Genomic DNA, 111,514 nt, shown 5'->3' with positions numbered 1-111,514 from the left:
GCCGCTCACCTCACCTCCTTATCAAAACCCATTGGAGAAGAAGGTCAGAGGGGCGGGACCTCTGGCTTTTTCCTCCAATGTGTTTTGAGAAGGAGGCGAGGAGAGAGGACACGAGGTCAACCAATTGAGATGTACCCATAGTCTCACCATCGGGCTGAGGAAGAGGGGGAGCAATGATGTACAGTATACTGACACTAGATTGCTGATGTTACGTGTTGGCCACTGAGACGCTCTGATGCCACCATCTACCATATTGGTACTGCTGAGAAGGAGCATTCCTGCATCAGAATAAATTAAATTCAACAGTACTTCAGTTTAATGTTTCATGAATAAAGTGATGGAACTACCATGAGCCTGTGTTGTTACTGTGTCAGACTGGGTAACACCTCATTAGAAACATCACATTGACATTTAACCCGTTGGCCATTTTTGATTAAATAAAATATGGATATACCCAACCAGAAGTATCTATAACATTATCGACTGATACTTTCTATGACATCACTGACACACAGCCCACAGAAGTCGCACCAACATAATTTTATTAGTGACTCAATGTATGAATATGGGAGCAAGTAGACCAACTGTAAAATACAGGAGAGCTGTTTCAAAGTGTAAACACTTAATCAAAATGCATTCTGCTTCATTGTGACAATAATGCTTGTACGAACTCAAACCCATGCGCAGAGGTAGGGGTAAATCCAGAACTTCTACTTAGACTCTAAAATGAAACAAGGCAACAGCACAAGAGCACACTAACAAAACATGAGACCATAGCAATGATACAGGCCAACTGAGGAACCTAAATAACCAGGCAACCATGTGAACAGAGAACATAATTAAACACAGGTGAAACCAATAAGAAATAATCAGGGTAACCTGGAAAACAAGGTAAGGGAGCCCTCCAGGGATAACCGAAGGAAACAACACTCAAATTAAACAGAATCTGTGACACTTCATAATATTACTGAACCTCTCAATTATTTTGTGATGCCTATTACTATTACTGCGGGATGATGCATGTATAATGACACATGAAAGGAAATAAAATTAATGTATACACTCCTTGTATTGACAAAATAATTTCTCAACATTTATGAACAAGAGCAAGTGACTTAACACTGAGACCCAACATTGCAAAAATACATTTCCTAAATTGTACCCCGTACAGGTCCGAAAAATAAATAAAAAACACTGTATTATGCATCTCCTTAGACCCACATGCATCTCTTAGAAGTATTTGTTGTGTGTCAGTATGATTATTGTGGCTTCAGTAGCCTCAAACATTGGAAATCTGTCCACTCTGTCAAGGCTCAGGCGAAGACCTAGAATCATACAGTTTCTAAGTAAAAAAAGTAAATTACAAAAACAGGGGGGCAGTCAAACGACAGGTCAAGGGCATGCAGAGGTCAGTAATCCAGAGCAGAGTGCGAAAGGTACAGAACAGCAGACAGGCTCAGGGCAGGCAGAATGGTCAAAACCAGGAACTAGAGAATGACAGGAAAACCACTGGTAGGCTTGACGAGACAAAAACTGGCAACAGACAAACAGAGAACTCGGGTATAAATACACTGGGGATAATGGGGAACATGGGCGACACCTGGAGGGGGGTGTAGACAATTACAAAGACAGGGGAAAGACATACTAACATTTGCAGTGGTCAAATGTTTTTGATCCATTTTGATGTGATTTTAATATAATTTCTCAGTTTTCTTACCACACATTTTTTTCTACTATTGAAGCCCAATGTTGCATTTTGCAACGTTTCCAGAATATTGTTCTACAAATGATAATCAGAGGCCTATTGCACGTATTTCTGAAGGGTAATAACATGTTTTCATCTCACAGGGTTAAGCTTTTGTTTTACAGCAACAAATAATCTTCAAAGTATGTGAAAGAAAGTGAATAATTATGATTTTCTCGAAAAAAAACATAACAAAAAAATGGTCCCGCTTTAAATGACATGCAGCTTATAAAGGCTTCATAAACACTACACAACTATGTCACAAATCATCTATAACCATATATCATGCTTTATATAGGGTTCATTAATGTGACATAACTGTGTGACATAACTACCCATGTCAAATTTGACATAACCCACTATGTCAAATATTACATAAACCTGCACTTAATAAGTGATGACATAAGCGCCACTTAATAAAGGCCTTATATATCATATTAAATTGAGGCTTCACAAAGCATTCATAACCTTGCCATAGATCTTGGTAGAGCATTGCAACGCCAGGATAGTGGGTTTGATTCCCGGGACCAGCCATACATAAAAATGTATTCACGCATGACTGTAAGTCGTTAAAAAGCGTTTGCTAAATTGTATATAATATATTGCTCTAAAACATTTCTAGGATGGACCAACTTCTTTCCCTCTCAAGTGCATAGTCATTGGACCTGAGCCAAACTGGTATGGGCAATCTGTTGAAATCACACTGGATGTATTAGACTTTAGAATTGCATTAGGGGACAATTACCTTTGGATTGTGGATTAATGACATGGGGTATCAGTCTACTCAGTGACACCCAGAGAACATTAGCGTTGTAGCTCTTATTGCGGGACTCTGAAACAACTGTGAATGGAGCCACATTTATTGTCAACCTACTATGTGTATTGAACCCTATGAATTTAAACATTCCTTGTTTCCACTTGTATAGGGTGAGTCCGAATCCAACCTCGAGGGACCTGCTCCTCGGAGGGTCTGTCGTAGAGTCTGTAGCAGAGGATGCTACCGTAGGGTCTGCTGGACAAGATGCCAGACGGTTTACAGACCCAGAACCGCTCAAAATGCTTAGGTTTACACTCCTAAATTGTGGTTTGATCCACATCTCGTTTTGCTATATACTAAGGCAAACAACGCTGCTCATTTGCATTTCACATGGGGTTTCTTTTGATTATGGTGCTGATAAGGATCATTATGGGTGTGTTAGGGTTGCGTCAATTCGAATCTGGTATCAGGATAAGAATGACACTGAGTCACCGATTGTATGCTCTGTATTTTTTATTAGCTAAGCAATAAGTGGTAAATGCAATTTTCGTATATACTGGCTCTCTGTCCCACCTCACAGGGCAAACAGAGAACTGACAGGATGTACGTAAACAGTTCTTCTTATACTGTGATAGACATAGTTCCAACCCGTCTGTTGGCCTATCACAGCAGAGGCTGAGCGTAGTTTAGACTTTGCTCAGCCTATCGCAGGCACTCAGACTAGTCCTAATCTCTTGGCGCTTCTTGGAGTCCACCCTCTGTCGATGTATAGATTCTCACTGTTCTGGTGCCATTCCCTAGTTACTGCAACTACTCAGTTCCCGTTATCTGTTATTGTGTTATTCAGTATTTTCTAATTCAATCAAACCTTGTGATGAGCCTCCCCTCCCTGTACCTGATTAATCACAACTTTTTAAGAAACAGCAAGTCACAGCATGTGCTCAATATTGTCACATACAAACACAAGGACAAAGCATCTGCTGGGCTGTTATCTACAGTTTTGCAACATGCAGCAGTCTCAGCATGTTGCTCAGTCCTTCACACACACACACACACACACACACACACACACACACACACACACACACACACACACACACACACACACACACACACACTGCTGTTCAATCAATTCAATCTTACGTGGTATAGTAGTGGGTTATAGAGCATAGACATAAATCCTCACAGTTCACACATTGGAGTTGCTGGCCATACTCTTGGCTGCAGAGTGGTTGGAGGTGAGGCCTCACAGGGTAGTCTGACTCCTGTGCAGCACTGATGAGCTTAAATTAATTTGTGTCTCGGAGCAGACAATATATATAAGAACAGTGTTTAAAAACAAATGGCAAGTTTTGTGGGAAAAGGTGGAGGCAAGGAGGTTCTCAGGTAGGAAAGTGTCATTAAGCTGAGACTGGGACACACAAAGCTCAACAGCAAATTGAAATTGGAAGGAAAACATCCAACTGGGAGGTGTGATCAATGTGGAGACAGTGGAACATATTTCAGAGGCAGCAATATGGGAGGGAAAGGCAGAGTCTGTTATTAGAATTAAGTAATGGTGTTGAAGAGCCAAGCTTAAGTGAACTGCTGAGAAAATCTTCAGGGGATGTAGTTTTTAATTATGTATTTCGTTTCCTTAGGGAGATGAGAATAATGGGTATGATTTAAAAAAAAAAAAAAACCTTCCTCGTCTTTGGTCCACACTCCAGTCCAGTTGTTGATGGTAAATGCACCTTAAAGTTAGTTACCAACCGCCATATAAAATCCATAGAAGAACCCACGCTATCACGCTGTTGTGGTAAGATGGACAATGGCGTTTGAAGCAGGGTGCTGTCCTTTAAAACAAGGAATGAATAGTTTTGGTGCTGGGTTGGATGAGAGGCATGAATACAAAACATTATTTAGGGCATCGGGAGGTTTTCCTTTAACTGTGAACAAAAACAGGAGGTTTTATGTTATTTTGTTCACACTTGGCATTATATTCTCCCGCCAAACTGAACAACAGGACAGGAACACTGGATGCACAACATCACGCTCTGGCAGGACATGGCTGTAACCATCAAGTTTGCTATGAGAAAGTCGTTTTTTCAGTTTGAAGAAATCACATAGATACATTTGACAAACGTTTGCTGTCGATCTGTCATGTCGCAGGCATAAGGTTGTGTTAAAAGTTTGTAGATCACAGATCTGTTTCTGTGGTTGAGTAATAAAACAATTGACCGTACAATCAATCTCGCGCCAAAATCCTCGGAAGAGGGAAGGCCAGCGAGACCCTAGTTTCGCGGGCTGAGGCTAAGCTCCGCTCACAGTTTTGATTGACAGGAATTACAGCCCACCAGAGAGAAATTCAAAATGGTAATAGCCAATAGCGGAAAGAAGGCGGCGACATTCACTGGTTGAAGGAGTCGTATTGATTGAGTCCTCTAAAAACAGTCTACAGAAGAGTTGTGCGTTTGATCTAGAAGTATAGGATTACGTTTTTCACAGTTTAATAAACGTCATATAATTATTTGCATTTGTAAGAAAAGAAAAGAAGAAAAACAGGTAACGTAATGTTTCTTCTTTGGTCAAGTTTACATTTTTTTTTTTGGAAAGTTGCCTAGCTAACTTGGTACAGTGATTGCCTCATTCCAACCAGTTAACTTTTGATAGTGAATTATTAATATTATAATTTCACTCGACAGTTTGCATGGTAACTCACAAGCTAGGTGTACGTGTCCGTGTGTTTTCAATGTAAAGATAATATTTCCTTTGGTTAGCTAAATTGTAGCAACTACAACGTATTAGTTGATGTTGTAGCTAACGTTAACTAGCTAGCTAGGCTAATGTAACGTGGTGTGTTGTCACTGTCGATTAACGTTACTATCAGTATCTGTTACTATGGTGGCTGATAACGTTGTCTATAGTTAGTTACAACATTTCAATGGCTAATCCCATTTACATTCGCTGTTAACCAACGTTAGTATGACTTCTTAGCTAGTTAGTTCTAATTTACTAAGATGCTTGCTTAACGTTAGCTATTGCAAAAAAAAATGTTTGTTTACGACGGCTGAATATGACCGAACTTGTTTATTTAATGTTAGTTAACGTTACTTGTCCACCAGCCGAGAACGAAACTGCGCGTTTTTTTTAATCATAGCTCGCTAATTATTACATTAAATTACCTGATTTAAAATGTTTTTTTTTTAGTTGGTCAATTAAAATAGCTAGGTGCTTGTCAATTGTTTCCCAATATTGTTTGATTCGTTTGTGTAGCAAGCTAACAAGCCAACAATAGTAAGTCTATGTAACTGGTCAAGTATAGTAATAGTAGTCGTTACTGCCACAACAATGTGTAACTCATCCCAGCTGACCCGATAGAACCAGCCTCCTCTCAGCTGAACACAAAGCTTCGCTAGCTAATGTAAAATAAAACGAATTATATATATTTATTTCATACTGTCTACCATAGCAATTCTATTCAAGTTTTGAGCCGGTCAAATATGTGCGCTTGGAACATTGTCAGGAAGCGAAGCCACGTTGTTTGATACAAGCGCTGCCTTCGCGCCAGGATGAGGTCGCAATAGCTGCATTTAAAAGGGTAGGAGTGGCTTACTCACCCAGTTTCCCGCACTGTTAAAATCAGCATGGCATGTTGGTTGAATAATCCCCCAGTCATTGAATGGGATTTGGGGAAGTATTTATTCAAATAAATAATGAATGATTGATCCACTTGATCAATAGTTGGCACAGTAATACTCAAAGGAAAGTTGGAGAAAAACATTGAATAGTGCTGCTTTTGAAGCTCAGATGATGCAATGCTGCCATTAACTCCCAGTTTGGCTCCCCTTTGCACAGGGCAGCTGCAATGTGGATTCAAGTGCGCACCATGGATGGCAAGGAGACCCATCGGATCGACTCCCTGTCCAAACTTACCAAGGTGGACGAGCTGCGCCTCAAGATCTTGGAACTCTTTAAGGTTGACCCAGAGAAGCAGAGGCTTTTCTACCGGGGAAAGCAGGTGGGGCAGATGGATACTTTCCTATTTAATTCCGTTACAACCGTGTTGCTGGGGTCCTTAGTAATCATGTCTGAATGAATATGTTCTGTTTCTGGTCCCAGATGGAGGACGGCCACACAATCTTTGATTACAACGTGGGTTTGAACGACATAGTGCAGCTGCTTGTTAGACAAGCCGCGCCCCCTGCTGCTGTCCTCAAAAGCAAGGACAAAGAGGCCGAGCTGTCCGACTCTGACTCTGGCTGTAGCTCTGCGCAGAGTGAGTCAGACAAGAGCTCCACCCACGGGGAGGCTGAGGTGCAGGCAGCTGGCACCTCCACCCAAACCGACTTGCCAGACCTGGTCGACCCCGGCTTTGGCTGTTACAAGGTAAACACAGGGCGGATCTCTAAAAGCCCTAGTATTTTCTGTACTGGTATCACTTGATGGGGTGAAATTATGCTTTTAACTTAAAATCAAAAATGGCATTTGCGTTAATATTTTGGAGTTATTGAATTGGGGTGGAATATAATAGCTAGTCTTAATTTGAAGTTTGCAAAACATAAGTTTAAAAAATAGTTAATTCAGCAGTGTCTATCAACTTTGTAATTTCCCCCACAGATTAACGAATTTGTTGATGCCAGAGACTTGAACATGGGTGCCTGGTTTGAGGCCCAAATTGTGAACGTTACAAAGACATCTGGAGAGGAGGGCTCTGACACGAAACCCAGCGAAGAGGAAGTTATTCACTACCATGTCAAATATGAAGAGTGAGCATTTTATCGAGTATTTTATATTTAAAGATCGGATGGATAGGTCATGCCTCACTGTTGAATGTTAACCTCTACAAACATGTATAGAAAACATGTGTTCATGTGGAACTTATTGCCGTTTAGTAAAGAGGTGGACCAATGGGGAAATTGATTGGCCATGTCCCAATTATCTCTCCTTCCTCCCAAAAGGTGCACTTGTTCGCTTCCCTTTACTGATTTTTAAAGGAAATGACTGGTATAAGACATTTTGTGTTACTCTCACTAGCCCAGGTCTCCACCCATGTAATGCTTTTAGATTTTGTGTGAAGTAGTGAACGAGTGCACACTTCACAGGGCTCGACATTAACTCTTGTCTGGGACATTTAAAAAAAATATATATTTGTTGGATGACAATATAGATTTAAGTAGTACAAATGGACAAGTAAATTAAAAAAACAAGTTAATCATTGCACAATATCAAACAATTACTTATCAGAATTGGATCAGAGAGCCAACATTGGAATAATATTCAAATCTGTTTTTCATGTAGGCCTACATGTAAAATAAAAAAAACAGTATAAAAAAAAGCCCACAGGACAAATTGTAGGTGATATGCATATTGTCAAAACAATGCAGACATGAGGGAGGCAATTCCATAACACGACAATTGGCAAACGAATTACAAATATCTGTGCTTGATAATTTGTACACTACCATGCCACATTGTTTTGCCTGCCAGTGTGTAAAAACCAGAGGAACATTTGAAATTAACGATTTGTATTACTCCAATGTGCCCCCAGCAATCAAGTCCCTCAGAATTCAAACACTACTTTGGGCTGCTTCTGTTCTATCAGATATGTCAATCAGCTTACAAAAGCCCCATTATGTAGGAAGCACCTGCCGTGTGCATCTGAGCTGAATACTGACACCGCCTCTGTGTGGTCTCTCTAGCTACCCAGAGAATGGTGTGGTGCTGCTGCATTCCAAGGATGTGCGCCCGCGTGCTCGCACTGTCTACCAGTGGCACCAGCTAGAGGTGGGCATGGTGGTCATGGTCAACTTCAACCCCGACGAACCCAAGGAGCGTGGCTACTGGTACGATGCCCAGATCCAGAGGAAGCGGGAGACACGCACCCTGCACGAGATCTACACCAAAATACTGCTCGGGTAATAATTGGTCCTGTTCGTCTCTGCTTTAATAAACAAAAGGAGAGTACATTGTCTCTCATAGCATAATTGATTACTTGTTTTATATTATCTACACGGTATAGATTGCACTTTTGTATTATGTTGATGTCATAGTTTTCCATTGGCCATGTATAGCATTTTGTTTGCACAGTAGTACCATGACGGGTATCCGAAGAGCTTGTGTTTTATTTCAGGGATGCTGGTGACTCTCTCAATGACTGTAGGATCATGTTCTTGACTGAAATTTACAAAATCGAGGAGCCTGGAGCATTGGATGAATCTGGAGTTGGATCTGACAGTCCATTGAAAAGTAAGTTGGAGCTGTTTAGCTGGATTTCATCGGCTGTATTCACTACAGAGCAAACGGAACAAAACTATATATTTTTTTATTTAACTAGGCAAATAAATATTTGCAGTGACGGCCTAGGAACAGTGGGTTAATTGCCTTGTTCAGGGGCAGAAGGACAGATTTTTATCTTGTCAGCTCGGGGATTCGATCTAGCAACCTTTTGGTTACTGGCCCAACGCACTAGGCTTCCTTCCGCACCCTTAAGGGACCTACCTGGATTTGTCCAATAACTTGTTTGTTTTGCTACTGTGCCAAATGTTTTGCACCAGAATCTGACTAATGTATACACCCCTGATGAGCTTTTGAGGCGACTGAAACCACATACACAGTAGGATAGTTATTATTTGTCACATGTGCCGAATACAACCAGTGTAGACATTACTGTGAAATGCTTAGTCTCAATTGTCCTGAACGGTGCAGGGGTCTAAGGCACTGCATCTCACTGCTGGAGGCATCACTACAGACCGTGGTTCAATTCCAGGCTGTATCACAACAGTCTGTGATTGGGAGTCCCATAGGGCGGTGCACAATTGGTTCAGCGTTGTCTTTGTCAATAAGAATTTGTTCTTAACTGACTTGCCTAGTTAAATTAAATAAATAAATAAAATAATTCAGTTTAAGAGTTATATTTATAAAATAAAAGTGACACAATAACGAGGCTATATACAGGGGGTACTGATACCGAGTCAATGTGTGGTGGTATAGGTTAGTTGAGGTAATTTTGTACATGTAGGTATGGGTAATAACCTTGAGTAGTAGCAGTGTACAAAATCAAAGGGGGAGTGTCAATGTAAATAGTCCGGGTGGCCATTTGATTAAATATTCAGCAGTCTTGTGGCTTGGGGGTAGAAGCTGTTAAGGAGCCTTTTGGTCCTAGACTTGGCGTTCCGGTACCGCTTGCTGTGTGGTAGCAGAGAAAACATTCTGACTTGGGTGACTGGAGTCTTTGACAAGTTTTTGGGCCTTCCTCTGACACCCCCTAGTATATAGGTCCAGGGATGAACTGGGCTGTACGCACTACCCCCTGTAGTGCCTTACAACATGGCCAAACCGGAGGTGTTAAGAACATTGAAAACGTGTGTAAATTTATTTTGCAATCATTGCACCCACACTGCTCGCGCACTCCAGAGGAGAACCACGGTCTGACTACAAACTATTCGGTTGACCGTTTTTGGGGCGGCAGTGTAGCCTAGTGGTTAGAGCATTGGACTAGTAACCGGAAGGTTGCAAGTTCAAATCCCCGAGCTGACAAGGTACAAATCTGTTGTTCTGCCCCTGAACAGGCAGTTAACCCACTGTTCCTAGGCCGTCATTGAAAATAAGAATTTGTTCTTAACTGACTTGCCTAGTAAAATAAAGGTTAATAAAAAAAAAGTGTCGATTTAAGTATCGGAGTAGAGGACCTCGGTTGGATGCCGAGCAGTTGCCATACCAGGTGGTGATGCAACTGGTCAGGATGCTCTCAATGGTGCAGCTGTAGATCTTTTTGAGAATCTGGGGACCCATGCCAAATCTTTTCAGTCTCCTGGGGGGGAAAAGGTGATGTCGGCTCTCCCTTTTCCTGTTGTCCACGATCTTCTACTTTGTCTTGCTCACATTGAGGGTGAGGTTGTTGTCCTGGCACCACACGGCCAGGTCTCTGACGTCCTCCCTGTAGGCTGTCTCGTTGTCGGTGATCAGGCTTACTGTTGTCGTCAGCAAACTTAATGATGGTGTTGGAATTGTTTGGCAACGCAGTCGTGGGTGAACAGGGAGTACAGGAGGGGATTAAATACACGCCCCTGTGTTGAGGATCAGCGTGGCGAATGTGTTGCTGCGTACCCTTACCACCTGGGGGAGGCCTGTCAGGAAGTCCAGGATCCAGTTGCAGAGGGAGGTGTTTAGTCCCAGGGTCCTTAGCTTAGTCATGAGCTTTGTGGGCACTGTGGTGTTGAATGCTGAACTGTAGTCAATGAACAGCATTCTCACATAGGTATTCCATTTGTCCAGGTGGGAAAGGAAGATTGTGTCATCTGTTGGGGTGGTATGTGGATCTCGGGTTTCTGTAATGATGGTGTTGTGAGCCATGACCAGCCTTTCAAAGCACTTCATGGCTACTGACGTGAGTGCTACGGGGCGCTTGAAACATGTTGGTATTAGACTCGGACAGGGAGAGGTTGAAAATGTCAGCGAAGATGCTTGCCAGTTAGTCCACGCATGCTTTGAGAACATGTCCTGGTAATGCATCTGGCCCTGTGGCTTTGAATGTTGACCCGTTTTAAAAGTCTTACTCACATCGGCTACCGAGAGCGTTATCACACAGTCGTCCGGAACAGCTGGTGCTCATGTATGCTTCAGTGTTGCTTGCCTCAAACAAGCATAAAAGGCATTTAGCTCGTCTGGTAGGCTCGTGTCAATGGGCAGCTCGTGGCTGGGTTTCTCTTTGTAATCTATAATAGTTTGCAAGCCTTGCCACATCCAACAAGCGTCAGAGCCAGTGTAAGGGGAATTCAATCTTAGTCCTGTATTGACACTTTGCCTGTTTGATGGTTCATCTAGTTCCGGATTAGTGTCCCGCTCCTTGAAAGCGGCGGCTCTAACCTTTTAGCTCGGTGCGGATGTTCCCTGTAATCCATGGCTTCTGGTTGGAATATGTACGTACGGTCACTGGGGACGACGTCGTCGACGTACTCATTGATGAAGCCGGTGACTGAGGGGGCATCCAAAGCCATTGGATGAATCTCGTAACATATTCCAGTATGTGCTAGCAAAACGTTCCTAAAGTGTAGCATCCGCATCAGCTGACTGTTTCCGTATTGAGCGAGTCACTGGTACTTCCTGCTTTAATTATTGCTTTTAAGCACAAATCGGGAGGATAGAATTATGGTCAGATTTGCGTGATGGAGAGCTTTGTATGCGTCTGTGTTTGGAGTAAAGGTGGTCTAGGATTTTCTTTTCCCTGGTTGCACATGTGACATGCGGGTAGCAATGGGGTAAAAAGGGTTGAAGTTTGCCTGCATTAAAGTCCCCGGCCACTAGGAGCACCGCGTCTGGGCGGTAATTTATTTTTGTTTGCTTATGGCCTTATACAGCTTGTTGAGTGCAGTCTTAGTGCCAGCATCCGTTTGTAAATTGAAGTATCAACACATTTTATACACTGGTGTAAATAATTGACCTGCACTCAATACACAGATGCAGTGATAGCGCAGTATTCTATTTTGTCACAAATGGCCTACGTGTTTAGTCTGTTCTCGTGTAGGGTCCGTGCATTTATCAGCCTGATTTTCATGAAGGATTAGGATACATGTAAATCACATGCAGAGTTGCAAATGTTCTGCAGGCTGAAATTAGGTTATAGTTCAATGTTGGAGGCAGATGCATACACATACTATTGTTACCATAGAGACTGGGATTAATCTTGACATGCTTCGCTATCCAGCACGAGATTCATTTTTAGTTATGATGGCTGCACAAATCAATATGTTCTTAGTTTTTTTTTTACAAAGTGCTGACTGAGCATATTTAGTTTGCTTGTGCAGATTCATCCAAAACACTGGTTGTAACTGGAATTGCCAGGCAAACGAAAAAGGAGAGCATTTGATAATTTCAATCAAAGATGAACCCAGTTTAATACTAGAATTTAGGGAAATTCCTTCAATAGCATAGAAAATATCTCACTGGCCTCTTAGAGACAGGCCCTTTAGTCTAATACAGGGCTCTCTAACCCTGTTCCTGGAGAGCTACAGTCCTGTAGGTTTTCACTCCAACCATTATCAAGCCTACCTGATTTCTAATAATTACCTGGTTTATAAGCTGAATCATGTTAGTTACAACCTACAGGAGGGTAACTCCAGGAACAGGGTTGGTGAGCCCTGGTCTAATCAGACGGTATCAAATGTTCTCTAAACATCAGCCTGAGAGGCTTGTATGAAGTTAAAACAATACTGTGACTTTGTAAGCTGCTACAGAATCACGTTGTTCATAATGTCATCAATACTATAACATTCAGTGTGTCCTTGTGCCTTCAGTAACTGACGTCAATCACTATCAGATGATATGAGAACAACCCATAACATTCAGTATCAAGTCTAGTGACCATCAACCCCAACACACATCACTGTCACAAACAGAACACTGGAAATCTTGTGTGTTGCAGAAAGGGGAAGCGTGTGGATATGCTAAGCATTGTGAATTATTTTTAATTAAATATGAACTTTATTCATCTTAAATATTCCCAGTACACACACACACACACATGCATCTCCTACTGAAGGGTTTACAGTACTCATCTTGACGTTTACAAGTCAACGGGCTGACATTGTCTTCGCTCCTGTTTTTACTCCAGGGTCAAACGGACCCGAGTGCAAACACTGCAAAGATGACCTCAAAAAGAACTGCCGCTGGTGCAACTGCCACGTTTGCGGTGTGAAGCAGGACCCTGACAAGCAGCTGCTGTGTGACGAGTGTGACATGGCCTTCCACATCTACTGCCTTAACCCCCCACTGACCAGCCTCCCCGATGATGATGACTGGTAAGTATACTACAGTACTGATGTCTGTGCTGGCAGTCTGTCTGGCCAGTGCCCCCTTCTAGAGCTGCTTTTGTGACTGTCTTAGTCATGCCATTGATTCAGATGGCACTTGAAGCATGTTTCTAAATGGAGTTTGATGTGATTTCAGGCTGTTTATTTGGCAAATTTGAATTTAGTATTAATCATTAGTTTCTTTCTACTGTGAGCTGTACTGTCCAAATTACTTGGAAGAAAAAAGTCTCTGCACAGAGAACACCCACCGGTGCTGGTGTTGCTCCCCTTGGTCTCCATATCTGTGCTACAGTGAAGTGTGGTCTGTAACCTCTGCATTGGGGGAGTTGTCTTCTCTCCGACATGTATTCAGCAGACCAGAACAACATTCTCCATGCCCATATTAACACTACACGAGCCATGCAGTGGCTTTATACTGCATTTTTGATGTCCTATTCCCTGCTTGCTCTAACCTCTATTTATCTAGGTATTGTCCCGAGTGCCGCAACGATGTCAGTGAAGTGGTCCTAGCAGGAGAGAAACTCAAGGACAGCAAGAAGAAATCCAAGATGGCGTCCGCTAGCTCAACCAGCCAGCGAGACTGGGGAAAGGTAAGCACATTGAGGAATGTTGATGGGTGGATCTACCTCTTAGTGAAATAGCAGAGGTGTAATGATGGGTCCTGAGACATCATACACCCAGTTACCCTTCTGAACTTTTTGTTGTTAGTTTAGTAAACTGTGTATACACAAGTGTTTTTACACGACCTCTTCTCCTATCAGGGCATGGCTTGTGTCGGCCGCAGCAAGCAGTGCACCATCGTGCCCTCAAACCACTACGGCCCAGTCCCTGGCGTCCCCGTTGGAAGTATTTGGAAGTTCAGGGTCCAGGTGAGTCACTTCTGTTTGCAACAGGCTGGAAAGGAAAGTCACAACTGCAGTAACTGTCAAAGGGAGTCATGTGGGTGGTGAATGTGGATTTGATTGAATGAACCCCTTAAGGTTTGTTGCGATGGCTGTCGGTCCTAGTAGGTTGTTCTCTGACATTAAGCACTGTGTACAGGTGAGTGAGTCTGGTTGCCACAGGCCACATGTAGCTGGGATCCATGGGAGGAGCAACGATGGATCTTACTCCCTAGTGCTGGCAGGGGGTTATGAAGACGACCAGGTACATAGGCTCTCTTCCATATTTTTCCTTTACTACATGTGCCCATAATGTACATAGTTAAAAAAGTAAATGGGAGATTAAGTGACTAGATGTAACGGAATGCTGTGAACACCTTAAGCATTAGAAGTCACTGTGCAAATTCTGGTTTTCAATTGGTTCCCAGGATAATGGCAACGAGTTCACCTACACCGGCTCAGGAGGACGAGACCTGTCTGGCAACAAGAGGACAGCCGAACAGTCGTGTGATCAGAAGCTCACCAATATGAACAGGTAAGTCTCTGCACAGAAAACACCCACTGGTGCTGGTCTACCTCCCCTGGTCTCCATATCTGTGCTACAGTGAAGTGTTGTATGTTTCCTCTTCTCCTACATGTATTCATCAGACCAGCACAACTTTCCCCATGCCACTATTAACGCTCTGTGTGATAGTGGTTTGAATGAGGTTGGAATTTAGTGGAAGCCTGGGCTTTGCATGTCTTTGCCTCGAGCTTTAGGTTGACTGTTTTTAACAATCATGACCTGTTCTAACAATTCACCTTTTATTGTATTCAGTATTATTCAAGTAGGACATCTTATTTGCTGTTTAAACTGTCTGTAATGTATTTTGAGTGGATTATTCACTGCCATCCACAATTTGATTATCGTTTGAATGACCCAATCCTCATTTGCTTGTATGACCCAGAGCTCTGGCTCTGAACTGCAACGCGTCGGTGAACGAGAAGGACGGGGCCGAGGCCAAAGACTGGAAGGCAGGCAAGCCGGTCAGGGTGGTGCGCAGCTCCAAGGGCCGCAAGCATAGCAAGTTCAGCCCTGAAGACGGCAACAGATACGACGGCATCTACAAGGTGGGAATGCCCAGGCGTGAAATGAGGATGTTGAATTTCAAAATGAAAATACTGTGTATTGTTACACCCGTAGCAATTCACAAGCCTGCATACTTTGTCTTGTCCTGTGGTTCCATGTTGACTGAACAAATTCACTCATCTCTTCCAGGTGGTGAAATACTGGCCAGAGAAAGGCAAGTCCGGCTTCCTGGTCTGGAGGTACCTGCTCAAACGAAACGACGACGAGCCAGCGCCATGGACCAGGGATGGCAAGGAACGCATCAAGAAACTGGGACTCACAATGCAGGTAGACGCACAGATTATCCTTTTAACTGCAGCTCGGGCCACTATGCCTTTCTATAACTTGTTTTGATGAGTCTACATCCTTTTGATATTTTGTAGTATCCTGAGGGCTATCTGGAGGCCCAGACTGCCAAGGAGAAGGAGAAGGAAAACAAGAAGGAAAATGAGGTGACTGAAACACCCACCAAAGGAAAGCGGAAGAGAAAGTCTCAGTCTAATGGTGGGTACTTTGTCAAAGTAGCTGCAGAATTAGCTATAGCCACACAAAATAAATTGGTAGCATTCAAATTTCCAACAGAATACAGGTGCAAATGGTTAATGAACACTTCTCACTTTTACAATCACGAGTGGTATTGACCCTGGAGTAAGTTCTAAATGGGTGTCCATCTTTTTCTCCCAACCTTCTGTATCCTTATGCTACCTGGCCTAACCTCTTTTGTAGCTGAAGAGAAGTTGTCACCAACCAAGGGAACTCCCAAGAAGATGAAAGTTGAGGCTTATAAACTGACCAAAGAACAGAAGGCTTGGGTCAAGGGTGACGAGTCCAACAGGAAGCTGTGGGGTGAAGCCATGGAGTCTCTGGCCCTTGGCCCGGTACGTCAGATTTCACACCATTGGGATTAATTTATTTACCCTTATCCAGATAAAATGTCATCCTTTCTCAATGAGACTAATGCAAAGCCAATGACTCTTGATATGAACATCTGAAGCTTTAAAACCAGGCAAGCATTGATGTTAATGCTTTATCTTTTGATTGTCATCACTGGTGGTGGACTGAGCATTGTCTTTATGCTATGTCCATTGAAGGGCTGATAGAAAGCATTAGAATGTGTAACATGACTTGGTTTTGCAGCTTCTGCTTTTCCATGTCATTCTCCTCACCATGGGTTTGGATACTAGGTACTTAACAGTTTACTTTTGCTTTCCCAGAAATTCCTGAACAAAGTTGAGGAAGTCTTCTCATGTATATGCTGCCAGGAAGTGGTCTTTCAACCTATCACCACTGAGTGCCAACACAATGTCTGCAGGGTAAGTTTATCTTCTTTGCTAGCTTTGACATTTTGCCTTTGTCCATTTTGAGAGCAAGAAAAGTAGACAAAAGATTGAAAGTTGCACTTTTCCTTTTTATAGGAATGCCTTCAGCGGTCTTTCAAGGCAGAGGTGTACTCATGCCCGGCATGTAGGCACGATCTGGGGAAAAACAACCCAATGACTGTCAACAATCCCCTCCAAGCCATTCTCAACCAGTTCTTCCCAGGATACAGCAGTGGACGGTGATAACTTGTTCCACATGCTTGACGAGCATGGAGACAACATGAACTATGAGGGAAGTTAAGCATTTCAGTAAAGACAAATAATAACTTTTCCTAATATATTTTACAAATGTAACACTGTCTGTTTGGCGAAATGCCACCCCCTCTTCTCTGGTCCTATGTCATTAACTGTAGTTGATGTAATTAAACTGCCTTGATCAAATGTATCTGTAACATTAATGTTCTTCTGTTAACAATGCATTTTAACTTGAACTGCCAAAATTAATACACAAGTCTAATTCCTTCAAGCACATGTCTATCTGCTCTAACAAAAAAAACACATGTTAATCAATTGCATACACTTTTATTTAGGAAACACTCCCTTATTGAATGTATTTTATTCTAAGTTTGATGTCCAATAGAACTGGCCTGAACTCATGTTTTTCTTAAGCGAAGCACAACTGAAATCTGTTAGCGACCCCATTTAAACTATTTTATTTTAAGTGTCGGTATGGATTTGATATTGCAACCCCCCTCGCCCCCAAGTTATTTTTTAAATGTTTATAGAAATTACTTGTCATGGTGGCTGTGAGGGTCATTTCAGTAACAAATGTACTCGTTGTTTTGTGTGTTTATTACTCTTTTTTTACAAAAGTTTTTTTAACATTTATTTTCCCATGTGTAATCTGGAGTTAGTGAACATTTGATTAATTTGAGGGGAATCTATACCTTTCACTAATCTATACAATTATTGACTTTTGTTCCAATTTATTGTCATAATTATCCCTTGTTAATTGTCAAATGTACGTCACCTTAATCCTTTAACTGCTGTCGAAGCACACTGTTTCTGAACAAGCCCAAAGATGTCATGTGTAACCTTTACTGTTGTGCACAATTTCTGTTTAGGTGTCCCACAAAATGCTTTTGATTCAAGGCAGGGCTATAGAACACGTAAAACACCTAGCTCTGTTAAACTTTTCTCTGGTGGTTCAACAGGAAATATAAGACCCAGAATTGAAATTTTGCTCAGTTTTATGTTTCTGCTTGTTCTTTTCCAGTATTGCAAAATGAATGCCAGTGGCTGCAGATGTTAGTAATACCTCAAATTTGCATAAACTGGAAATGTATATTTTCTAAAATTGTATATTTTTAGAATTGTTTTTTGATATGTAGTATTAGAAGTTACTTGCTTGCACATGTTTTTACCAAGTGCAGAATTTTCCAATAAACCTTTTTATAAAATGGAAATTTGAAATGTTACTTTTTCGCTAACAAAGGATGTAATGGTGCCTTTTTGTCCTAGGTGTCAGTTTTATGACCAGTCTTGTAAGAATAAAATGTGCAGATATTTATGTATGTCCATTTTAGAATGTATTTGAAACACTTAAATTGACTCCAGTCACCCTAGCCATAGACTGTTCTCTCTGCTACAGCACTGTAAGCTTCTAAACAGCTTGTACCCCCAAGCCATAAAACTCCTGTCTAATCAAACGGCTACCCAGACTATTTGCACTGCCCCCTCCCCCTCCCGTTTTTACACGGCTGCTACTCTTAGCTATGTACATATTGCCTCAACTAACCGGTACCACCATACATTGGAAATCATATTTAATATACGGCCTCATGTTACATTTTTTTGAGCAAGCATTGCCTGAAATCCATGTTATTGGTTTTGGTTATTAGAACATTTACACGTATTTCTTTGTTGCAAAGTATACTACACTGTTTCTAAGAACATGGCCACATTTGGATCAACAGAACATTCCTTAAAATAAAACAGTTCCGAGGACTTCTGTAGTACAAGTTCCCATTTTGGTTGTTTCCACTAGTTACCACAGACACAAAGTCAGTTTGCTTTCGTAAAAATATGAAAACAATTTGCTTGTTGGTTTTCTATTTTAAGCGTTAGCCATACGGTTAGCATTGTGTTCAAATTTAGGGTTAAGATTAGGTTTGAAATCCGATATTAGGAAAATAGATTGTAGAAAGAGGCGGGGTTTATGACTTTGTGGCTGGGGTAACTAGTGACGACCCCAATCTTGGAACCATTTTCGTTTTGATATCGTAAAATGACGCTTCCTGGAGGTTAACCCTTTTCACAACCGGAAAATGTGCTGCCCAGTTCGTTCTGCCTTATTGGTTCATATAGCAATCTATCAACGAGGTCATCCAAACAAATCCACAGAACGCATCCAGTGAACGCCTACAAACCTAATCTGGCCAATCACTGAGCTGAAACGTCGTGAAGGAGGCGTGAGGCCTAGCTCTCCTGTATGCAACCAGCTAGCTAAAGCTCTAAAAGATAATCGATCGTGTGTGGATTTTATAAAACGTGAAACATCGATTGAGTGAAATAAAGAAAAGGAACATATTTTGCTGCAGGAGGTAATGTTGAATGATTTGCTTTTTTTGGGGGGGCTCAAATGCACCTAGATACGTGTTATTTCCGATGTGATCTAAACAGTTGTAGCTAGCTAGTTAGCCAGCGACGGTGCCTGTTTTGTTGACTTGTATGGATGGAGTGGGGGAAGGCAGCCTGCGAGCGGAGGACTGGCTGTCAAAACTCCCAAAACGGCCATTCTCGACAGTTGAAATTGGTGTTCGCTTACAACTATTATTAACTAGCTACGTTAACTACATAACATTTCGTCACGTTTCTAGGCGCGGGCTAACTTAACTAGTTTTAATTGCATACATCGGACACCCATATAGCTAGCATGCAGTGCTGACATAAGTGACACTAACGTTACACAGTCGTTTTTTGATCGATCCAAAGCATGCACTATTTTCCTAGCTTAGTAGCTACTGTTAATTCTGAATATCGAGTTTGCTTGCTAGCTGCCTGTGTCACGACGGTCAGCATACGCTTGCAGGCGAACAATTAACTTACTGTAACTAGTTTAGCTGCGAAACACTTCGTTACCTAAGTTACTTTTTCGTAACAGGTTTGAAAAAATTACGCAGCAGGTTAGGATACTGAGGTTAAGGTTGGGGAAATGGTTAGCGAAAATGCTGTCCTAACCTGCGCCGAAAATCACTTTGTGCTTGCTAACATTACCTTGAAATACTTGCTAGAAATGCTACAAATACTTTGAGCGTTATTCCTGTGAGTTTACAGTTGAGTAATTTAGCAGACACTCTTATCCAGAGTGATTTACAGTAGTGAGTGCATACATTTTCCTATTTGTTGGTACTGGTCCCCAATGGGAATCGAACCCACACCCCTGGCGTTACAGGTGCCATGCTCTACCAACTGAGCCACACGGTAAAATGCATGGTGAATAGCTAGTGGGATCAATGTACCAGTTTTATCAGTGTACTAATACAATTGCTAGTTTCAGTTTGTGTAGCTAGTCAGATATTGGCTAAGTTCCCCTGTCTTTGTTTTTGACAAAGCCAGCTGTATACTGTCTACGTGCGTCCTGCCATAGTTTTATGTATCACTCAGAAGTGTATAAAAGAGTGAATTTAAGAACACATGTATTACTCAGTTTAAAGACCCTTGGAGAGGTGAAACAATAAGTAAAATAAGGTAAGAATTTAAATGCTAAAATGTAGGCAATAAAATCAGTGCGTGAAGAACTGACAGGATAGACCAGTGTTTTTGATATTGGATTTTAAATGTTTTTCTAATAACATTGGGTATTATATTAGTACCAGTCAAAAGTTTGGACACGTACTCATTCCAGGGTTTTTACTGTTTTTTACATTGTAAAATAATAGTGAAGACATCAAAACTATGAAATAACACATGGAATCAAATTGAAATATATTTTAGATTCTTCAAAGTAGCCACCCTTTGCCAGCTTTGCACACGTTTGGCATTCTCTCAACCAGATCATGAGGTAGTCACTTGGAATGCATTTCAATTAACAGATGTGCCTTGTTAAAAGTACATTTGTGGAATTTCTTTCCTTAATGCATTTGAGCCAATCAGTTGTGTTGTGACAAGGTAGGGGGGTATACAGAAGATAGCCCTATTTGGTAAAAGACCCAAGTCCATTATGGCAAGAACAGCTCAAATAAACAGAGAAAGAACAGTCCATAATTACTTTAAGACACGAAGGTCAGTCAATCTGGAAAATTTTAAGAGCTTTATAAGTTTATAAGAGCTTTAAGTGCAGTCGCAAAAACCATCAAGCACTATGATGAAACTGGCTCTCACGAGGACCACCACAGGAAGTCCCAGAGTTACCTCACCTGCAGAGGATAAGTTCATTAGTTACCAGCTTCAGAAATTGCAGTCCATATAAATTCTTCACATAGTTCAAGTAACAGACACATCTCAACATCAACTGTTCAGAGTAGACTGAGTGAAGCAGGCCTTCATGGTCAAATTGCTGCATAGAAGCCACTACCAAAGGACACCAATAAGGAGGAGAGACTTGCTTGGGCCAAGAAACACAAGCAATGGACATTAGACCCGTGGAAGTCTTATTTTGGTCTGGGGTTTTTGGTTCCAACCGCCGTGTCTTTGAGACGCAGAGTAGGTGAACGGATGATCTCTGCATATCTCTGCATATGTAGTCACCACCGTGAAGCATGGAGGTGGTGTGATGTGGGGGTGCTTTGCTGGTGACATTGTTGCCGACTTATTTAGAATTCAAAGCACAGTTAACCAGCATGAATACCACAGCATTCTGCAGTGATATGCCATCCCATCTGGTTTGTGCTTAGTGGGACCATTTTTTTTCAACGGGACAATAACCCAACACACCTCCAGGCTGTGTAAGGGCTATTTGACCAAGAAGGATAGTGATGGAGTGCTGCATCAGATGACCTGGCCTCCACAATCACCTGACCTCAACCCAATTGAAATGGTTTGGAATGCAGAGTGAAGGAAAAGCAGCCAACAAGTGCTCATTATTTGTGGGAACTCCTTCAAGACAGTTGGAAAAGCTTTCCAGGTGAAGCTGGTTGAGAGCATGCCAAGAGTGTGATAAGCTGTCATCAAGGCAAAGTGTGGCTACTTTGAAGAATCTAAAATCAAAAATATTTTGATTTAACACTTACTACATGATTCCATATGTATTATTTCATAGTTTGTCTTATTCTACAATGTAGAAAAAAAAAGAAAAATAAAGGAAACCCCTTGAATGAGTAGTTGTCCAATATTTTGACTGGTACAGTATATCTACAGTAATAAGACAGATCCTGCTCCTGTTGCCAGTTTGAGTCCTTGTTTAATAACCTGATTAGGGCCCGGCGGGAAACAGAATTTGTCATACGGTCCTTCTCATCTCTGGATTTACGGTATTACAGGTTTATTTACACAAGGGTCGCAAAAACCGCTAACACGTCTATTGGGTGTCTACCAGAATGCTAACAAAATTAGCATACGTAATATCGAATATCCACGGAGGCTGCTATCTAAAAATGCTAATGAGCCTAAACGAGCAAATGTGAACGAGACATTGTGCAAATGAACAAAGTTTTGTCGCATGCTTGTCTGAAGGAAGAACTGTACTGTCTCTGAAGCAGCATGTGTAATCGCGGTGCCTGTGTGGAGTCGCTAGGGCGTCTTGAAGGAGTTCCCACATATAATCAGCACTTGTTGGCTGCTTTTCCTTCACTCTGCTAGAAGAGAGGAAATAAACGCAAGGAAATCAAGCAGTGGCAGATGTACACAACTCATCCAACGGGCATTAATTTCGCAAACACCTCAGAAAGCGAACACTATGATACCCGTCACATTATTTCAGTCAGTTTCTTAGATAACTATCAAGTTAAACTTAAGGGTCGCGTTAATGCAGAAATGTTTTTCACGCAATAAAAATAAAATGCATAATAAATAACTTGCTGCGTTTGGAAGCGCAGCTCTAAGATGCTTCTTGTAATTTCTGCTCGTCATCAGACTAATTTCATGCTTCAGTTGCATTTCTCCACTCAGATGCAAATTCACAAACAGGCATTCTGTCAGCAGACAACGCTCTGACTGAAGGAAGTGGAGCTACTTTTCTCTTGTACTTTTCTTGGTGTAGCCAGCCTACTTTTCTCTGGTAAAATTAGACTACCTTTAAAATTATTATTTTTTAAAACCTTTAGGAAATGTAGCCTGCTACATTATTTCTATGATAAACATGAGCAATATGATGGCCATGCAAAAACATTAAGCTTATTTACTCGTGTGGCTTCCAACCATATAGCGTTGCACTTCTGTTATCTGATGAAAATGAAGCTATTTTCTACTTATTGTTTTGCACTGTTTTATATGAAGGAAAACTATAGTTGCACGTCCCTGAATTATTTTTATTGAAGCAAAAAAACTGTTGACTTTCAATATAAAACGCGACCCAAGTCAATACACAGCTGGACTCTGCTCCCGCGGTGTCCCTTTGTGCTATTTGCAAACAAACACGTGACTGGCTCAACCGTTCTGGAGAACTAAGGTAAGCTTCATAATGTGACAAGTGAAATGAAGAACGCGATCAGTTTTATGTCCTAACGTGTTGCACAAGTTTACTGCATTCATTCTGAACAAAAATATAACCGCAACAATTTCAAAGATTTTACTGACTTAGTACATAAGGAAATCCAGTCATTTGCCCCCAAAAAATCATTAGGCCCTATTCTATGTATTTCACTTGCCTGGGAATACGGATATGCACCTGCTTGTCACAGACAGCTTTTGCCTCATGCAGCGGTACACATCTCATTTGCATTGATCAGTCAGTTGATTGTGGCCTGTGGAATGTTGTCCCACTCCTTCAATGGCTGTGCGAAGTTGCTGGATATTGTCAGGAAGTGGAATATGCTGGCGTACACGTCGATAGAAAAGATCCCGAACATGCTCAATGGGCGACATGTCTGGTGTGTATGCGGGCCATTGAATAACTGGTACATTTTCGTCTTCCAGGAATTGTGTACAGATCCTTGCGACATGTGGCTGTGCATTATCATGCTGAAACATGAGGTGATGTGGGCGGATTAATGGCGCGACAATGGGCCTCAGGAACTCATCACGGTATCTCTGTGCATTTAAATTGCCATAGATAAAATGCAACTGTGTTCATTGCACGTAACTTATGCCGGCGTATACCATAACACCACCGCCAACATAGGGCACTCTGTTCACAACGTTGACATCCGCAAACCGCTTGTCCACACGACTCCATACACGTGGTCTGCGGTTGTGAGGCCGGTTGGATGTACTGCCAAATTCACTAAAACATGGTAAATAAATTAACATTAAATTCTCATTCTCTGGCAACCGCTCTGGTGGATATGCATGCAGTCAGCATGCCAATTGTAAACTCCCTTAACTTGAGATATCTGTGGCATTGTGTTGTAACAAAACTGCTCATTTTAGAGTGGCCTTTTATTGTCCCCAGAACAAGTCACACCTGTGTAATGATCATGCTGTTTAATCAGCATCTTGATATGCCACACCTGTTAGGTTGTTGGCAAATACTCACTAACAGCGATGTGAACACATTTGTGCACAGAATTTGAAATGAATACGCTTTTTGTTTGTATGGAACATTTCTGCCATTTTTTATTTCAGCTCATGTAACATGGGACGAACACTTTACATGTTGCGTTTGATATATTTTCCCAGTATAGTTGATTTTATTTAAATACATAGCGTCTGTCTATATGGTCAAATACACGTTTAAAAATATCGACCTGTTCTTTCGATTGCTCTCGGTCGACCTATAATTTTTGTTGTTGTCTAGGACAGCCCTAGTCATGAGCCCGTTAAACAGCCGCCATTACATTAATAATGCAACATGTTTAGTGACAACCTATAGTAGAGTTGAAAATGCGATGGAAATCTTTTTTTCTTTTTTTGCACCACGTCATCACGCAACTTTTATCAGCAACAAGTCAATTTGGATGGAAAAGCATCTGGTTTAATTTTGTAATTTAAAAAAAAAGTTATTTATGCAGCTTTTAGAATATTCACATGAAAATCTGTCGCCAAGGACACATAGCTACTGATTTATTATTTCCCCACCTAGAAAATCCTACAAAATTATTGCCTGAACGTCTCAATACCTTTTCTGATGCATTTCAAAAACCACACTTCCTTCAGTTTGAAATGCTTTTGAATGTACTGTCAGGCTGATGTGTAATAAACGGAAACATTTGCCGTTTGGCAACCCGTGCCCTAGTCACTGTTACCTAGGGTGGGGTTTTCGAGACTAGATACATATGAACCCAGGTCTGTCAGTGCCTTATTGGGCTCCCGGGGGGCGCAGCAGTCTTAGACACGGCAGTGCTAGAGACGTCACTACAGTCCCTGGTTAGAATCCAGGCTGTATCACATCCGGCCGTGATTGGGAGTCTCATAGGGCGGCGCACAATTGGCCCAGTGTCGTCGGGGTAGGCCGTCATTGTAAATAAAAATGTGTTCTTAACTGACTTGCCTAGTTAAATAAAGGTAAACAATAATGTATTGTTTTTTTATTTGCTGTCATTCCTTTCTATTTCCAGTTCTACCTGCCACCATGTCGCTGGAAGCACCAGACATGGGCCACGATCCTGCACCAGACATGGGCCACGATCCTGCACCAGACATGGGCCACGATCCTGCACCAGACATGTCCCCAGAACTAGCTGCAGATTCCGCTCCAGTCCCAGAATTAGCCCCTGAGCTAACAGCAGATACAGCCCCAGAACTAGCTGCAGATTCAGCTCCGGTCCCAGTAATGAATCCAGGTTGTAAGATCATGACATTCCGGCCCACCATGGAGGAATTCAAGGACTTTGCCAAATACATTGCCTACATGGAGACTCAAGGAGCACACCGCGCAGGCCTGGCGAAGGTACACACACATCAGGACAGTTCAGTTTAAATTGCCAAACACTAATAATTCATCCTTGTATTGTTATTGCCTCTCCATCTCACTTGGTCACGGTTGTCTCTTTTCCCTTTCTTTCACTCTCGCCCCCTCACATCCTCTCTCACTCACCTACTTTCACATTTCCTCCCTCCATCCTGCCCTTCTTCTTGCAGGTGATTCCCCCCAAGGGCTGGAAGCCACGGAAGTCATATGACGTCATTGAGGAGATGACGATCCCTGCTCCCATCATGCAGGTGGTGACGGGCCAGTCAGGCCTCTTTACCCAGTACAACATCCAGAAGAAGTCCATGACTGTGGGGGAGTACCGCCAACTGGCCAACAGCAGAAAGTAGGACCTCACATCACCCAGCTACCAGACATTCTACACCCATCGAGACCCGTTCAGAATAATGAGGAAGATACATTACTGTTATGATCAGAGACAGTTTTTTTTCACAGTGAAAACTAAAGAATAATTTATTCTCCCAGTTAATTTTTTTAACATTTTTTGTAGTTTAAAAAAAAGTTTTATATAAAATGTTTTCTTTCCCAATCACAGCAATTTAGTTTACCACAGTTATGAAGAGTTGACACCATTACAAATGGCACAGTACGATTGTGAACCTTTGATTTATCACTTTTCCATTGATATTATTGTGTTGCCTTTTTCATCGCCTGTTTCACTGCCTTTCCCATTTAATATCTGTCTGGTGAACTATAGACCTCTCTCCCCTCCACTCCCAGGTACTGCACTCCCCGACACAAGGACTTTGACGACCTGGAGAGGAAGTACTGGAAGAACCTCACCTTTGTATCTCCAATCTACGGGGCTGACGTCAGCGGCTCCATCTATGACTCCGTAAGTCAGCCCAGGAACAAGCCTTGCTTATTAGACATGCAGACCTGCGAACATGCATGCATTTTGCGTACCAAATACGCAATTCTCTGGCCATGTACGATCCGAGTTAAAAGTACGCGTAAATGAAATTGGGCTGATACATATATTTTTCATAAAAAATAAATCCACTGAGTAAATCTAATATCCAAATTCTCGAGCTGCAACACACAGACATGTACAGAGTTTTTATCAACGGACATGGAGATGAATATAATTGTTAAACTAGCTACCCCATGTCTGCCCCTCCTGTTGTCATACTGAGTTTGCCCACTGTCAGCTGTACGTGAACACGAACAAATCCCTTTTTGACTCCGTGTGTTGTGGAAAGGTAAACACTAATTGTTTCAAGTTCATGTTAGGGAACATAAGATGAACGCTCAGTGGGCTCTAAAATGGCAGCAGTTCACTCGCATTTGCTAGTGAAAGAAATGAAATGCAAATATGAGAAATAACTGGTCGTGTTTGTGCGAGTGTGATATACATTTAATTTCGCATCCATTAGTTGGATTTTCCACTTAACATTACGAGGATCACGCAACCTGATAGACTGAAACTGTAATTATTATCCACGTCACAAAAAGCATTACAAAAGTATAATCAAAAATAAATATGAACGTCTTGGCGGGGGCGGGGGGGCCCAATTGAGTTCCTGCGTCTGGTACTCTTAAAAAGTTGGACAGGGTTGGCAGGGCTGCACATGGATTGTGCACATTAGTAACGTATTTCTTATAGTGCTTCAAATAGTGCTTACCTCCCTGTTACTGTTTTCTTCTGTTTCACGCCATCTGAACACGACCCTGGCTTCGCTATACAGTGCATTCGGAAAGTATTCAGACTCCTTAACTTTTTCCACGTTTTATTATAAAATGGATTAAATAGTCCCCCCCCCGTCAATCTCAAACAATACCCCATAATTTTTTTTTTGCAAGTATTCAGACCCTTTTTACTCCGTACTTTGTTGAAGCACCTTTTGGCAGCGATTACAGCCTCGGGTCTTCTTGGGTATGACTCTACAAGCTTGGCACACCTATATTTGGGGAGTTTTTCCCCATACTACTCTGCAGATCCTCTGAAGCTCTGTCTGGTTGGCTGGGGAGCGTCGCTGCACAGCTATGTTCAGGTCTCTCCAGAGATGTTCGATCAGGTTCAAGTCCGGGCTCTGGTTGGGCCACTCATGGACATTCATAGACTTGTCCCTAAGCCACTCCTGCGTTGTCTTGGCTGTGTGCTTCGGGTCATTGTGCTGTTGGAAGGTGAACCTTGGCCCCAGTCTGAGGTCCTGAGCACTCTGGAGCAGGTCTTCATCAAGGATTTTTTTTAAATCCTTTTTTATTTAACATTTTATTTAACTCGGCCATTGGTTAAGAACAAATTCTTATTTTCAATGACGTCCTAGGAACAGTGGGTTAACTGCCTTGTTCAGGGGCAGAACAACACATTTGTACCTTGTCAGCTCAGGGATTCGATCTTGCAACCTTTCGGTTACTAGTCCAACACTCTAACCACTAGGCTACCCTGCCGGATCTCTCAGTACTTTGCTCCATTCATCTTTCCCTCAATCCTGACTAATCTCCCCTTCCATGCCACTGAAAAACATCTCCACAACAATCTTGCTTTCATCAGACCAAAGAATCTTGTTTCTCATGGTCAGAGTCCTTTAGGTGCCTTTTGGCAAACTCTAAGCAAGCTGTCATGTGCTTTTTACTGAGGAGTGTCTTCCACTCTACTATAAAGTCTTGCTTGGTGGAATGTTGCAGAGATGGTTGTCTTTCTGGAAGGTTCTCCAATCTCCACAGAGGAGCTCTGAGTGACCATCGGGTGATTGGTCACCTCCCTGACCCAGGCCCATCTCCCCCGATTGCTCAGTTTGTCCTGGTAGCCAGCTCTAGAAAGAGTCTTGCTGGTTTTAAACTTCTTCCATTTAAGAATGATGGATGCCACTGTTCTTGGGGACCTTCAATGCTGCAGAAATGTTTTGGTACCCTTCCCCAGATCTGTAGCTCGACACAATCCTGTCTCGGAGCTCTATGGACAATTCCTTCGACCTCATGGCTTGGTTTTTGCTCTGGCATGCACTGTCAACTGTGGGACCTTATATAGACAGCTGTGTGCCTTTCCAAATAATTTCCAATCAATTGAATTTACCACAGTCGGACTCTAATGAAGTTGTAGAAACATCTCAAGGACGATCAATTATTTTTTACTAAATTAGCAAAAAATGATAACCTGTTATCGCTTCGTCATTATGTGTGTAGATGGAGGACATTTTGTATTTAATCCATTTTAGAATAAGGCTGTAACTTAACCAAATGTGGAAAAGGGGAAGTGGTCTGAATACTTTAAGAATGCACTGTAGTTACAAATGGTGTGGAATTCCTTAGTACCCGACAGTAACACCTGTTGAGAAGTTTTAATTAAAAATAGCTGAAATATCATGTCTTCATGTGATGTGGCCTTGATACCATCTGGTGGTGAACATGTATTACTACATGACCTTGAACATCAATGGCAATCTTAGTCCTCATAGTAGTATAGCTATGTTATTCACTGGTATAAGACTAGCTGAAGTGCAATTGTGACAAACAAACAGTTTAACTCCATGTCTATAGGCATGGCTTTTTTTCAGTCAATTTATTTGGTAAATGTAGCCAATATGCTTTCATTGGGTCACCGTATTCACCCCCCCTCCTCTGTCTGTGTGTTTCCAGGAGATCAGTGAGTGGAACATTGGCCACCTGAACACGCTGCTGGACATGGTGGAGCAGGAGTGTGGCATTGTGATCGAGGGGGTGAACACTCCCTACCTGTACTTTGGCATGTGGAAGACCACCTTCGCCTGGCACACAGAGGACATGGATCTCTACAGTATCAACTACCTCCACTTTGGAGAGCCCAAGTCCTGGTCAGTGGCTAGATTTGTCTTTTTAGTTCTTTGCATCTCTGTCTCTCACTGTCTCACTGTCTCTGCATCTCTGCTCACTTCAAAATATACATACAATTACTTCTGTAGGTCATTTAGCACTTGTTTTGGGGGATTTCAACACATTACTCATGGTTCTCTATTTTATGTGACAGCTTTTTGCTGCAATTGTATCTACATAAAAAATTGCATCTACATGGCAAGCCGAAATCACTCCTTGATTTCAGGATCTGGACAGGCTTTCGGCAGCTGCTTCTCCTAGCATCTATCATCTACATGTATAAAGCTGAAAGTGAGTTAAGGAGACTGTCCATGTACTTCTGTACTTAAACAGGTGGTCACTGGAGGACGGTCTAGACCGATGGTCACCAACCTTTTTTTGAGTCAAGGTCGCTTTCTGAGTCAAAATGCAAACTGAGATCTACCACTACGATTTTATTTTAAAAACATGACTTAAAAACGAAAGTGTGTGTAACTAATCTAATTCACATCCAAATGGCAATATAGATCTGTGCAATATCCATATCTCGAGATCCATATTGTGTGCACTATTTTGAAACGCCACTTGGCCGTGAGTAAAGTCCAGTTTTATAGTGTCCGCTGCTTGTCGTCTCTCTCCCCCTCTCCTCTCGCAGCCCTGCCCCTATGTGTATTTTCTGTGAATATGAGTGTTTCCTACAAGCAACCTTAAATTGTCCAGGGCCAACCATCCCATCACTCGTCGCTAGGTAGCAGTAGTGCTCTTCAAACACCTCTCTCCCCCGTCGTTTTCTTATTCATCTTGTAATACGACCCCCCCCCCCCCCCGTCTTCACTCTGCATCCAATTCTATTTCTTACCGTTTATAGCTCTCCCAACACTGAATCACATAAAGAGCCTCAATTTGTCAACACACCTCCATCAATTTCTTCAACCATTTCACTTGGAAGCGAATAGGAAAAGCAGCACTACTGCATAGGCCCTTTCGGTATCTCACACTCAAGGGGTTCATCCCAGATGGCACCCTATTCCCTATATAGTGCACTACTTTAGACCAGAGCCCTATGCCACCCTATTCCCTATATAGTGCACTACTTTAGACCAGAGCCCTTTGGGCCCTATATAGGGAACGGGGTGCCATTTGGGACGTAGGCTTAAACTAACAGCCACTCCTGGCTAAATGAGTCGCACAGCAGCAAGGTAATGGTGGTAGATAAGGGTATCGACAGAATGCTAATGGAGGGAGACGCTTCGTCAAAGTATCAGTAACGGTGGTGATCTTACCTGGCAACCTTGGTCTCTCTCTCTCTCTCTCTCTCTCTCTCACGCTCTCTCTCTCTCCTTCAATCTCTCCATGGTCTCGCTGGGTGACTAATTACCCACTCCGCCATCAATCAAGGATTGATCTTCTCTTGTTATTTTAACCTGTAGGTTTTCACTCCAACCCTGTTCCTGGAGAGCTACCCTCCTGTAGGTTTTCACTCCAACCCTGTTCCTGAAGAGCTACCCTCCTGTAGGTTTTCACTCCAACCCTGTTCCTGAAGAGCTACCCTCCTGTAGGTTTTCACTCCAACCCTGTTCCTGAAGAGCTACCCTCCTGTAGGTTTTCACTCCAACCCTGTTCCTGAAGAGCTACCCTCCTGTAGGTTTTCACTCCTACCCTGTTCCTGAAGAGCTACCATCCTGTAGGTTTTCACTCCAACCCTGTTCCTGAAGAGCTACCATCCTGTAGGTTTTCACTCCAACCCTGTTCCTGAAGAGCTACCATCCTGTAGGTTTTCACTCCAACCCTGTTCCTGAAGAGCTACCATCCTGTAGGTTTTCACTCCAACCCTGTTCCTGAAGAGCTACCATCCTGTAGGTTTTCACTCCAACCCTGTTCCTGAAGAGCTACCATCCTGTAGGTTTTCACTCCAACCCTGTTCCTGAAGAGCTACCATCCTGTAGGTTCTCTCTCCAACCCTAATCGAGCACACCTTATTCTAATAATTAGCTGGTTGATGAGCTGAACCAGGTTAGTTACAACAGGGGTTGGAGTGAGAACCTACAGCAGGGTAGCTCTCCAGGAACAGGTTTGTAGAGCCTTGGTTTAAGCTATATGTTTTATATGACTGTAGTCATACACACAACACATTTCCCTGGAAAGTTTGTATTTTCCCCCCATCTCCCCTCCATTAGAACTAGAAAAGACTCCAGCCAGAACAGGCTTGATTTTGAAAATACTTGTCTTATGACACAGTAGCCTACTAAAGCAAGAGTTTTCATTTGAAGATATCCTATCCTTATATTGCTGGTGCTGTCATTTGACAAGTAGAAATGGCCATTTATAATGTAGGAATTAGAGGGAGGTTTTCATGATGGAATGAGAACAAGGGGCTCTGAACTGAGCCAGGCCTCACTTGCTGTGCTCATTACTACACAGGCAGGCTTTTCTCTCTCTCTCACTCTCTCTCCTTTCTTGACCTCTTGCTTTCTCTCTGTTTTTGATTCTCTCTGATTTGCTCTGTCCCTTCCTCCTCACTCCCTTGGAGGTCCCCTGCACCTGTTCAGCTCAGAGGGAAGCGTTCTATTTTTCTTTTCTTCCTCGCATTTAGTCTCTCCCCTCCCGTTGCTTTTAAACCTCTCACTCAGTGGGTGGCCTGTAGTACCTGCGCTGACTCTGAGTGTACCAATCAATACCAGCATCAGTGTTTGTGTACCTGAGCCTTCACTTCCACTCTCCCACATTCTCCTCTTTTCCTATTTGTCTGTCTCTTTGGATTTGTGTGTGTTTCGGCGAGTGTGCGCGCGTTGTATTTGTGAGTGTGTTTGTGCGCGGTGTCTGTGCGTGCACGTGGTGCGGGCGTGAGCTGTTGTGTGTAAGCGGTGCGTAAAGTGTGTGTGCGTGAGGTGTGTGAGGGGTGCGGTGTGTGTACGAGCTGTGTGTGTACGAGCTGTGTGTGTACGAGCTGTGTGTGTGCGTGAGCGGTGTGTGTGCGTGAGCTGTGTGTGTGCGTGAGCGGTGCGTATACATGTGTGTGAGCGTTGCGCGGGTGTGTGTGAGCGGCGTGCGCGTGAGAGCGGCGTGCGCGTGAGAGCGGCGTGCGCGTGAGAGCGGCGTGTGTGAGAGCGGCGTGCGTGAGCGGCGCGGCGCGCGCGTGTGAGCGCGCGCGTGTGAGAGCTGTGCGTGTGTGAGAGCTGTGCGTGTGTGAGAGCTGTGCGTGTGTGAGAGCTGTGCGTGTGTGAGAGCTGTGCGTGTGTGAGAGCTGTGCGTGTGTGAGAGCTGTGCGTGTGTGAGAGCTGTGCGCGTGTGAGAGAGCTGTGCGTGTGTGAGAGCTGTGCGTGTGTGAGAGCTGTGCGTGTGTGAGAGCTGTGCGTGTGTGAGAGCTGTGTGTGAGAGCGCTGTGCGTGTGAGCTGTGTGTGAGCGGTGTGCGTGCGGTGTGCGTGTGAGCGCGTGAGAGCGGTGCGTGTGTGAGAGCTGTGTGTGAGCGGTGAGCGCTGTGCGTGTGAGCGCTGTGCGTGAGAGCGGTGCGCGTGTGAGAGCTGTGTGTGAGCGGTGTGCGTGTGTGAGCGGCGCGTGAGAGCGGTGCGCGTGTGAGCGGTGCGTGTGTGAGAGCTGTGTGAGAGCGGTGCGCGTGTGAGCGGTGCGTGTGTGAGAGCTGTGTGTGAGCGGTGTGCGTGTGAGCGGTGCGTGAGTGTGAGAGCTGTGTGTGAGTGGTGTGTGAGAGTGGCTTTCCCTCTTACATATGCCCCTGTGAGGAAAAGTAATCTTCCCTTTTCACTCGTTAAAAGTACATTTACTCACTTGGATGCACCCCACAACTCTGTTTAACCGTGAATGTGTGTGTAGTGGGGAGAACATTCAAACAGTGTACACACACTTCTTCCCCCTCTTTTTTTGGGAAATTGAATCATTTTCACTTTGGGGGTAATTACAGTATGTTAAACTGTGTGCAAGGAGCTGTTACCCCCCCCGTGCAGCCACTGTGAAATTAACTCCATTCCCCTCCAACTCTGCTGCCATCTGTCATTACCCCCCCCGCAAATAATCTGTTGTCAGATGCTGTAAACATTGCCCGGTGGTTTGCAGAGAGTAAGAGAAACTGCTGAAAATGAACATCTTAAAATTGCATTGACTCCATTTATTATGCAGAGTGGGAGTCCTTTATGGGTTCATTGTTCACTTAATTTTATAGATTTATCAGGTGTTAGATGACTCTCGCTGTTTTTGTGTCTCTTCCGGAAGGATGGAGATGTCAGTGCCACAGTATTGTTGCATTGGAAGTGTTTTATGAATGAAGACAACTGGCAATAGTTAAAATTGCCTAATCAATTATATTGATGTCAATGGATGTTTTCCATCCGCTTGCATTGTGAATCTGAAACCTTTTTAGAAGGCCTTGACGGGTACGTTTCCCTAAGACGACTTAAAGATCCTCTTTTAGCACTAAGGTTATCTTGGTAGGCCGTTGACGAACGATTATCTTAAAGTTAAAATGGTTGTTTTTTGGGGGGAAACTCGACCAAGACCAGGAGAGAATGGAGAGATGATATGACCAGTCTTGTCTGTTAAACTACTGTGTGTGTGTGTTATTGAGCTACATCTTGAAGACTGCGTTGACACGCAACACCACAAGCCTATGTGTTGCAAATCAACTGGCTTGGCTGTGTAGCTCAGCAAAACTGAGATGAGTTGAGCAGCCGTGAACAACCGTATTAAAACACTGATATACTGTGATTCATTTTGGAGTTTATTCAACAGGATATTGATTTGGGATATTAAACGTTTTCATGACTTTGGTTCCCTTGGTAACCCTGCTGTGTTGCAGGTTAGTTTTTAGGGTCAAATTCCAAATGTCGCTTACACATTTCTATATGCCCTTTCCCATATTCTCCCTACTCTAACACGGAACCCCAACCGGCTGCGCGCGTGCGCTATCGTGCATAAATACATTCCCCCCCACACCAAACCCGATCACGACATGCAGGTTAAAATATCAAAAACTCTGAACCAATGACATTAATTTGGGGACAGGTCGAAAAGCATTAAACATGTATAGCAAGCTAGCTAGCTTGCACTTGCTAGCTAACGTTAACTTGTCCTATTTCGCTAATGTGCTGTTGCTAGCTAATTTGTCCTGGGATATAAACATTGAGTTGTTATTTTACCTGAAATGCACAAGGTCCTCTACTCCGACAATTAATCCACACATAAAAAGGCCAACCGAATCGTTTCTAGTCATATCTCCTCTTTTCATCGTTTAACTTACATGGTGATCGCATCTAAACTTTCATAGTATTACCACGACTACCGGAAAAACAGTTTGTCTTTCATTCACCCACGTGGGTATAACCAATGAGGAGATGGCATGTGGGTACTTGCTTCTATAAACCAATGAGGAGATGGGAGAGGCAGGACTCTCAGCGCGATCTGCCCTTGGCGTCGCAGACACTCGTTGGCGCGCGCGTGTGACCAGTGTGTGTGCAATAATTGAATAACATTGATTTCTAAATTTATTTTGCGACGCACAGGTAAAATCCTGGGAGATGAATTCACCTTTCAGCAGGATAATAACCTACAACTCAAGGCCACATCTACACTGGAGTTGCTTACCAAGAAGACGGTGAATGTTCCTGAGTGGACGATTTACAGTTTTGACTTAAATCTGCTGGAAAGTCTAGGGCAAGACATGAAAATGGTTGTCTAGCAATGCTCAACAACCAATTTGACAGAGCTTGAAGAATTTTGAAAAGAATGAGTTAATGTTGCACCATTCAGATGTGGAAAGCTCTTAGAGACCCAGAAAGACTCAGCTGTCATCGCTGCCAAAGGTTCTTCTACAAAGTATTGACTCAGGGGTGTGAATAATTATGTAAATTAGATTTCTGTATTTAATTATTAATGCATTTCTAAAAAAACATGTTTTCATTATGTCATTATCATGGGATATTGTGTGTAGATTAAATAATAATTAGAATACATTTTGAATTCAGGAATGAATACTATCTGAAGGCAATGTATGTGTGTGTTGGAGTGTCAATGTAGTAGTGCTGCAGTCCCTACGGTTATAAGCAACACTCACTACAGAGTTCCAAACTGCCTCTGAAAGCAACATCAGCACACAAACTGCTTCACCATCTGGCAGTCTGACAGACGAATCTAGGGTTTGGCAGATGCCAGGAGAATGCTACCTGCCCCAGTGCATAGTGCCAACTGTAAAGTTTGGTGGATGAGGAATAATGGTCTGGGGCTGTTTTTCATGATTTGGACAAAGCCTCTTAGTTCCAGTGAAGGGAAATCTTAATGCTACAGCCTACAATGACATTCTAGATGATTCTATGATTATATGCAACTTTGTGGCAACAGTTTGGGGAAGGCCCTTTCCTGTTTCAGCATGACAATGCTCCCATGCACAAAGCGAGGTCCATACAGAAATGGTTTATCGAGATCAGTGTGGTAGAACTTGACTGGCCTGCACAGAGCCCTGACCTCAACCCCACTGAACACCTTTGGGATGAATTGGAACGCCGACTGCGAGCCAGGCCTACTTGCCCAACGTCCGTGCTCGACCTCACTAATGCTTGTGGCTGAATGGAAGCAAGTGCCCACAGAAATACTCCAACATCAAGTGGAAAGCCTTCCCAGAAGAGTGGAGGCTGTTATAGCAGCAAAGGCAGGACCAAATCTATATTAATGCCCATGATTTTGAAAATGTTTATTTGAAGGGGTCTCCACATACTTTTGTATTTATAGTTTATTTTATTATATTCATTTTTTTAATTTCATCTTTATTTAACCAGGTAGGCTAGTTGAGAACAAGTTCTCATTTACAACTGCGACCTGGCCAAGAATAAAGCAAAGCAGTTCGACACAAACAACAACACAGAGTTACACTTGGAATAAACAAACAACAAACATAATCAATAATACAGTTTAAAAAATCTATATACACTGTGTGCAAATGAGGTAAGATAAGGGAGGTAAGGCAATAAATAGGCCATGTTGGCGAAGTAATTACAATATTAATACCAATTAAACACTGGAGTGATTGAGGTGCAGAAAAATGTGCAAGTAGAGATACTGGGGTGCAAAGGAGCAAGATAAATACAGTATGGAGATGAGGTAGTTGGATGGGTTATATTACAGATGGGCTATGTACAGGTGCAGTGATCTGTGAGCTGCTCTGACAGCTGGTGCTTAAAGCTAGTGAGGGAGCTATGAGTCTCCAGCTTCAGTGATTTTTGCAGTTCGTTCCAGTCATTGGCAGCAGAGAAATGGAAGGAAAGGAGGCCAGAGGAATTGGCTTTGGGGGTGACTAGTGAGATATACCTGCTGGAGCTCGTGCTAAGGGTGGGTGCTGCTATGGTGACCAATGAGCTGAGATAAGGCGGGGCTTTACCTAGCAGAGACTTGTAGATGACCTGGAGCCAGTGGGTTTGGCAACGAATATGAAGCGAGAGCCAGCCAACAAGCGTACAGGTCGCAATGGTGGGTAGTATATGGGGCTTTGGTGACAAAACGGATGGCACTGTGATAGACTGCAGCCAGTAGAGTGTTTGAGGCTATTTTGTAAATTACATAGTCGAGGATCGGTAAGATGGTCAGTTTTACGAGGGTATGTTTGGCAGCATGAGTGAAGGATGCTTTGTTGTGAAATAAGAAGACTAGTTTAGATTTAATTTTGGATTGGAGATGCTTAATGTGAGTCTGGAAGGAGAGTTTACAATCTAACCAGACACCTTGGTATTTGTAGTTGTCCACATATCCCAAGTCAGAACCGTCCAGAGTAGTGATGCTGGACGGGTGGATAGGTGTGGGCAGCGATGGGTTGAAGAGCATGCATTTAGTTTTACTTGCATTTAAGAGCAGTTGGAGGCAACGGAAGGAGAGTTGTATGGCATTGAAGCTTGTCTGGAGGTTAGTTAACAGTGTCCAAGAAGGGCCCGAAGTATACAGAATGGTGTCGTCTGCGTAGAGGTGGATCAGAGAATCACCAGCAGCAAGAGCAACATCATTGATGTATACAGAGAAGAGTAGGCCTGAGAATTGAACCCTGTGGCACCCCCATAGAGACTGCCAGAGGTCCAGACAACAGGCCCTCCGATTTGACACACTGAACTCTATCAGAGAAGTAGTTGGTGAACCAGGCGAGGCAGTCATTTGAGAAACCAAGGCTGTTTATTCTGCCGATTAGAATGTGGTAATTGACAGTCGAAAGCCTTGGCCTGGACGATGAATACAGCTGCACAGTATTGTCTCTTATCGATGGCGGTTATGATATCGTTTAGGACCTTGAGCATGGCTGAAGTGCACACATGACCAACTCTGAAACCAGATTGCATAGCGGAGAAGGTACGGTTGGATTCGAAATGGTTGGTAGTCTGTTAACTTGGCTTTCGAAGACTTTAGAAAGGCAGGGTAGGATAGATAGAGGTCTATAGCAGTTTGGGTCTAGAGTGTCTCCCCCTTTGAAGAGGGTGATGATCGCAGCAGCTTTCCAATCTTTAGGGATCTCTGACGATATGAAAGAGAAAGGTTGAACAGACTAGTAATATGGGTTGCAATAATTGCAGTGGATAATTTTAAGAAAGAGAGGGTCCAGATTGTCTAGCCCGGCTGATTTGAAGGGGTCCAGATTTTGCCGCTCTTTCAGAACATTGCTATTTGGGTGAAAGAGAAATGGGGGAGGCTTGGGCGAGTTGCTGTGGGGGGTGCCGGGCAGTTGACCGGGGTAGGGGTTGCCAGGTGGAAAGCATGGACAGCTGTAGAGAAATGCTTATTGAAATTCTCAATTATAGTTATTATATGATTTATCATTGGTGACAGTGTTTCCTTTCAGTGCAGTGGGCAGCTGGGAGGAGGTGCTCTTATTCTCCATGGACTTTAGTGCCCAGAACTTTTTTGAGTTTGTGCTACAGGATGCAAATTTCAGTTTGAAAAAGATAGCCTTAGCTTTCCTAACTTCCTGTGTATATTGGTTCCTAACTCCCCTGAAAAGTTGCATATCACGGGGGCTATTCGATGCTAATGCAGTACACCACCGGATGTTTTTGTGCTGGTCAAGAGCAGACAGGTCTGTAGTGCACCAAGGCCTATATCTTTTATTTTTATGGAGCATGCTTATTTAAGATGGTGAGGAAGGCACTTTTAAAGAATAACCAGGAATCCTCTACTGATGGGACGACGTCAATATCATTCCAGGATACCCCGGCCAGGTCGATTAGAAAGGCCTGCTCGCTGAAGTGTTTTAGGGAGCATTTGACAGTGATGAGGGGTGGTCGTTTGACCGCAGACCCATTACGGATGCAGGCAATGATGCAGTGATCGCTGCGATCTTGTTTGAAAACAGCAGAGGTTTTATTTGGAGGGCAGGTTGGTTAGGATGATATCTATGAGGGTGCCCGTGTTTACGGATTTGGGGTTGCACCTGGTAGGTTCATTGATCATTTGTGTGAGATTGAGGGCATCAAGCTTAGATTGTAGGATGGCCGGGGTGTTAAGCATGCCCCAGTTTAGGTCACCTAGCAGCACGAGCTCTGAAGATGGATGGGAGGCAATCAATTCACATATGGTGTCCAGGGCACAGCTGGGGGCAGAAGGTGGTCTATAGCAAGTGGCAACGGTGAGAGACTTGTTTCTGGAAAGGTGGATTTTTAAAAGTAGAAGCTCGAATTGTTTGGGTACAGACCTGGATAGTAAAGACAGAACTCTGCAGGCTATCTCTGCAGTAGATTGAAACTCCGCCCCCTTTGGCAGTTCTATCTTGGTGGAAAATGTTATAGTTAGGGATGGAAATTTCAGGGTTTTTGGTGGCCTTCCTAAGCCAGGATTTAGACACAGCTAAGACATCCGGGTTGGCAGAGTGTGCTAAAGCAGTGAATAAAACAATCTTATCTTGCTTATTTATATATTTTTTACAATTTACTCTTAAGCTTTGTTGCACAAAAAAAGGTCTACACACCACATTTCACGAATAATCTAATGAATTCATAAAATTCATACTTGGTGTAAATTTAAGTCTTTCACAACTATAAGACCCACTAATTTAATTATTTTCATCAAAATAGTTGAACCTGGATTTGTTGTTGTTGCAATAATCACTAATCTGGCTTTCAAGTCAGTCTATGAAAATGCCCTTTTTGTTACAAATGTAACCAAAACCATGAACATTAACAGATAATTAGACTATCCCTCTGCATATTTGCATATCAAGCCCTGTCTCAAAATACAACACTTCCCCTTTAAAACATAAGGTTTTTACATGACTGGCTTTTCAAAGACAGCTTGAAATGTAGCCTACACGTTTTGTGCTCTTGTAGGAAGCAGTAACTCCCCATTTGCTGACCTACACTTATCTATAACTGGGCTGCTAACTCGCCAACTAGCAAATAACACGTGCGGCTCTGTCCCCTGATCTGAAAAGCGTATTCACTGGCGGCTGATTGAAAGACTGCTTGTGGGCTACCCCCACCAATAGAATTTTACTGCGTTGCGCTCTGGCTCTGCCTTCATAAAAATCACAGGCTCAATCTGGCAAAGTTAGATTTGTTTTGGTTTGTTGCATTGAGAATGGGCGGATATAATGTTAATTTGATCACAGAAAAAAACATTGATCTACAGTGCATTCGAAAAGTATTCAGACCACTTCTCTTTTTCCACGTTTAGTTACATTACAACCTTATTCTAAAACGTATTAAATAAAAAATACTCATCAATCTACACACAATACCCTATAATGAAAAAGCAAAAAATGTTTTTAGAAAAAAAATTCAAAACAGAAATACCTTTTTTACATACAGTACCAGTCAAACGTTTTAGAACACCTACTCATTCAAGGGTTTTTCTTTATTTTTACTATTTTCTACATTTTAGAATAATTAATGAGGACATCAAAACTATGAAATAACACATGGAATCATGTAGTACTACATGACTCTGTGTTTATCGTTTTGATGCCTTCTATTATTCTACAATGTAGAAAATTGTTACAAAAATAAAGAAAAACCCTGGAATGAGTTGGGTGTTCTAAAACGTTTGACTGGTACTGCAATATAACACACACACACACACACAGACAGATTGTAATATTGAGACAAACCTGCAAGTTGACCTTTACCTACAACTAATGATCATGCACTCCCCTCTCCGCCCACCCGATGGCAGTCTAACACAGCGGCACTCCGTCACCATAGACTCCATAATCTGCCTTTCTATTCTGATCACTTAAACAAGCTTTTGGCCAGAGGGAGGTTGAGGTGCAGATTTTGTACATGGTGTGTTATACAGAGGTCTCTGAGGGGTTAAGCGATCTCTAAACTGTAGTAAATCATTGTTGTAATAACAAATGCAGTAAAAGCTCTGGCTCTCTAATGCGGACAGAGAGGGAGAGATTTACCTCTTCTCTCTTTCCCTTGGTTTCAGATTATTTCATTTGAAATGGGGAAAGAGCACTACAAAGTCCTCGTCATTTGATTTCTCAAAGATGGTCTGATTAATTACCTTTCATGTTTGGGATATTAGCCCAGTTAAGTGTGTGTGTGTAATGAGGACTTTGACCAGAGTACTAAGCATTTAGATCCTTAAACGGTAATTTCTCCTTCTCTCTTCTTTAGTCCCCTTCACCCACTTAATTTTCTCTTTCTCTTTCCCTCCATTCAGGTATGCCATCCCACCTGAGCACGGGAAAAGGCTGGAGAGGCTGGCTCAAGGTAAGACTACTCCAGATCCTCATGCACACTGACCATGTTTTACTATATACATTCACGGAACGGTTTCAGTTTTTACTTTACATTCTAGAATGGTATTTTAGTGTTTGGTTTGCTAAATCTGATACGCGACTCCGCCGTGTGTAGAGTTAGACTAAATAAACTATCTATCTCTATTTCCATGCCGCTTTTCACACAGACCGAGGCCTGCCCCCTGTCACTCAATGAGCACAGTTTTTGTTGCTCGACCATGAGACAACTTGCGTTCAGTCTGCATGGTCAATGCAGCACATGCTAACAATGCTCATTTCCACTTTACTCTTAATATAAATCCACAAGCGTTCTATAATTATGCTATTAGTTTGTATCTTACTGTCTGCAAACAGCTAGTTTGTCTTTTCTAAGCAAGTTGTGGCTAAAATAAATAGTTTTAGCCACTAATTAGCTAATGCTAATAGCTATGAGTCAGCACAAACGTAGCTAGCTAATGAAGCCTGATACCAGTGATGGTGTAGACCTAAATCGACGTGTTTGTGCAACAGTGTCTTCTAAATCAAAGAGAAATTGGTGAAGCATGAATATGTTAGCTGCATGTAATAGCTAAGAGAACATTCAATGTAGCCAAAGGGTATTGGGTCCCCTAGGAAACTCTGACCAACCCTTTGGTTCCTACCCTGTCACAATAACTCCTGCCTGGCTTTTTCTTTCATTGTCATGTCAAACAACACTGTGTTCAAAGTGACCACTATCATATACTAATAATAGTTATTCTACATCCATGATTCCAACAATTCACCCAAGTTTTTATTTAAAAAAAATTTAAATATAAAATTGCAAGTCATGTTGCAGTTATTGTTGAAAATAAATAAAGCTTAGATTTTTTTTGCCATATCGTGCAGCTCTAAGTGGCAGTGTGGAAATGATCTCAAATGAGTGCAGGGAATGCAGAAATTGATTCTTTTTGATTGAGGTTTGATTGAACAGTATAAAACAATCAGAATGGAGAAAGCCCCATTTGAAATCGCTTACAAAATCACTTAGGAGAGAGAACTTCATCTCAAACTCAAAGGACAAAATGAAGCTTAAAGTTAATATTGCCCCGGGGAGAGTTTCACACTGCCAGCTGCATTTTAATGGGGATTAATACACGGGCTCCGCCAGCACATTATTCACCTTTATCAGCTCACGCAGCAGCCGCCAGAGAGAGAGCCTCTGAGACCAACAGGCTCTGAAACAATGCAATGAAAATGAAGTTTGAAATGGGCCTCGATTATACTGTCAGTTACATTAAAGTTTAACTGGGCAAACGATCTCCCATTCTTTGAGGCATGGCACAGACGGCTCGTCAGAGGTGTGAGAGACAGAGAAACAGATCTCTTCTCTTTCCCTCTTTTCTAGTAAGTTGAAGGCCTCAGACACTAATGATTATACGAGAGACGCTGGTTTGTTTTTGAAGAGATGGCTCTGGTCTTTGAGGCTCTGGCCGTGAAATGAATTGTAGTCCTCTGAAGAGGGGCGATGAAGAAAGGGAAGAAAGAGGTGATGGTTTTTACTCATGATTGAGATTTTTTAATTTTTTATTTCACCTTTATTTAACCAGGTAGGCTAGTTGAGAACAAGTTCTCATTTACAACTGCGACCTGGCCAAGATAAAGCATAGCAGTGTGAGCAGACAACACAGAGTTACACATGGAATAAACAAATTAACAAGTCAATAACACAGTAGAAAACAAAGGGGGAGTCTATATACAATGTACAATGTGTGCAAAAGGCATGAGGAGGTAGACGAATAGTTACAATTTTGCAGATTAACACTGGAGTGATATATGATCAGATGGTCATGTACAGGTAGAGATATTGGTGTGCAAAAGAGCAGAAAAGTAAATAAATAAAAACAGTATGGGGATGAGGTAGGTGAAAATGGGTGGGCTATTTACCAATAGACTATGTACAGCTGCAGCGATCGGTTAGCTGCTCAGATAGCTGATGTTTGAAGTTGGTGAGGGAGATAAAAGTCTCCAACTTCAGCGATTTTTGCAATTCGTTCCAGTCACAGGCAGCAGAGTACTGGAACGAAAGGCGGCCAAATGAGGTGTTGGCTTTAGGGATGATCAGTGAGATACACCTGCTGGAGCGCGTGCTACGGATGGGTGTTGCCATCGTGACCAGTGAACTGAGATAAGGCGGAGCTTTACCTAGCATGGACTTGTAGATGACCTGGAGCCAGTGGGTCTGGCGACGAATATGTAGCGAGGGCCAGCCGACTAGAGCATACAAGTCGCAGTGGTGGGTGGTATAAGGTGCTTTAGTGACAAAACGGATGGCACTGTGATATACTGCATCCAGTTTGCTGAGTAGAGTGTTGGAAGCCATTTTGTAGATGACATCGCCGAAGTCGAGGATTGGTAGGATAGTCAGTTTTACTAGGGTAAGCTTGGCGGCGTGAGTGAAGGAGGCTTTGTTGCGGAATAGAAAGCCGACTCTTGATTTGATTTTTGATTGGAGGTGTTTGATATGAGTCTGGAAGGAGAGTTTGCAGTCTAGCCAGACACCTAGGTACTTATAGATGTCCACATATTCAAGGTCGGAACCATCCAGGGTGGTGATGCTAGTCGGGCATGCGGGTGCAGGCAGCGATCGGTTGAAAAGCATGCATTTGGTTTTACTAGCGTTTAAGAGGAGTTGGAGGCCACGGAAGGAGTGTTGTATGGCATTGAAGCTTGTTTGGAGGTTAGATAGCACAGTGTCCAATGACGGGCCGAAAGTATATAGAATGGTGTCGTCTGCGTAGAGGTGGATCAGGGAATCGCCCGCAGCAAGAGCAACATCATTGATATACACAGAGAAAAGAGTCGGCCCGAGAATTGAACCCTGTGGTACCCCCATAGAGACTGCCAGAGGACCGGACAGCATGCCCTCCGATTTGACACACTGAACTCTGTCTGCAAAGTAATTGGTGAACCAGGCAAGGCAGTCATCCGAAAAACCGAGGCTACTGAGTCTGCCGATGAGAATATGGTGATTGACAGAGTCGAAAGCCTTGGCAAGGTCGATGAAGACGGCTGCACAGTACTGTCTTTTATCGATGGCGGTTATGATATCGTTTAGTACCTTGAGTGTGGCTGAGGTGCACCCGTGACCGGCTCGGAAGCCAGATTGCACAGCGGAGAAGGTACGGTGGGATTCGAGATGGTCAGTGACCTGTTTGTTGACTTGGCTTTCGAAGACCTTAGATAGGCAGGGCAGGATGGATATAGGTCTGTAACAGTTTGGGTCCAGGGTGTCTCCCCTTTGAAGAGGGGGATGACTGCGGCAGCTTTCAATCCTTGGGGATCTCAGACGATATGAAAGAGAGGTTGAACAGGCTGGTAATAGGGGTTGCGACAATGGCGGCGGATAGTTTCAGAAATAGGGGGTCCAGATTGTCAAGCCCAGCTGATTTGTACGGGTCCAGGTTTTGCAGCTCTTTCAGAACATCTGCTATCTGGATTTGGGTAAAGGAGAACTTGGAGAGGCTTGGGCGAGGAGCTGCCGGGGGAGGAGCTGTTGGCCGAGGTTGGAGTAGCCAGGCGGAAGGCATGGCCAGCCGTTGAGAAATGCTTATTGAAGTTTTCGATAATCATGGATTTATCGGTGGTGACCGTGTTACCTAGCCTCAGTGCAGTGGGCAGCTGGGAGGAGGTGCTCTTGTTCTCCATGGACTTCACAGTGTCCCAGAACTTTTTGGAGTTGGAGCTACAGGATGCAAACTTCTGCCTGAAGAAGCTGGCCTTAGCTTTCCTGACTGACTGCGTGTATTGGTTCCGGACTTCCCTGAACAGTTGCATATCACGGGGACTATTCGATGCTATTGCAGTCCGCCACAGGATGTTTTTGTGCTGGTCGAGGGCAGTCAGGTCTGGGGTGAACCAAGGACTGTATCTGTTCTTAGTTCTGCATTTTTTGAACGGAGCATGCTTATCTAAAATGGTGAGGAAGTTACTTTTAAAGAATGACCAGGCATCCTCAACTGACGGGATGAGGTCGATGTCCTTCCAGGATACACGGGCCAGGTCGATTAGAAAGGCCTGCTCACAGAAGTGTTTTAGGGAGCGTTTGACCGTGATGAGGGGTGGTCGTTTGACTGCGGCTCCGTAGCGGATACAGGCAATGAGGCAGTGATCGCTGAGATCCTGGTTGAAGACAGCAGAGGTGTATTTGGAGGGCCAGTTGGTCAGGATGACGTCTATGAGGGTGCCCTTGTTTACAGAGTTAGGGTTGTACCTGGTGGCTTCCTTGATGATTTGTGTGAGATTGAGGGCATCTAGCTTAGATTGTAGGACTGGCGGGGTGTTAAAGCATATCCCAGTTTAGGTCACCTAACAGAACAAACTCTGAGGCTAGATGGGGGCGATCAATTCACAAATGGTGTCCAGGGCACAGCTGGGAGCTGAGGGGGTCGGTAGCAGGCGGCAACAGAGAGACTTATTTCTGGAGAGAGTAATTTTCAAAATTAGTAGTTCGAACTGTTTGGGTATGGACCTGGAAAGTATGACATTACTTTGCAGGCTATCTCTGCAGTAGACTGCAACTCCTCCCCTTTGGCAGATCTATCTTGACGGAAGATGTTATAGTTGGGTATGGAAATCTCTGAATTTTTGGTGGCCTTCCTGAGCCAGGATTCAGACACAGCAAGGACATCAGGGTTAGCAGAGTGTGCTAGAGCAGTGAGTAAAACAAACTTAGGGAGGAGGCTTCTGATGTTGACATGCATGAAACCAAGGCTTTTACGATCACAGAAGTCAACAAATGAGGGAGCCTGGGGACATGCAGGGCCTGGGTTTACCTCCACATCACCCGCGGAACAGAGAAGGAGTAGTATGAGGGTGCGGCTAAAGGCTATCAAAACTGGTCGCCTAGAGCGTTGGGGACAGAGAATAAGAGGAGCAGGTTTCTGGGCATGGTAGAATATATTCAGGGCATAATGCGCAGACAGGGGTATGGTGGGGTGCGGGTACAGCGGAGGTAAGCCCAGGCACTGGGTGATGATGAGAGAGGTTGTATCTCTGGACATGCTGGTTGTAATGGGTGAGGTCACCGCATGTGTGGGAGGTGGGACAAAGGAGGTATCAGGGGTATGAAGAGTGGAACTAGGGGCTCCATTGTGAACTAAAACAATGATAACTAACCTGAGCAACAGTATACAAGGCATATTGACATTTGAGAGAGACATACAGCGAGGCATACAGTAATCACAGGTGTTGAATTGGGAAAGCTAGCTAAAACAGTAGGTGAGACAACAGCTAATCAGCTAGCATAACAACAGCAGGTAAAATGGCGTTGACTAGGCAACGGGGGCCGACAGATAAAACATAAACAGGCAGAATGGAGTACCGTGATTAATGGACAGTCCAAAGTGCATCAGCTATGTAGCCAAGAGATCAGTGTCCAGGGGGCAGCGGTGGATGGGGCAGGGAAGCTGGACTGGCGAGTGTTATCCAGGTTGAAAAAAAGTTAACAATGACTAAATAGCTTGTAGCTAGTTAGCTGGTTAGCTTCTGGAGGTTCTTGAGTGTGTTCTAAAAATAAAAAATAATAGCGATTCCGTGTCACATTGGGTGAGGCAGGTTTCCGGAAAGGTATAAACAGATTAAAAATCAAAAAGAGAGAGATTAGTTTTTGTTTAGTGGACAGCCACCTCTCGCCCTGAGAAGTCTGTGTAGAAAAGGCGACATAAATGGGCCGTAGAAGTCTATAAAAAGACAAAAGAAAGATGAAATGGTATGATGCAGAAAATAACCACCACTCGCATGCTTTCACAAGTTTGAAAAAGAAAATGGTGTCATGACACAGATGGCACAAGCTCTCAAATACTTTATATGATATCATCATGGGCCATTTGACGCTGGTCGGCGGAGGTATGTTCCTATGTGTCAACAAAAGTTTCTCACTCTTCCGTTTGGCTTGTTGTACATCCTGGTACGGTGACCCGTTGGCGGTGACCCGGGGTCCGACACGAAGGGAGGGATTTTGGGATCAAGGCAATGATGATAAGTAAAGGCTTTCTGGGCGTGCACTGCATGTTGCTCAGAGCGCTGTGACCCCCCCACGTTTTCCGTCTGACAGAGGAGAGAGCTCTTTCCTGATAACCCCCAACCACCCATATCTCCCATTTGGGTGGAGAGCGTTAGCCTGTCCTGCAATGTCTCTGTCTGTAAGAAGCCAGACCTCCCTCCTGTGGCTTATCCACTCCCCGGAAGTGGGGTTATGTAGTCGACATAAGCAGGAAGCCGATGACAAAATTATTGTGTATTGTTTGAGGTTTTAAATGTCCCTTGGGAAACACGCCATATTTCACATGCAGAACACGTTTCACTGGATGCCACAACAGGTGGATTCAGGAAATGGGAGGCAATTTAGTAATGTGGTGTTTTTGTGTGTTGTTCCCCGACCTGCAGGTTTCTTCCCAGGCAGTTCCCAGGGCTGTGACGCCTTTCTCCGCCACAAGATGACTCTCATCTCCCCGTCCATACTGAAGAAGTACAGCATCCCCTTCGACAGGGTAGGTCGTAGAACGAGCAATGGAAGGAAGACCAGGGTGGTGGCTGAGGTCTGGGGGTGGTGGCTGAGGTCTGGGGGTGGTGGCTAAGGTCTGGGGGGGTGCTGAGGTCTGTGGGGGGGGTGCACGGATCTGACTGTCTGCTTGGTGGCTGACCTGTCTATACTGATAGTTAGACCTAGTGCACGGTTCTGACTGTCTGCCTGGTGGCTGACCTGTCTATACTGATAGATAGACCTAGTGCACGGTTCTGACTGTCTGCCTTGTGGCTGCCCTGTCTATACTGATAGATAGGCCTAGTGCACGGTTCTGACTGTCTGCCTGGTGGCTGCCCTGTCTATACTGATAGATAGACCTAGTGCACGGTTCTGACTGCCTGCCTGGTGGCTGCCCTGTCTATACTGATAGATAGACCTAGTGCACGGTTCTGACTGCCTGCCTGGTGGCTGACCTGTCTATACTGATAGATAGACCTAGTGCACGGTTCTGACTGTCTGCCTGGTGGCTGCCCTGTCTATACTGATAGATAGACCTAGTGCACGGTTCTGACTGTCTGCCTGGTGGCTGACCTGTCTATACTGATAGATAGACCTAGTGCACGGTTCTGACTGCCTGCCTGGTGGCTGCCCTGTCCACGTGCAAGGAGTCGACCAATCAATTATTTAGTAGTCGACTCCACCCACCTTGTCATAATATTTAACAGTTGGAAAGATGTCAGGGAAAGGCAGGCGACAGCAGCGAAGCCCTGCATGGCAATACTTTGAGAAGTTAAATGAGAATGGGAATTAAATGGGAATTCATATGGAATATAATGAATTTGTCTTAGAGTTTTAAAGAAAAAAACAACAAATGGCAGTTTAAACGTTAAGAACAATTGTCAATTTGTCATCCCTACTCAGAATAGAAGTGCTGATCTAGGATCAGGTGGCGATCAACACCCCCAGTGTTCATTTCATCAACAATAACTGACAACAAAATATTAGTCAACAACCCATTTTTCCTGACCCAAATTAATGACAATAACGAGACGAGATGTCCTGAAGAAAGAAAAAAACAATGACTAACAAGTTAGTTTTCATTTTCAACAAATGTGGTGATGAGAATTCCATGTGATATTAATGAACATCAAATTTAACATGAAGCTTTTTCTCAAATGTTTTATCCAATCATAAGCATGCATGCCTTTGCAGAATATTTAATTGGTGGGATTAACGTCTTTCGGGTGTGCTGTCTGATTGTCGCCCATCTTTTCATTTTTGCCATGGAAAAAATGTCACTATTTTATAATATCACAGCCCTATCCTCCATCCTAAGGTTGTGATGGGGAGAAAATCGCTTCATGTCTAAATTGTTTAACATGTAGCCTATATGGTAAATCATGGCTGCCATTGGTTACAATCTGCCACAATGGCAATGTGCCAACTATACTGTATGAGGGCATAGTCTGGTCCAAATAGGTCTATCTTAATGTGCACATGGAAATAAACGGACTAATATTTGACTAAAATGACTGCGACTTAAAAATACACACACATTGTCCCAGGTTTTAGTCGACTGATAATAACTAAAACTAAGGATGAAATGACTAAAATGTGACTTGAGACTAAAAGGTATTTTAGTCATAAATACTCTATTAAATCTAAAATGGATGCCAAAATGAACACTGCAGCACCCTACTCTGAGACGCTTGACACATACAGCCCTACGGCTCTGAAGTTTAATAGCAACACTGTTCCATGAGGGATTATATATATATATATATATATATGTATGTATGGAAATAAAGGAAGTAACAGCATCCATCTAATTGATGTCATACATGCACATTTAACCAATAACAGACCTCTAACACTTCTCATTTTAACATCTATGTTTGACGGATATTTCCGGTAATGCAATTCAACTCATTTGTCATCACATTACCACTTAAGCCTGTTAACAGCTCTCAGAAAGGAGCCACTTCACCACCAACGGCAGTTTTAGTAATAACCCTTCTGAATGGAACCCTTTGCTGAAGCACAATTGAAGTACTTCAACCTGTGAAAGGATTTGGGTGCTTCCTAAATGGAACACTATTCCCTATAAAGTGCACTACTTTTGACCAGGGCTCATAGGGGACACACCCTTGTGACTAGCACCGACCGCTGTTAGAAATGAATGGGGTGAATGAAAGCCTGCCTTCACTGACTGAAGTGGAGGCTAATGGCACTTTTAGATGATGGAGTCTGGGTCAGTAGACATGCTGAAGTTGTTGTGGGTGTGGCTGCTCTCCAACCAACCTCTGGGAGTGATGACAGCATGACGGGGGAGGAGTGAATGGAGGGAAGGATGATGACGTGAACACTCCAAAAGTGTGCATGAACATGCAGGCCTGCACACGGGCAGACGCTCTGCGCACACACGGGCAGACGCTCCGCGCACACACGGGCAGACGCTCCGCGCACACACGGGCAGACACACACGGGCAGACGCTCCGCGCACACACGGGCAGGCAGCGCACACACGGGCAGACGCGCTCCGCGCACACACGGGCAGACGCTCCGCGCACACACGGGCAGACGCTCCGCGCACACACGGGCAGACGCTCCGCGCACACACGGGCAGACGCTCCGCGCACACACGGGCAGACGCTCCGCGCACACACGGGCAGACGCTCCGCGCACACACGGGCAGACGCTCCGCGCACACACGGGCAGACGCTCCGCGCACACACGGGCAGACGCTCCGCGCAGACACGCACACGGACACACAGCACACAGTATTGCAAGGTTGATAATGAGATTAATGGCGTCTTTACTTAAAGATCATAGCTTCACTTCACAGTAAATTATGATTGGGATTGAGTCTTAGTTACATTTCCGTGATAGAAAATTAATCATCATCTACATTTTTTTTCTGTGTGTAATAATTGTAGGAGGTAGAAACTGTCATGGTGCAAAAATAAATTTAAGATTTCAAACAAGAAATAATGTGTAAGTCTCTCTTATACGGGCATACAAAGTTCTCCTCTGTCTGCAGTTGTCGTGTTTCTCTTTTTCCTTTTTGTCATGTTCCTTCGGGGTGTCGTTATCTGATGCACACCGAGAGCTTCTCCCTGGATTTGAGTGTAAAAAATAACACAGGCTTTATTGCAGCTATGAGATCAGCAAAAACAGGCTTTGATATCTACTCTGTCTTACCACCTCACTTCTTCTGTCGTGCTGTCTGCTTGTCTCCCACCGCTCCACTTCCTTTAGTCTCCCGTCGCTCCACTTCCTTTAGTCTCCCGTCGCTCCACTTCCTTTAGTCTCCCGTCGCTCCACTTCCTTTAGTCTCCCGTCGCTCCACTTCCTTTAGTCTCCCGTCGCTCCACTTCCTTTAGTCTCCCGTCGCTCCACTTCCTTTAGTCTCCCGTCGCTCCACTTCCTTTAGTCTCCCGTTAGTCTCCCGTCGCTCCACTTCCTTTAGTCTCCCGTCGCTCCACTTCCTTTAGTCTCCCGTCGCTCCACTTCCTTTAGTCTCTCCACTTCCTTTAGTCTCCCGTCGCTCCACTTCCTTTAGTCTCCCGTCGCTCCACTTCCTTTAGTCTCCCGTCGCTCCACTTCCTTTAGTCTCCCGTCGCTCCACTTCCTTTAGTCTCCCGTCGCTCCACTTCCTTTAGTCTCCCGTCGCTCCACTTCCTTTAGTCTCCCGTCGCTCCACTTCCTTTAGCCTCCCGCCGCTCCACTTCCTTTAGTCTCCCGCCGCTCCACTTCCTTTAGCCTCCCGTCGAACAACTTCCTTTAGCCTCCCGTCTCTCCACTTAATTTAGTCTCCCGTCGCTCCACTTCCTTTAGTCTTGAGTTTATGTGCCTCACTCCTCTCTATCATGAGAAGTACTCCTAACTAGTTTATATTTAAAGCTAAATGAATCTGTTCCTCATTTTATTTTATTATTTTTACTTAACTAGTTAAGAACAAATTCTTATTTTCAATGACAGCCTAGGAACAGTGGGTTACCTGCCTTGTTCAGGGGCAGAAGGACAGATTTTTATCTTGTCAGCTCGGGGATTGGATCTAGCAACCTTTCGGTTACTGGCCCAACGCTCTAACCACTAGGCTACCTGTGACTTGATGAAGAGGGTCTTCAGATCAAGGGCCCAAAACGTACAGCATATTTGAAGTTCAGCTGTAGAAATCTAGTGACTTAATAATTCTGTCAGGGATTGCCAATGAACCTCGCGTAATAGTAGTAGACATTTTAATGTTGGAGCAGCCACAGAAAACTAGGAGTGTCAGAATAAAAACCGCCAAATAATTTGTCAGGCTTCATTTCCAAGAGCTGCAGACAATTCCGGTGAACTGTCTTCACCCTCCCGAGCTCTCAGTAAATGATGGCCCTAGTTCTGCCTTGGAACGAAACGCAATCAAATGAAAATCTTAATTTGCACGGACTGGCTAATTTCTTGTGCCATGCTTGCTGGCTCGTCTAATTACGCATGTATCGCCGGGACTGGTTCTCTAGGAGAAGTAGCCACCAGGCAGCTCAAGTGAGGGAAAGCTGGATGGGAGGAAGGAAGGGTGAGTTTAAAAAAAAAAAAGCAAATCACCCTTCCCATCAGTGCTTAATGATTGTGGATATTAAGAGAAAGCATCTGTTTTTGTTCCCATGGCTGGGTTTCAGGGGTTGCGAAGACCCTGTTTTTGCCAAATCCTTCCATCCGAGGCAGAGTTTCATTGCCTTAAATGTAAATTACTTCATCATTTTGGCATAGTTTTGCTCATCTCTGCCCATCAAAAGCCGGTTTAATAACAAAAATGTTTGCTTATGCAATATAGATACATTTTATGAGGTTTGCATACTGCTTGTACTGCACTGGTTCTGTTGACCATTAATGCTCAGTCAGTTAATGTACATTTTAATGTTGTTTGACTTAACTTTTTATGCAACTGTTTACTGTATTCAGGGTCAGTCATCCAAACCCGAAGCAGAATTTTAAAATATTGATCAGTGTACAAGTAACATGTAGATTATATGACTGCATCCTGTTGATTTGATACTCTGTCACAACATCACAGAGGAGCATTTAACCTTTGAACTCTTGCTATCTCCAGATCACTCAGGAAGAAGGCGAGTTTATGGTCACCTTTCCTTATGGCTATCACGCCGGATTCAACCACGGCTTCAACTGCGCCGAGTCCACCAACTTTGCCACCCTGCGTTGGATTGACTACGGCAAGATGGCAACACAGGTGGGTCAATGCACAATAAACCATATGGAAACCCCAGTGCCTCCTACCAACACACAGCACTATAGCGAAGATTAAACCTACAGGTGTGTGGTCATCTACCACACATGCTACCCATATCCTCTTACACAACCATGCAATTCATTCTTTGAATACCAGTTCCACAGTGTAGTGCTTACACAAACTGTTTTAGGCCTGGAGCAAGAGGTCGTTGGGGTGCAGTGTTTGTGTGTTAACCTGTGTCTTTCTAAGCTGTCTCACATCGCCTGTTTCTCCCTGTGTTCCGCTTCATTTTCCTTTCATGGCTTTATCTCCCGGAGGGCAAACTGATGTGAATAGTTTTTGGACCAGGCCTTTCACCTGTAAGGGGGACACAAAAAAAACACAGACAGACACACACAGACAGACACACACAGACAGACACACACAGACAGACACACACAGACACACACACACACACAGACACACGACACACGCGCGTGCACACAGACACACACACACACACACACACCCTGTCTCTGCTTGGCCTCATGTCAGATTTGAGGTTGTGAGTTCAGCGTGCTGCTCTCAGGGCCACTGGAAGCCCCTCTCTATTTCCCACACAGTCTTTGATGCATGTAAAGGAAATATTTAGTCCATTGTTGACATAACCCCAAAAAATGTTTTTCCTGTTAGCAATCAAGTTTTCAAGATATGGAACTTTCAAAATACAGAAATACTGCTGGTATGATGGTGTTTTTCATTTAACCCGCCCGCTCCCTGCCCCTCTCAGTTCTGAACACAATCCACTGGCCAGGGAGCTCCCCCTCAAGAGTTCTATCTGAATCTCAGAGATTCATTGGTTGGTTTTGCCGCTTGCCCTCCATTTTGTGTCAGCACATTGACAGACGGCTCCTGAAAGTGCCAGAGCAATGGGAAATAAAGAAAGAACAGCTTGGGCACCTCCCTCTTTCTGTCGTTCTCTCTTTCTGCCAAGCCCTATTCACTTCCTCTTGATGCCACAGGGAAAGATGGTCCTTTGAGCTGGAAATGTCACTGGGCTGTGTGGCTTGTTGCTAGTCTCCTGTCTACTAGAGCTCAAGAGGTTCTATTTGCTGACACATCTGTCTGCTGACACCTACTAATTATGGCTGTGGTCTCCCTGTTTTTAGTTGTTTCACACCGCGCCAACGAGAGTCTGCGTTGCCAAGCGCTAAAATAGAAGTCAGTTCTATTTGTGACGCTGAACACAGTGCATGTCCTGCCTCTCCCATCTCCTCATTGGTTTATTGAAGCAGATACCCATGTGCCATCTCCTCATTGGTTATACCCACGTGGGTGATTGAAAGATGAACAGAGGTCGGTCGGTTGTGGTAATACACCTTATTATGAAAGTTAGATGCCAATCAGCATATAAAGCCCAAAGAGGGAAAAAGCCTGGAAGGAGGAGAGATGACTAGAATTGATTCGGTTGACAGTTTTATGTGTGGATTAATTGGTGGAGTAGAGGACCTTGTGCATTTCAGGTAAAATAACAACTCAATAGGACAAACTAGCTAGCAACTGCAAGCTAGCTAGCTAAATTGCCATACATGTTTAATGCTTTTCAACCTGTGAAATACTTTCAAGTATTTTTACTTAAGTTGTTTTTTTGAGTATCTGTACTTTACAATTTATATTTTTGACAGCTTTTACTTCAATACATTCCTAAAGAAAATGGTACTTTTTACTCCATACATTTTACCTGACACCCAAAATACTTACACTTTGAATGCTTAACAGAACAGGAAAATGGTCTAATTCCCACACTTATCAAGAGAACATCCCTGGTCATCGCTACTGCTTCTGATCTGACGGACTCACTAAATACAGTGGCAAGAAAAAGTATGTGAACCCTTTGGAATTACCTGTATTTCTGCATAAATTGGTTATAAAATTTGATCTGATCTTCATCTAAGTCACAACAATAGACAAACACAGTCTGCTTAAACTAATAACACACAAACAATTATACGTTTTCATGTCTTTATTGAACACACCATGTAAACATTCACAGTGCAGGGTGAGAAAAGTATGTGAACCCTTGGATTTAATAACTGGTTGACCCTCCTTTGGCAGCAATAACCTCAACCAAACATTTTCTGTAGTTGAGGATCAGACCTGCAGGAGGAATTTTGGACCATTCCTCTTTACAAAACTGTTTCAGTTCAGCAATATTCTTAGGATGTCTGGTGTGAACCACTCTCCAAGTCATGCCACAGCATTTTAAATCGGGTTGAGGTCAGGACTCTGACTGGGCCACTCCAGAAGGTGTATTTTCTTCTGTTGAAACCATTCTATTGTTGATTTATATCTGTGTTTTGGGTCGTTGTCCTGTTGCATCACCCAACTTCTGTTGAGCTTCAATTGGCGGACAGATAGCCTAACATTCTCCTGAAAAATGTCTTGATAAACTTGGGAATTCATCTTCCCCCGTCGATAATGGCAAGCTGTCCAGGCCCTGAGGCAGCTAAGCCGCTCCAAACCGTGATGCTCCCATCCCCATACTTTACAGTTGGGATGAGGTTTTGATGTTGGTGTGCTGTGCCTTTTTTTCTCCACACACAGTGTTGTGTGTTCATTCCAAACAACTCCACTTTAGTTTCATCTGTCCACATAATATTTTGCCAGTAGCGCTGTGGAACATCCAGATGCTCTTTTGTGAACTTTAGATGTGCAGCAATGTTTTTTTTGGACAGCAGTGGCTTCATCCGTGGTGTCCTCACATGTTGGCATGCTCCAGAGATTTCTGTAATTCTTTAGCTGACACTAGGATTCTTCTTAACCTCATTGAGAATTCTGCTCTGTGCTCTTGCAGTCATCTTTGCAGGATGGCCACTCATAGGTAGAGTAGCAACAGTGCTGAACTTCCTCCATTTAATGTGTCTTACTGTGGACTGATGTACATCAAGGCTTTTACAGATACTTTTGTAACCCTTTCCAGCTTTATGCAAGTCAACGATTCTTAATCGTGTGTCTTCTGAGATCTTTTGTTCGAGGCCTGGTTCACGTCAGGCAATGCTTCTTCTTGTGAATAGCAAACTCATTGTGTGAGTTCTTTTAAAGGGCAGGACAGCTCTAACCAACATCTCCAATCTCGTCTCAATGATTGTACTCCAGGTTAGCTGACTCCTGACTCCAATTAGCTTTTGGAGAAGTCATTAGCCTAGGGGGTTCACATACTTTTTTCCAACCTACACTGAATGTTTAAATGATGTATTCAATATAGACAAGAAAAATACAATAATGTGTGTTATTAGTTTAAGCAGACTGTGTTTGTCTGTTGTGACTTAGATGAAGATCAGATCTAATTTTATGACCACATTTTTTGCAGAAATCCAGATAATTCCAAAGGGTTCATCATTTTTTTGCAGAATTCCAGATAATTCCAAAGGGTTCATCATTTTTTTGCAGAATTCCAGATAATTCCAAAGGGTTCATCATTGTTTTGCAGAATTCCAGATAATTCCAAAGGGTTCATCATTGTTTTGCAGAATTCCAGATAATTCCAAAGGGTTCATCATTGTTTTGCAGAAATCCAGATAATTCCAAAGGGTTCATCATTGTTTTGCAGAAATCCAGATAATTCCAAAGGGTTCATCATTGTTTTGCAGAAATCCAGATAATTCCAAAGGGTTCATCATTGTTTGCAGAAATCCAGATAATTCCAAAGGGTTCATCATTGTTTTGCAGAAATCCAGATAATTCCAAAGGGTTCATCATTGTTTTGCAGAAATCCAGATAATTCCAAAGGGTTCATCATTGTTTTGCAGAAATCCAGATAATTCCAAAGGGTTCATCATTGTTTGCAGAAATCCAGATAATTCCAAAGGGTTCATCATTGTTTGCAGAAATCCAGATAATTCCAAAGGGTTCATCATTGTTTGCAGAAATCCAGATAATTCCAAAGGGTTCATCATTGTTTTCTTGCCACTGTACATGCTGCATTTGTAAAGGATGTCAAAGTGTCAGAGTGCCCCTGGCTATCTGTAAAAAAGACAATTAGGTCTAGTTTGCTTAATATAAGGAATTTGAAATGATTTATACTTGTACTTTTACTTTTGAAACTTAATTATATTTCAAACTAAATACTTTTACTCAAGTAGAATTTTAATAGGTGACTTTCACTTTTACTTGAGTAATTTTCTATTAAGGTATTTTTACTTAAGTATGACAATTGGGTACTTTTTCAACCACTTGTAGTAGTAGTAGTACAATGTAGTAGTAGTAGTACAATGTAGTAGTAGTAGTACAACAATGTAGTAGTAGTACAATGTTGTTGTAGTAGTAGTACAATGTAGTAGTTGTACAACAATGCTCTAGTAGTAGTACAATGTTGTAGTAGTTGTACAATACTGTAATAGTAGCAGTAGTACAATGGTGCAGTAGTACAATGCTGCTGTAGTAGTATCAGCAGTAGTACAATGCTGCTGTAGTAGTATCAGCGGTAGTACAATGCTGCTGTAGTAGTATCAGCGGTAGTACAATGCTGCTGTAGTAGTATCAGCGGTAGTACAATGCTGCTGTAGTAGTATCAGCGGTAGTACAATGCTGCTGTAGTAGTATCAGCGGTAGTACAATGCTGCTGTAGTAGTATCAGCGGTAGTACAATGCTGCTGTAGTAGTATCAGCGGTAGTACAATGCTGCTGTAGTAGTATCAGCGGTAGTACAATGCTGCTGTAGTAGTATCAATGGTAGTACAATGCTGCTCTAGTAGTATCAGTGGTAGTACAATGCTGCTCTAGTAGTATCAGTGGTAGTACAATGCTGCTCTAGTAGTATCAGTGGTAGTACAATGCTGCTCTAGTAGTATCAGTAGCAGTCGTACAATGCTGCTGTAGTACAATGCTGCTGTATTAGTATCAGTAGCAGTAGTACAATGCTGCTGTATTAGTATCAGTAGCAGTAGTACAATGCTGCTCTAGTAGTATCAGTAGCAGTAGTACAATGCTGCTCTAGTAGTATCAGTAGCAGTAGTACAATGCTGCTGTATTAGTATCAGTAGCAGTAGTACAATGCTGCTCTAGTAGTATCAGTAGCAGTAGTACAATGCTGCTCTAGTAGTATCAGTAGCAGTAGTACAATGCTGCTCTAGTAGTATCAGTAGCAGTAGTACAATGCTGCTCTAGTAGTATCAGTAGCAGTAGTACAATGCTGCTCTAGTAGTATCAGTAGCAGTAGTACAATGCTGCTCTAGTAGTATCAGTAGCAGTAGTACAATGCTGCTCTAGTAGTATCAGTAGCAGTAGTACAATGCTGCTCTAGTAGTAGTACAACAATGCTATGAAGTGTAATGTGCCTAACTGCTTTTCATCATATCTGAACATTGTTCCACTCTTACCTCCCTGACTAGCACACAGGGATATGTCATCTAGATAGGTCATTGTTTCTCAACTCCTTGAGTGAACACATTGTTATCGTAGCCTTGGACAAGCACATCTGATTCAACTTGTCAACTTATCATCAAGCCCTTGATGAGTTGAATTGTATATGTTTGTCCGGGGCTACAACAAAAATGTGTGTTATTGGAGATACTCGAAGGCCGGAGTTGAGAAACACTGATCTAGGCTATACTTCAGGTGAGAAAGTACATTACAGTTCACAGTTCAGTATGGGCCAAAACATTGGGTGTTGTGAGAGAATTTTCATCACACTGAATAGAAGATTCCATTCCATCTGGCTGTTGGTGACTCAGAACTGGACACACACACCACACAGCCGCAGACCCAATTCTCTGCCCTTTCATCTATCAAAGTGAATTGCAGATGATTAACTCGCCGAGTAGTGATATTTGTTTGTGTACGCTTGTTTGTTTGGGTTAGAGCTGATGGGCTTTGATGAGGAGTTCTGAAGATGATGAAGGCTACGGTATTATTATTGTGTGTGTGTGTGTGTGCATTCCACGGGTGTGTGGGCGCTACAGGCAATTTTCCCTCATGCACAGCTCCCCCCGGGATTGCCTCGCAGAATAAATATCAGCCCATGCAGAGAAGCACGAGATTGAACGTTCTAGAGATTTCCCCTTTAACACTATCAACGTTTCCCTTTACTGTGGGACTTGTGATCGAATCAACGCAATTAGCCGCTTTCAATGCAACCTACCGAAACCAAATTAACTATGCAAGAGAGTTTGTTGTAGGCAGAACGCATCGGAGTAGGATTCTATTGCGTTGACAGGCACCACTCAGGCCTGTACTCTACACAGACCGGTGCACCTTAACCAATCAGAGCTTCGGTAGGCCAATTAAAACAATAATGCCTGAGGGGGTATGATGTATGGCCAATATGCTAAGGGATGTTTTTACGCAAGGCAGAGTGCCTGGATACAGCCCTTAGCCGTGGTATATTGGCCAGATACCATTGTACTATTGCTATTATAAACAGGTTACCAACGTAATTAGAGCAGTAAAAAATACATGTTTTTTCATACCCGTGGTATACGGTCTGATATACCACGGCTGTCAGCCAATAAGCATTCAGGGCTCAAACCATCCAGTTTATAATCACTAATAAACCATTGCTATATATGGATCTGTGCCATTCACTTTGAACTGGACTGCGTTTACAGCATGAGTGGTCGTGAGTAGATGCGCTTGTTTTTGAGATCAAAGCGAGAGCTGCATGTAGCGACGTGTGTACGTGTGTTCATATCCTTTGATAGTTAGTGAATTATTAGCCCAGTTATAGATCATTAATAGTCAGCAATAGGGGAGTGATTGCTTCCTACAAGAGCACAAAATGTGTGCATTTCTAGACATCTTTTAAAAGCCAGTCAGGTGAAGAGTTTTGTTTTGTCTTAAAGGGGCAGTGTTGTATTTTGAGACCGACTTGAATAAGCTAAATAGCCAATAGGCAGAGGGTAGCATAATTTGTCTGATTCTTTGTAATAATGAGATTAATAATGCATTTTATTTTGGAAAATGGTTTCTTCCATCAAACATGTTCAGTCACCTCCTTGTCTGAAGGACAAGTGGATAAACAGGTTAATGTCAAGTCCTGCATGTTTTTCTCATTGAATGTAGGCCTACATTGAACACCACACATTGGCTGTTACTGTAGGCTGAATGATAGAACAGCTATTTCCATGTTAAAATGTTATGGGATTTTCTCTGTTGTTTTTCATGGTAGGCCTACATTATGATCAAATAGCCACCGTAGGCTAATTGACCACTGTTAGTTTTAACTTAAAGCGGGTACAGCCTCAGTGTTCACAGTAAATGCGCGCCGGAAGTTCCACAGAATTTTCAAAACGTTCAAGTGTGCGCAGTAGACCTGAAATTTTGCTCAGTGATTAAAACATTTTGAGGGAACATTGGCTACAGGCTTAGAGTAGGCTTTAAACAAAGAGTATTGTCAATTCACTTCTCATTGTGCGGTAATACCGACACTGATATGTTAATGTATGGTGGCTGTGGCCCTCACTAGAAATGAGCTTATGATAGCAGGGATAGAAATGACTAGCCAACCACTAAAGCCCCTTATTGCAGATGCCTGTCTTAGCCAACCACTAAAGCCCCTTATTGCAGATGCCTGTCCTAGCCAACCACTAAAGCCCCTTATTGCAGATGCCTGTCCTAGCCAACCACTAAAGCCCCTTATTGCAGATGCCTGTCCTAGCCAACCACTAAAGCCCCTTATTGCAGATGCCTGTCTTAGCCAACCACTAAAGCCCCTTATTGCAGATGCCTGTCCTAGCCAACCACTAAAGCCCCTTATTGCAGATGCCTGCCCTAGCCAACCACTAAAGCCCCTTATTGCAGATGCCTGTCCTAGCCAACCACTAAAGCCCCTTATTGCAGATGCCTGTCTTAGCCAACCACTAAAGCCCCTTATTGCAGATGCCTGTCCTAGCCAACCACTAAAGCCCCTTATTGCAGATGCCTGTCCTAGCCAACCACTATAGCCCCTTATTGCAGATGCCTGTCCTAGCCAACCACTAAAGCCCCTTATTGCAGATGCCTGTCTTAGCCAACCACTAAAGCCCCTTATTGCAGATGCCTGTCCTAGCCAACCACTAAAGCCCCTTATTGCAGATGCCTGTCCTAGCCAACCACTAAAGCCCCTTATTGCAGATGCCTGTCCTAGCCAACCACTAAAGCCCCTTATTGCAGATGCCTGTCTTAGCCAACCACTAAAGCCCCTTATTGCAGATGCCTGTCCTAGCCAACCACTAAAGCCCCTTATTGCAGATGCCTGTCCTAGCCAACCACTAAAGCCCCTTATTGCAGATGCCTGTCTTAGCCAACCACTAAAGCCCCTTATTGCAGATGCCTGTCCTAGCCAACCACTAAAGCCCCTTATTGCAGATGCCTGTCCTAGCCAACCACTAAAGCCCCTTATTGCAGATGCCTGTCTTAGCCAACCACTAAAGCCCCTTATTGCAGATGCTTGACCTAGCCAACCACTAAAGCCCCTTATTGCAGATGCCTGTCCTAGCCAACCACTAAAGCCCCTTATTGCAGATGCCTGTCCTAGCCAACCACTAAAGCCCCTCATTGCAGATGCCTGTCCTAGCCAACCACTAAAGCCCCTCATTGCAGCTGTCTGTCCTCACTGCTTTGAGTGCCTGTGTATCGCCTATGTTAGACATGCTCAGTAAACCTGCATTCTTTTCTTTTGGTGGCAGGTGTGAATGCAGATGACTGTTTCCTTATGCCATATGCATGGACATGTTAGCATTCGTTAAGGAGCTGTCCTCAGTAGTTCCTCTATCCGCTCGGTTTAGCTCAATAACTCAAAATGACGTTTTTCTACACTCTGGGAGTGTCTGTGAGCCACCAAATGGCAGAAACTGTTTCTAGCCTAGCTGTAATTTGGGGTGGCACGTAGCCTAGTGGTTAGAGCGTTGGGCCAGTAACCAAAAGGTTTCCAGATCGAATCCCGAGCTGACAAGGTTCTGCCCCTGTTCCTAGGCCGTCATTGTAAATAAGAATTTGTTCTTAACTGACTTACCTAGTTAAATAAAACATGCAAATATATAAGGATATTGAACTGAATGGACACACTCATTGCTGCAGACAAGGCACTGCAGACAGGCAGTACAGCACACTACAGCAGACCAGGGGACAGGCAGTACAGGCAGTACAGCACACTACAGCAGACCAGGGGACAGGCAGTACAGGCAGTACAGCACACTACAGCAGACCAGAGGACGGGCAGTACAGCACACTACAGCAGACCAGAGGACAGGCAGTACAGCACACTACAGCAGACCAGAGGACAGGCAGTACAGCACACTACAGCAGACCAGAGGACACGCAGTACAGCACACTACAGCAGACCAGAGGACGGGCAGTACAGGACACTACAGCAGACCAGAGGACGGGCAGTACAGCACACTACAGCAGACCAGAGGACAGGCAGTACAGGACACTACAGCAGACCAGAGGACGGGCAGTACAGCACACTACAGCAGACCAGAGGACGGGCAGTACAGCACACTACAGCAGACCAGAGGACGGGCAGTACAGCACACTACAGCAGACCAGAGGACGGGCAGTACAGCACACTACAGCAGACCAGAGGACGGGCAGTACAGCACACTACAGCAGACCAGAGGACGGGCAGTACAGCACACTACAGCAGACCAGAGGACGGGCAGTACAGCACACTACAGCAGACCAGAGGACGGGCAGTACAGCACACTACAGCAGACCAGAGGACACGCAGTACAGCACACTACAGCAGACCAGAGGACGGGCAGTACAGGACACTACAGCAGACCAGAGGACACGCAGTACAGCACACTACAGCAGACCAGAGGACACGCAGTACAGCACACTACAGCAGACCAGAGGACACGCAGTACAGCACACTACAGCAGACCAGAGGACACGCAGTACAGCACACTACAGCAGACCAGAGGACACGCAGTACAGCACACTACAGCAGACCAGAGGACGGGCAGTACAGCACACTACAGCAGACCAGAGGACGGGCAGTACAGCACACTACAGCAGACCAGAGGACGGGCAGTACAGCACACTACAGCAGACCAGAGGACGGGCAGTACAGCACACTACAGCAGACCAGAGGATGGGCAGTACAGCACACTACAGCAGACAGAGGACGGGCAGTACAGCACACTACAGCAGACAGAGGACGGGCAGTACAGCACACTACAGCAGACAAGAGGACGGGCAGTACAGCACACTACAGCAGACCAGAGGACGGGCAGTACAGCACACTACAGCAGACCAGAGGACGGGCAGTACAGCACACTACAGCAGACCAGAGGACGGGCAGTACAGCACACTACAGCAGACCAGAGGACGGGCAGTACAGCACACTACAGCAGACCAGAGGACGGGCAGTACAGCACACTACAGCAGACCAGAGGACGGGCAGTACAGCACACTACAGCAGACCAGAGGACGGGCAGTACAGCACACTACAGCAGACCAGAGGACGGGCAGTACAGCACACTACAGCAGACCAGAGGACGGGCAGTACAGCACACTACAGCAGACCAGAGGACGGGCAGTACAGCACACTACAGCAGACCAGAGGACGGGCAGTACAGCACACTACAGCAGACCAGAGGACACGGGCAGTACAGCACACTACAGCAGACAGAGGACGGGCAGTACAGCACACTACAGCAGACCAGAGGACGGGCAGTACAGCACACTACAGCAGACCAGAGGACGGGCAGTACAGCACACTACAGCAGACCAGAGGATGGGCAGTACAGCACACTACAGCAGACAAGAGGATGGGCAGTACAGCACACTACAGCAGACCAGAGGATGGGCAGTACAGCACACTACTGCAGACTCATTAACGGTTGTAAACTGGATTTTCCCACAGTTTCTCTACTCTCTCACACATCTAGAACATGGATGTGAAACTTACACCTCAGCCTAAAATGTAAAATCAGGAGGAAGTGGTACTCGTCCTTTACATGTGCATGCATACATTTTTCGTATGCTCTGCCAACTGAGCGCCACAGGACTTTCTAGTGATCCTATTTTTCTCACATAGGTTGTACAATCACGTTGTGATGTTTTTAAAAGACGATTGCTTTATCACGCACAGCCATCAATGGGTAACGGAGAGTCTAGACCTATTTAGTGAAGGATGACGGTCGGAGCCTGTGAGGTCGCATGGCGGTATTTTTAGCGCTCCCCTAACGTGGAGTATTTTTCTAACAGGGGGCGACCTCGCCTAAGGTCTTTTTGTTTTCCTACAATCATTTAACTTCATTAGGATATGAAGTGAGTAGGCTATAGGGCTCATTGGTTAGAAGGCCTTGGGGGGGTGTCACGTGTTGGTTTTGGAGGCATTTTTTTAATTAATTTTTTATAAATTTCCATTTGATAATGAAGTCATCTAAGCATAGTACCCCACCTCCCACCCTCTCCCGGGAATGGCAAATAGATCAATTTCCCTTAATAGTTTTATGGGACAGAAATGGGCTTTACTTTCTTTTGGTTCCTACTTCCTCTGGTGCGCTGCTACTACCCCCCCCCCACCCCACCCCCACCCCCACACCCCCTCTTCCCACACGACATTGCAAAGAGACACATTTATCTCCCGGTCGTTTGTGTTTTGCTGTCTCTCACCTCTTCCCTTGTTCCAGTTAATGTTTTTACGTATGTCCCCAATCAGACCCTGGTAGCCAGATGACTCCTTCATCTGCCCGGTTTCTTCCTCACTTAATTCCGTCCCTCAAGTGCTGCCTAGATGAGATGTAGTGTGTGGATATTGGTTTGCGGTGGGAGGGGCTTTCTCTTGTTGTTGATGTTATTACTAAACCCCCCTGTAGTACTTCACCTCTCTGTTTCTCTCTTGCTCTCGATCTGTCTCCTCCACTTGTTCTGCCTGGCTCCGTCTGAGGCGCAGCGTGCCTGAAGAATGTTCCCAGTAATTGAACATAAGGCCTCTCAGCACAGCTCAGGAAATAAGTCAGAAATGTAATACAGAAATGTAATACACACCAACCGGGGCACAGAAAGAAAATTAGTTTTTATTTTCATCTTCTCTTGCTCTCTTTCCATTTCCCCTATTTTCTCTCTCTCTCTCCCCCCACTTTATCCTCTCTCTCCTCTTTCTCCTCTCCCTCCTCAGTGTACGTGTATCTAGTCAAACTGCCCCCACCCCCGTGTACTGTGATATACTCACACGGCTCTCTCCCCTCCTCAGTGTACTGTGATATACTCACACGGCTCTCTCCCCTCCTCAGTGTACTGTGATATACTCACACTGCTCTCTCCCCTCCTCAGTGTACTGTGATATACTCACACTGCTCTCTCTCCCCCCCAGTGTACTGTGATATACTCTCTCCCTCCCCAGTGTACGGTGATATACTCACACTGCTCTCTCCCCCCTCAGTGTACTGTGATATACTCACACGGCTCTCTCCCCCCTCAGTGTACTGTGATATACTCACAGCTCTCTCCCCCCCCAGTCCTCAGTGTACTGTGATATACTCACACTGCTCTCTCCCCTCCCCAGTGTACTGTGATATACTCACACTGCTCTCTCTCCCCCAGTGTACTGTGATATACTCACACGGCTCTCTCCCCCTCCAGTGTACTGTGATATACTCACACGGCTCTCTCCCCTCCTCAGTGTACTGTGATATACTCACACGGCTCTCTCCCCCACCTCAGTGTACTGTGATATACTCACACGGCTCTCTCCCCCCCTCAGTGTACTGTGATATACTCACACTGCTCTCTCTCCCCAGTGTACTCTCTCCACTCCCCCCCTCCTCAGTGTACTATGATATACTCACACTGCTCTCTCCCCTCCTCAGTGTACTGTGATATACTCACACGGCTCTCTCCCCTCCTCAGTGTACTGTGATATACTCACACGGCTCTCTCCCCTCCTCAGTGTACTGTGATATACTCACACTGCTCTCTCCCCTCCTCAGTGTACTGTGATATACTCACACGGCTCTCTCCCCTCCTCAGTGTACTGTGATATACTCACACGGCTCTCTCCCCTCCCCAGTGTACGGTGATATACTCACACTGCTCTCTCCCCTCCTCAGTTTACTATGATATACTCACACTGCTCTCTCCCCTCCCCAGTGTACTGTGATATACTCACACTGCTCTCTCCCTCCCCAGTGTACTGTGATATACTCACACTGCTCTCTCTCCCTCTCTCTCCCTCCCCAGTGTACTGTGATATACTCACACTGCTCTCTCCCCTCCTCAGTGTACTGTGATATACTCACACTGCTCTCTCTCCCTCTCAGTGTACTATGATATACCACACTCCCCAGTGTACTGTGATATACTCACACTGCTCTCTCCCCCCCTCCTCAGTGTACTATGATATACTCACACTGCTCTCTCCCCCTCCTCAGTGTACTGTGATATACTCACACTGCTCTCTCCCCTCCTCAGTGTACTATGATATACTCACACTGCTCTCTCCCCTCCTCAGTGTACTGTGATATACTCACACTGCTCTCTCCCTCCTCAGTGTACTGTGATATACTCACACTGCTCTCTCTCCCCCAGTGTACTGTGATATACTCACACTGCTCTCTCCTCCCTCTCTCTCCTCCCCAGTGTACTGTGATATACTCACACTGCTCTCTCTCCCTCTCTCCCCCCCCAGTGTACTGTGATATACTCACACTGCTCTCTCTCCCCTCAGTGTACTCTCTGCCCTCCCCCCCCTCAGTGTACTATGATATACTCACACTGCTCTCTCCCCTCCTCAGTGTACTATGATATACTCACACTGCTCTCTCCCCTCCTCAGTGTACTATGATATACTCACACTGCTCTCTCCCCCCTCCCCAGTGTACTATGATATACTCACACTGCTCTCTCCCTCCTCAGTGTACTATGATATACTCTGCTCTCTCCCCCCTCAGTGTACTGTGATATACTCACACTGCTCTCTCTCTCTCTCAGTGTACTATGATATACTCACACTGCTCTCTCCTCAGTGTCTCTCTCTCTCTCTCCTCAGTGTACTATGATATACTCACACTGCTCTCTCTCCCCCTCAGTGTACTATGATATACTCACACTGCTCTCTCTCCCCCTCAGTGTACTGTGATATACTCACACTGCTCTCTCTCCCCCTCAGTGTACTATGATATACTCACACTGCTCTCTCCCCTCCTCAGTGTACTATGATATACTCACACTGCTCTCCCCCTCCTCAGTGTACTATGATATACTCACACTGCTCTCCCCCTCCTCAGTGTACTATGATATACTCACACTGCTCTCTCCCCTCCTCAGTGTACTGTGATATACTCACACTGCTCTCTCCCCTCCTCAGTGTACTATGATATACTCACACTGCTCTCTCCCCTCCTCAGTGTACTATGATATACTCACACTGCTCTCTCCCCTCCTCAGTGTACTATGATATACTCACACTGCTCTCTCCCCTCCTCAGTGTACTATGATATACTCACACTGCTCTCTCCCCCCCCAGTGTACTATGATATACTCCCACTGCTCTCTCTCCCCTCCTCAGTGTACTATGATATACTCACACTGCTCTCTCCCCTCCCCAGTGTACTGTGATATACTCCCACTGCTCTCTCTCTCTCCCCCCAGTGTACTATGATATACTCATACTTCTCTCTCTCTCTCTCTCTCCCCCTAGTGCCAATAAATATGGGAGTTTATCAAAATTGTGTTTGTTTTCTAATTCTTTGTGGGTCTGTGTAATCTGAGGGAAATATGTGTCTCTAATATGGTCATACATATGGCAGGAGGTTAGGAAGTGCAGCTCGGTTTCCACCTCATTTTTTGGGCAGTGAGCACATAGCCTGTCTTCTCTTGAGAGCCATGTCTGCCTTCGACAGCCTTTCTCAATAGCAAGGCTATGCTCACTGAGTTTGTACATAGTCAAAAGCTTTCTTTCATTTTGGGTCAGTCACAGTGGTCAGGTATTCTGCCACTGTGTACTCTCTGTTTAGGGCCAAATAGCATTCTAGTTTGCTCAGTTTTTTTGTAAATCCTTTCCAATGTGTCAAGTAATTATCTTTTTGTTTTCTGATGATTTGGTTGGGTCTAATTGTGTTGCTGTGCTGGGGCTCTGTGGGGTCTGTTTGTGTTTGTGAACAGAGCCCCAGGACCTGATATATGTGTGTGTACTCACACTGCCCTCTCTCTCTCCTCTCGGTCAGTGTACATGTCGTAAGGACATGGTGAAGATCTCCATGGACGTGTTTGTCCGCTGCCTGCAGCCGGAGCGCTACGTCCAGTGGAAACAGGGCAAGGACGGCATGGTGCTGGACCACCAGCGACCCACCACCCTGACCAGCCCTGAGCTGGAGCACTGGAGGGCCAACCGGGTCACCTACCGCCAGAAACTGCTTCAGAGGTCAGGGGGAGAAAGGGACATGACAGTACAATTGCTTTACAATTTGAATTTCATCGACCCGTCAAGGTCAAGATGAAAGGCATCATTGTCCAAGAGTATAATTGTATATGTCCTCCCCATACTACCTGATACATGTATACCTACATGCTTACCACATACACTACCAAGATATAAATATACACTGACTGTACAAAACATTAGGAACACCTGCTCTTTCTATGACATAGACTGACCAGGTGAATCCAGGTGAAATCTATGATCCCTTACTGATGTCACTTGTTAAATCCACTGCAATCAGTGTAGATGAAGGGGAGGAGACGGGTTAAAGGATTTTTAAGCCTTGAGACAATTGAGACATGGATTGTGTGTGTGTGTGTATAATGTTATTGTGTAACAGTGTCAGCCATGCTTCTGGTTGTGTTCCAATTGGTGTAGCTAGTCACACTGCCCCCTCTCTCCCCTCTCAATCAATCAATCAATAAAATGTATTTATATAGCCCTTTGTACTTCAGCTGATATCTCAAAGTGCTGTACAGAAACCCAGCCTAAAACCCCAAACAGCAAGCAATGCAGGTGTAGAAGCACGGTGGCTTGGAAAAACTCCCTAGAAAGGCCAAAACCTAGGAAGAAACCTAGAGAGGAACCAGGCTCTGGCTCTCTCCCCTTTCACTCTCCCCAGTGTCTCTCACTTTCAGGTCTCTCACTCTTTGGTCCTACATTTTTATCTATCCCATCTTTTTCTCTTTCTTTGTCTCTTTTAAAAGCATGAATGTTTTACAGGGGAAACTTGAACAGTAATATACAGGTAAAAGAGCGAGGTACTGAGTTAAGTGTTAATACAAGTGAAGTACTGTAAGTGTCATTCCCTCATGTCCCCATTTGCCCCATCCCTCCGTCCCCAGAGCTTTACAGAAGAAGGAGCAGCTGCGGCGGCTGAAACTGGAGGAGGTCAAGGTTCTGGCGGAGGAAGGCATCGAGATGGATGCCGCCGAGTACCAGCGTCAGGTGGAGGAGCGAGAGGCCCAGCGGCGCCAGGAGAGGGAGGAGAGGATGGCCCGGGAGGCGTTTCAGACCCTGGAGGCCATGGAGAGAGAGGACCAGGAGAGGGAAGAACGGGAGAGGCAGGACCGAGAGAGGCAGGAAGCCGTTGCCGCCAAGGCCACAAGAGGTCAGTGTAGGGCTCAGTAGGGATTAGTTTTGCATTGTCCTCGCTACTGTTAGGTTTAGGAATGAGGCAGGAGGAGAGGCCGAGAATGAGAGCGCCAGGAGGAGGTCGTTAGGGTGAAGAGGGGGAGGTCAGACTGAGGGGGGGGGGTTCACAAGGCACCAGTTGGCTGCGGCATTGGATGAAATTCAATTTCAATTTCAGTTAATGAAGGAGTTTTATTGATATCCCAGTTTCAATCTTCCAAAGTGAGTTAGACGTGAGCTACATGATATCGCAAGGTACCAGATCAAATGGGTATCAGAAGAAATGGCTATTAGAACCAACAAGTGGTACAGAGATATTATGACACTTATTATTATTATTTTTGTACCTTTTTGAATTGGGAGGTTCCACATTTCCCTTTTATTTCTCTCACCCAGTACACGACCCCCAGGCAGACCCACAGCACTTGACGGCGAATGGAGAGAAGAAAAAGAAGAAGAAGAAGAAGAAGAAGAAGCAACAACAACCTACCCTGCCGCTGGCCCCTATAAATTCCTTCCAAGCAGCGTTTGAGAAGTTTGCCACATTCAACATGCCCCAGACACCAAAGGAGCCCCAAGGCAGCAATGACACGGAAATACCAGCAGAGGGCAGGCTTGATGTGAAAGGCATGCAGCAGGTGAGCAGTGCTGGAACAAGGTGTAGGATGAAATTGCCTCTAGACCAGGGCTCCCCAACCCTGTTCCTGGAGAGCTACCCTCCTGTAGGTTCTCTCACCAACCCTGTTCCTGGAGAGCTACCCTCCTGTAGGTTCTCTCACCAACCCTGTTCCTGGAGAGCTACCATCCAGTAGGTTCTCTTTCCAACCCTGTTCCTAGAGAGCTACCCTCCTGTAGGTTCTCTCACCAACCCTGTTCCTGGAGAGCTACCATCCAGTAGGTTCTCTCTCAACCCTGTTCCTGGAGAGCTACCCTCCTGTAGGTTCTCTCACCAACCCTGTTCCTGGAGAGCTACCATCCAGTAGGTTCTCTTTCCAACCCTGTTCCTAGAGAGCTACCCTCCTGTAGGTTCTCTCACCAACCCTGTTCCTGGAGAGCTACCATCCAGTAGGTTCTCTCTCAACCCTGTTCCTGGAGAGCTACCCTCCTGTAGGTTCTCTCTCTAACCCTGTTCCTAGAGAGCTACCATCCAGTAGGTTCTCTCTCCAACCCTAATCTAGCACACCTGATTCTAATAATTAGCTGGTTGATGAGCTGAACCTGGTTGATGGAGTGAGAACCTACAGGAGGGTAGCTCTCCAGGAACAGGGTTGGAGTGAGAACCAGGTTTTGTCACAACCCGGCTCGTGGGAAGTGACAAAGAGCTCTTATAGGACCAGGACACAAATAAATATATAATAATAATCAATAATTTTGCTCTTTATTTAACCATTTTACATATAAAACTGTATTTGTTCATCGGAAATTGTGAATAACTCACCTCAGCTTAATGAGAAGGGTGTGCTTGAAAGGATGCACATAACTCTGCAATGTTAGGTTGTATTGGAGAGAGTCTGTCTTAAATCATTTTCCACACAGTCTGTGCCTGTATTTAGTTTATGCTAGTGAGGGCAGAGAATCCACTCTCACATAGGGACGTGGTTTTAAAGGGCATCAGTGTCTTAACAGCGTGATTTACCAAGGCAGGATACTCTGAGAACAGCCCAATCCAGAAATCTGGCAGTGGCTTCTGATTAAATCAGATTTTCACAGAACCGCTTGTTGCCATTTCGATCAGGCTCTCTTGTTCAGATATTGTTAAGTGGACTAGAGGCAGGGCATGAAAGAGATAACGAATCCAGTTGTTTGTGCCATCCGTTTTGGGAAAGTGCCTGTGTAATTGCACACCCAACTCACTCAGGTGCTTCACTATACCATATTTGACATTGTCCGTAAGCTTGAGTTCATTTGCACACAAAAAACATACAATGATGGAAAGCCCTGTGTGTTGTCCCTTGTTAATACAGACAGAGAAGATCTCCAACTTCTTAATCGTAGCCTCAATTTTGTCCCGGACATTGAATATAGATGTGGAGAGTCTCTGTAATCCTAGATTCAGATCATTCAGGTGAGAAAAAACATCACCCAGACAGGACAGTCTTGTGAGAAACTCATCATCATGCAAGTGGTCAGACAAGTGAAAATTATGGTCAGTAAAGAAACCTTTAAGCTCGTCTCTCAATTCAAAAAAACGTTTCAATGCTTGGCCCCTTGATAACCAGCACACTTCTGTATGTTGTAAAAGTGTTACATGGTCACTGCTCATATCATTGCAGAAAATACACAAGTTCAGCTAGAGCCTCTTGGTGGATGCTGCAGAGTACCCAAGTGTCGTCGGGAGCAACTGCTTGCACGCGCGTTACCACTCCACTATGTCTCCCTGTCATGGCTTTTACGCCATCAGTACAGATACCAACATGAGCAGCAGCTACGTTTGGCTACATACGGACCATTAGTGGAATTCATGCGAGAGAGTAACAGTTAATTAATGTGAATTGATGTTAATTATTTGACGAGGCTACCTGTATTTGACATTGTGTTGTTATTTCACTGAACACTAGATGGTTTAATTTAATTTTTGGCAGTGAAATGAGGTTACTCAGGCGAGAGAGAAAAAAACAAATGTACACACCCCAGTTTGGGAATACCTGGTGTAGAGGAAGCTGCCCCTAGATCTGTGGGAATACCTGGTGTAGAGGAAGCTGCCCCTAGATCTGTGGGAATACCTGGTGTAGAGGAAGCTGCCCCTAGATCTGTGGGAATACCTGGTGTAGAGGAAGCTGCCCCTAGATCTGTGGGAATACCTGGTGTAGAGGAAGCTGCCCCTAGATCTGTGGGAATACCTGGTGTAGAGGAAGCTGCCCCTAGATCTGTGTGAAACTTCACCCTGAAGCGTGGAACAACCGAAACACTAGCTTCAAGCTTCAAACACAGGTTATCAACGCCTCCGTTTGAACATTGTAGATGTTATTCATTTAGATGCTCTTATACAGAGGGACTAATTATCAGAGGTGGAAGATGTTTATTCAAAGGGTTTTGCTCATTAATTTTTGGGGTTCCTCAGCAGTCATCGTACTACTCTAAGCAGTTGAAGATTAAGGTGGAGGTGAAGAAGAGTCGCCGGCACCCCCTCAGCAAGCCGCCTATGCGCTCTCCGCTATCCATCGTCAAGCAGGAAATGTCCAGCGATGAAGGTTGGTTCTGAGGGGATAACGTTGTAGCACAGTCTGTATTCTCTCTGTTCTGGTCTAACACACTATTGCGGATTCCTCTGGCTCTTGTGCTACATGCATTGCAGGCCCGATACAGCCGCTATCCCGATACAGCCGCTATCCCGATACAGCCTATATTCTTGCTTGTATGCGCATTCTGTGTATATCTAGACTGATCTGACGTGTGTGTTTGCCCCTTTCTCCCTAACCAGAGCTGTTCTCCCCTTTCTCCTTAACCAGAGCTGTTCTCCCCTTTCTCCCTAACCAGAGCTGTTTTCCCCTTTCTCCCTAACCAGAGCTGTTCTCCCCTTTGCCACTGGATGGCCATGTGAAGAAGGCGGGCCACTTGTGGCAGAACCGCACTCCTAACATCCTGGCTGAGAAGAGTTTCAACGCGGCCGTGGCCACCCTGGAACCCTACTGTGCCGTATGCACTCTGTTCTGCCCATACACACAGGTAGGGTACAAACCATACACACAGGTAGGGTACAAACCATACACACAGGTAGGGTACAAACCATACACACAGGTAGGGTACAAACCATACACACAGGTAGGGTACAAACCATACACACAGGTAGGGTACAAACCATACACACAGGTAGGGTACAAACCATACACACAGGTAGGGTACAAACCATGGACACAGGTAGGGTACAAACCATGGACACAGGTAGGGTACAAACCATGGACACAGGTAGGGGGTACAAACCATGGACACAGGTAGGGGCAAACCATGGACACAGGTAGGGGGGTAGCCATGGACACAGGTAGGGGGTAGCAAACCATGGACACAGGTAGGGGGTACACACCATGGACATGGACACAGGTAGGGGGTAGCAAACCATGGACACAGGTAGGGGGACACAGGTAGCAGCAACCATGGACACAGGTAGGGGGTAGCAAACCATGGACACAGGTAGGGGTAGGGGGTAGCAAACCATGGACAAACAGGTACAGGGGGGTAGCAAACCATGGACACAGGTAGGGGGTAGCAAACCATGGACACAGGTAGGGGTAGCAAACCATGGACACAGGTAGGGGGTAGCAAACCATGGACACAGGTAGGGGGACACAGGTAGCAAACCATGGACACAGGTAGGGGGTGGACACAGGTAGGGGGTAGCAAACCATGGACACAGGTAGGGGGTAGCAAACCATGGACACAGGTAGGGGGTAGCAAACCATGGACACAGGTAGGGGGTAGCAAACCATGGACACAGGTAGGGGGTAGCAAACCATGGACACAGGTAGGGGGTAGCAAACCATGGACACAGGTAGGGGGTAGCAAACCACCATGGACAAACCATGGACACAGGGGGGGTAGCAAACCATGGACACAGGTAGGGGACACAGGTAGCAAACCATGGACAAACCATGGAGGTAGGGGGTAGCAAACCATGGACACAGGTAGGGGTAGCAAACCATGGACACAGGTAGGGGGTAGCAAACCATGGACACAGGTAGGGGGTAGCAAACCATGGACACAGGTAGGGGGTAGCAAACCATGGACACAGGTAGGGGGTAGCAAACCATGGACACAGGTAGCAAACCATGGACATGGACACAGGTACAGGGGGTAGCAAACCATGGACACAGGTAGGGGGTAGCAAACCATGGACACAGGTAGGGGGTAGCAAACCATGGACACAGGTAGGGGGTAGCAAACCATGGACACAGGTAGGGGGGGTAGCAAACCATGGACACAGGTAGGGGGTAGCAAACCATGGACACAGGTAGGGGGCAAACCATGGACACAGGTAGCAAACCATGGACACAGGTAGGGGGGACACAGGTAGGGGGTAGCAAACCATGGACACAGGTAGGGGGTAGCAAACCATGGACACAGGTAGGGGGTGGACACAGGTAGGGGTAGCAAACCATGGACACAGGTAGGGGTAGCAAACCATGGACACAGGTAGGGGGTAGCAAACCATGGACACAGGTAGGGGGTAGCAAACCATGGACACAGGTAGGGGTAGCAAACCATGGACACAGGTAGGGGGTAGGACAAACCATGGACACAGGTAGGGGGTAGCAAACCATGGACACAGGTAAGGGGTAGCAAACCATGGACACAGGTAGGGGGTAGCAAACCATGGACACAGGTAGGGGGTACTGTATATATTATAACATGTCTCCATGCCACAGTGAACGTTACAATCGGACAACAGTGGTCTTGGACACAGGGCTGAGTCTGCAGATTACAGAGAGTCATGTTAACCATGCTGCATATGCTAAGTGGGCAACAGATGCATGAATGAACAGAGATGAACATGAACATACTAGTAGACATAGAGGCTTCAGGCCACTAGACCAGGCCACTAGACCACCAACTTTGACTGCCATCAGTTTTGACTAAGACTTTTGATGGGTTCTTTCAGATGAATGTAATTTGGACAAATTTTTGGGTTTCGCTCCCGTGTTCAATATAGATTTTGGGGGGAAATGTGACGGCTCTAAACTCCACCCAGTGTAACCTTCCCCTGTTTCATCCAGCCCCAGAAGTTATGTAACCTCCTTCCCCTGTTTCATCCAGCCCCAGAAGTTATGTAACCTCCTTCCCCTGTTTCATCCAGCCCCGGACGTTATGTAACCTCCTTCCCCTGTTTCATCCAGGCCCAGAAGCCCCAGAAGTTATGTAACCTTCCCCTGTTTCATCCAGCCCCAGAAGTTATGTAACCTCCTTCCCCTGTTTCATCCAGCCCCAGAAGTTATGTAACCTCCTTCCCCTGTTTCATCCAGCCCCAGAAGTTATGTAACCTCCTTCCCCTGTTTCATCCAGCCCCAGCCCCAAGTTATGTAACCTCCTTCCCTGTTTCATCCAGCCCCAGAAGTTATGTAACCTCCTTCCCCTGTTTCATCCAGCCCCAGAAGTTATGTAACCTCCTTCCCTGTTTCATCCAGCCCCAAGTTATGTAACCTCCTTCCCTGTTTCATCCAGCCCCAGAAGTTATGTAACCTCCTTCCCCTGTTTCATCCAGCCCCAGAAGTTATGTAACCTCCTTCCCCTGTTTCATCCAGCCCCAGAAGTTATGTAACCTCCTTCCCCTGTTTCATCCAGCCCCAGAAGTTATGTAACCTCCTTCCCCTGTTTCATCCAGCCCCAGAAGTTATGTAACCTCCTTCCCCTGTTTCATCCAGCCCCAGAAGTTATGTAACCTCCTTCCCTGTTTCATCCAGCCCCAGAAGTTATGTAACCTCCTTCCCCTGTCCTTCCCCTGTTTCATCCAGCCCCAGAAGTTATGTAACCTCCTTCCCCTGTTTCATCCAGCCCCAGAAGTTATGTAACCTCCTTCCCTGTTTCATCCAGCCCCAGAAGTTATGTAACCTCCTTCCCCCGTTTCATCCAGCCCCAGAAGTTATGTAACCTCCTTCCCCCGTTTCATCCAGCCCCAGAAGTTATGTAACCTCCTTCCCCTGTTTCATCCAGCCCCAGAAGTTATGTAACCTCCTTCCCCTGTTTCATCCAGCCCCAGAAGTTATGTAACCTCCTTCCCCTGTTTCATCCAGCCCCAGAAGTTATGTAACCTCCTTCCCCTGTTTCATCCAGCCCCGGACGTTATGTAACCTCCTTCCCCTGTTTCACCCAGCCCCGGACGTTATGTAACCTTCCTTTTCCCCCCCGGACGTGTTTTCCCCCAGCCCCGGACGTTATGTAACCTCCTTCCCCTGTTTCATCCAGCCCCAGAAGGACTCTCTGTACCTGTCTGACAGCCCCAGCGCCCTCAACCACACTCCCGGCTGCGGCAGCCGCACCCACCCGCTGGTCCCAGAGATGTGCTTCAGCGCCGGGCCGGACAACACGGAGCCGCTGCCCTCCAACTCCCACACGGGAGAAGACTGCACCAGCCCGCTGATCTCCTGCTCCTTCTGCAGCCTGCAGGTCCACTCCAGTGAGTAAAAAAAAGATAGACACATTGATATTGACTGATACAGACAGGCAGGAAGATGGCCGGACGGACGGAAAGATGGGTAGAAAGGCAGGTAGTCTGTTTATCAGTCGGTCAAAACAATGGCATTGTCTTCTATAGATCAGTCGGTCAAAACAATGGCATTGTCTTCTATAGATCAGTCGGTCAAAACAATGGCATTGTCTTCTATAGATCAGTCGGTCAAAACAATGGCATTGTCTTCTATAGATCAGTCGGTCAAAACAATGGCATTGTCTTCTATAGATCAGCAACGGTCAAAACAATGGCATTGTCTTCTATAGATCAGCAACAGCCAAAACAATGGCATTGTCTTCTATAGATCAGCAACAGCCAAAACAATGGCATTGTCTTCTATAGATCAGCAACAGCCAAAACAATGGCATTGTCTTCTATAGATCAGCAACAGCCAAAACAATGGCATTGTCTTCTCTTCTATAGATCAGCAACAGCCAAAACAATGGCATTGTCTTCTATAGATCAGCAACAGCCAAAACAATGGCATTGTCTTCTATAGATCAGCAACAGCCAAAACAATGGCATTGTCTTCTATAGATCAGCAACAGCCAAAACAATGGCATTGTCTTCTATAGATCAGCAACAGCCAAAACAATGGCATTGTCTTCTATAGATCAGCAACAGCCAAAACAATGGCATTGTCTTCTATAGATCAGCAACAGCCAAAACAATGGCATTGTCTTCTATAGATCAGCAACAGCCAAAACAATGGCATTGTCTTCTATAGATCAGCAACAGCCAAAACAATGGCATTGTCTTCTATAGATCAGCAACAGCCAAAACAATTTTCATTTTATTTTATTTCACCTTTATTTAACCAGGTAGGCAAGTTGAGAACAAGTTCTCATTTACAATTACGACCTGGCCAAGATAAAGCAAAGCAGTTCGACACATACAACGACACAGAGTTACACATGGAGTAAAACAAACATACAGTCGAAACAAGTCTCTATACGACGTGAGCAAATGAGGTGAGATAAAGGAGGTAAAGGCAAAAAAAGGCCATGGTGGCAAAGTAAATACAATATAGCAAGTAAAACACTGGAAAGGTAGATTTGCAGTGGAAGAATGTGCAATGTAGAACTAAAAATAATGGGGTGCAAAGGAGCAAAACAAATAAATAAACATTCTACAATAACATTCTATATTTCTAACCAGGCCCTCACCAAACAAACAAATCAGTTCCAGGCAGCCAGTCTGTACCAGCCAGTCAATACCAGTCAGTCAGGTCTCCCTCCATGTTTACATAAGAGGATATTTACTGTGTTCCCCCCAGTCTGTACCAGCCAGTCAATACCAGTCAGTCAGGTCTCCCTCCATGTTTACATAAGAGGATATTTACTGTGTTCCCCCCAGTCTGTACCAGCCAGTCAATACCAGTCAGTCAGGTCTCCCTCCATGTTTACCTAAGAGGATATTTACTGTGTTTTGTTCTCCCGTCTGGTTTTTATTCACAAAGCTAATGGTCTGTAGTGTTTGCACAGCGTATTTATCTAAATTCCCATTATATATTTCCACCCCCTTGGGCCCGAAGCAGGGATTTTTCTCTCCACAAGGATCAAAATGCCAATAAAATTGTTCTAGCTAATTTACTGCCGCTCACCCTGAACTTCCCAGGATTATTGTGCTGATGTCCCCCAAAACTGTTCCCTTGCCGAAAAAAGAGGTAAATTAAGTTGTTTTGCGCCTCTTTCTCTACTCGCCCAGCCTATGCTGCATAGCCAACTAGGCTAGCCTCTGTATGGTGAGGAGGCATGTTGCGGGGAGTGGTTAGCGTGCGACACACAGGGAGCGGTTAGACAAGAATGACGAACAGTGATCACTAACCTCGATTTCAATGAGTCTGTGGCGAAGGACATACTGCTCAACCCGGACCAGGCCCAAATCCCCGACACTCGAAAAAGGAAGAGTCAGCATTAAAAGCCAGCGTGCGGGGATACCTGACGAGACTACGAGGGCGAGTGGATCAACCGCTTCTACCCTCCGTTCTATTGGCGAACGTGCAATCACTGGAAAATAAACTGGACGAGTGCCGTTTGACACTATCCTATCAGCGATGTCTGAAGAACCAGCTATTCATATCATATCCTAGATTTCCACGAGTCTTGGCTGAACAAGGACATGGAAAATATAAATCTAGCTGTTTATTTCTATACATAACTAAAGACACTGCCGTTCTGTTCTGCTTAACAGCTGGTGCACAATCTATATATTAAGGAATTCTCAAGGTTCTGCTTGCCCGAGTTAGAATACCTCATGATAAGCTGTAGACCATACTATTTACCAAGAATGTATTTAGATTTTTCGTAGCTGTCTACTTACCACCACAAACTGATGCTGGCACTAAGACCACACTCAACGAGCTGTATAAGGCCATAAGCTAGCAAGAAAATGCTTATCCAGAGGCTGCACTCCTAGTGGCTGGTGATTTTAATGCAGGAAAACTGAAATCCATTTTTATTTAATTTCTACCAACATATCACCTGTGCAACCAGAGGAAAAACAAAATAACTACAATTCACCTTTACTCCACACAGACACTCATACAAAGCTCTCCCTCACCCTCCATTTGGCAAATCCAAACTCTATCCTCCTGATTCCTGCTTACAAGCAAAAACTCAAGCAGGAAGTACTAGTGACGCACTCAATATGGAAGTGGTCAGATGAAGCGGACGCTAAGCTACAGGTCTGTTTTGCTAACACAGACTGGAATATCTTCCGGGAATCATCTGATGGCATCGAAGTTTAACAAATCAGTCACCAGCTTCATTAATAAGCGCATCGATGACGTCGTCCCCACAGTGACCATACGTACATATCCCAACCAGAAGCCATGGATTACAGGCAACATCAAAACTGAGCTAAAGGCTCGAGCTGCCACTTTCAAGGAGCGGGACACTAATCAAGACGCAGAAATCCTGCTATGCCGTCCGATGAACCATCAAACAGGCAAAGCTTCAATACAGGACTAAGATCAAATCCTACTGACGAGCATCAGAGCCGGTGTAGATGTGGCAGGGCTTGCAAACCATTACGGATTACAAAGGGAAACCCAGCCGAGAGCTGCCCAGTAACGCGAGCCTACCACATTCTATGTTCACTTTGAGGCAAACAACAGTGAACCATGCAGGAAAACACCAGCTCTCTGTAGCCGATATCAGTAAAACCTTTAAACAGGTTAACATTCACAAGGCCGACAAGTATCTTCATTGACATTTTCAAACTCTCCCTGACCCAGTCTATAATACCTACATGTTTCAAGCAGACCACCATAGTCCCTGTGCCTAAGAACGCCAATGTAACCTGTCTAAATGACCTTTGCCCCTTAGCACTCACATCTGTAGCCGTGTAATGCTTTGAAAGGCTGGTCATGGCTCACATCAACATCATCATCCCAGAGACCCTGGACCCACTGCAATTTGCATACCGCCCCAACAGATCCACAGATGATGCAATCTCTATGACACTCCTCTTTCCCACCTGGACAAAAAGAACACTACGTGAGAATGCAGTTCATTGACTACAACTCGGTGTTCAACACCATAGTGCCCTCCAAGCTCACCACTAAGCTAAGGACCCTGGGACTAAACACCTCCCTCTGCAACTGGGTCCTGGACTAACGAGTAGGCAACAACACTTTCGCTACGCATGATTAAGAGCATCTTGACTGGCTGCATCACTGCTTGGTATGGCAACTATTTGGCATCCCACCATAAGGCGCTACAGAGGGTAGTGCATCTGGCCCAGTACATCACTGGGGCCGGGCTCCCTGCCGTCCTTTATACCAGTCAGAGGAAAGCCTTAAAAATGGTCAAACCCCAAGTCGATAGACTGCTGCTTTTGCTACTACCCCCAAGTCGAGAGACTGCCGAACAGCTACCACCCCCAAGTCGAGAGACTGCCGAACAGCTACCACCCCCAAGTCGAGAGACTGCCGAACAGCTACCACCCCCAAGTCGAGAGACTGCCGAACAGCTACCACCCCCAAGTCGAGAGACTGCCGAACAGCTACCACCCCCAAGTCGTGAGACTGCCGAACAGCTACCACCCCCAAGTCGTGAGACTGCCGAACAGCTACCACCCCCAAGTCGTGAGACTGCCGAACAGCTACCACCCCCAAGTCGTGAGACTGCCGAACAGCTACCACCCCCAAGTCGTGAGACTGCCGAACAGCTACCACCCCCAAGTCGTGAGACTGCCGAACAGCTACCACCCCCAAGTCGTGAGACTGCCGAACAGCTACCACCCCCAAGTGCCAAACAGTCTTGTAATCAAATATCTACTTGGACTATTTGCATTGACCCCCCCCTGTTAGTTTTTTTTTTTTGTACCAGCTCTATGAACACTCACTGGACTCTCTCTCTCTGTGTGTGTGTGTGTGTGTGTGTGTGTGTGTGTGTGTGTGTGTGTGTGTGTGTGTGTGTGTGTGTGTGTGTGTGTGTGTGTGTGTGTGTGTGTGTAAATGATTTAAGACAATTGATGTATGTATGCGTTGGAGTGTCAGTGTAGCGCTTGTACGTACAAGCGCTACACTGACACTCCAACGCATACATTACATACGCTCACACACATATTGACGCCACACACTCACATATAGACACTTTCACACTGCTTCTACTTTATTATCTCTCCTGATTGCCCGGTGTCGTGTCTTTACTATCATTAAAATCATGTAACTGTAATTAACTAGCAAGTCGGGGCACCAAGGAAAGTATTCAGATTACAAAGTTATAATTTCCCCAATCTAACCTTTCAGATATTTTCATATCTGATCAATAGTCTTCTGATTAATGATTTATTTATTTTACCTCACGTTAGTTTCATTCCAAACGTCGTAAATTGTTGGTTATCTGCACGAACCCAGTCTTCACTATGAGTCATCCATACATCATTTGTCTTAAATCATTTATTTATTACTAACTAAGTAATTCACAGAAATGCATAAACAAACAAACATGGTAAATGTGGTTGCATGAAATGAGAATGTGCCCTAGTGGGCTGAACCGGCATATCGGCTTGTTAGACAAAGGGGAAATGGGGGGTTGACCTAAAGTCACTACAGAGTGATAATTCTAACAATTAAAATGCTAATCCTTTACACATGAACGCTCACTCATTCGGGAACAATTGCAATCAATGTATATATTTATGTTCAGTGTGTCGTCTTGATCGCTGGTGAAAAGTCTTTCTTTTGTAGGATTGTCCCTCTCTCTCTCTCTCTCTCTGTCTTGGTTAGAGGGGATAGTTCAGTGACATTTGTTATAGAATGGATGTTTCGGCGGTTGTCGTTTTTTGCGTTCAATGATACCGAATTCCTAGCTCCAGACTAGTAATCAATATCAAAGATTTGTTCTTATACTGTCGGTATCGATAGTCTAAGAGTTTAAACACGTGGTATGGTTAAAAGATTCAGCAATGGTCTGCAACCTTTGTACTCCCGTGATTGAGAGAAACATGATCTACTGATAATTTCTCAAAGTTGGGTTTTATTCGGAATGGCAGAAGAGGGCTGTCCCAGGATGTCTGACCCTAACTGGGCTCAGGGGCGGCCCTCTGATTTAGTTCAAATCAAAAGGGAATTGTATTTTTCTTCATTAAACAGTCCACAATCATATTACACAATTATACCAACAGTATCATACTCACTCATTCATCTTATACAACAATTAGATGTAAACCTCATATCTGAGGCTATTATATAAACAGTGTTATGGTAATGTGGCCACACCGTCTCCCATGAGCTTCCCAAGTTGTAACAAACGGACCAGTTTGTAGCTGGATTCTTCACCGATCTTTTACACTCTCTCCGGAACATGAAATGTGTTCATACCTCGAGTTCTGTGAGGTGGAAGCAATTCCTTTGTGCTCCATGAAAATGTCAATCTCTATACTGTGTGACCATGAGGCAAGGTTTTCCTTAGGAATTTACGACCTCACTCTGCCCACAGCAGTCTGGTTGTAGAAGCAGAGAGCGGAGGATGGTGCTCGCTGTACTCAGAGGGCAACGTCATGACACCGGTCACTTTGACCCTTCATGTACATGTTACCTCAACTACACTACCTTGTACCATAAAGCCTCGTTATTGTTATTTTAGGGCTTGTAAGGAAGCATGTCACGGTAAAGTCCACACGTATTAGCTTGCGACACATGGGGAGAGGTTAGGGTGCGACTGTGCAGCCAGCTATGTGACGCCACTCTGTTTACTGCAGAACGGTCTTGGAAAACTTTGTATTAGAGTTACGTGACATTTTTATTTTCATTTAACCAGGACATCAATTGTGAATATTGGCTACAAAACCTGGCTGCAACCAACAGAATCCATATCATAGACAGTGTATTTGTTGAGTTCCATAGTACTGTCCACTGTACAACTCATTTGCTGATTTTAACCCTCCACAAATCTAATTCTTCTTTGACCATGATAAATATGGCTTACAGCCAACAAATTACTCCAAATTGGACTGTTTCCCCACCTTTGGTTGGATTTAATTACAGTACGATCTTATCATGTGCGCACACACACCTCCCCAGCAGCTGTCTGACCCATTTCGGCTGGCCCCGTGCCGGGGCTACGTTCGGCCCTCACCAGCTGCGGAGGTCAGGTACGGACATGCTGTGGAGACCAACTCACCAAGGCCTTTATCACCACACATCTCTTTCTACCCCTTGAGGACCTGCAGAAATCAAGAGGGCGAGGAAGTGTAGAGTGCCAGAACAAAATCCTCTCCTCTCACTCCTCTCAATCCCCCCCACACTCTCTCTCTCTGGCTCAGTAGATTCAGTACCACTAAGTGTTTAAGGCAGACCAGAAGATTAATTTAATCTGTTGATTTATTTTCTCTTGTTCGTACTTGCCTAGTTGACTTGACTTGCCTAGTTAAAAAGTTACATTCTCTCTCTCTTTTCTCTCTCGCTCGCTCTTTTCTCTCTCGCTCTCTTCTCTCACGCTCTCTTTTCTCTCTGTCTTTCTTTCCCCTCTCTCTCTTTCCTCTCTCTCTCCCCAGGTTGTTATGGTGTTAGTCTGGACACGGTACACAATCAGTCCTGGATGTGTTCGCGATGTACAGCGCTCGCTTGGACAGCGGTGAGTCCCTCACTCAACACAATGCCTTCACCTGATACAAGTTCCTACAGACTGAAACCGCTGTCTCTATTGACCATCTATAACATTTTGGAAACGTATATGTAGGAACATTGGTCACCCTGAAACAGTACGTCCTTTCGTCTGTGATTGGTCAGCAGTAGAGACCTTCCCTTAAAAACAAGGAAAATAGTACCGTTTGTCAATTTTGAGACGCTGTAGCCAGTACACACTTCCTTAGAATAGTCCAAATGAATCCAAAATAACTCAAGTCTGTCATTCATTTTGACGTTTTGGCTGAGGATATCTTAAGTCGCACATTTTGTGAATCCCCCCGGGTCTGTGCCCACTGCCTACCCACATCCTGACCTCTGTGTTTGTGTTCTCACAGGACTGCTGTCTGTGTAACTTACGGGGAGGGGCTCTGAAGATGACCACAGACAACCGGTCAGTGGCCTTTCCTACCTTCTTACTACCACTGGAATACTGCTATGTTACTTTAAAATGCATTACTTATGACATTCACTGTGTGTAGTGTTGTCACCTTACCCGTATCATAGTGTGTAGCTTAGAAATAAACACGAGACTCTGGGCAACACTGGGACTATTTCCCTCAACCCCCCCCAAATCTAGCATCGTCATAGCCCTACTTGATACTGGCATCGTGACCCTAGGTGACCCCAGGTGTTGTGAACAGTCGGGGGCGCACGTCGATTTGTGTGTCCTCTCCTCTCTACCAGGTGGGTCCATGTGATTTGTGCCATCGCCGTGGCGGAGGCTCGCTTCGTCAACGCCATCGCAAGGGAGCCGGTGGACATCAGCGCCATCCCCGATAGCAGGAAGAGTCTGGTGAGTGGAGAGGGAGGGAGCCAAACTCACTGGGTCATGTTCATTACATACCAAACAGTAGACAAAATAACTAATACTGAGGGACTACCTGGAGTTGTCCAATAAGAAACACACTTTTTTTGTGTGTGTGTGAATCCCTTTAACATGTTTTAACATGTTTTCCCTAATGAACAGCGCCCTGGTCCATTTATTTTTGTGTGTTGTGTTTTATATTGTCGACGCGTTAACACAGTAATTTCAGCCAGACACACAAAAACCTTTTGACCTCCCTTGTATTGAGGAGCCTCAATACAGGAGGCGGGATTGGCTAGGATTAGGCCTATGCGCCCCCTAACATGCTCCTAAACTGTAACTACTCTCCCTGGTCTCACACTCTGTCCATCACATGCTTACCTCTCTTCTCCCACTCCCATATCTCATTCTCACTCCTCTTTCTCTCTCACTGTCTCACTTTCCTTGGCCACTTCTCACTCTCTCTCTCTCTCTCTGACACATTCAATTAGTTGTTTAATGGTGTAGAATACCCTCAGTGCATCTCTCTCAGTTCATTCACTGACTCGTTTAGGTATCCAGTTGAGTTTATTTTTAAACCTAAGTAATTGGAGTGTGTGCAGTACTCTATATATTTTGTACCAATTGAGAACTTTGGTCTAATTCCCTGAGATCTGGATCTTCTCTGAAAAATCATTATTTTAGTCTTTTTGGGGTTTACTGCCAGGGCCCAGGTCTGGCAGTACTGCTCTAGCAGGTCCAGGCTCTGCTGTGGGTGACCGCAGGCACAGGTTATCTGCGAAGAGCAGACATTTAACCTCTGAATTGTGAAGACTAACACCAGGAGCTGAGGATTTTCTAGAATATTGACCAATTCGTTGATGTAAATATTGAAGAGTGCAGGGCTCAGATTGCAACCCTGGCGAAGGGTTGCTGCATGTATTGCCAGTATACATTGATGCACTTAGAGTTGGAGTCCTTAAAACTCGTTTTTCAACCACTCCACAAATTTCTTGTTAACAAACTATACTTTTGGCAAGTCGGTTAGGACTCTACTACTTTGTGCATGACAAAGACAGATTATTTCACTTACAATTCACTGTCACAATGGGTCAGAAGTTTACATACACTAAGTTGACTGTGCCTTTAAACAGCTTGGAAAGTTCCAGAAAATAATGTCATGGCTTTAGAAGCTTAGGCTAATTGACATCATTTGAGTCAATTGGAGGTGTCCCTGTGGAGGTATTTCAAGGTCTACCTTCAAACTCAGTACCTCTTTGCTTACATCAATGGGAAAATCTAAATTCAAAAATAAAAAAATAAAAAAAGTCTGGTTTATCCTTGGGAACAATTTCCAAACGCCCGAAGGTACCACCTTCGTCTGTACAAACAATAGTACGCAAGTATAAACACCATGGGACCATGCACCCGTCATACCACTCAGGAAGGAGATGCGTTCTGTCTCCTAGAGATGAACGTACTCTGATGGGAAAAGTGCAGATCAATCCCAGAACAAAAGCAAAGGACCTTGTGAAGATGCTGGAGGAAACGGGTACAAAAGTATCTATATCCACAGTAAAACGAGTACTATATTGACATAACCTGAAAGGTTGTTCAGCAAGGAAGAAGCCACTGCTCCAAAACCGCCATAAAAAAAGCCAGACTACAGTTTGTAACTGCACATGGGGATAAAGATCGTACTTTTTGGAGAAATGTCCTCTGGTCTGATGAAATAAAAATAGAACTGTTTGGCCATAATGACCATCATTATGTTAGGAGGGAAAAGGGGGAAGCTCGCAAGCCGAAGAACACCATTCCAACCGTGAAGCATGGGGGTGGCAGCATGTTGGTGGGGTGCTTTGCTGCAGGGGGGACTGGTGCACTTCACAAAATAGATGGCATCATGAGGATGGATAATTATGTGGATATATTGAAGCAACATCTCAAGACATCAGTCAGGAAGTTTAAGCTTGGTCGCAAATGGGTCTTCCGAATAGACAATGACCCCAAGCATACTTCCAACGTTGTGGCAAAATGGCTTAAGGACAACAAAGTCAAGGTATTGGAGTGGCCATCACGAAGCCCTGACCTCAATCCTATGGAAAATTTGTGGGTGAGCAAGGAGGCCTCCAAACCTGACTCAGTTACACCAGCTCTGTCAGGAGGAATGGGCCAAAATTCACCCAACTTATTGTGGGAAGCTTGTGGAAGGCTACCCGAAACATTTGACCCAAGTTGAAACAATTTAAAGGCAATGCTACCAAATACTAATTGAGTGTATGTAAACTTCTGACCCACTGGGAATGTGATGAAATAAATAAAAGCTGAAATAAATCATTCTCTCTGCTATTATTCTGACATTTCACATTCTTAAAATAAAGTGGTGATCCTAACTGCCCTAAAACAGGGAATTTTTCCTCAGATTAAATGTCAGGAATTGTGAAAAACTGAGTTTAAACATATTTGGCCCAGGTGTATGTAAACTTCCGACTATATGTTGAGTTCAGGTATTCATGTTCAGATATTCATGATCGGTCGTGCGATGTTTTGATATAAATCCAATTTGGCTTTTACTCAAGACATTGTGTTTTTAAGACATTTTAGAACTCTTACATTTATAATACTACTATAATACTTTCCATGCTACTGTTTACACAAATGCCTCTGTAATTGTTAGGGTAAAATTTATCTCCGTTCTTAAGGATTGGGTTTATGTGTCCTTGATGTCAAGGACGTAACCTAAACCCAGTATCAAATGAAACAGTTTTAATATAGCCAATTGACATTTCGCTCTAGTGAATTCGAGCATCTCATTTAGGATGCCGTCAGGCCTGAAGTTTCGTATTGAGCTCCTGGTCAGGAATTGCGGAGTCCAATGGATTTTGATTGTCCTTTATTGCTCCATTCAACTTCTCCTCAATTTGGCATTGTTCTGCATTTGCATCAATTTGAATGGTGTTGTAGTGTGTTTTAAAATGGGCTGTCCATATGTCACCATTTTGTATCGCTAATTCCTCTTGTTTAGATTTTTATTTATTTACATTTTGCCAGAAGTTGTTTGTGTTTATGGACTCCTCAGTTAGTCAGCTGCTTGCTGTGTCAGCTGCTTGACTTTATTTGTTCTGAGTGTGCCTCTTCTCTCTCTCCTTTCTCCTTCTTGGTCTCTTCTCGCTTTCTCATTCTCCGTCTCTTGCTCTCTCATGTTCTCTCTCGTGCTCATTCTCTCTCTCGCTCGTTCTCTCGTCTGTCTGCCTCTCTGTCCTCTCTCTCTCACTCAGTTTTCTACCCTCCATCTGTTCTGTCCCTCTCCTCCTCCGGGATGGATTCTGTGTTTGCGGTCCGAGGACTATGGTGAATAATAGATGCAAAACTGTCTGAATAATCAGGAGTCATTTCTCACTGCGCTAAATGATCTGCATTGATCCTGCTGGCAGGAGGCAATTTCCCATGGCTGCCGCGCTGCTGAACAAACTGCTTTCTTCCTTACTTTTATCCCTCCATCCCTCGCTTAATCCAAATCGACTTCACAGTCAATTGCACAGCCTTTGCAGTGGCATTGTCACAAATCTACAAGTAATGTTGTAATCTATGAAAGGAAGTGAGGATTGTCTCTTGAATAATTTACATCCACCCGCTGTCAAAGCCACGTTTCCGAAGGCTGTGAAAAACCATCCCACCCTCTTAAAGATTGGATGACTGGGCCTGTCTCTGTGGTACATGTTTTGTCCTAACCCGTTGATATTTGCTTGTATTCAGAAAAGTGTTACAGTCTGTGTTCCTTTTTGAACGTTCTGGGATAAATGGAAGGGTTTAAACTATTTGGAACGCAGCACAAACCCTCTAAGAACACCACGTTACCTTTTTTTGTTTTTCCTCTCAAGTAAAATAGTCACTATATATCCCAAGTCGAATGGGACACTTTGCGTCGATTCATTCATTAGTGCAGAGACTGGTGAGCACTTCTACTCCATATTATACTCCTTAGCTACAAAAAACTTTCTAGAATGTTTGGCCCCAACCCTAACATTTTTGAGAATTCTGTCTGCCGCATTTGTTTTAATTTTTTATAAAGTTTACTTTACAATTGAAACATAAAAACTCTGAGGAAGTGATGGCTTTACCAAAGCCGGCAATGTCTGAGGGGAAAAAAGGGGAGAAATTAGCAAACAAACAGAAATGTTTGAAGTCCAAAATCCCCCCCCGTGCTACCCTTTGGTTCGTTCCATCTGTGGAGTCCATCTCGTGATTCTTGCCAGTGGAATATTAAATCGGGAGACTGTGGGGCCGCTGATATACCTCAGAGCCAGGGCCCTATGGAGGGCTTTGAGGCGGGGAGACCTGCAGGAAGGGGTTGAAAGAGTGGGGGAAAGGAGGGATGGTGAGAGAGAGGGGAGTTAGAAAAATCTAATTGAAAGTGAAGGAGAGGTGGGCGGAAGGAAGATTAAAATAACTGAAGGACCGACAGAGAACGAGATGGATTGATGCAGAGGGAGCAACGCCACTGCTAATGCATATAGGGGAAACACTGCAACGAGTAAACTGTGTTCATACTGTATCAAATATCTCAATCAAAGTTAACCCAGCTTTTAGCTGCTGATTTTTAAAAACTTACTCCTGAAATGAGATAGTGTATAGAAAGGTGATATTCAATTTGTCTGTCTCTAAATGCAATGTGTTGATTCTACCACACCTCTCTGGTGTTGCAGAAGTGTGTGTACTGCCACAAGAACACCAAGCAGATGTGCGGGGCGTGTATCCAGTGTTCCCACGACAACTGCTCCACCTCCTTCCACGTCACCTGCGCCCACATCGCCGGTGTGCTCATGAAGCCAGCCGATTGGCCCTACGTGGTGTCTGTCACCTGCCACAAGCATAAGAAGACCAATCACAAGGTACAGTAGGGGCACAACATTGTATAATGTTCAGGTATTCATAGGTTATGCAGAACATGCATGCTTCTCTGGCATGTAGAATGAAAAATTCTGTCTATTCGCCACATTTCTACATGCAATGTTAAACGGCAGCAAAATAATAATCTGTATAATAATGATGTATGATATCAAGAAAAGTATTAGCTGCACTGTTAAGGTGTACGATGTTCTGATGAAGCCGTCTATCTATGCAATGGCCAGGGGTCTGTACTATGTACAGTGCGTTCTGAGAAGTATTCAGACCCCTCCCCTTTTCCACATGTTGTTACGTTACAGCCTTATTCTAAAATGGATTACATGGATTTTCTTTCTCATCGATTTACACACAAGAACCCATATTGTTGACGGTGAAAAGTGTTTTTTAATTATTATTTTTATGTTTGCAATTGATTTTTGTTTTAAATCCCTTATTTACATTTCTACAAATTGATTGGAGTCCAATTGTGTTAAATTCAATTGCTTGGACAAGATTTGAAAAGGCGCACACCTGTCTATATAAGACAGCAGGAGAGTGGAAAGGCAGTTTGCCAGTTACAGCAGAGCCTCCCCTGAACGATAACGAAGAGGTAGGTGAGAAGCCTGACCGCGGAGACGGGGGTGAGAAGGTGATGAAGCGTACTTCATGAGCTGTAACCAAAAAACTACTGCCATTTGGAAAGTTTGAGGTGAGGGAGAAAGTGTGGTGGAACAAGCATTGTTAGCTTTGCTAAATATCTTGCTAGCTGGAATGAATTCTCCGTTAGCCAGAGAAATGTTGAGCAACAGCCAAATTAACTGATTAAATAATTGAGTTTATGGTGTGAAAATTAGCTGGCTAATAAAGTCAGACAAACATCTTGGCAGCAATCCACCAATCAGGCCTTTTTGGTAGAGTGGCCAGATGGAAGCCACTCCTCAGTAAAAGGCACATGACAGCCCGCTTGGAGTCTGCCAAAAGGCAACTAAAAGACTCAGACCATGAGAAACAAGATTCTCTGGTCTGATGAAACCAAGATTGAACTCTTTGGCCTGAATGCCAAGCTTCACGTCTGGAGGAAATCTGGCACCATGTTGGTGGCTAGGACTGTGGCGGTCGTGAAATATCGTCAGCCGGTGATTGTCAAGCATGTCGTTCTCACGGTAAATGACTGTTCATTAACAAACACATGTAGCATCTCCTGTCTTCCACACAAGCCACTGATGCAGACCTTTTGGACCACCTACATTTTAAAACGTCTAATGAATCCATGTAATATAGCCTACGCCTTCACAATGAATCCATGTAATATAGCCTACGCCTTCACAATGAATCCATGTAATATAGCCTACGCCTTCACAATGAATCCATGTAATATAGCCTACACCTTCACAATGAATCCATGTAATATAGCCTACACCTTCACAATGAATCCATGTAATATAGCCTACACCTTCACAATGAATCCATGTAATATAGCCTACACCTTCACAATGAATCCATGTAATATAGCCTAATATAGCCTATCCATGTAATATAGCCTAATTCACAGTCAATCCATGTAATATAGCCTACACCTTCACAGTCAATCCATGTAATATAGCCTACACCTTCACAGTCAATCCATGTAATATAGCCTACACCTTCACAATCAATCCATGTAATATAGCCTACACCTTCAGTCAATCCATGTAATATAGCCTACACCTTCACAGTCAATCCATGTAATATAGCCTACACCTTCACAATGAATCCATGTAATATAGCCTACACCTTCACAGTGAATCCATGTAATATAGCCTACACCTTCACAGTCAATCCATGTAATATAGCCTACACCTTCACAGTGAATCCATGTAATATAGCCTACACCTTCACAGTCAATCCATGTAATATAGCCTACACCTTCACAGTCAATCCATGTAATATAGCCTACACCTTCACAGTCAATCCATGTAATATAGCCTACACCTTCACAGTCAATCCATGTAATATAGCCTACACCTTCACAATCAATCCATGTAATATAGCCTACACCTTCAGTCAATCCATGTAATATAGCCTACACCTTCACAGTCAATCCATGTAATATAGCCTACACCTTCACAATCAATCCATGTAATATAGCCTACACCTTCACAATCAATCCATGTAATATAGCCTACACCTTCACAATCAATCCATGTAATATAGCCTACACCTTCACAATCAATCCATGTAATATAGCCTACACCTTCACAATCAATCCATGTACTATAGCCTACACCTTCACAATCAATCCATGTACTATAGCCTACACCTTCACAATCAATCCATGCAATATAGCCTACAACTTCACAATCAATCCATGCAATATAGCCTACACCTTCACAATGAATCCATGTAATATAGCCTACACCTTCACAATCAATCCATGTACTATAGCCTACACCTTCACAATCAATCCATGCAATATAGCATACACCTTCACAAGGAATCCATGCAATATAGCCTACACCTTCACAATGAATCCATGCAATACAGCCTACACCTTCACAATGAATCCATGTAATACAGACTACACCTTCACAATGAATCCATGCAATATAGCCTACACCTTCACAATGAATCCATGCAATATAGCCTACACCTTCACAATGAATCCATGCAATATAGCCTACACCTTCACAATGAATCCATGCAATACAGCCTACACCTTCACAATGAATCCATGCAATACAGCCTACACCTTCACAATGAATCCATGTAATACAGACTACACCTTCACAATGAATCCATGTAATACAGCCTACACCTTCACAATGAATCCATGTACTATAGCCTACACCTTCACAATCAATCCATGTAATATAGCCTACACCTTCACAATCAATCCATGTAATATAGCCTACACCTTCACAATCAATCCATGTAATATAGCCTACACCTTCACAATCAATCCATGTAATATAGCCTACACCTTCACAATCAATCCATGTAATATAGCCTACACCTTCACAATCAATCCATGTAATATAGCCTACACCTTCACAATCAATCCATGTAATATAGCCTACACCTTCACAATCAATCCATGTAATATAGCCTACACCTTCACAATCAATCCATGTAATATAGCCTACACCTTCACAATCAATCCATGTACTATAGCCTACACCTTCACAATCAATCCATGTACTATAGCCTACACCTTCACAATCAATCCATGTACTATAGCCTACACCTTCACAATCAATCCATGCAATATAGCCTACAACTTCACAATCAATCCATGCAATATAGCCTACACCTTCACAATGAATCCATGTAATATAGCCTACACCTTCACAATCAATCCATGTACTATAGCCTACACCTTCACAATCAATCCATGCAATATAGCCTACACCTTCACAAGGAATCCATGCAATATAGCCTACACCTTCACAATGAATCCATGCAATATAGCCTACACCTTCACAATGAATCCATGCAATATAGCCTACACCTTCACAATGAATCCATGCAATATAGCCTACACCTTCACAATGAATCCATGCAATACAGCCTACACCTTCACAATGAATCCATGCAATACAGCCTACACCTTCACAATGAATCCATGTACTATAGCCTACACCTTCACAATCAATCCATGTAATATAGCCTACACCTTCACAATCAATCCATGTAATATAGCCTACACCTTCACAATCAATCCATGTAATATAGCCTACACCTTCACAATCAATCCATGTAATATGGGGCGGCAGGGTAGCCTAGTGGTTAGAGCGTGTGACTAGTAACCGGAAGGTTGCGAGTTCAAACCCCGAGCTGACAAGGTACAAATCTGTCGTTCTGCCCCTGAACAGGCAGTTAACCCACTGTTCCTAGGCTGTCATTGAAAATAAGAATTTGTTCTTAACTGACTTGCCTGGTTAAATAAAGGTAAAATAAATAAAATATAGCCTACACCTTCACAATCAATCCATGTAATATAGCCTACACCTTCACAATCAATCCATGTAATATAGCCTACACCTTCACAATCAATCCATGTAATATAGCCTACACCGTCATCAATAAATCCATTATATATTTTAGACAGGTCTAAAGAAACATGATGTGAAGAAAATGTAGTCTATTTCAGAAGAACAGAATAGCGTACTCTTATATTATGCCATATGGCTGTGGGCTACACTATAGTTCATTGAGCAGATAAGATTTGGTTAGATTCCATGGCATTATTTTACAGTAGGAAGAATACAATGGAACAAAGCTGAATAAAATGGAAAATATATTTTCTCAACGATTTGAGGGAGTGCTCACATGCGGCTATTCTGTGTTGAGCGATTAACAAAAATATAGGTCCTCCTATATGCTTAATTTAACGTTATTAATGTAACTTTAGTTGTTCAACTAATGTTGGGTTATATGTTTAGACTTGTTATACATTTTAAGGCTCTATGATGCGACTCTAAATGATGATTTGAAAAAAGTTGCTTGAAAAGAATGAGCTTTGCAATTCATAACGCCTCAAATTTCCCAGCGGCATCCCCATTGTGTGGCCATAATGCCCCCCCAACAAATACACGCCTTTTGCAGCCAGGGGCTGTTATTCCCTTCTCCCTGAATACTGCGTGCTCAAAAGCAACTCTCACTCGCAGGGAAAGATGAACGGTGCAAAGCACAGGGAGATCCTTGATGAAAACCTGCTCAGGACCTCAGACTAGGGCAATGGTTAGCCTTCCAACAGGACAATGACCCTAAACACACAGGCAAGACAATGCAGGAGTGGCTTTGGGAAAGGTCTCTGAATGTCCTTGAGTGGTCCAGCCAGAGCTCGGACTTGAACCCAATCGAACATCTCTGGAGAGACCTGAAAATAGCTGTGCAGCGACGCTCCCCATCCGACCTGACAGAGCTTGAGATTATCTGCAGAGAAGAACGGGAGAAACTCCCCAAATACAGGTGTGCCAAGCTTGTAGTGTCATACCCAAGAAGACTCGAGGGTGTAATCGCTGTGAAAGGTGCTTCAACAAAGTACTGAGTAAAGGGTCTGAATACTTGTGTAAATGTGATTTTGTTTTTTATTAATTAGCAAAAATGTCTAAACCTGTTTTTGCTTTGTCAATATGGGGTATTGTGTGTAGATTGTTTTTTCCCTCATCAATGCAATCCCTTTTAGAATAAGGCTGTAACAAAATGAGGAAAAAGTGAAGGGGTCTGAATACTTTCCGAATGCACTGTATGTGTAGCTAAGCTTCTGCAATTCCAACATGAACTCAAATAATAATGTTGAATAAATAACTTTTGTATTTGACATAATTACTGTGTTTTCAAAACAACGAGTGAAATCTGAAAAGATTCATTCACTTGTGCGATTGAGCTCCTATGACAGTGGCTGCTACTCCCAGAAGGTTGGGGACACTAGTGTTCTTCATCATTATCATGCCATGTCTTGGGTTTCTTGTCAAGCAAAGATTCTTGAATCTTTTGTAAATGTACAACTTCGTTCCTTTTTATCTGAGAATTATATACTGAATGTACAGTGCCTTGCAAAAGTATTCATCCCCCTTGGTGTTTTTCCTATTTTGTTGCATTACAATCTGTAATTTTAAATAGATTATTATTTGGATTTCATGTAATGGACAAACACAAAATAGTCCAAATTGGTGAAGTGAAATGAAAAAAATAACTTGTTTAATTAAATTCTAAAAAAAAATGTTTAAAAAAAAAAGTGGTACATGTATTCACCCCCTTTGCTATGAAGCCCCTAAATAAGATCTGGTGCAACCAATTACCTTCAGAAGTCACATAATTACTTAGATTGCACACAGGTGAACTTTATTTAAGTGTCACATGATCTGTCACATGATCTCAGTATATATATACACCTGTTCTGAAAGGCCCCAGAGTCTGCAACACCACTAAACAAGGGGCAGCACCAAACAAGCGGCACCATGAAGACCAAGGAGTGTGCAAAGATGTCATCAAAGCAAATGGGGGCTACTTTGAAGAATCTCAACGATAAAATATATTTTGAGTTGTTTTACACTTTTTTGGTTACTACATTATTCCATATGTAATATTTAATGTAGATATAAAAAACCCTTTGTCTTGCCAATTCACCCTTTGAATGGCACACATACACAATCCATGTCTCAAGGCTTAAAAATCCTTCTTTAACCTGTCTTCTCGCCTTCATCTACACTGATTTGAAGTGGATTTAACAAGTTACATCAATAAGGGATCATAGCATTCATGTGGACAATCTTCGTCGTGGAAAGAGCAGGTGTTCTTAATGTTTTGTCCACTATGTGCCATTAAATATATAACACTGTCTTTGAATAACTGCGCTAACACCATAGAAATAGAAACACAATAGATTAAATTTAAAAAATTTCTATTTTCACACTCCTCCCTCTCTCTTTCTAGGCAAGGGTGGGGCCAAGGGGGGAGTTTTCTCTTGGTCAGAAGGTAATTGGTCGGAACATCGATGGCTGGTTCTACCCCTGCACCATCATTGGCATGACCTCACAAACCTTCTACGAGGTCAACTACGATGACGGCTCCTACTGTGACAACATCTTCCCCGAGAACGTTGTGGTGAGTCTCTCCTCTCTCGCTCTCTCTCTCTCTTTCTCTCTCCCCCCCCCTATTCGCATGCCGTAACAATGTACATATTGCCAAAGCTTATTTTGGATATTTACAATATAAAATGAGAATCAAAATTGTCAACGGGACAACATTGACCAAGGGTCAAAATAGCCATCCATTCAACAATAAGCATACAGTAGAGGACATGTGCAGGTTGATTGGTCTGTCAGACACTGTCCTTCAACTTATGGCAGGCAGCAATGTAGTGCGCTGCCAACCCACAGCTCTCTGCGTCCTCCCCCAACAGGACGGGTAGCCTATCCTCATCAAAGAGGTCTTCGAAACCTTGAATAAGGGTTTCAAATTTGGGAAAATGACACTGTAATTGTTTTATATTTTTGATATTTTGTCAGGAAATGCAGCTCTGTCTCAGGTTCTGCTGTTGTACAGTGGTTGCACAGCCTTTCCTCTACAGGGAGCCAGGTTTTCCTGTGTCTACCCTTCTCAATGGCAAGGCTGTGCTCACTGAGCCTGTACTTTGTCAAGGTTTTTCTAAGGTTTTGATCAGTAACCATGGTCAAATATTTAGCCACGGTGTACTGTCGATTTAGGGCCAGATAGCACTGCATTTTGCTTTGTGTTTGTGTTTCCCAGTAAGCAATAAAGTTTTGTTTTGTCTTTTGTTGTAATTTAGTTTATCCTGATTGATCGGATGTTCTCTCTCTGTCAACCAGCCTCGCGCTCTCTCTCTCTCTCTCTCTCTCTCTCTCTCTGTCTCTGTCTCTGTCTCTCTCTCTCTCTCTCTCTCTCTCTCTCTCTCTCTCTCTCTCTCTCTCTCTCTCTCTCTCTCTCTCTCTCTCTCTGTCTCTCTGTCTCTCTGTCTCTCTGTCTCTCTCTGTCTCTCTCTCTGTCTCTCTCTCTGTCTCTCTCTCTGTCTCTCTCTCTGTCTCTCTCTCTGTCTCTCTCTCTGTCTCTCTCTCTCTCTCTCTCTCTGTCTCTCTCTGTCTCTCTCTCTCTCTCTCTCTGTCTCTCTCTCTCTCTCTCTGTCTCTCTCTCTCTCTCTCTGTCTCTCTGTCTCTCTCTCTGTCTCTGTCTCTCTCTCTGTCTCTCTCTCTGTCTCTCTCTCTCTCTCTCTCTCTCTCTCTCTGTCTCTCTCTCTCTCTCTCTCTGTCTCTCTCTCTCTCTCTGTCTCTCTGTCTCTCTCTCTGTCTCTGTCTCTGTCTCTCTCTCTGTCTCTCTCTCTGTCTCTCTGTCTCTCTCTCTGTCTCTCTCTCTGTCTCTGTCTCTCTCTCTGTCTCTCTGTCTCTCTCTCTCTGTCTCTGTCTCTCTCTGTCTCTCTCTCTGTCTCTCTGTCTCTCTGTCTCTCTCTCTGTCTCTCTCTCTGTCTCTCTCTCTCTCTCTGTCTCTCTCTCTCTCTGTCTCTGTCTGTCTGTCTGTCTCTGTCTGTCTGTCTGTCAATCTCAGCCATGGTGAGGTGACCATGATATGTGTTGACATAGTGACAACATAATGACAAATCAAAGCAATGGCTATAGAATGACATATATGTAGTGAATGTTAGATGCATCAAATCCTAACCTGTTCCTCAAATCAATCACTCCGTTCTCTCCCTCCCTCCAGAGTCACGACTGTCTTCGTAACGGTCCCCCAGAGACCGGCGAGCTGATGTTGGTCCACAACATGGAGGGCCAGGCACTCAACGCCTCCTACATCAAGGATCACGTGCACAAGTACTACCAGGTGAAAGTAGCGTTGTCCCCCCCGTACACTCCCTTCTCTCTACCTCGTCAACCAACTAGCCCCTTAGCCCCGTGTTCCAGCACTAAATTAAATTGTATTAGTCATATGCGCCGAATACAACAGGTGTAGACGTTACAGTGAAATGCTTACTTACGAGCCTCTAACCAACAGTGCAGGTTCAAAAAATATGGAGAATAATATGAGGTAAAAGTAACAAGTCATTAAAGAGCAGCAGTAAAAAATAAGAATATATACAGGGGGTGCCGGTACAGAGTCAATGTGTGCGGAGGCACTGGTTAGTTGAGGTAGTATGTACATGTAGGTAGAGTTAATTAATGTGACTATGCATAGATGACAACAGAGAGTGGCAGTGGTGGGGTCTGGGTAGACATTTGACTAGATGTTCATTAAGGTCAAGTTGATTGGTTGAATCCGGGGATGTTAGTGCCTGCACACCCTGTGTACTTCCTTGTAGATCTGAAAGGACTGGCTATGTAAATGGGTTCAAATTAATGTAGCTCATCTCCACATGAGACTACGTTGGAGGTTTGAAAACATCTGACAGATTTAGGCGATCAAAGTCAACAGTGCATATCAGAGGGCTAGGTGTTTTTTTAATTGCATGCTCTTCAACCGATCGCTGCCCGCACCCGTCCGCCCAACTAGCATCACTACTTTGGATGGTTCTGACTTAGAATATGTGGACAACTACAAATACCTAGGTGTCTGGTAAGACTGTAAACTCTCCTTCCAGACTCACATTAAGCATCTCCAATCCAAAATTAAATCTAGAATCGGCTTCCTATTTCGCAAAGCCTCCTTCACTCATGCTACCAAACATACCCTCGTAAAACTGACCATCTTTATACTGTGGCTATGAGGAGATAATCTCTTCGAGGAATTTACGATCTCTCTGACCACAGCAGCCTAGTTGTAGGAGGCAGGGAGAGGGGGATGGGGCTTGCTGTACCCAAAGAGGGCAACGTCATGACACTAGGTAAAGCCCCGCCTTATCTCAGCTCACTGGTCACCACACCAACATCCACCCATAGCAACCGCTCCAGCAGGTATATTTCACTGGTCATCCCCAAAGCCAACACTTCTTTTGGCTGCCTCTCCTTCTGGTTCTCTGCTGCCAATGACTGAAACGAATTGCAAAAATCACTGAAGCTGGAGTCTTATATCTCCTTCACTAACTTTAAGGATCAGCTGTCAGAGCAGCTTACCGATCACTGTACCTGTACAAAGTGCATCTGTAAATAGCACACCCAACTACCTCATCCCCATATTATTACTTACACTTTTGCTCTTTTGCAACCTGGTATCTCTACTTCCACATCATCATCTGCACATCTATCACTCCAGTGTTAATGCTAAATTGTAATTATTTTTGCCTCTTATGTCCTATTTATTGCCTACCTCTACATTTGCACACACCCTATATAGATTTTTATTTTATTTTGTGTTATTGACTGTACGTTTGTTTATGTAACTCTGTGTTGTTTTTGTCGCACTGCTTTGCTTTATCTTGGTCAGGTTGCAGTTGTAAATGAGAACTTGTTCTCAACTAGCCACCCTGGTTAAATAAAGGTGAAATATATATATTTTTTAAATAAATAAAAAAGGTGGTGCCACTGTATATTTTCATTATATATTCTAGGATGCATGGACGGGTTAAGAACTATTTATTTCCCTTAAAATGTCCTTATGACAACTTTAGGCAGTCTTTATAATGGTCCACTCCATCTACGTTGAACCCCCAGCCTTGTACCAAGTTGGTTCTACAGCGGGAGCCTTTTTTACACCACAACTTAGATGACTTTGACTTTCCAGCACAGTGCTTATCTGAGTGTTTCCAGCACAGTGCTTATCTGAGTGTTTCCAGCACAGTGCTTATCTGAGTGTTTCCAGCACAGTGCTTATCTGAGTGTTTCCAGCACAGTGCTTATCTGAGTGTTTCCAGCACAGTGCTTATCTGAGTGTTTCCAGCACAGTGCTTATCTGAGTGTTTCCAGCACAGTGCTTATCTGAGTGTTCCCAGCACAGTGCTTATCTGAGTGTTCCCAGCACAGTGCTTATCTGAGTGTTCCCAGCACAGTGCTTATCTGAGTGTTCCCAGCACAGTGCTTATCTGAGTGTTCCCAGCACAGTGCTTATCTGAGTGTTCCCAGCACAGTGCTTATCTGAGTGTTTCCAGCACAGTGCTTATCTGAGTGTTTCCAGCACAGTGCTTATCTGAGTGTTTCCAGCACAGTGCTTATCTGAGTGTTTCCAGCACAGTGCTTATCTGAGTGTTTCCAGCACAGTGCTTATCTGAGTGTTTCCAGCACAGTGCTTATCTGAGTGTTTCCAGCACAGTGCTTATCTGAGTGTTTCCAGCACAGTGCTTATCTGAGCGTTTCCAGCACAGTGCTTATCTGAGCGTTTCCAGCACAGTGCTTATCTGAGCGTTTCCAGCACAGTGCTTATCTGAGCGTTTCCAGCACAGTGCTTATCTGAGCGTTTCCAGCACAGTGCTTATCTGAGCGTTTCCAGCACAGTGCTTATCTGAGCGTTTCCAGCACAGTGCTTATCTGAGCGTTTCCAAGACAGTGCTTATCTGAGCGTTTCCAGCACAGTGCTTATCTGAGCGTTTCCAGCACAGTGCTTATCTGAGCGTTTCCAGCACAGTGCTTATCTGAGCGTTTCCAGCACAGTGCTTATCTGAGCGTTTCCAGCACCCTGCTTATCTGAAAATGATGGCGCTCTGGTAGATTATGGCAGAGTATCTTGCTGCAGTGGGCATTGAAACGTAGTGGAGAGTGTTATCATTGCAGGTGCGTGTGGAGAATTTATGGTGTGACGCGCGGAGTGCCTGTGAGGTATAAAGCTTAGAGGAGAGGTCCCTGGTACTGGAGGAACACAACTCCTCTGAACACACATGGTGTGTGTACACACACACACACACACACACACAGAGCCTTGTGAGCTCTTCCACACTCTCAGCCTGGGCGATATGACAAGACAAATGGCACACACCCACGTACACAACATGGTTCGTCCAACATCTCACTCCAAAATCATGGGCATTAATGTGGAGTTGGTCCCCCCCTTTGCTGCTATAACAGCCTCCACTCTTCTGGGAAGGCTTTCCACTAGGTTGGAACATTGCTGCGGGGACTTGCTTCTATTCAGCCACAAGCATTAGTGAGGTCAGGCAACTGATGTTGGGCAATTAGGCCTGGCTCCCAGTCGGTGTTCAGTCGGTTTGAGGTCAGGGCTCTGTACAGGCCAGTCAAGTTTTTCAACACCGACCTCGACAAACCATATCTGTATGGACCTTTGTTATGCTGAAACAGGAGAGGGCCTCCCCCAAACTGTTGCCACAAAGTTGGAAGCACAGAATCATCTAGAATGTCATTGTATGTGTGTCGCTCTGACTAGATGTAGTATGTATGTGATATATGGTTATGCCTCTGTGTGTGTGTGTGTTTCTAATCACAGGATGGGACTGGGGAGCTAATCTGAGTTTCACTGTGCTTGTATGTGTTGTCTCTCTCCATCGCTCTCTCTCTCACTCACCCACTCCCACTCTCTCTCATGATGCTGGCTAATCACCTGCTCTCTCTCACATACACATTTGTACGCACGGCAGAGCCACACGACACGGCAGAGCCGCACGACACGGCAGAGCCGCACGACACGGCAGAGCCGCACAGAGCCACGGCAGGCAGGGCCACACGACACGACAGTCACACACACACCAAGACAACATGGCATGTCTTCAAATTCTGTTACTGGATTTTGTCCGCCTGACAATCCTGGCCTTTGCTGTTTTTTGTGTTGTTTTGAGTATGACCCTTAATTAACTCTTCCACTCTTTCCATCTCTCTCTTCTCCCCTTTTCAGGTGGAGTTCCAAGATGAGTCCCAGCTGTTACTGAAGCAAACAGAGATCCATTCGCTGGAGCAGGACCTGCCCAAGAGGGTCTGCACTCGCCTGGTACGAGACCACCTGACGCCCACCACTAGGGCTGGGGGAGGCAGGGGTGGGAGGGAGGGAGGGAGGGGTGGGGTGGGTGGGGAGAGGGAGGGAGGGTGGGCTGGGGAGGGAGGGAGGGGTGGGCTGGGGGAGAGAGAGAGGGGGGAGGTGGGCTGGGAGGGAGGGGTGGGGGGGGCTGGTGAGGGAGGGGTGGGCTGGGGGGGGAGAGAGGGAGGGGGGTGGGCTGGGGGAGAGAGAGAGAGGGGGGGTGGGCTGGTGAGGGAGGGGTGGGCTGGGGGAGAGGAGAGGGGGTAGGGGTGGGCTGGGGAGGGAGAGGAGGGGGGGGGGGGTGGGCTGGGGAGGGAGAGAGGGGGTGGGCTGGGGAGAGAGGGGGAGGGAGGGGTGGGCTGGGGAGGGAGAGAGAGGGAGGGAGGGGTGGGCTGGGGAGAGGGGGGGGGGAGGGGTGGGCTGGGGAGGGAGAGAGGGGTGGGCTGGTGAGGGAGGGGTGGGCTGGGGGAGGGAGAGAGAGGGAGGGGTGGGCTGGGGGAGGGGAGGGGTGGGCTGGGGAGGGGAGGGAGAGGGAGGGAGGGAGGGGTGGGGCTGGGCTGGGGAGAGAGGGGAAGGGTGGGCTGGGGAGGGGATGGAGGGAGGGGTGGGCTGGGGAGAGAGGAATGGGGGGGTAGGGGTGGGCTGGGGAGAGGGGAAGGGTGGGCTGGGGAGGGGATGGAGGGAGGGGTGGGCTGGAGAGAGAGAGGGAGGGGGGGGGCTGGGGAGAGAGGGAGGGGTGGGCTGGGCTGGGCAGGGAGGCAGGAGTGGGCTGGGGAGGGAGGGAGGCAGGGCTGGGGAGGGAAAGAGGGAGGGAGGGAGGCAGGGGTGGGCTGGGGAGGGAAAGAGGGAGGGAGGGAGGCAGGAGTGGGCTGGGGAGGGAGGGGGCATCGGTGGGCTGGGGAGGGAGCGAGGCAGGAGTGGGCTGGGGAGGGGGGGGGAGGGGAGGCAGGAGTGGGCTGGGGAGGGAGGGGGGCATCGGTGGGCTGGGGAGGGAGGGAGGCATCGGTGGGCTGGGGAGGGGGAGAGAGGGGGAGGCAGGGGTGGGCTGGAGAGGGAGGGAGGGGTGGGTGGGCTGGGGAGAGAGGGATGGAGGTAGGGGTGTGCTGGGCTGGGAAGGGAGAGGGGGGAGGGGGCATCGGTGGGCTAGGGAGGGAGGCAGGAGTGGGCTGGGGAGGGAAAGAGGGAGGGAGGCAGGAGTGGGCTGGGGAGGGAGGGGGCATCGGTGGGCTGGAGAGGGGGAGGGAGGCAGGAGTGGGCTGGGGAGGGAGGGGGCATCGGTGGGCTGGGGAGGGAGTGAGGCAGGCATCGGTGGGCTGGGGAAGGGGAGAGAGGGGGGAGGCAGGGGTGGGCTGGGGAGGGAGGGAGAGAGGGAGGGAGGGGTGGGCTGGGGTAGGGGTGGGCTGGGGAGGGGGGGAGGGGTGGGCTGGGGAGCGAGGGGGCATCGGTGGGCTGGGGAGGGAGAGAGGGAGGGAGGCAGGAGTGGGCTGGGGATGTTATTCCACACTATCATATTATTCTACACTATGTTGTGGAGTTGTCAGACATGGCTGTGTTGAGCCTTTTTATCAAATGCATATTTTACGTGATGCTCCTGAAATATCCATCCTTCCTGTCTGGTTGTAGGGGGTTTGAAGGGTGTAGGAGCTCAATGTAGGAGAGAAGTGATCATGTGGATGCCATGCCACTATTTTTACCATCAGCTGTCTCTTCCTGTCTAGGCAATACCAACCCAGGAAGCCCTTCTGACAGGAGACGAACCACAGGCAGCCAAGAGGCCTCGCCTCCCCGCCCCTCACCCCACACCTCAAGCCCCCATAGACCCCGGATGCCAACCCCTAGCTACAGGCCCTGTACCTCACAGTATTACACCTCACACACCCAGCCATGCTCCTGGTCCCTCCAACACTGATATTAGCGCCCTTACCCTCACCCAGGCTCTGGCAATACCCATCTCCGAGCCCACCCTCACCCCAATGCCAACTCTCACTGATCCTCTCCCAGCCCCGTCGGCCCTAGCCGCCCCTCTGCTGCCCCTCTCCCCAGCCGTTCCCTTCCAGGACCAGGGTGAAGTTTACACAGCCAGGTCCGTGCCCTTCCAGGACCAGGGTGAAGCTTACACAGCCAGGTCCGTGCCCTTCCAGGACCAGGGTGAAGCTTACACAGCCAGGTCCGTGCCCTTCCAGGACCAGGGTGAAGCTTACACAGCCAGGTCCGTGCCCTTCCAGGACCAGGGTGAAGGATACACGCCCAGCTCCAGCTACGTGTCCTACATGGAGACGCTGCTCAATACACACTTCCCCCCTCAGGAAGATGGCCCCGGGCCCCTGTTATAATGAGACGCCACCACTCTGCCGTGATAGCTAGGCTAACAGGAGCTAAGCTAATGCTAGGAAGATAATGTAATCTATGCTAAAGGAGGCTAAGTGATAGACAGTAGCATCTGTTACAGAAGACAGATAAAGCACTCCTCAGTTGCATGTCTTTTTTTTTTATTTTTCTCAGGTGGTGTGGTGGGGCTGTTCCTAGAACTGGGAAAGAGGAGGCTTCTTTGTGGTGTGGTTACTGTTCTGAACTGCAGCTGAAGAGGTTATGGGCTGGTTATGGGCTGTTCTAGAACTGCAGCGAAAGAGGAGGCTTCTTTGTGGTGTGGTTATGGGCTGTTCCTAGAACTGCAGCGAAAGAGGAGGCTTCTTTGTGGTGTGGTTATGGGCTGTTCCTAGAACTGCAGCTGAAGAGGAGGCTTCTTTGTGGTGTGGTTATGGGCTGTTCCTAGAACTGCAGCTGAAGAGGAGGCTTCTTTGTGGTGTGGTTATGGGCTGTTCCTAGAACTGCAGCTGAAGAGGAGGCTTCTTTTCCACTTCTTCTGTGTTTGTCTGCCATTTGTGCAAAACGCAAAATGTATAGACATGAATAGACTCACAAGCATCATCACCTTACCTCTTTCTATCCAGTTATTTACCCGCTTTTACAGAACGGTGACGTCAGCTTTTTTTGTGTTCATCTATGAAACCAGCAACAACTATTTTTTAATAGAAGCTTTACCAACTGCTTACAATGAAACAGAACAGCATATGGACAGAATATTTGTGTACAGTTTCAATAATGTATTTTTGTTTGTGAGAGGTCCTGGGGAAAGGGTGGAGATGTATTACAAGGGGGGTTGACAAGTATTTAAATGTCTTATTCATATATTGATATAAAATCCTTGTAGGAAGATAAAACATTTTGTTGGGGGGGAATGGTAGTTACACTTTATTGTAATCTTGTCTGCAGAACCATTGAATTTTGTGAAGATGTGTTGCAGTAGTTCTGAATGTGTCCCTGTATCGAACAAACCCAAAAACCATCATGTTCACATTGGTCACGTTTTCCAACTCCAGAACTTCTCTGGGCTTTGTTTTGTAGCATTCTTCCTAAAAATCAATGTTACTATTCAACGTTGTTTGTTCGTATGACTATTCTTTTTATGTTTATTTTGTGAATATATTAACCTCACGAGGTGATCCGAGAAAATGCTTTGATTATGAAATTATGATCCTTTTTTGAGATTTTAGAGAGAGGTAAATTGAATTTCTACTCCAGTAAACAAAACCTGCATTTTCAAATGGTATGTTAACTATCTTTATAGAGGTGCTATCCTGTATGACTGGGGAAGCATGTTTCTCATACCCACAGTCACATTATACATAGTGCAAGCCTTTGTGTGTGAATCAAATCTGTTAATGTCATACTAGCCATGTAATTGAACTGTTATTACAGTAGAATGTCATGACAGATCAATGTTCCTATGTGGAAACCTACTGTGAAGAGGCTTTATTTCATAGGAATTAAACTGAGTTGTTATAGCCAGCTTGTGTAGTGTTCCTTTCCTTTTGCATCTCTTATAACCCATCTCTTATAACACATCTCTTATAACACGTCTCTTATAACACGTCTCTTATAACCCATCTCTTATAACCCATCTCTTATAACACATCTCTTCTCCCGCTCTCCTCCTCTGCCGTCTGTCCTTGCTCATCCTGCACACCACTCATTCCCTGCAGGCCAATGCGGCTGGAGCTCAGCGGAGGTATAACTACAGCTGTTACTGCTCCCCTGTTCTCTGGCAACAACACAAGCAGACTCCCAAAGAGGCTCATGTTTTAAAGGAGGGGAAAGTGTTCCAAAGCCCATAGGGGGTCACCATTTTGATTTTTACTGCCCTTTAAGTGTATTTCTCCATCTGCCAAGTGAAATCTTGCCGTCGAATTCTCTACCCTTCTCTAAAACTGTGCTCATACATTCCCCTTCGTGGCTTTAAAGGAATGGACTGGTGTGAAGAATATGGTGTAAACTCTCTCCAACCATACTTGTGCACCAATCCAATGCCTTTAAACCCCTGTGTCTTGACTTGGATAAAATTTAGATTATTTTTTAACTTCATATTTTGATGCTCTCTTCAGCAATGAAGTTTGAAGACAGTGGATTAAAATATCTATATTGGTTTCAGATTGCAATAATTTTGTTATTTATACAAAAGATAAACACAACAAAGCAACACTTAATGAATATAGTAGATTACAAATGTAATTCAGTTTTATTCAATTGTGAATTGAAACTAGTGGAACAATGAGATCTCTTTTATTGTAGTCAACAATCATTTTGTTTAATTGTATGTGACAGGGCGCCTAGCGGTTAGAGCGTTGGGCCAGTAACCGAAAGGTCGCTGCTTTGAATAGCCGAGCCGACAAGCTAAAAATGTCTGGGCTCTTGAGCAAGGCACTAAACCCTCATTTTCTCCAGGGGTGCTATACTACCATGGCTGACCCTGTACTACCATGGCTGACCCTGTACTACCATGGCTGACCCTGTACTACTACCATGGCTGACCCTGTACTACTACCATGGCTGACCCTGTACTACTACCATGGCTGACCCTGTACTACTACCATGGCTGACCCTGTACTACTACCATGGCTGACCCTGTACTACTACCATGGCTGACCCTTCACTACTACCATGGCTGACCTTTCACTACTTCCATGGCTGACCCTGTACTACCAAGGCTGACCCTTCACTACTACCATGGCTGACCCTTCACTACTTCCATGGCTGACCCTTCACTACTACCATGGCTGACCCTTCTACTTCCATGGCTGACCCTTCACTACTACCATGGCTGACCCTTCACTACTTCCATGGCTGACCCTGTACTACTACCATGGCTGACCCTGTACTACTACCATGGCTGACCCTGTACTACTACCATGGCTGACCCTGTACTACTACCATGGCTGACCCTGTACTACTACCATGGCTGACCCTGTACTACCAAGGCTGACCCTTCACTACTACCATGGCTGACCCTTCACTACTACCATGGCTGACCCTTCACTACTACCATGGCTGACCCTTCACTACTTCCATGGCTGACCCTTCACTACTTCCATGGCTGACCCTTCACTACTACCATGGCTGACCCTTCACTACTACCATGGCTGACCCTTCACTACTTCCATGGCTGACCCTTCACTACTACCATGGCTGACCCTTCACTACTTCCATGGCTGACCCTTCACTACTACCATGGCTGACCCTTCACTACTTCCATGGCTGACCCTTCACTACTACCATGGCTGACCCTTCACTACTACCATGACTGACCCTTCTACTTCCATGGCTGACCCTTCACTACTACCATGGCTGACCCTTCACTACTTCCATGGCTGACCCTGTACTACTACCATGGCTGACCCTGTACTACTACCATGGCTGACCCTGTACTACTACCATGGCTGACCCTGTACTACTACCATGGCTGACCCTGTACTACTACCATGGCTGACCCTGTACTACTACCATGGCTGACCCTGTACTACTACCATGGCTGACCCTGTACTACTACCATGGCTGACCCTGTACTACTACCATGGCTGACCCTGTACTACTACCATGGCTGACCCTGTACTACCAAGGCTGACCCTTCACTACTACCATGGCTGACCCTTCACTACTACCATGGCTGACCCTGTACTACCAAGGCTGACCCTTCACTACTACCATGGCTGACCCTTCACTACTACCATGGCTGACCCTTCACTACTACCATGGCTGACCCTTCACTACTACCATGGCTGACCCTTCACTACTTCCATGGCTGACCCTTCACTACTACCATGGCTGACCCTTCACTACTACCATGGCTGACCCTTCACTACTACCATGGCTGACCCTTCACTACTACCATGGCTGACCCTTCACTACTACCATGGCTGACCCTTCACTACTACCATGGCTGACCCTTCACTACTTCCATGGCTGACCCTTCACTACTTCCATGGCTGACCCTTCACTACTACCATGGCTGACCCTTCACTACTTCCATGGCTGACCCTTCACTACTACCATGGCTGACCCTTCACTACTACCATGGCTGACCCTTCACTACTTCCATGGCTGACCACTACTACCATGGCTGACCCTTCACTACTTCCATGGCTGACCCTTCACTACTACCATGGCTGACCCTTCACTACTACCATGGATGACCCTTCACTACTTCCATGGCTGACCCTTCACTACTACCATGGCTGACCCTTCACTACTACCATGGCTGACCCTTCACTACTTCCATGGCTGACCCTTCACTACTACCATGGCTGACCCTTCACTACTTCCATGGCTGACCCTTCACTACTACCATGGCTGACCCTTCACTACTACCATGGCTGACCCTTCACTACTACCATGGCTGACCCTTCACTACTACCATGGCTGACCCTTCACTACTTCCATGGCTGACCACTACTACCATGGCTGACCCTTCACTACTTCCATGGCTGACCCTTCACTACTACCATGGCTGACCCTTCACTACTACCATGGATGACCCTTCACTACTTCCATGGCTGACCCTTCACTACTACCATGGCTGACCCTTCACTACTTCCATGGCTGACCCTTCACTACTACCATGGCTGACCCTTCACTACTACCATGGCTGACCCTTCACTACTACCATGGCTGACCCAGTACTACTACCATGGCTAACCCTTCACTACTTCCATGGCTGACCCTTCACTACTACCATGGCTGACCCTTCACTACTTCCATGGCTGACCCTTCACTACTTCCATGGCTGACCCTTCACTACTTCCATGGCTGACCCTGTACTACTACCATGGCTGACCCTTCACTACTACCATGGCTGACCCTTCACTACTACCATGGCTGACCCTTCACTACTACCATGGCTGACCCTTCACTACTTCCATGGCTGACCCTTCACTACTTCCATGGCTGACCCTTCACTACTTCCATGGCTGACCCTGTACTACTACCATGGCTGACCCTTCACTACTACCATGGCTGACCCTTCACTACTACCATGGCTGACCCAGTACTACTACCATGGCTGACCCTTCACTACTTCCATGGCTGACCCTTCACTACTACCATGGCTGACCCAGTACTACTTCCATGGCTGACCCTGTACTACTACCATGGCTGACCCTTCACTACTACCATGGCTGACCCAGTACTACTTCCATGGCTGACCCTTCACTACTACCATGGCTGACCCTGTACTACTTCCATGGCTGACCCTTCACTACTACCATGGCTGACCCTTCACTACTACCATGGCTGACCCTTCACTACTCCCATGGCTGACCCTTCACTACTACCTTGGCTGACCCTTCACTACTACCATGGCTGACCCTTCACTACTACCATGGCTGACCCTTCACTACTTCCATGGCTGACCCTTCACTACTACCATGGCTGACCCTTCACTACTTCCATGGCTGACCCTTCACTACTACCATGGCTGACCCAGTACTACTACCATGGCTGACCCAGTACTACTACCATGGCTGACCCAGTACTACCACGTAGACGGCGATATAGATTTCATTGTTTTTCATTTGTTTTATTACTTTTATCACACTTTTTATTTTAATCGATCGACCCCTAGAACACCTCCCGTAAACCAGGGTTTCACGAAGCAGGACCGCGTTTGGATAACCTTTACTATAGACCACCTCCTGCAGGAATACAGTTTGTGCAGCAAGTGAAAGCACAGAGCCTACTGTCTTTGGTGATTACCTGTAGTCCAATGGCGGAAAATTCAATAGAGGCTCGTCGGTTTATCTGTGTTCCGCTGAAAACTTTGTGTTCTGGCTATTGGGATCAAATTCATAGTGCGGTTTCATAATGTATATTGGAAGGTCAACGGTCCCAGATTAAAAATGAAAAACATTTTTAAAGAGGGAAACACGTAGGAGGACTATCCATTGCTAACTTTAGATCGTATTGCCAGGTGTTTCCCAGGCGTTAGCGTTTCCCCACATCCTCAATTGGTTTAGACATGATTATTCTGCCCCCTGGCTGAGTATAGAGAGAAATAAGGTGTCTCTTATTGCCCTGGAAGAGGTGGTCTCCACTGATATATATCCCTTAACCAATGTAATATGGTGTCTCTTATTGCCCTGGAAGAGGTGGTCTCCACTGATATCCCTTAACCAATGTAATATGGTGTCTCTTATTGCCCTGGAAGAGGTGGTCTCCACTGATATCCCTTAACCAATGTAATATGGTGTCTCTTATTGTCCTGGAAGAGGTGGTCTCCACTGATATCCCTTAACCAATGTAATATGGTGTCTCTTATTGTCCTGGAAGAGGTGGTCTCCACTGATATCCCTTAACCAATGTAATATGGTGTCTCTTATTGTCCTGGAAGAGGTGGTCTCCACTGATATCCCTTAACCAATGTAATATGGTGTCTCTTATTGTCCTGGAAGAGGTGGTCTCCACTGATATCCCTTAACCAATGTAATATGGTGTCTCTTATTGTCCTGGAAGAGGTGGTCTCCACTGATATCCCTTAACCAATGTAATATGGTGTCTCTTATTGTCCTGGAAGAGGTGGTCTCCACTGATATCCCTTAACCAATGTAATATGGTGTCTCTTATTGTCCTGGAAGAGGTGGTCTCCACTGATATCCCTTAACCAATGTAATATGGTTTCTCTTATTGTCCTGGAAGAGGTGGTCTCCACTGATATCCCTTAACCAATGTAATATGGTGTCTCTTATTGTCCTGGAAGAGGTGGTCTCCACTGATATCCCTTAACCAATGTAATATGGTGTCTCTTATTGTCCTGGAAGAGGTGGTCTCCACTGATATCCCTTAACCAATGTAATATGGTGTCTCTTATTGTCCTGGAAGAGGTGGTCTCTACTGATATCCCTTAACCAATGTAATATGGTGTCTCTTATTGTCCTGGAAGAGGTGGTCTCCACTGATATCCCTTAACCAATGTAATATGGTGTCTCTTATTGTCCTGGAAGAGGTGGTCTCCACTGATATCCCTTAACCAATGTAAACTACGCTTTGGTCCTATTATTGCTCACACAATTTCTATTTTTAAAAAATGGCATGCCCATACTTTGATATGTCATAGTAACGCCTTGCGATGGAGATGGCGGCCTTTTGCCCCCCCATGTTTAAAAACCATCTATGCTGTTGTGCCTTGCAAAGTAGGCACAACGACACGGCGGTTGGAACACAAAATCTCAAATGTGGTCTCGTCAGACCAAAGTACAGATTTCCACCTTTCTAAATGTACATTGCTCGTGTTTCTTGGCCCAAGCAAGTCTCTCCTTCTTATTGGTGTCCTTTAGTAGTGTTTTTTTGTTGCAGCAATTCGACCATGAATGTCACGCTGTGTAATGATAGGAGACAAGCGCAGGATTACATGATCGGGGTTTTATTTTCTCCATCCAAACAAAAGAGCGAGGTGTAAACCTCTAAATAGTACACGGGATGAGACCCGTACAGAAGTGCACAATAACACGGAAGCCGAGACAATAGCACAGGTGCTCAC

At 44.8% G+C, this 111,514-nt stretch overlaps 2 protein-coding genes across 6 annotated transcripts; both read left to right on the top strand.

The window, feature by feature from the left end:
- The first annotated feature begins 4,887 nt into the window (after positions 1 to 4,887).
- Positions 4,888 to 18,063, top strand: uhrf1 (ubiquitin-like with PHD and ring finger domains 1). Its single transcript, XM_024422901.2, has 17 exons — positions 4,888 to 5,045; positions 6,339 to 6,501; positions 6,603 to 6,869; positions 7,101 to 7,249; positions 8,183 to 8,398; positions 8,614 to 8,729; positions 13,093 to 13,279; positions 13,758 to 13,881; positions 14,053 to 14,160; positions 14,333 to 14,437; positions 14,601 to 14,707; positions 15,120 to 15,282; positions 15,431 to 15,568; positions 15,664 to 15,784; positions 16,007 to 16,158; positions 16,495 to 16,593; positions 16,696 to 18,063. Exons 2-17 carry the CDS (start codon positions 6,349 to 6,351, stop codon positions 16,840 to 16,842), a joined length of 2,352 nt encoding a protein of 783 aa, XP_024278669.1. The 5' UTR covers positions 4,888 to 5,045; positions 6,339 to 6,348; the 3' UTR covers positions 16,843 to 18,063.
- Positions 18,064 to 19,045: 982 nt separating this feature from the next.
- Positions 19,046 to 104,140, top strand: LOC112252020 (lysine-specific demethylase 4B-like). 5 transcript variants are annotated; one of them, XM_042322954.1, is made up of 23 exons: positions 23,605 to 23,627; positions 25,254 to 25,585; positions 25,777 to 25,952; positions 26,348 to 26,462; positions 29,210 to 29,403; positions 41,040 to 41,089; positions 47,524 to 47,627; positions 52,698 to 52,835; positions 67,967 to 68,163; positions 69,066 to 69,331; positions 69,751 to 69,992; positions 72,416 to 72,545; positions 72,860 to 73,020; positions 76,249 to 76,459; positions 83,519 to 83,598; positions 83,987 to 84,042; positions 84,336 to 84,444; positions 89,142 to 89,327; positions 95,740 to 95,910; positions 97,522 to 97,641; positions 101,530 to 101,622; positions 103,368 to 103,732; positions 103,775 to 104,140. In XM_042322954.1, the coding sequence occupies exons 1-23, from the start codon at positions 23,612 to 23,614 to the stop codon at positions 103,980 to 103,982; spliced, it is 3,720 nt and encodes a 1,239-aa protein (XP_042178888.1). In that variant the 5' UTR covers positions 23,605 to 23,611; the 3' UTR covers positions 103,983 to 104,140. The 5 variants fall into 5 exon arrangements, with proteins under 5 accessions (XP_042178887.1, XP_042178888.1, XP_042178889.1 ...); XM_042322955.1 differs by having other exon boundaries at positions 103,368 to 103,755; positions 103,798 to 104,140; XM_042322953.1 differs by lacking the exon at positions 23,605 to 23,627 and adding an exon at positions 19,046 to 19,202 and having other exon boundaries at positions 103,368 to 104,140.
- The last annotated feature ends 7,374 nt before the right edge of the window (positions 104,141 to 111,514 follow it).

This window comes from Oncorhynchus tshawytscha, linkage group LG06 (assembly GCF_018296145.1).
Source record: "Oncorhynchus tshawytscha isolate Ot180627B linkage group LG06, Otsh_v2.0, whole genome shotgun sequence".
NCBI lineage: Eukaryota > Metazoa > Chordata > Actinopteri > Salmoniformes > Salmonidae > Oncorhynchus > Oncorhynchus tshawytscha.
This window is presented reverse-complemented; position numbering and strand designations above follow the sequence as displayed.

What these genes read in the sequence shown, in the direction of transcription:
- uhrf1 (XM_024422901.2), top strand. Translation starts at nt 6,349, where the DNA reads ATGTGGATTCAAGTGCGCACCATGGATGGCAAGGAGACCCATCGGATC. An exon ending in CCGGCTTTGGCTGTTACAAG is followed by an intron (nt 6,870 to 7,100) that starts GTAAACACAGGG and finishes TTTCCCCCACAG; the next exon opens with ATTAACGAATTTGTTGATGC. An exon ending in GGGGTTATGAAGACGACCAG is followed by an intron (nt 14,438 to 14,600) that starts GTACATAGGCTC and finishes ATTGGTTCCCAG; the next exon opens with GATAATGGCAACGAGTTCAC.
- LOC112252020 (XM_042322951.1), top strand. An exon ending in GCTGGAGAGGCTGGCTCAAG is followed by an intron (nt 41,090 to 47,523) that starts GTAAGACTACTC and finishes CCCGACCTGCAG; the next exon opens with GTTTCTTCCCAGGCAGTTCC. An exon ending in ATGTGAAAGGCATGCAGCAG is followed by an intron (nt 69,993 to 72,415) that starts GTGAGCAGTGCT and finishes GGGGTTCCTCAG; the next exon opens with CAGTCATCGTACTACTCTAA.